The sequence below is a fragment of the Pinus tabuliformis genome, chromosome 4_2 (assembly GCF_031772625.1).
Source record: "Pinus tabuliformis cultivar Carrire ecotype Pingquan chromosome 4_2, CPIR1, whole genome shotgun sequence".
NCBI lineage: Eukaryota > Viridiplantae > Streptophyta > Pinopsida > Pinales > Pinaceae > Pinus > Pinus tabuliformis.
In genome coordinates this window covers 833,622,692-833,766,870 of record NC_142304.1, presented here as the reverse complement: position 1 = coordinate 833,766,870, position 144,179 = coordinate 833,622,692, and the positions used below count along the sequence as shown (strand labels likewise).

The window sequence follows — 144,179 nt, the reverse complement described above, 5'->3', positions numbered from 1 at the left end:
TTTCGGACCCGTCGGCATTATAAACGCAATATATATCTTTTCGGGTCCACCATCGCAAGTCGCAATTGGCGGAACCCAACATCCATAGCTCTGCGGCGCGACAGACCCGACGGGACTTTAAACCACGATGTATATAACTTTCGGGTCCGGCTATCGTGAATCGCAATCAGCAATCGGTGAATGAACCAATACATATGCATTCAACGCTTCACAGACCCGTCGGGCTTTTAAATATAATATATATATTTCAAGTCCGGCTCTTTAACACTTTAACACTTGTTTCTTTTGTGAATCCGATATATTACTTTGTTTCATTCATGTTTCAATATGCATATATATATATATATATATATATATATATATATATATATATATATCGGGTCTAGCTCCATATAACCATTTATATAGTGATTTGTATAGCAACCTTGGCTACTCCGAGGCTGATTCTTTTATTTTTACTTGTTCCTTTACAAAGAAAACATACCCGATATACCATTATTACTCCTTCCTTTTTTTTATCTATTTTTGAAATATTTTCAAATTCTTGTATGAAAAATGAATACAACAAGCAACAAAAATGCATGTTACAACAAATACTACAACATCTAGCTCCACCTGGGGATAGTGCTTTTGCCACAGAAGCACTAAGAACCGCAGATCAGTGCCTTCACCTAGGGCATGGAGTCACATATTGCTTAGCCAATTTAGATTCTATGAAATTTGTACAATGAATTCACTCTGGTATCTACAATGACAAGATGCTTGTGCTTCAGCATTGAAAATAACCATTGACAGGCAGTTGTAAAGTTTCACCATCAAGATTCTCTAAGAAGAATGTATTATTTGCCCTTGCTTCTATAATTCTAAATGGGCCATACTAGAGAGGGTCAAACTTCCCATGTTTGCCCTTATCTTCTCTTCTAGTATACCACCTTAATACCAGGTCTCCAACTTTAAAATCAATTTATTTGGCCTTTCTATCAAAAATACCCCTCATCTTTGCTTGATACATAATCAAATTATCTCTTACCTTATCCCTGCTTTCACTCAACTCCAATACCTTATGCATCCTTCTTATCAGAGCATTGGGATCTTCTTTTGCCTCTTGAATCATTGCAATCACATGCTTCACACGCTGACTAGGGAACAGAGCTTGAGTTCCATACACTAACTCAAAAGGTGATTTTCCTGTAGACCTTCTTGTAGTAACTTCGAATCCCAGTCTTTCTAATTCTCTGCAATAGTTTTCTTAAGAATTCTCATCAAAGTTTTGTTAGTGGATTCAGCCAATCCATTTCCCTGTGGATGATAAGCTGTTGAATGAGATAAAATAACATTATACTTCTAACCAAAAGCAACAAACTTACTTGAACTGAACACTTGAGCATTGTCTGTTATGATTTTGACAGGGCATCCAAATCCACTGAAAATATTTTCCTCTAAAAACTTCATCACCACCTGGACATTTTCCCTTTTAGTAGGTATAGCTTCTACCCACTTGGTGAAATAATGAATGGTTGTAAGAACCCACTTGTGTTGTCCACTTAAAGGTGGGTTAATTTCTCCAACAAAGTCTAGTCCCCATTTTCTGAATGGTTCTTCTATGAAGATTGGGATCAAAGGCAAGGGAGCAAACCTCTTCTTCTCAACGAAAAGTTAACACTTCTGACAGCTTCTGACAAACTTATATATATCACCAAATAGGGTGGGCCAATAAAACCCTGCCTAGATTTTATGTGCAGTAGTTTTCCAACTATAATGTCCACCACATAACTTCTCATGATAATCTTTAATGGTCTCTATAAATTCATCCTCTATTAAACGTAACAATAAACCACTGGATCCTTCCAATACAATCTGCCCTCTACAATCACATATGGATGTGCTTTGATTTTCAATGCTCTATATTTTGTTCTATCCAAAGATTGAGGACAAGATAGAAAACATAAATAATGGACTATGTGCTTGTAGCATTCTGAACATAAAAATTTATATCGGATCTTCATACCTGGGTTTGATCTTTCTTCACCTTCTTCAATTATTTCCTCATTCATAGGTGTTAGCAAGTTGATTCCTAATGCCTGAAAATTTGACTCTGTCAACATCTTTGCCAGTCCCTGCCCTTTCACTAGCTTTGTGGGCTTTATGTCCAGATCATACTCTTGAATCTTGGCTATCCATTTTCCTCTTTTGCTTTCCACATCACTCTGGACTAAGACATCCTTTACTGCAACATTTGGCACATAAGCAATGATCTGTGACTGCAGCACATAAGTCCTGAAGGCCTTCAGGGATTTTACCAAAGCATATACATGTTTTTCAAGAATATTGTACTTTCATTCAACATCTCTGAGAATCTTGCTAAGGAAAGCAACTATCTGCTCCTTCTCTTTATCATTTTTCTGTATCAAAACAGCAGCTATTGAATTAGGTGATGCAAATGAAAAAATTTGAAAAGGCTTTTAATAATCAGGGCTAATTAAAACTGGAGTTGCTTGTAATGCTTCTTTAATCCTAGAGAATGACTCTTTGGCTTCCTTGGTCTAATACTTCATTTTCTTTCTTCAAAATATTGGTAATCTCTTTTACAATTTCAGCATAATTGGACACAAACCTCCTTAGAAAAATTATTTTGCCCATAAATTTTTGAATGTCTTTCTTACTCCTGGGCAGAGGTTGATCCGGATTTAAACAGGAACGCAACAAATTACAGAGATAACCATATACACAAAGATGCAGCGGAAATAATACTTCATTTCATTAATGGAAAATACTGAAATATGCTTACAGACAGAAATGGAAATAAACTAGCTAGGGCGATGGTAGCTTATCTCTGAGAAGAGATGTGATGGCTACATGCCTCTGAACTGTGTTACAATGAGGCTCGAAGGCCTATTTATTGTTGAGAAACAATGGAAAAACCCTTAACATTCCAAAACCTAACCCTAGGAGATGAAACGCCAAACTGTGGGCCCCGTTTGGGGGTAAGTTGGTACATCAACTTCCCGGGGTCGTAACTTTGGCATATGATCTCTGTTTGACGCGTACAATAGCTCATTAGAAAGATCTATCCGAGCACTATCATTGTTGGAACGGGCAACACCAGTCCATTCCATTCCATGGACTCGTGTTGCCCCCGGATTCCCCAAAAAACGTCGTTTAGGGCCTCAAAACGGCTCCGGAAGTTCAGGACCCGAAAAACTGCTAAAAATAGTAAGTTGTGCTACAATTAAGGAAACTGAAAATGCTGAGAAAGACAATGGTGGGGGTCCAGGTGGACTTGGCAGGTGGCCACCAATATCCACCTGGATCATTCCTCCCCCCTTAGGAAGCAATGGTCCCCATTGCGTTGAGCTCCTCCATGAGATGAGGAAACTTCTGCTGAACTTGTTCCCTGGTGAGCCACTTGCCCTGCTGAAGGAGTTGGCCCGCTTTGACAACTCGATACAGTTGGATATTCTGTTGGCGAGTGTTCTTGATTGTGTGTCCATGATCCGATCAGTTGCAGCTTGTTCCATGCAATCTGTATTTAATTCTGTGGGTTTGAGCTGTTCTGCAATGTCGGATGTGTCTAGCAATGGTGGAAAGTATGGCCGAAGGCGGTCCACATTGAATACTGGGTGCAGGCCAAGGAATGGGGGAATGCTGAGCTCAAATGCATTGTCTCCCATAGCCTTAGTAATGGTGTAAGGACCATATCGGAGTGGTCTCAATTTCCGATAGGCTCCAGTAAGGCGTTCCTTTTGCAAATGCAACCAGACTTTGTCGCCCACCTGAAACTTGTGTGGCACCCGATGTTGATCATGTCGCTGCTTGTACTTGGCATTTGATTTCTCAAGAATGTCATGGACCTGCTGGCGAATATGTTGGATGCGCTCAATGAAGCTGGTGGCCTTATCTGTTTCGGACTGGACATGAGCTGAATTCATGTGAGTAGCTGCAAGTGGCATGGCCACATCAATGGGGCATAGTGGCTGGAATCCCAAACCCACCTGAAAAGGGCTATGGCCAGTGGAGCTGTGAAGAGCTCGGTTGTAGCTGTGCTGAACGTAGGGGAGGCTCTCGTCCCATGTGCGTGGATGCTTTGAGTTATACATGCGCAGAATGTGCACAATCATCCTATTGACAACCTCTGTCTGGCCATCAGTTTGAGGATGGAAGGCTGTGGACTTCGTGAGTTTGGTGTCCAGCATTGACCAGAGACTGGACCAAAAGGTGCTGAGAAACCGACTGTCTCGATCTGAGATGATAGACTGTGGGATCCCAAAGTGCACCCACACTCGTTCAAAGAAGAGTTTAGCAGTGGCTTCTGCTGTGATATTCTTCTTGCAGGCCATCATAATGGCCATCTTTGAGAACCTGTCGACGACCACAAAAACACAGTCATTTCCATGCTTAGTGGAAGGAAGGCCTGACATGTAATCCATGGAGATGGATTCCCAAGGTAGACTAGGGGTAGGCAACGGGGTATAGAGGCCTTGCTTCTTAATGGTCAGTTTGGCAATGGCACAGGCAGTACATGATCGGATGTACTTCCCAACATCCTGTCGAAGATTCGGCCAATAGAAATAGTTTTGCAGTACTGCCACTGTTTTCTCGACCCCGAAATGCCCAGCAGCCCGACTGTAGTGTGCTTCCCAAATCATCTTGGCACGCTCGCTTGAAGGAACACAAAGGTGACCGAGGTGGCATAATAGGGCATCTTGGAGGTGAAAATCTGCAACCTGCCGACCCTCCAAGAGTGTCTGGTATGTGTGGCCGAATTCTGGATCGCTTTTGTAGAGAAGTGGCCAATCAGAAGTCTCGTGCCCGCAAGAGTTGAGTACGGTGGTTAGCGCCATGATCGGTGGTCGACTGAGGCAATCTGCAACATTATTGGTGCTGCCCTTTTTATACTTGATATTCAAGTGAAACTGTTGCAGGTATGTAGACCACTTCTGATGGCGATCATTCTGCAATTTCCCTTGGGTCTGTATGAACTGCAGAGGTCGGTGGTCTGTGTGGATGACCGTTTCCTTCCCCAAAATGTAATGCTTCCATTGTCGGCAGGCCTGTACAATGGAATACATCTCTTTATCATAAGTGGGGTACTTCCGGACTGTGTCTGAAAGTGTTTCACTGTGATATGCCACTGGATGTCCATGTTGAGTAAGGACTGCCCCAATAGCATAGTCAGAGGCATCTGTCTCGACCTCAAATGGTTGTTGTAAATCTGGTAACGCGAGCACTGGTGCCGTGCAGAGGCGATCCTTCAACTCCCTGAATGCCTTCTGTTGAGATTCAGACCAAAAGAATTTTTCTTTCGCCCCGCCCTTGGTGACTTGACTCAAGGGCCAAGAAATATGAGAAAATCCCAACACAAACCTGCGGTAGAAGTTGGCAAGACCTAGAAAGCTGCGGAGCTCTGTTAGAGTGGTTGGAGAGGGCCAATCCCGAATGACTTGGACCTTGGCTGGATCGACATGCACCCCCTGTTCATCAATGATGTATCCCAGATACTGAACCTCGGTCATGCCAAAAGTGCATTTCTCCAAATTGGCACATAGCTTGTGTTGCCGCAGTGTTTGGAGAACCTGTCGGATGTGTTGGAGGTGCTCTTCCCAACTCTGGCTGAAGATCAGAATGTCATCCAAGTATACTACTACAAAGGAGTTGGTGAATGGCCGCAAGATGTCATCCATTAGCCTCATAAAGGTTGCAGGAGCATTCGTCAATCCGAAAGGCATGACCAACCATTCGAAGAGGCCCTCCTTGGATTTGAAGGCAGTCTTCCACACATCTGAGGGTTCAATTGGTACCTGGTGATATCCTGACTTCAGATCGATCTTGCTGAAATATTTCGCCCCCTTTAGTTGGTCTAGGAGGTCATCAATCCGCGGGATCGGGTACCTATTACGGACAGTGATCTTGTTCAGCGCCCGATAGTCAATACAGAGTCTCCACGTCCCATCCTTCTTCTGTACCAACACTATTGGGCTCCCACAGGGCGAAGAACTCAGACGGATGTGACCTTTCTGCAGGAGCTCCTGAATCTGCCTCTTGATTTCATTGTTCTCCAGAACGGAGCGCCGATAAATTGGTCCATTGGGTAGCGGCGCACCTGGGGTCAGATCGATGGAGTGCTTGACTTGACAGTGCAGAGGAACCCCTGCCGGGGAGGTGAAGATGTCTTCGTACTCCTCCACAATCTTGTCCATCTGTAGCTGCCGTGCAGAGGGACCCCGTTTGGAGGCCGCGGCCACTGTCTTCTTCTTCCCTTGAGGGCGTATCATCAGGAAAACAAATTTCCTGGTTTTGGAAATGATCTTACTGCATTGTTTTGCAGTAATCAAAGAGATGGCGGCAGGTGGTGCTACCTCTGGTATCCTGAACAACTTATTTCCCAATGTAATAATAACAGCACGGGGCCTTGATTCATACACAGCATGTCGCTTCCACAAGTATGGTTGTCCTAGTAATACGTCACAAACTTCAAGGGGAGCAATGTCACACAATACCTCATCCGTGAAGGGCTTGATGTTGTATGGAAGGCGACACTGCTGGCTCACGCGAAGATCTCGCCCTTGGTGAAGCCACCCAATGGTGTATGGTTGTGGATGTGTTGTGGTCGGTAAGCCCAACCGCTTCACGACCTCTGCCGAAATGAGGTTCTTTTGACTCCCGCTATCAACAATGAACTGTATCGGGGAGCCCTTTACCCACATCTGGGAGTGGAAGAGACGCTCCTCCTCCTCTGGATCTTCGGGTTCATTTTTCTGGATCTTTGCGGTAGCAACAGTGGCGCTGGGATCTGCATCAATGATCTGCTTCCCTTTTTCATACCCCTTATCGGGTTCTGACTCAGAGTCGGAACATGCATCTGATTCTGAAACCTTTAGCTCAGCCACCAGTGACTGCTTGGCCCGACACTCACTTGTGTTGTGAGTGGAGCTCTTATGGAACTCGCACCATTTTCCAGTGTCCTTTCTCGGCTTCGCGGCGTTGCTCTTTGCTTGCAGCTTCGGCTGGTTGTCTTGGGCTGTCCCACCTTGGCTTTGTCCTTTGTTCTGTGGTTTAGGGGCACCTTTCCCCTGCTTTGGATTCGCAGATCCAAAGTCTCGCTTCTTTTGTTTAAAATTCTGCTCGACCTTGACGGCATACCGGTATGCTGCGCCGAGCGAGGGGATGTTTAGGAATTGTATTTCTTCCTGGATGTACTTGTGCAGGCAGCCACGGTATTTGAGTATCAAATGTTGCTCTGAATCCTTGATACCCAACTTTGTGCGAAGGGTATGGAAAAGATTGGTGAACTCCGACACGTCTTGGTCCCTTCCCTGCCGCAGCGTGGTCCACTTTATGTATTCATCCTCATAGCTTCCAACAGGGTAGTACTGCTCCTTGATGGCATCCCGGAACGAATCCCAGGTGGGTGCGGCTGAAAATAGTGAGCCAGTACTTTCATCCTTTTGCTCGCAGTAGGTTTCCCACCAGTCCTTGACGTGGGGGGCTGCTTTGAGAAGAGCAAAAACAATCTTTTCCTGACTCGAAAATTCATGAACAGAAAAATAACCCTCTAGCAGATTTAACCATTTATTTATGGCATCGGCGTCTATCTGACCCTCGAATATGGGGATTTCAAAATTAACTTGTACCTTAAAGGGTGTGGCGTTTCCAGAGGAGCTGCTGGAAGCCGATGCGCCGCTTCTGGGTAGCCGCTGAAGGATCTACGCAAAGCTGTCCATCATCGCGTTCCGTTGTTGCTCGAGCGCTTCTTCGAGCAAGATTTTGATGGGATCTCCTGCCCCCTCGTCTTTCTTCTCGTCCGCCATGGGAGGCCGTCGGGATTTGCGAGGCTGGTCTTGCAAAGGTTCAACCAGTTCAAGCCCTAACTCCTTATATCCCGACCTTGTTGGGGACATGCAAAGAAAAACAGAGAAAACGCAGACCGCTCTGATACCATTGATCCGGATTTAAACAGGAACGCAACAAATTACAGTGATAACCATATACACAAAAATGCAGCGGAAATAATACTTCATTTCATTAATGGAAAATACTGAAATATGCTTACAGACAGAAATGGAAATAAACTAGCTAGGGCGATGGTAGCTTATCTCTGAGAAGAGATGTGATGGCTACATGCCTCTGAACTGTGTTACAATGAGGCTCGAAGGCCTATTTATTGTTGAGAAACAATGGAAAAACCCTTAACATTCCAAAACCTAACCCTAGGAGATGAAACGCCAAACTGTGGGCCCCGTTTGGGGGTAAGTTGGTACATCAACTTCCCGGGGTCGTAACTTTGGCATATGATCTCCGTTTGACGCGTACAATAGCTCATTAGAAAGATCTATCCGAGCACTATCATTGTTGGAACGGGCAACATGGACTCGTGTTGCCCCCGGATTCCCCAAAAAACGTCGTTTAGGGCCTCAAAACGGCTCCGGAAGTTCAGGACCCGAAAAACTACTAAAAATAGTAAGTTGTGCTACAATTAAGGAAACTGAAAATGCTGAGAAAGACAATGGTGGGGGTCCAGGTGGACTTGGCAGGTGGCCACCAATATCCACCTGGATCAGAGTTATTTTCTGCACATCTTGCACCCTTGTTGGATCTATCTTCACTCCATCTCTAGAAACAATGTGCCCCAGCAATTTGTCTTCTTCTAGAGCAAATATAGACTTCTTAGGATTCAAAGAAAGCCCAGATTTTCTACATTTCTCAAAAGTCTCTTTAAGATGATCCAAATGCTCCTCAACAGAGTTAGAGAAAACAGTGATGTCATCCAAGTATATCACTACAAACTTATCTCCCACAAATGCAATGTCCATAGCCCTCTAAAATGTTGCACCTGCATTCATCAACCCAAAAGGCATTTGAGCATACATGAAGGTTCCCCAAGGAGTTGTGAATGCAGTCTTTTTCTGATCTTCTTTATCAACAGCCACCTGGTTATACCCAGAGAATCCATCCAGCATTGACATTCTGAATGATCCTGTTACCTTCTGCAGCACATGATCCATTTTAGGTAATGGATAGTTATCTTTTAAGGAAGCCCTATTCAGATTTCTAAAGTCCACACATAGCCTTATTTCTCCATTTTTCTTCCTTACAGGCACTAAATTGGCCACCCAATCAGAGTACCTGAGTGGAACTATTATCTTGGCATCAAGCAGCTTTTTGACTTCTTTCTCAATCAATGGTAAAAGCAGAGGGTTTATCTGCCTGAGTTTCTGCTTAAATGGTTTAATCCCTTCTTTCAAGGGAATCTTGTGTTGAATAATACTTACATCATATGTTTTGAGATCCTCATAGGACCAAGCAAAAACATCAATATAGTCCCTGAAAAGCTTAATATATCTCTCCTTATAATTAAGTGGAACTCCATTAAATAATTTGACTAACTTGGGCTCCTTCTGGGTTCCAATATTGTGATCTTGAATCTGCTCATCCTGTGGAATTTTCTCTGAACTAACAGCTACATCATTGGAGTTAAAAATTCTTTCAAGAGGGACAAGCCCCCTTGGCAGAATATTATCTTTCAATTGAATAATTTTTTTATTAACTATGGAACTTTTAAAATCACTTACTTTTGCACCTTCCGCTACTTCATCTTCATCTTGATCAATCTCAGTGCCCTAAAAATCTTCAATCATAGTCAAGAATTCCTTAATCTATTGATCATCCTAAAAAATCTGCTAGTGTTTTATATTATCCGGAACAGAAGGCCTGTGCTTCATTTCAACCTCATATCTTAGCTTTGGATTTAGAGGAGGCCTAAAAGCAGTGGCAGCAACATCCAAAGAGTCTGCTAATCTGTTTCCATCTCTTGGAATGAACTGTATGTTGAAATCCTCAAAGAAGTTCTCAACCAAATCCCACACTTCATTTTTGTATGCCCTAAGCCTAGGGTGTTTTGTTTGACAATGGTTCTTTATTTGCTTTATAATCAAATCTGAATCTCCAAAAACAGAAATTGACTGGACTCCCATTTGTTTCGTTGTTTGCAGATCAATGATCAAGGATTCATATTCGGCCACATTATTAGTCGCTTCGAACTCCAATTTAAAAGAAAAAGGGATCATATTACCTCCAAATGTAATTAAAAGGAAACCAGCGCCTGTTCCTTCTTTAGAATAGGCTCCATCAAAGAAGCACTTCCACACCCCTTCTGTTTGTAGCTCTGTATTTACATTCGCTGAAGTAAGTTGCCTCTGGTTATCTTCAGCCAACTCTGCATTGTCATGCAACATGAAACAAGAAAAGTCATCTTTCTCTTGGCTATATACAGGTGAATTACTTGATTCGTTCTTTGTGATTGTTTTTACAAATCTTGTTTCTTTGTACAGTCTTATTTCTTCTCTGCCAAAAATTGGTATGATAGCATAAGTAAAATCCAGTTTCAAAACACCACCCAATTTAGCCCCGAATGACCTAGATATCAACATTCCAAACCTAGCAGGGATATATGCTACCACTACATCCATTACCAAGCTCCTAGATGGGATATGGGCTAGTGACACCACCATATCTTTAATGACCCCCAGACACTTGACTTTATTTGAATCAAAACAATACAAGTCTCTGTAAGGTTTAGTAACTTGTAGGTTTAGTTGTTTCATCACTGATAGTGGCATAAGGTTATGTGAAGCTCTTGAATCAAACATACAATTATGCAAGAGGAAATCATGAATCAATAAAGAAATGTAGAAAGGAGGTGTTGAAGAATCTACCTCCTCCACATGTGGACCAAAAACCACTACTGGTTTATCTTCTTGCAGATTCACAGTGTCATTTATATTCACATTCTGAGATAGATTGATAAACTCAGCAAACTCTCTTTCATAAACTGGTGTTTTGACCAACTCTGTGAGGGGCACCTAAATTCTGATTTTTTCTAACTCTTTAGTAAGACTAAACACATGAACCTATTTAGTATTCCTTTCATTTTCATCTTCACTTTTCTTCATCACTGAAATCTCCTGTGGAATGGAAACAATTCTTTCTAAAGGAATTTTGTCACTTTTATCTTGAGAAGACTCACCTTGAAGTATTTGAGTCTTGCTCTTTGTATTTTGTTGTTGTTTTCCTTTATTTAATTGTTTTGCAGGCTGTGGTTCTTGTGGAGTCACTTTTTGTAGGGGAGATGGAAATTGTTTCTCACCTTCATTTCCTTGAATTCTAGATCTTTTCCTTGATCTCAAGTCATATTTCTTATGTAATTTTGTCTGCATAAAATCAGTAAATTGCTTCCAATATTCATCAATTTCATTCTCATCATACATGGCATCTGTTTCAATATATTCTTCTCCCTCAAAACCTAGTTCATCTTCATATCTACTACATACAATGTGGAAATATGATCATCATGGTCCTTGGAATGCTCTGGTACTTCATCAGGATCTGCCTCTAAGTAAAGTGGTGCTTGAACCTGATCTTGGTCTTTTCTCTCCTCCTGCAAACTTTGCAAAGGTTGTCTTCTATGTTGAGGATTAAAATTTATGTTCTGTTGTGCTTTGCCTCTGAGAATTCTTACTCTCCAATTCCAATTTAATCAATTTATTAGACAAATTTTTAATCACATTATTCATATCCTCTAATGTTTGACTTTGAAAGGATTCCACTTTAGCCTTTCCCCTATCTTGGATAGGTTGTGTCTCTGGTGCTTTACCTACAGCCACTAGATTTGCTTCTATTTCTAAAGCATCAGTTTGGATCTGATCAAGGATTGTGGATCTTCTCTCTCTCAATGTGAACCCAAAATCTGATTCAAATGCCCCTGCAAAAGTTATTTTTGCACCAGCGGGAGGCAGCTTGATCTCCATTGGAATACTGTTGTAAAGTTTATTAAACCTTCTGATGAACTCAACAACACTTTCATTAGATTTCTTCTTAATAGCATTAAACTCTGTGAGTGAATACCCATGGTCTCCTTTCTCTCCCCATCTCTAGGTGAATAGGCGCTCCATCTCTTCCCATGTAGGAATAGAGTTATTAGGAAGCCCTTTAAACCATTTTCTTACTTCTCCATCCAAAGATTGTACAAAAAGTCTTAAAACAACACCCAAGCATTCAACATTGAGATTTTCTGCAAAATTACGAAACACTGTTATATGCTTCTCTGTTGTTTGTTCATCCTCCCCTGAGAAACGAGGAAGAATTTTTAAGTATTCCTGAGGCATTTGATTCAACTGTTGTGGCAACTGAATGTGCATACCTATTTAACAAGAATGCAGGTACTGCCATGTTTGCTCCTGAACTTACTGAACCTTGAGTACCAGCAGATGTAGATCCTGACTTAGGAGTAAATGGAGTATGAAAAGGTGGCAATGTAGTTATAAGTTCAGGTTGAATAACTATAGCAGATATTGAGAAAGAAACAGACTCTAAAGATTTTTCTTGACAGTTAGGTTCTTGAAATGAAGTGAATGTAAAAGGTATCTCTCGACCAATAAAAGGTGAATTTTTGGATGAAAGATGTGGTGAACTGCTGCAGGTGCAAACAGTGTAGGACTCGGTGTAACTGGAGTTTTTGGCCTTCCAACCCTCTTGGAAACTAGTCTCTCAGGGTCTAAAAGGGCTTGAACTTTTTGATGTGAGGTATCTGACTTCGTATGAGGCCTCTTTGAAGCCAGAGTTATTATTTTTTGTTCAATACAACCAAATATTTCATCCTCGCTAAACAACCAAAGGAAAATATTAAAAACCCAGAGAAAAGTGTTCTTGATTTCATTCCTCGGCAGCGGCACCAATTAATGTTGTCCTTTAAGAAACCAATTTCTTGGTTGTGTAGAAATTGTGCTTAAGACATTAATGTTTATTATTCTTGTCACTTATTTGTTTGATGTATCCTCAAGTGAAGGGCCTGAAGGACCTAACCTTTAACCCTAAATACTTATTAGGTGATATGAAAGTCTCAGAATGCCATATGACTACTAGATATAAATGTTGAGTGAAGAATGATTTGAGAAGTTAGAGACAATATGTTCTTTTTCGCAGAAACTATTATTTGTAACGCTTAGAGAAGTTAAAGACAATATGTTGTTTTTCACAGAAACTATTATCTGTAACTTAGAAGAAATGTAGAAGGAGGAACTTTAAGTACAGGAGCGCTCTTTTAAGGAATTTTAACTTCATTCACATAAGTAAATAAAGACCTGCAACTTCATTACCATACTTAAAGAAAGGGAGATACAATGATGACACATAACAGAGAAATTACAAATCATACCCAACAATGTGTGGAAAACTCCTAATTCTTTCATTAATCATCAATTTTATCAATAATACAATAGCCTAGTCTCCAGGTTCTTAAAAATTCGAACTCTTTTTCTATAATTTTGCCTCTTTTTATACATCATGTGACAGTTAGTAATCACCAAAATTGTCAAACTGCTTAACTATATCCTAACTGTCTAGAGTAAAAGTCATTACAGAATATTACATTGGAGGGTAAAAGACACCTCATTCTGAAGAAAACAAAATAACAAGAAGTAACAGAAATTAGAATATCACTGGTGATGGTTGCTCGTTGTTCGAATCTATGGCTTGAGTATCTACAAGTTGTAATCCCGTAGATGTCCTAATGACAGCTAAACTGTTTTAACACAGCAAAGCTGCATCTTTACAGAATTTTGTGTGTGGGCTTGTGGGTTATGGACCCACGTGTATATTGGAAATGTTCTGATTGGCGGAAACACAAAGAAACCCTTATTACCCACGTATATATCGGAAGTGTTCTGATTGGCGGAAACACAAAGAAACCCGACCAATCACCGCTACTTTGGAGTTTCAGTCATCCGCCTCTAATTTTAGCTATTCTGCTAAAATAGCGGAATTGGTTGATTTACGCGGAATATGGCAAATCTTCATTTACCACGGAACCGAAAGGAAACAAGACTCTGATTCATAATCTTATCGCGTCCGCCTTTTCCACAAACCTTTGCCTTCCCCACGGAACCGAAAAGAAACAAAATTGCAGTTCAAAGACTTCTCGGGTCCGAAATTTATAATAAAACCCGTGCACTTTTTGACGCGATATCCGTCGCATCTCGTCCCTTCCTGATGAGTGGCTGTGATTGATCCGGACTTCAACAGATTAAATGACATTCCATAAACCATCGCCTCTGTTTTCTGAAGTAAACCTCGTCCTTGTTAACCACGCAATTACCATCGGATCTCAATCCTTCAAGCAGACAACCCTGATTAACTGAGGTTTTAACTCGGTTTTATAACTTCTCACGTCTGATTTTGGAGTAAACCTTATCCTTGTTAACCACGCGATTAACGTTAACCGTTATATTTGTTGTCTGTCGATCGGACGGCTCAGGTCTTCTCCTGGGTTTCTCACGTTTAAAAGCCATCAATAATATAAAATAAATCATTTCTTTCGGATTTTCCGCATCCTCTTTTAATTCTTTTAGAACATAATATTTGATTTTTTCATTTTTGCGAAAAAACTAAAAATAAAATTAAAATGACAATGAAAGCTACAACAGAGTGTATAGGTAACATCCCTGCGAGCCTAGGGGATTGTTGGAGTTCTCATACACTCCCCATTCGAACATATAGATCATGTGCTCTATGGTGAGCACGTCCCTGAGTTGGAGCTAGACATTACCCATCAAAATGTGGGTAACCCTATAGGAGAAAATTTTCTACTTCTTTGGATAGCAAGCTTGCCAGCAACCCTATATTTACTCGGTACATGATATTAAGCCATCATTTTCCACTATTTGCACCAGTCATACACTTCTCACCATTCAACATTGCTCTTAAAGGAAGGTGAATTATCATTCCATAGATACTTTAACCATCTTCCAATCATGTGTTTTTACTTAATGGTTTGGGCATTCTAACATGGATGAAGGTGTTATCTAGATGATTAATCGATTTTGATTATAAGCATGTTCTCTCACTTTACCAAGGAGGTCAATTTTTTACCCTAGTTCAGTGGGACCTCCTCTGAGACCTTCAAGTTATAGGAGGGGCACTACTTGGGAGACTTGGATTGAATTGGTGTGTCCATGATTATTCCATGCATACCACTTTTCATCATTCCCTAAATTTCAACTACATTTTTTAGACTTGTGATCATTGGTTCATTAGAATTGGAACCCTCTTATCCTCATCCTTGAGTCATTGCTGAAAACTTTGCATTGGAGGTTGATGTAGCTAAAAGAACGTTAAAAGCATAAAATGGAAACAATGAAAGAAAAAGAAAGTTAAAATGCAAAAGATGGTCGAGACAGTAATTAGTGTGTGTAGCAAAGCATAGCATGAGCTCTACCCTACTCATGAGCCATCACTAACATCTTGGGCACTTGCTCCATCACACAATGAAGGAACTCTTGCATGTCCAAACCATGATGAGCCAGAAAAAGACTCATCGTTAAGGAGTAAATAAATGTTAAATCATTAAAAGTAAGCTTGAGCTCCTAAGTTATGCTCCCATTCAAAGCATTATCAAAAAGAAGTAAAAGGTGCATCAGAGGGGTAGAAAAAGCAAGTTGAGGAGAGGTGTAATTCATACCTCTGTGATTACTTTTCCCTTACATCGATACACTAAGGATCATGGACCTCCATCAACTGGTCCCATGGGCATGGCACCTTTCCCTAAAGTTTGTCCCCTCCATTGCCACTATTGTCTCAAGCACCTATGGATTTAAGAGTTTACCTAGGACATGTCACCTCCTCGTAGGGACTAGAAACAACTAATAGGGTTAACTTTCTAGCTATCCCTAACATAAGTAGGGAACACTTTCATGAGACTTGGTTTAGTTAGGTATTTGAAAGTGATCTTAGCTTCAAGTGTTATTAAGCATTCAACAATTAAGTATAATCAACTATGATGCATCTATGGTCATTGTCCCTAAAGAGCATGCCCAAGTCATTTTGCACCGTCAGAGAATAATGATGACCTTGAAAATGCAACATTGCCCTCCAAAGCAGAGCATTGTGCACTTTGACGATTCCTTATGAAGATTGACACCACAGAGCACCCCCAAATGCCAAAACATTTAGCTCCTCATGCTTGGTGTTAGATTTACTTGATGTTGTGGCCAATGGACCCAAGACACCCTCAGATTGGCTTTGACATTGTTTGATGAACATTGCCTAGTCTAGAGTCCAAATGATGATGGCCATCAGGGTCGGGATGACAAGGGAGGGTTTGTACTCACTCTTGGAGCCCCAACACTGGAAAGAGATAGCCCCACATCACCCATCTAGCCTTTGAGAGGTGACACGGCACCCAGAGCATGGTTTTTAGAAATGGAGGTACTTTAAGGCACTTCTTAAGTTTTTCCCTCAAGATTTGGAGTTGATTATGATGATGGGACATCAATTTAACTCACTCCACAACTTTTTGTGGCATTTAGTGCTCAAAAGGAGTTAATGTCACGCATTTGGAGGATATCAACCCACATGCATGGGCATTTATGGCATTATTCTATTGTTTTGAGCTATTGAGTTGGCTAGTAACACCTTGTCTTGTTAAACACTCAAAGTCAAACTTGTTTTAGGGCTTCTAGGCTTAATTTTTTTGTAAAAGTGAAGGGATATACATCATATAACTAGAAGATCCCTCCACTTCATTTGGAAATCATCACACGTGAATTTTGTCTCCTTGAAGAGAGTGAATTTCCTTGCATACTTTTCTACTTCGTAAAAATTTGAATTTTGTGGAACATATTGATATTGGAGATTGTTTTTTGCATTGGAGATGTCTCTTTGGGATTGGAAGAGGGCTTTTCTTGGAAGAATTTGTAATTTTATTGCTGATTTTTCTATATTTTGTATGTGCGTACATTTATGCAATGGTTTCTAAATGTTCAATAGATAAATGCATATTATTTATTGAAAATCTTAGTGAATTATTACATGTTAAAAAAAAAATTCCCTAAAACCTATAAAACTCCTAGGGTGCATCTTCTATATTTAATTTATCCCCTCACAAACAAAAAAAACAATTAAAGTTTTACAAGAAGAAACTTATATTTCCCCCTTACTCCAATCAATTTTCATATTCCTTTCAAAATTTGTCCTTAAAGTCCATTTACCCAAGTAGGAATATGCATTGGCTAAGTGTTTGTTGATTAAAAATCATTAAAGATTATTTTATTTTTATTTTATCTCTCATAGGCTTTTTAAGACAAGCCGCAAGGACTTCTCTGGGGTAGATTCATTATAGGATAAATTTTGGGTGGATGTTTGTGGATGAATTTTTAGGGATTTCCTCCATAAACCTTTTAAATGCAAAATCTAGCATTGTTTATGGTGAATCCCCCCAAATAGTGTTGATGTCATCCTCCCCAAACTATTTCGTGCCTTAGAAACCCTAATCCCTAGTCAAACTTCAAATTGAAGCCTATCTTAGGGTTCTCCTATTACTGTGATGATCTAATCATTAAGGAAACCATTTCTTTGACTTCTACATGTCTAGGTACTCCTTTATCATTGCATATCAATAAGCCCTAGCTTGTAGTAGTATTTATCTAGTCAACAATTAGAATTCTTGTTCCTTTAGAAAAAAGATTTGGGCTTATTCCATCTTTAAGATATCTTTCCCTAGCCTATTCATATCACCTTAAGCCCTATTATTAGAATATCCTTATAGGTGAATACAAGGAATTCTCCCTTATGGTGAAATTCCACTAAACAGCAGGAGGAAGATTGTTGAGGTGATAGTGACAATCCTTCATCATTGTTGCCATTGGATCTTACCCTCACCTTGTGAATCCCCTCACATGGCCTACTAGATTTTACAGCAAGAATACCCTATTATGCTTGCATATAGTTAGTGCCTCAACTTCATTGTCGATAGCATTCTGAAGACCCTATGCATTTTTTATCTTGTATGTCCTCCATGATTAATGGTAAATCTAGCCTTGTATAATAATATGTATAAAATATGCCCATGGGGCATAGAATAGACGGTGACAAGGTGATCTATTAAGGCACTCTATCGTGAAAAGGTCATCAGTTCAAAACCTCATGGGAAAAAATCCAGCCATGTTAAGAGCAGGTGTGGCCCAAGCTAGGTGTGATCCTCAAGTGATTTTGGCGGCTTAGATGCCCCTGAGTCACAGCTACTCAAACCACAGGTTAGGCGTATCAATCATCGCTAAACTCACGTTGCCTAACAAACAAAACAAAATATGTATAAAATGGTAGTCCTCAATAGTAATTTTCTAGTTAAAGTTGCATGATTAGTCTCTTAATGATTGTATTTGTATTGTCCATTTGCATCAACAAAAATGAGGTGCTCTCATAGCCTGAAATAAAAGACATTTGTATGGGTAACAGTAATGGAATAAAATGACAAAAGAATTAAAATTATAACATCACGCGTCTATGTATTTGTGATTTAGGGAAAAAAAAAAGGAAAAGTGGTTTGTACTTGGGTTTTTAATCCGTCTCGATATTTCATAGATAAAAGTTAAGATATACCTATTATGATTTGTAAAACTAAGATGACCGCAATCCCAAACTGGAAATTCAGAGGAACCTAACCATACAATTCGAATAGCTATAAGAGTCTAGATGTTTTGCCTTCTGTTGTCACTCACTGCTTTATATGGTTATCAGTTACCCAGAGGGACGAAAAGTAGTAAAGTTTGAAGCCATTTCCCAAGCCATTGAAGCTCTCAAGGTCGAATCGGACCATCTCCACTACATATTTCTCGTTATAAGCTTTCCAATGATATATAGAAGTCCAAAAATGGACTTCTAGATCAGAAGTTAGAGCAGTTTGAAGATGGGGGTTCTGTTAACTTGAAATGAAAGAGAGGAGCACATTGGAGGGCCCCGAACATAACAAATCTCGCATTTTCGCAATCCCGCATATCAACCATATCACATCCCGCATTCCCACGATATCGTATTCCCATAGTCCCGCGATATCGCAATCACGCATCCCGCAGTACCGTGATCCCGCAGTCCCGCAGTACTGTGATCCTGCAGTCGAGCGATCCCACAGTCCCATAGTACCGCGATCCCGCAATGTCGCAGCCCCACGGTCCCGCGGTCCTGCAGTCTCGCAATCCTGCATGGCCCTCGTAATACCCGATGGGCCATCCTTAATGAATTGCGGGGGGAAAACACGATGATAGTGTTAAAGCGTCAGGGAGGGCAGAGGCTGATTTACACTGAAAATCGCTGAAAAACCAAGGGCAGGCGGACCCCCCTTTCTCTCTCCTCCATGTGGCAGTACAGAAGGTGTCGCGGAAATTACAGAGGACACATGTCACTCAGAATCGGCATTTTCAGGGGTCCTGCGGGGGCATTTCCGAGTGACATGTGTCACCACTCACAGGGTGACACGTGGCAGTGTTGACGTCACCCCCCGCAGATAGGCGATCGCACAGGTTAAACCGCTCCTACACCAAAGTATCCCCGGCTTGTGATTGCAATATGCGGGGTTTCTTCCTAGATGCGATATTTCATGTGTTCCACCCTATAAGAATTTCGCATCCGAACAAGTCAGCCTATGCTATGAAAAGAAGTGAAAGGATCTCCCTCTCTTGGGTTGTGATTGCGATATCTTTGGTGGGCCCAATCTCGACAATCAGCAATCGCTATGTCAAGGGGAAGCGCCAAAGGTAAAGCGTATCAAGCACCGGGATGCGATATTCGAAGTAACAAAGGAAAAAGCTCCCCGAACAGGAGCCTGAATGCCTTAGCACCCGAGGGCTAAGCCCCTGGTTATAGCCCCCGATCATATGATAAGAAAAGTAGAGAGGGGCTAAACTAAAGGGGGCTAAGGAACATTGAAACTCGTCACTCTACAGTGTCTGTAAGGGTAAAGGCCCCGATTACAGCAAGGCTCCGAGAGCACGGTACAAGACAGTAAAGGCGGATGGGTCGGCAACTAGAGCATTGAATAAGAGTATGGTGCAGCGATGAAGCCGATATGGGGAGCTCTGTAATGACTTAATGGTTCGGCACAAGACTCCACTCCGACGCACAGCAAAAGGCTGTCAAGACAGACATTTACAGTCGACCCACTCCCTACTCCAGAGAATGAGTCATTCACGCAGTAAAGGGAGAAGCGACAGGGAACCAGCTAAACAGCCAAGGGCCGCACGACAATAGAGACATGGCTTGATCAGAAGCCTTCACAGGAACCACAATGGACCTCTTCCTCCATCTTCCTCTTGTTTCTTATTATTTTCTGTAGTTTCTTATTTCCAAGAAAGGGAGCAGATCTTGATTGTAATCTTTGGGCAACAGTGCCTTACACCGACTAAGACAACTGGTCTAGCAGACAGTTGGAGCTCAGGCCAAGATTGCCAAGATATTTGTTTTAACTGTAACCCAAGCTCTTCCTCTCTTCTTATAAATAGGGGAAAGCAACATTATACAGAGGTTCCGGAATTTCTCACCCAATGGGTCTGAACTCTGTGATACCAATTTGGCTCGTAAATCTGTAAGTGAATGACTTGTATTTTAGACTGTATTACTTTACACAGGCAGATCTTTCAGACTATCAAAGAAATGGTGGTGATTCCCCCTTCTTAGTATTATAGTATGTTATCCTCTTGTTTAATTCCATTATGTTCATATTCTTCTCTGCATTCATGCTATAATAGCTACTAGAAATTATTTCATGCTTCCTTACAGATCCATGTGTGTTGATTTATTAATGCATAATGCCTGTATGAAGGGCTGAAGTTATATCTTCAAACTGCTCTATATGAATCATAGCACCCATCCTCTCTTCAGTCCATTATCTCTGCTTGTAACTCAAACAAGTGTAGAATTTCCCATGGCTTGCAGCTCTATGTGTTCAATATAGAATTCTGGATGCTTTGGGCTCTATATGATGAGTTATGCTTTCTCCTAATCCTCTCTCATTTACTCTACAAGCTTATTAAGTTGTAAGACCCTTTGAAGTAATCGGCCTCCACTATTTTATGTGATACTCCTGGGAACTGTGTGTGTGAGGAAGTACCTAAAATACATAAGTCATACCTTTAGAGGAATGAACCGAGCCCCCTTCTTATTTTTATTATGTGACAATTGGAGTGCTTCAAACCCCTCACATATAACCTTTCATGCACTCCTCTATTTAAGATGTCCTAGGCACTGGCTACAATCAACCCAAAGGTTGTCTCTAGGAGGCTTTATATTTCCCTTGCAGCACTTGTGCCACAAGATGCTAGATTTAACTACAACACCTTCCAACTTCAATGTTTATGTGGAATATTTGTATACATATGTAGGTGCTCATAATCTTTGAATTGAATGGAATTGAAAGATTTTTAATCAAGTTTCTCTCCATAACAACCCTCTTGGCGTGGATCATGATCAAAAAGTTTGTCGTTTTGTGAAGTTTTCCTTCCACACATAGCTCACATAGATTGTCCGTGTTCATGTCGCTTTCAAACTGACTACTAATGTCCATATAGGCAGGACACTCCATGATGAAGTGCCACTCAGTTTCAGCCACTCCCTCCTCACAGAAGACACAAGTCCTTTCTTCCCACTCTTCCTTGGGAACTACCCATCTACCTGTTTCGCATCTATGATGATGGGATCCGGTCCTTATTTGTGCTATTAAAATCTTAGCCTTTCCCTTGATTGCGACACTCAAATAGGTCTTTTCATTATGTGACCATGTAGGGTTGAAATTATTGACATATATCATTTTTTTATGGCCAACATATTTTTCCCACATGGCAGTCCTGAATTTTTCAAGTACCCACTTTTTTATTTCCACTTTAGAATTAGGACAATCCCACCAATTGATTCCCCATTTTCCCATCCACTTGTCATTCTGCTTCCTCCAAGTTTTCTTCCTACGCTTTAACTCTTCTGCCACAATCAACTTGGGCCATCGGTGTTCATCCATGCCATCTACCTTTTTTAAATACGTTAACAAACGAATGATTGCTAAAGCTTCCATAGGAAACAAACCGACCTCCACTAGCAAGATCTCATATGGGATAGTTGATTTGACTTTAAGATTGCTAGTGATTAAGTGTTTTTGAATTCTTTCTACCTGTCTCCATTTGTTGTCTGACATGCTGCTCCCCCAAACTTCACACCCATAGAGGAAAACCGGGGTAACTAACAATCCAAAAAGAGTTTTCTTGGTTTTCCAGTCCCATAATTATGCTTTCCTGCATCTATTCTGAAGAAGGTAGGAAGCTCTCCATCCCTCTTGAATCCTTTCAGTTCTGCATGTCTCCCAACTAACCCTGTTGTGAAAAAAAAATCCTAGGTACTTATACTCTTCCACTAACTCCAAGGCTTTTCCCTCAAAAATAAAGCTAACTTCTTATTTTCTTCACTTCAAAGAGAAGATCATGACTTTAGTTTTGCTAGTGTTTACTTGCATCCCCACCTCTTCACAGAAAAGCTCTAATGCCTTCAAAATTCTCTTTCAAACCATGAGCCAATTTTGCAATTATAATAAGATCATTTGCATACATAAGCAACTTCACCACATATCCTGCTAATTGAACACCCTCTCCACTATCTTTGTTCACCCATTCTTCCAGCTTATCAATATATAGAAAAGAAAAGTGTGGGGGAAAGAGGGCACCCTTGCTTAACCCCTATGTCACTACCAAAGCAATCAAAGAAGCCTTCCTTAGTTCTGATTTTTGCACTAACTTTCTCGTAAAGTTTATGCACCACTGCTCTATACTCCCTTGGTATTCCGAGCTCTTCCATTCTTCTCGAGGGCTTATCTCGAGGGACAATGTCAAAAGCTTTTTTGAAGTCGATGAAGCAGCAAAAGGCATCCTCGCTCTAGACATCCCAAATCCTTTCAATGAGGTGCCTAAGAGTGATGCAATGATCAATGGTAGAGTGCCTTGGCCTAAAACCAGCTTTCCCATTAGCTCTTTTAACCATTTTTTCTGCCCAATCGCTGATTCTATGCTCCAATATGCTCCCAAACAATTTTCCAAGAAGAAGGTTGACCATAATAGTGTGGTATTTAGCAAGATAATTGAAGTCTCCACTTTTGTAAAGAGGGATGACCACGCTCGTAGTCCATTCCACTGGAAAATTGCCTTGTGTAACCCTATTGAATATCCTTTTAATGATTGGAGCCAATATCTCCACACTCCACTTTAAAAATTCTACCTCCCAACCATTAATGTCGTGAGCCTTACCACTTGCTAAATTTTTTATACCTCGCTTGACCTCCTCCACTGAGAATAACTCGGTTGTAGAGTTGATTATGGGGGGATTACTTTCTCTTGATCTCTCGAGAGAAGCATAGTTGGATATAGAAGCAAGTAGTTAAAAGCTGGTTAGAGGAATTTGGTTAGTCTTCGCCCAAAAGACACAAGTGTAAACACTGGGGCACTTTGTAAACAAACTAGAGGGGTCATGTTTAGACTTTTGAGATTTTCACATAACACAGTGAGTTGGTGCACCGTGGTGTTGCTATGTGCATAAACAAAACCAATTCGTAAGCACATTCCAAAACCCTAACCATCATTTTGCAAGAAAAACATAAATAAAAGTTCACCAATATATAAATGTTTTAGATATACATAAGAATTTAGATCATTCGGTATTTTGGAGTGCAGAGTTCATCCAACGTTGAAAACCTGCTACTCTCGGAAAACCTGCAAGACTACAAAGCTGCAAACCTTTGGCTGCGGGAGATAGCATGGTATGAGAATAAATCTGGCACCATTTGCTTTAAAAAAAAATTGGATCATGGAGAGAGATAGAGGCACTAAAACCTTTTTCTCCGAAAAGTCATCTCAAAATAGAAACAAGTAGATGACCCTTTGATAAAGAGATCAACCCAAGTCCAAAATAATGGATAATGTGAAATTTGCAAAGGCAATTCCTTATTAAAAAAAGCCCCCCAGCTGTTTCAAACAAGTAGATGGCCCTTAGATAAAGAGATCAACCCAAGTCCAAAATAATGCATAATGTTAAATTTGTGGAGGCAATTCCTTATAAAAAAGTCCCCCAGCTGTCTGTCTATTGTACTTGGTGAACGGCCTCATACTAAAATGTGAAAATTACTACATCCAATTTTATAGATCGTCAAAATGAATCACAACATTGTAACTTGAAAATGATTGCACTTGCTAAAAGTTGAATCGGAATGAAAAGCAGTGCACATTACATAAGATTGGTGTAAGAGCATGACCAAAACAAACTCTAGTTACTTTTACATAGCTCAATAAGCAGCGCATGCTTATGTGTGTGCTCATTTTCTTTAGAGCATCATATCATGAAAATTTTTACAGTAGAACATAGAATGCATCAAGCTCAATGGTCTCGCATTTGTCTCGTGAAATGAATCAAGAGGCCAAACGTTGCTGATACCAAGGCCTTATGTTACTCTCATAATGCACAATTCTTAGAAGGTTAAATAACTAATAATGGGGCCAGTCTTGTCGGCTCTGACAAATAAAATAAGTAACACATCTGAACAGTACTAAATGCCGGAGACTGAGAATAAGATCTTCAGTTTCCTGTTAAATTCATTGCTATTGATCTTTCAACAGGACAATGACTTCTACGAGTACAAACTGTCAGATATGACAATATGAGAAGATTAGAGGCCAGCCCAAGTTAGGTTGATGCATCATAGTATTATTGCTATGAGAATTTTCAAATCCCACCCAAAAGAAAATTTGCCCACTGTATAACCAATAAAAGAAGCTCTCCGTGCTTATGAACTACCTTGCACACATGGCAGGAGTCAAAAAGCATTTTTTTTCCAAGTGAACAGCTATATTTTCAGTGTCCACTAAGCAGGATCTCATCATCTTTATCCTGCCTTGACTGAGCAGCTAGTGCCATGACTTGTTTTCTTGCTTCCCTGAATCACAAAGATACAAAGAAAAACAGAAATAATTTCAATGTGAATACAAGAATTTCAGTCAACGTGACTCCAAGAATTTCATTCAAGTTTGATTTCAAAAATTCTTGCACTAAGAGACCAATTTCACTATAATTTAACATTGTTACAGGGCAACTATCCAACTCAGGAGAATTTTACGAAAGAAATTTTGTACAGTAAATGGTAGATAATTTCAATAATAAAGTTACCTTATTAATGTACCTTTTACCTTTATTTATGTATGGAAAACAACCTAAAGATTATACCACAAGTAAACTTCAGTGGGCCAAAGAAACTTTAGTAAGCAATCATGTTTAGAGAAAACTGTAGAAGAGATAAGAAGGCCCAACCTCAGACAATTGGGAATGCCGTCATGACATAGTAAACCGAGAAGTGTATGCCCTCGCTCTTGCCTTCGCTCTCCACCACGTGTAACAACAGGCAACTGTTTTATTCCTCTAGCCTCCATAATTTCTTTTGCCATCATCAGATCTGTATCTGGATAACAGACCAGAATCCCACGCTCATGTCCTCGATAATTTATTCGCCGTGTACAAACAGATGAAACTGGTGTTGCATTTACCTGCAAGAAAATATTTGATTAGTTCTTACATACTGGGACAGCCAAAAGTTAGTTGAACTTGATACAACAAATCATATGTACCTATCCAAAAAAGAAATCACAGAAAATGCACACAATGCCCAAAGATTTAGTTCAGATAACATAAAAATACAGTTGCGCTACTTTGGCTGATACTGTTCCAAAGACCCCTACTAGAGAACTCATTTGCAAAAGTATAAAATTATGAAGTAAACCTGAAGGATACCTACAACAACAAAAAACAATAGGAGGGATAGCATGGAGAGAAAGAAAGAAAATGGCTAGGTGAAGCACCAGACTCCCCCACAAATCAGTACTCTAAAACCACATAATGGAAAAAAAACAAAATGCATATGAATATAAATCAAGATCAATGCCACTAGACCAAACTTTTCTGGTCTGAGTGGCAGAAATTGAGGAAAGATCTATGACCAAAAAGCAAAGAAAGTCTTTTCTAATTAAAGATTTTAACAATATGCTACCGAAGAGATCTGCTACCTGAAAATTGCTGCCCCAAATAATTTACAAGTTAAAACACTTTCTTGAACAGAATGGAAAAAGCCTCACAGAAGTATATTGTTGTTCAGTGTGCCAAAAAATTTAGAAAAAAAATAAAATATGAAAAGTTTGTCACCCAAAATTTAGAACACACTTACATCCAACGTAATTGTATCACCCTGGGCATTAACTTCGGCTGCCCCTTGCACCTGCCTTTGGAGATCTCCAAGAGTCATGATGCCCTCTAGTAGACCTTCATCATCAACAACAAGCACACAGTTTTGCTTCTTTTCTAGCATGAGTTGTATTGCCTCTTTCAATGTAACATTCGCAGAGACTTTAACATAGCTTGTTGACATGGCCTGAGAAACCTGCAAAAGGTAATGATCATGTCATATATACTAATACAACAGCTACTAGATGCCATTGAAAAAGTGGCAAGAGGTTGAACAACACTTAGATGACAGATTATTTGTGCAGCATACAGAAGCGATAAAAGGATTCTTAAATAAAATCTTACTTGACACTGCTTGCGATACCTAATTTTTATTGTGAAAATTTTGTTAAAGCAAGAAATAGTACAAAGGGTGTCAGACCAGCTCTAAATAATGTAGGAAATTGACATGAATCTTCATGGACTCCAAAGACATGCAAAATATAGAACCGCACCTTTACATCATGTAAGAGATCATTGTCAGTAATCACATCTGCCCTAATACCATCTGATACAATACAGAGTTCTACTTCATTTGCATCACCAGCTTTCCTTAAAATGTTTTGTCCATTCTGTTCAACCCCATTCTCTGTCAAAGGTAGATATGTATGCAGCAACCCTTGTGCATCTCCAGACTCAGTATCCTTTGATTGATTTGCTATAGATGCTACCCAAATTGCTAATCCAACAGCACCCTGAGAAAACCCAACCAAATAGGCTCATTCAATAACATGCTAAAACTAAGAAGGCTAAACAAATTACAAGAAAAAAGATAAACCAACATCCAAAATAACAAAACAAGATTCTTTAATCTCTAATACAGATATCCTTTTAAACATAATACCCAATGGGCTCGCACTGAATCAAAAGATATTTCTTTATGCAACAATGGTCACATGTTCCATACTCGCTAAAATTCAAATCATATTTCAAACCCTGAGCCCCAAAACAGGGTAAAACAGACCTAAGAATCTGTCACTGAATTCATTAAAAAATAACAAAAAAAAGTGTATGTAACCCATCTGCACAAAAACGAAAAGAATTCAGAATAACAGAATTTCTACTATATATTAATAAAGCCAATAACAAACATTACCAAAATAGAATTTGATGGTGCCATATTCTAAAGAACAGGTAAGCTGAATTAGTCAAATCCATCTTCAGATGAGCGGCAGAGAGAATAAGAAAGCATCCTAGATAGGATGCTGTTAATCTTCCACACTGGTATAGTTTTAAGAATATTTCAAAGCTTAGTCAGAGTCTTGAATCACTGTGGTTTAAATTAATTGTTTTTTTTAATAAACGATTTACAATCGCCACTGGTGCATTTTCGACAGCTTTCAAAGCATCCCATGCTCTTAGTTTTCTATACTTCCTATGCATTCTTCTTGGCTTATTAGATAAGGCCTTGCTCTTACTATTTATTACATCATTATGTACTCTTGTACTTCAGCATTTAGACTTCTTATATCTAATACTTGCTTAGCTTCTTTCTTTTAGCTTTTTCTCTAGGGGATACTTTTGCACTCCCACACTGTGCTTTTGCTCGACATACTCCTCACTCATTCGTTCCAACATTAAGATAATTAATTATCTTATCTGTAACAAACAAAGTTCGTATATTCAGAGGAATGCTCTGATGCCAATGTAACGAACAATGTACATATACACTCTGATACCAATGTAACGAACAATGTTCATATAATCTCTGATACCAATGTAACTAACAAAGTTTGTATGCTCAAAGGAATGTTCTGATACCAATGTAACAAACAAATTTTGTACTTCACAATAATCTTCAGAACAGTTCGAAGCCAAAGACATCCATTGTAGGACAAGTAATTATATATAAGAATATTTGAATACAAGTGAAATGATAACAATGAGGGTGAGGACCTGTTTACATACTTAAGCAAATACCTCTACACAAACGGCCATGTCCTTAGAGACATGTCTCTTCACTACTAATTATTAGTTAATTAATCATTTAATCAATTTTATTGTTATTTACATTATTTGTATTACTTTTATATATATTTTATTCATAACATTATCTTATCTAATCTGTTATAGGCTTGAGATGTACATATCTGCTTGGATCCATCAGGAATCCACATCTGAAATGATATAAGATGGATCCATATCTGAAAAATCATATAGGATGCATCCGTATGTGATCTGTCCAGAACTACGCTAGATTCATCTGGATATCGTTACATGATGTATCGAGCTGTTAATAACCAAAGAAAATTGTAGAAAATCAAAACCCCTGGACATAATAACAAACCAAATAGACTTTTCCCATGTTTGAGAGCACCACATTTTCTCTGGAGGGCAACTTTCACCACACATACAATGTTTGTGAAACACTGAAACTGCAGATAGTGATATCCCTTTTGCAAGATATTCCAAGATTGCAAAAACTTTTTGATAAATTCGTAATATATCTTGCCTTGTAATAAGATAAAAAAAAATTATATTATATAAACGCTATATTTAGTTCTTGTGTTTCCTCACAATAGTCCCAACATACTTACATGCTATACAAGTATATCTCAATTTGTAATGACCAAGTTCTCCCTTTCCAGGCACAGCACAGGAAACAACGCATACAGAAGAAATCACAACGACGTAAGTGACAGAAGCCAGAGAAACCCGTGGCTGCAAAGCCTTAGATATCAGAAACATCACATAACACTGAAGTCTTGAGATGCTGCCCATGGATGTGTTACAGAACCATGGTAATTTACTCCCACAGTTCTGGGCAAAGGTTTCAGTCAAATTGCACTGCCTTTTATAGGTTGAGTTTCCTGGTTGACTGTTGCCATTATAGCAATTTCAAAAGCAATTGATGTGCCAATATGAGGGTTTATTTTTCATGAAACCATCAAGAATGTTTGCTCCTGCTCTGCTGGGTAAGCCTGTTCAAGTGAACCTCTCCTAGGACCTGAATGAGGCTATTGAAATTTGAAGCCTTGCTTAAGGAATTAAGTCCACCAAAAAGAAAAATCCATATAACCAAATTATCACAACCAATGCTAGAGCTCAAAGCACAGAGTTAAAAGAACTACTCACTCATTGGTAAGAATGCTGCTAAGAAGTTGCAGCAAGATTTTACTCAGATGGAAGGCTGACGAAAATGGCAAATGAAAGACATCCTTCCCTTCTTAGAAGAGCCATTCTCTAATAGGTTCTACCCCCATCAAGATAGAACAAAGTAGCAGCAGAACCTAACCCAATTAAATTAAAAATACCACTAACAAAGCCTCCACCAAAGGCTAAGCAACACAACTGTTCCCTCAAGGTCAATCTACAGTAGCTGATAAACTAGTCAATCCTTGGAAAATGGACAAACTAGCCAACCCTTAGAAAGAGGATTGCCATTGAGAAGTCTTTTACTTGTAGGGATCCTTTCTAAAGGACCAAACAAATACGCTGCGATCTCAAGCATGAAGAATGGTGGCTGATGATTCCAATCCTTTCTCTAGATCACTAAATCTTAGGTTTGAATATCTCTCTTGTTGATCCACACAGAAAATTATGGTTAAGAGAACAGAGAAGATGATAAATAAGTTGATATCATGCACAGGAAATTAAAGCACAGACCTAATTTGCAGGCTGCATTCGTGGATGTTTGGTATAAACTTAAATTTTCAGGTCCTGGGGTCCGAGACTTAAAAGATATACACAGAAAATTTTATTGTGAATATATCATAAAATAATAGAATAGGATATCTGATGGGTAATAAATACAATGTGCAAAGTACAAGTTATTTACATTGATGAAGAGGCGCAGCTATGATGAATAGTCACTACTCTTAGTAGATTAGGGATTAGTTATCTCTGTTGCAAGCAATTCCCCTTAAAATGTTTTTTTCTAAAAGTACAGTGAGAGAGGGATGTTTGTCTTCAAAGGCCCATCCTTCCCATAAGCACTATCAACTAATAAGATATTCACTAGAAAAGGTATTCTTTGTTTTGTCTAGAGAGTAAAAATTTTGTCCAAATTGAAAAAATACCTTTGGGTTCCAAGATGAGCTTGCCTTCTTTGTGAAGAACTCATAATTCTTTTTGTACTGGGTAATGATTTCCTAATCTCTCTTCAAACAAGATATATAGAACACATTAGCAACTCTGCTTTTATCCGGAATATCTAAAACACGAGCGACTTTGCTTATTTTTCTGCTAATTTGGCAGGGGCCATAGAATTTTGGCACTAACTTATTTTATCTTTGCTTAATTAAAAGAAAATTGTTTAGATGGTTGAAGGTATATGAATATCCAATCTCCTCGAAACTACAATATTTGGAATTCCTCTAAATAGTTGATGTCCGGAACTTTGGTGTCCATCTATAAAAAGTTTCCGAGTTTAGGAGGGTCATAGCCATATAGGGCTTTAAACAAAGTCATCTTAACAAAAGTATGGTAGGTGGAAATTGTTGAAGTTTCTAAGTTTAACAGTTAGAAACCCTCCATGTACTTTCTGATTTATTCCTTCCTACTTGTTCTAATTAATTAACAAGTTATTTACCATGTAAATACTGAAAATAAACACAAGTACATGCTCAACACATTACAAATCATCAACTGAAGGAAACAGAAACAAGCACACAAATGACACTGTTATTTTTGGACTAATGTCCCCGGAAAAACCCAATGCGGGAAAACCGATGCAGCTATTTGAGGGTTTGATTTATTAAGCAGTTTCAGAATACAATTTGGGTGCCAAATCCGGCTCACCCAACAGAGAAAAATCTCGGCAGTAGTACCTCTCCTTCAGAGACAGATGCTCCGACTGAAACCCCGGATAAACACTCCGACAGCTCCTCAGCTCCAATCTGCCCCACGAAAAACCCCAGCATCAGCCTCTAGGGACTATGTCAGCCTCTTCTGCCCTCTGCGTCAACTTTCTCGGCAGTTCCGGCTTCTGCCCTCTGCGTCAACTCTCCCAGCAGTTCTGGCAATTCCTAGTAGTTCTGGCAGTTCTCGGCAATTCCGGTTATTCCCGGCAGTTCTGGCTTCTGCCCTCTGTGTCAACTTTCCCGACAATTCCCGGCAGTTCCGGTTGTTCCCAACAGTTCTAACTTCTGCCCTCTGCGTCATCTTTGCCAGCAGTTCGGGTTGTTCCCGACAGTTCCGACTTCTGCCCTCTGCGTCAGCTTTCCCGACTACTGCACTGATCCTCCTGGCACTATCTCTACCTCTCTGCTTCTGTATTCACTGCCCCTCAGCTGCAACTCCAGATCACTCTCTCAACTTTCTCAGCAAACCCAGCCCCATAAAGTCGAAATCTTGATCTCTTGGTGTGTTCTCCAAGTGACCCTCAAGCCTCTTCTTATACTTTTCTTGTTGACAGATCAACGGCCGAGATTAAGTCCCTAATCAACGGCTAAGATTAGATCTGGCTTGATCCATGACTTTTGGACCATTCTAACACAGTTTTATATTAATTCACATTAATATTTTAATTTCCCTAAGTTTAGACTTAAGGACTCCATTAAAAATATTAATTATTTTAATATCTCCCAAACTGTTTAGAATTTGCCCAAACTCTTTCTAGGTATTGGAGATCTCATGTGCCTTAGCCTCTCCACCAAATTTCGTGTCTAGAGCACATTTGATGCTACACCAAATCAACACTCCCTCTTAGCGAGCATTGTGCTCTAGCAATACTCCTCACTGAGTATTACTTTGATCATCCGGCATCGGTCCCTGATGCTAGGCCTGCTGCCCATCATCTGTATTGTTACATCCTGTACTGCCACCCATGGCTCTGCCATTACCACTGTTGCATTTGTACGACAACTCCCTCTGCATCCGTGCTGGTGCCCATGGCCCTGCCATTGCCACTGCCGCGTCTGCACTGCATCCCCTCTCATCATGCTGCATCGTGCTACCCATAGCACCGCCACTGCTAACTATTGCACTGCAACTCAGTTACTGAGAATTAAGTAATTGATCTCCCAACTCTGCCATCTCTGTCAAGCTAGAGACACTCCCGATGTTGAAGCTCCCTCTATCGCTGACCTCTGCGCTGCTGCAACAACTCCCTGCATCTTGCACCTTTGCACACCTCTCTGTGCCATCCTGCACTGGTGCAACACTCTCGTGCCTTTCGCACTATTGCAGCCTGCTAGCCTCGCGCTATCCTGGGAATCCTGCACTGTAGCTCTCTCTAGCACTCCATCCTCATCCATCTCTACCGACATTCGCCAGTCCTGTTACTCCTCTTCAGGGCTCTCGTCGCCAGGTATAATCCAAGAGGTTGGGTACCTCGAGGATCCTGCCCCTCATTTTTTGTAGTCTTCCTGACTACAACTCGATGTCTTCCCACTTCCGCTCAAGTGGTGTGTGTGCACTCATGGCACAGACATCGTCTATCTCCACTTCCTTCTCTGCCCTTGCTAGCGATGCCTTGGTCTCGGAAGCCTCTCCCTTGCTCTTTTTCCTCGAACACTGGGTCGCATAGTGACCCAACTCCCCACAGTAGAAGCATTTGGCCTTGGAGAGGTCCTTCTTCTTCCGCTTTTCTTGCTTACCCTCAGATGTTAGGGAAGCATCCACCTCCTCATCCTTCTTGATTCTGATCCCCTTGTTGTTGCTTCCCGTCTTGGTCACCCTCCTGATCTCTTCTTGGCGAAGCACCGCCCACATTTCCTCCCAATCTGGAAGGGTAGTCGTACCTAGTATGCTCTGGACAAACACCTCCCAGTCTTCTGACACTGCATTCAGGGTTGTTCTCACCATCAACTCTGGATCTAGTGTGGCCCCTATGGAAGTTAGCTGATCTCGGATCTCCTTCAATCGACCGAGGAAGGTGTCGATCTATTCTCCCTTCTGCATCTGGTATGACCACAGCTGATTTTCTAGGAGCATCTTCCTCTGCACGGAAGTATGTTGATACAACTTGGTCAGGGCCTCCCACATCTCTCGTGTCGTATTCTTCTGGGCAATATCTGGTACTATATGATCCTTGCCCCGTCAAGAATGATACTCTTGGCCCTCGCCATTACTTCCTCATACATGTCATTGTGAGCTAGGTCAACTAGGATCGCTATCGTCTTCAAGGCGAAGTGCTTGACACAATTTCTGTCAAGTACGGATAAGATTCTGGCCTTCCAAACTACGAAGTTTGAGGCTCCGTCCAGTCTGTCCTGGTCTCTTACTCCGTGTAGTGCCATTCCGTTGCTCTTCTACTTCCCTCCTGGAAGTTCTCGATGTGACTCCCTCTGAGCCTCGATTTCCCTCCTGGAAATCCTTCTGCCGATGTCGAGATGCCCCCTACTCTGATCGTCTATGCAACCGCACCACTGATCTGGATTTCTCGGCTAGAAACCCTCAGTAGCAACTCCCTCCTCCTTGGCCTTTCCCTGTTAGGTACTGTTTTGACAACAGTACCCCACCAGCTCCACTCTGCAACTTATCCACAACCTCCTAAACCCCAGCAACCTGAAGGTGAGAGCTCCTAGGCTCTGCGCAATCCCAGCACCGACAAACTAGCTCCCTAAGCCAACTGTGTCAACCCTCTTGGCCTCTGTGTGAGCCTGTCTTTGCCTCCATAAGCCTCTGCGCAGCCTCTTCTTGGCCCGAACTTGATGACGCAGGCACTACATCACCCCTTCATTGTTGTTTTGTTGCTAGGAACAGCTTCTGTCACTCGGGACAACTGTTTTCTGCTGCTGCTACTCTGCTCGGCTGATGTCCTCAGTTCTCCTGTGATCTGCAACCACCCTCTGATACCATGTTGAAGTTTCTAAGTCTAATAGTTAGAAACCCTCCATGTACTTTCTAATTTATTCCTTCCTACTTGTTCTGATTAATTAACAAGTTATTTACCATGTAAATACTGAAAATAAACACAAGTACATGCTCAACACATTACAGATCATCAACTAAAGGAAACAAAAACAAGCACATAAATGACACCATTATTTTTGGACTAATGTCCCCGGAAAAACCCGATGCAGGAAAACCGGTGCAGCTATCTGAGGGTTTGATTTATTAAGCAGTTTTATAATACAATCTGGGTGCCAAATCCGACTCACCCAACAGAGAAAAATCTCGGCAGTAGTACCTCTCCTTTGGAAACAGATGCTCTAGCTGAAACCCCAGATAAACACTCTTGCAGCTCCTCAACTCCAATCTGCCCCACGAAAAACCCCAGCGTTAGCCTCTAGGGACTGTGTCAGCCTCTTCTGCTCTCTGCTTCAGCTTTCCCGGCAATTCCCGGCAGTTCCAGCTTCTACCCTCTACGTCAGCTTTCCCAACAATTCCGGCAGTTCCCGGCGGTTCTGGTGGTTCCCGGCGGTTCTGGCAATTCCAACTTCTGCCCTCTACGTCAGCGTTCTCGGCAGTTCCGGCTTCTGCCCTCTGCATCAGATTTCCCGGCAATTCCGGCTTCTGCACTCTGCATCAGATTTCCCAGCAGTTCCCAGCTATTCCCGGCAATTCCGATTTCTGCCCTCTGCGTCAGCTTTCCTAGCAATTCCCGGCTATTCCCGACAATTCCAGTTTCTACCCTCTGTGTCAGCTTTCCCGGCAGTTCCGACTTCTGCCCTCTATGTCAGCTTTCGCGGCAGTTCCCGGAACTTCCCGCTATTCCCAACAATTCCGCCTTCTGCCCTCTACGTCAGCTTTCCTGACTACTGCGTTGATCCTCCCAGCACTATCTTTGCCTCTCTACTTCTGTATTCACTACCCCTCAGTGGCAACTCCAGATCACTCTCTCAACCTTCTCAGCAAACCCAGCCCTAGAAAGTCGAAATCTTGATCTCTTGGTGTGTTCTCCAAGTGACCCTCAAGCCTCCTCTTATACTTTTCACGTTGACAGATCAACGGCCGAGACTTAAGTCCCTAATCTACGACTAAGATTAGATCTGGTTTGATCCATGACTTTTGGACCATTCTAACACAATTTTATATTACTTCACATTAATATTTTAATTTCCCTAAGTTTAGACTTAGGGACTCCCTTAAAAATATTAATTATTGTAATATCTCCCAAACTGTTTAAAATTTGCCCAAACCCTTTCTAGGTATTGGAGATCTCATGTGCCTTAGCCTCTCCACCAAATTTCGTGGCTAAAGCAAATCCGATGCTACCCCAAATCAACATAAATATACCACCATTTGGCCAAATGTAACCATTTGAATCGTTTATTTGTTTATGGGTAGAAAAGCATAGGAGATCAACGTCAGTGCATTTGTTTACGATTTCGATTTGAGGAGCTTGTGGGGGATAGTAGACTGAGCTCAAAGTGAGTGATATGCTTATTGGTTGACATAACTCTTTTCTATAAATTATTTTGAATCTTCAATTGGGTGTAACTTGAGTAGTTGTCAGGGAAAGTTGTTACTCTCTCCACCCATGTTCAAATCCAACCTTATGACATGTTTTCCTTTGGTGAGCCAATTGTTAATGTGCTATATATGATCTATCCATGAAATGTTTACTAGGCCTTGTGTCCTGAATGTTGAATTTTCATAAGTCTTATAGTTGATAATTACTTCTACTGATTTTTTGTTATGAAAATAATTCATATAAAAATAATAAATATAAATATAAATATAATAATAATAAATAATAATTAATTAACTAATTGCTAGTTAGTTAGTAATAAAGAGGCATATCTTAGAGACATGACCATTCATGAAAGTGCACCTGCCTAGGGTATATAAGCAGGTCCTCATTCTCATTTGTAATCATCTCATATCTCATATCTTACATCAATTCAATATACAATAATTAATATGCAGTTACATGTCTTACAATGGACATTTATGTCTTTGAAGTATTTTAAAGATTTCCGCTACGTATACGACTCTTGGTCACTACATTGGTATCAGAGCCACATTGTCTAATAACCAAGCTTGTGGCTATCAACTAATCATCAAGTTCCTTGTTGTTTCAATAAACGCTTTTAGCCATAGCAATTGGAGGTTCTCCATTTTCAGGTTTCATTCTCAGGCCTTTGGCCATTTAAAAAATTAGAAAGAAGAAAAAAAATGAATATATTAAAAGAAAAGGAAATTATTAAAAAGAGAGAGAGAGAGATAAATAGCTATCATTAAAAAAAAGTAAAATATATATATATATAAAACAAAATTCAAATAAAAAAATACAAAATAAAAATAAAAGTCAAATAAAAAAAAGTTTATATATATATATATATATATATAAAATAATAATTACAAAACAAATAGACACAACAACAGCGGGAACTTTCGACAGTCGACCGAAACCACTACTACCACTAACGGCCATCCTACGCCACCGCCACCGGAGTTGGTGATCAAATGGCGTCGTCGCCTAACGAGCCACCTCCACCACTGAATACCATAGCAAGCCACCACATTGTTTCGATGCCCACCGTCATTCGTAGCTTCTATCCCGTCACCTCAGGAAAAACCCCCACGCTATTTCCTCCTATTCGTTGTCTGTCGTGCTTAGTATTCTTTGTCCGCACTAAGTTCATTGTCCTCGCATTGACCCCCCGCTCAGCTTCACTGTTCGTCTTGTCGTCCGTTGGTTGCCACTCCATCTGTCATACTCTGTTGAAGTGTAATTCATGTGATACAATTAATTATAGTATTCGGCCACTGAACAACTGATCGAATTCATGTCCAATTACCATATAACCAATTAAATTCGTTATAAGTACACAACCACAATCGAATCAGTCCACATACACAAATATTAGCTATATAATTCAATTAAGTCATTCGTAATCACAGAGAAATGCATTTTTCTTGCGATCGTGTCAAGGGTTTGTGAGCGGGTTCATTCTCAAACATTGTCGTGACTCTCTTGGCAATATATAGTGCCACAAGTTCCTACCATCCAACACGACCATTCTAAGTTGAATTCAACACAACCATTCAAATTAAAGTCAACACTATAAACTCTATTCCAAAAGTGCCTTGGGTTTTGTAGATAATTTCAAGTTCCAATTAAAGGAAGGCATAAAGTGTATATCTTAAAAGTATAAAGGATCCACTAAAAAGTTAGAGTATTGAGTATAAAAAAATAATAAAACAAAAAAGGAGGGGTATTCATAAGTTGTGACTTTTATATAAGCATTGTTGGAAAAGGATAAAGGCATTTTGAGTATTATATTAAATTAAACAAAAAGAAAGAGAGAGTGGCAATTCCAAGTTATTAAAAAAAGTAATTTAAATTACCAAGGAAGGTTATAGAATTTAAAGGAAATGGAGTCTAATCCAAAAACAAAGGAAGAAAAATTTTCCTATAAAGGTCTTTCAGTTGTAGATTGTAGACTAATTATATTAAAAGGGAATACCCAAGGGAAGGAGATTTATATCATTATCAGCACAAGTGACGAGAAAAATTACATCAGTGTTAATTTGGCAAACAACTATTAATTCCAGAGTCAAGCATGGGATAAAGAAAAATTACTTTTGGCGAAAAATTGTATGAAATTAATGATTTACAAGTAATAATTAATCACTATGAATGCATCTCTCACTTATGTGTCATAAATTATAACTATGTTTAACCCAAAGATTGACATCATTTTTGGTCAACCTTGTTTAAAAGAATTGGGTACATTCATGTTAAACTTAGAAAAAAAGATTTTGATGTTTCCTTATAAGAAGAAGATGATCACCTTTCAAGACATGACAATGAAGTCAGAACCGATAATGCCTTCATCAGAAGAATTTAAGGATATTTCAAAATTGATGCTAGCGAATCAAGAAACAATGTTAAAGAAGCAAAAGGAGCTTGAAGAAGTCATATCTAACAAAAAAGAAGAAAATTCATGCTTGAAGGATCATAATCAAAAACTACTTGCGCAAATCAAAAAGTGTAAAACTAAGAAGCACAAATTAGAACAAGAAAATGAAGGTTCCGAGAAAAAACTCAACAAAAGTCTATTAGAAAAGGAAGAAGAAAAATTGCGCTTAAAATACCTTAATCAAAGGTTATTAAAACAAATCCAAATTTTAAAAGATGAGGAGTATACTAAGAATAAAGTCAACAATCTAGAGAACGAAGATCTTTTATGTCTAAGGAATCATAACCAAATCCTTCTTATGCAAATAAAGACGCTTACAAGTGAACTACTAAATAAAAAAATTGAACAACTTACTTAAGAAGAACTATTGAAGTCTCCACTCAAAACAATCCAAGTTGATGACAAATGAACAAATACCAATCTAGTCAACATCACAACTCAAGCAGAGGATAAACGAGTTGAAGTGAGGACGTACTTAGAAGTTGCAGTCCAAATGTTGGCACGAAAATGACAGCAGGGTTGAGACCCTGGGTTCGGGCACAAGGGGCCAACAAGGCTCCGTTGTAGTCTAGAGCAACGCCAGCATTTGAACCTTACCCGGAGAGGGTAAGGAGTCTCACCCGAGGCGTGCCGCAACTGAAGTTAGATGAGGATGGAAATATGCTCTAGAGGAGTCATATCAAACAGAAAAGGCCAAAATATAATAGCTTAACATCTATATTATCCCAATCTCATTGATCTACTCATGCCATATCAGGAAACTGTATAACCAGATGCATTCATTAAAGAATTTAAAGAGTCAACACAGAGCTTAAGAACACAAGATGGATCTGAACCATCTCTTCCATTAACATAACATAAAGCAGTACATTAGGGTCAAGGCCTGATCATCAATGACATGAACAACATAATCAGCATACACAGATACAGACAGGACCATGGAGATGTTCACATTCCTCCACAAACCAGGAAGACTATAACTATCATGCACTCACTTGACTGGCCAACAACAACCCTCCTTCGCTCTTTCTTCTGCTTTTTATGCTCTACCATGCGCTCGGACTGTCAGTTATGCCTTCCTTCTGCTCGGTTGCCTTCATTCTCGGTTGCCTTTGTTCTCCCCTTGCTCGATTGTCTCTGCTCCTTCCCGCCACCTTTCCGCGACTACCAGTCATCTTCCGGTTTCTATTCTCACCTCGGCTGTCAACTCTGCAACTCCAACGATCATCCCCGCCACTTGTCATTGGCTTCTTTGTCCGCAAAATCTCAAAACGAAGGCCCCAACAGGCCCTGACCACAGTCCATTGACTTGTCCCCGAGTCAATCTTCCCTTGGTGTTGTCGGTGTTATGGGTGCAGTTGACCTTTTTGTTGATGCTTTTGGTATTGCTGTCACGATTGCTTTTGTTGGTGCTGTTGTTGCTTCTTGTTGTGCCACAGTTGCTTCTTCTGGCTAGCCTTCTTTTCCAAACGAAGGCCCCAACTTTGGTACGGTCGTAATTGTGTCCAGGCGGAATCGGTTGTAGTCCTCAAGTGCTGCTTGCCAGGGTTCGATGATTGCCTCACCCTGTTTGATAAACTCTGTCATCATGATAGAAGTTGGTTGGGCTGGTCAATTGCTCAATAGGGAAGCCCACTGCTCCTCCATTTCATCACTCAGCTCTCGCAGGGCATTGACCTAAGTGTCAACTGGTGGTCGGAGATCCCAGATTTTTTGTTTTGTTTTCGCCGACTCGTCCTCGATTTGTTGGACCCGGACTTCCAAAGAGGCTACCTCTGCTTCGAACTTCTTCCGTTGACCTTTATCCTTGGAGCTCCTGATGTCGACGAGGAGTCGTTGAATTTGCTGTCGAAGCGGGTAGACTGGTTGATTTTTCTTTGCCAAACTGTTGGAGCAATCATGGACTTGGTCCATCAATATGTACGCCTCGTTCAGAGCGTCAGAAATGGAGGCTTTCAGAGCGGCAACGGCAGTGATCTTTTGTTCAATCTCATCAATATAGGTCGTGGAAGGATAGAGCAGTTCCTTCCTTGCATCGTTGAGGCTCTATCTCATTTTTCTGTCGATGGATATCAGCTCGGTACATGCAGCTTGAATGTGGTAACAGCATTCGACCAGGGTGCAAGTGGGAAAGTCCTCTAGAGCTTCAATTACTGCACCAGCAATGATCAGCCAAAGCATCTGGAACCACGAAGTTACCTTATCAACCTGTGTCTACAGTTGTTGATTGCTTTGGCGAAGTTGGTCTCTTTCGGTTGTAAGGGCAGTGATTTGTTGCTTTTGCTGCTCGTGGTTAGCGACAAGGTCGTTGTGAATTTGTTCCGCCCGCTGCGCGACTTGTTGTATAAAACTAAACAACTAGGTTGACAACCAAGTCTGAAGGTTATCTTGTTGCATATTGGATGAATGTGGGAATTTTCTCTGCAAAGGATGCCCACTAGCAATGGACTTATCAAAATGACCTTGGGGCGAGGTGGCTTGTTGCGTAGGTTCTGCAAATTAGGGCATTGCAGAAAAAGAAACTCGATTTGGAATAACAGGGAAATTTAAAGAAAAGGGGGCCGCAAAGGGCTCGATAGTTGTAACCATTGGTTGCGAGGCGACGGGCATTGCACTCAGTAGTGGTCCCTACTCTAATAACAGGGATATCATGGAAGTGGTGATATTTTCTCCATTGGGGAGTGTAATGGCAGACTGAACAACAAAGTCAACCTCCATATCTTTTGTGCCTAGCCATGCCCCAGAGGGAATGGTATATGACAGGGTTGCGGAAGTGGATGTTGTATGCGGGGATGGATCTCGCAAGTTCGGTGACACGATGGAGGTGGAGGGTGGGAGTCCTTGTACAATTGGGGAGGCCGCGGCGGTTTGGGGCCCCACGATGGTGAGGTTGACTATAGGCACTACAGGGTCTATCTTTTGCTTCTTGGTTGCAGCCGGAGGCTTAGCGCTCTTTTGTTTTCTAGGTTTGGGAATGGTCGACTTGGATTGTGAATGAGGTCCTACATGCAGTATGGCAACAACAAGGGGTGTGGTGACCAGAGGGTTTTGTTGCATAAAACCTTGCAATTCAACAGGGTTAGGACCCGAACATGATGAGTTGGTTAAGCTCGCAATGGTTTGCTTGAGCAAGCTCATTTGCTTCTTCATTTGGATGAAAACAGGTTGCAACTCTTGCTCTGCCATTCACTTCCTGTTGTTTAGAACTGTCTCTCCTAGCATTGGTTGTGGCACCATCCCACCAAATAAGTATATGTAATTTCCTTCTCTAATCTCGCATGTAACCCTTGGCCATGACCCTACTTCTGCATGGAACGCTTCAGTTGATAGCGCAAATTTCTGCATCTTCATCTGGAAGGTGTACGAGTGAACGCAATGCGGCTTGATGTAGGTATTCCCGTGAGTGACCCCGAACCAAATTGATGCTAAATACTCATCCAACAGTGACCTGGGGATTCTTTTAGTGGCCCTTATTACCTCAAGCATCTTAACATACCATCCCCCCAAAAATGCTTCATTGATTTCCTTGCTGCTTGGGTCTCCCAACATCCTCCATGGTGTATACCGGAGAGCTAGGGGTTGGTCGTCTGAGATTTCCGCCAGGTCCCTGCCCGCTGGTGGGCAACACTTCCACATCGCCAAAGTCATCACCAAATAACCATAGATAAAGTTAGGGCTCCGCGGGCCTCAAACAGATCATTTAATAGAAATGTGCACCAGTTCAGTTAGGCGCCCTCTACACAATGCTCCGCAACTGATATTGTGCCCAGCATGCATTCATTCCTTGAAAAATGTCGCATCAACTTTCCTGCGATTATGTAGCAAACAAATTTGATATGTTCCTTGTTGATGGGGTCGATTTTTGCTCTCTTTGCTCCTCTCTTTGTGTTATACTTGCCATAGTAGTCCGCATCTCCTTCCTTCTTTGCTCTCTTTGAGTTCGTCTAGAATGTCTTCGAAATTGCATCCCCTACTGTTGATAAACCTGTAAGTTGTTGAATATCAACTACATGAATCAGGTACACCTTGTCTAGCCAGAGCGACCCGCCATGCATCCTACTGATCAAAATTTTGGTGCACTGCATTACAGCGAGAGTCGTGCCAAACACGGATAAACTCCACAAATTTAACAGTGTTGAATGCTGAATTCCCTTGTATGCCACCTTGGCTTTGACTGTTGTTGTCCTAGCCTCCTTTGTGATCGTTTCTGTGTATACTACCCGCTTTAGGGCCGGGAACTGAAAAGAATCCAACAAATTATTGTCGACTACCGTGGCCTTATCATATTTTCCATAGAGTGGCTCTGTAATTGCAATCCTATCATCCAACCCGTTTTTAGGAACAGAAATAATTGCCTTTGTCATCTTGGAACATCGCTAGTAGATTGAAATTACTTGAGGCTGATAATGAATTCTTGGTCGATAGCACTGAGAACCTGACTGCGACTTGAACGACTCTATCACCTTAGCTTCAAACTCTGAGAACTATGGCATATCCATGCAAAATAAGTAGACCAGCTCGACACGACGTTTCTGGCAAGACTTGCTAACTTTACTACAACAACTTTCCCTATGCAAACTTGAATGTGTTAATCCATCGTCGGCTGAGCTAGACCTGACTTGGCTGATGTACTTCTCGAAAAGACAAGGTGGAGCAGATGGGTAATTATTCTAATGTAATGGCAGATGTTTAGGAATTATTTTTTTCTATAATGGGAAAGATTCTACAGAAATTCGAGCTGACAGCAGTATTATTGTCTAATTATTATGGAAAAGACTCCTAGCACGTGTGACTTACCCCCCCCCCCGACCACAATCAGTTGCGATGTGGTGACATGGAAGCCGCAACTGAACTTGACGTCCCGGATTTATTGAAAATAATTTGACAGCTGACTAACTAACTAACTAAACTCATTCTAAATCGACTACCTGACCGCTACCAACTTTTCCTAATCCTACCTACGGTCTCTTTTCAGAGACCCAATCAATTTTGAATGTCAATCTTTGATTTGTGGAAGGGCTTCAGGCGTGCGCCATTCACCCAACCTGGTAGCAGTACTCCATCCAGTTGCGCGAGCTTGACAGCTCCAAACTCCCTGATCTCCGCAACTATGAACGGCCCTAGCCAATGCATTTGTAGCTTGCCCAGAAACTTTTGGAACTTCCTGTCATATAATAGAACTTGCCCCCCAACTGTGAAGGCTTTTTTCTTGATGTGTCTATCATGCCATGCTTTTTGTCTTTTCTGCTCGACTGACTGGTGAAAATCTGCTAGGAACCTTGCCTCATCCAATTCCAATAGCTCCTCCAATCGCTTCTGGAGTGATGCTTCTTCTATCATTCTTGTGGCCTAGACGATGAAGATGCTTGGGATTGCGAACTTTGTCGTCACAACAGCTTCACGTCCATACACCAATTGGAATTGCGTTTGTTTGTGTAGTCTCTTCATTGTTGTGCGGTATGCCCATAGCGTGGTTGGCACCCTTTCATCCCAATCATCCCTATTTGTCGAGAGCACACCTTAGTTAATCCCTTTTCAAGTATCTTGTTGAATGCTTCTACAATTCCATTGGCCTGCGGGTGATATGGGTTGCTCTTGTGATGTTGTATCATGAAGTTCTGCAACAGAGAAGCAATTGTTTTGTTGATGAAGTGAGTTCCTTGATCGTTTATCAGGGCCCTAGGCTACCAGAATCTTGAGATGATATTTTCAAATATAAACCTTGTAGTTGTGTCTGTTGTGCAGTCCTTCACTAATGTTGCCCCAACCCATCTTGTGAGATACTCTGCTGTTGTGATTATGTACCTGGCCTGAGTGTGACGCGTCGGCAGATTGATCGGACCTATGAAACCAATTGCCCACTTTTCAAATATTTGTAAGGCACGTACGGGTCGTAGTGGTAGCTCGTCACGATGTGATGGTTTCCCAACTCTCTGGCACACATCACATCCCTTAGCGTACTCTTTGGCATCCTTATATATTGTTGGCCACCATAGCCCTGCCTGCAAAACCTTCCGCACCGTGGCTCCCCCCCTACATGGCAACTCGCAACTCTTGAGTGGCATTCCCATAAGACATCCTGTCGTTCGTGTTGGAGGACACACCGCCGCAACACCTGATCTAACCCCAGTTTGTATAGGTGTCCTGCAATAAGCTGGTAATCGGCTGCTCGCACAACCATACATCTTCTTTGTGTTGCCGTGTACTCCTTCGGGCATTTCCCTGTGGCTAGGAAGGTTGCAATCTCTTCTAAATAATCCGATATTTCTTCCACTCTAAATAAATCGCATCGGGCAGTTGGTCGTCCAGGGAACCCCCACCTTCTCTCGATTCCAACCTTGATGGGTGATCAAGCCCAACGCTCAACCGACCTGGTTTGACGATTACTTCAAAATTAAATTCCTAAAACAATAACAACCATTTGCAAATTCTCCCCTCTAGTACAGGGTTGTTGACTAGGTATTTCAATACGGAGTGGTCTGTGAAGAACTTAAACGGTCCCCCATGTAAGTAGTGCCTGAACTTTGAAGAGAGTAGACCATAGCGAGTGCTTCCCTCTCTGTCGTGGTGTAATTATTTTCTGCAGTTGATAAATTTCCTATTGGTGAAATGATTAGATGATCCAAGCTTCCTTCTCCCAGTTGTGCCAATACTACTCCCAGAGTGATACCAGACGCATCAGTATGGACATGAAATTGCTTATTCCAATCAAGGTAGACTAAAATCGGGGCACTTACCAGCCTCTCCTTCAGTATGTTCAGTGCAGCTTGACACTCCTCGAACCACGTGAATGCTTCCGCCCAATGTTGCAGGAAGCATCCCCCCCGGTTCTAAGACCCGAAGCACGTCTCGTGCGGGTGCGTCCAGGAAGCATCCCCGGAAACGCACTTCCGCCTGTTTTGGATGCTTCCTGGAAATTTCCAAAGCTTTCCTCCGAAGCGCGCTTCGTACGGCACTTCGGTCGTACGAAGCGTGGCGCTTCGGAGGGCGAAGCATATGCTTTCCGTACGCTTCCATACAATTCTGGAAAAGCGTCGCGCAAAGGGAAGAAATGCGATTTTTTATTTTTTTTATTTTTTTTAATTTTAGCTGACTTGGCATAAAGGGGGTGGGTCCACCTTGGGTTAGGGTGAGGTTAGGGTGAGGAATGAAGGGAATAAAGCCCCCATTCATTCCTCATTTGCTCACTTTGTCTTGGCGGTGACCAAGTGACATATTTTGTAAACATTATTATTTGAATTTTGGACATGACAAATGTTGACAGTTGCTCACTTGCTAGATAAATCATAATATGCTCTATGTTTTATGTTTTATAATATGCTTAAATGTTTTATGTTTTATAATATGCTTAAAAATTTGATGTATGTTTGTAATCGCTAGAATATAGATGGTTGATGTACATACTAGTAACTACAATGGAATCATGGATGCCATATCTATCTTGATTTATGCAAAAATATGAATGTTTTCATGTCTTCTACAACTAATTTGGTATTTGGGATGTTTGTTTTGAGTATAAATGCAAAAAAATATAAAAATATATATATAGCAGATGCTTCGCTTCATAAATTTTTGGAAAATGACGCTTCTGCATCCCCACTTCCAAAAAACGTCCCCGCTTCATGCAACATTGCTTCCGCCTTCCTTAATAACTTCTCCATAGGCGCAGTGATGGAGGTGTGGTTGCGGATGAATCTTCGGTAGTATCCAGTGTCCAAATGTTGATCTGAGCTGCTTAACATTGGTCAACGGGTCCATGTTGACGATTGCCGCAACCTTAGCAAGATCTACACACACCCCGTCTTTGCACACAATATGGCCCAGAAGTGTGCTAAATGGAACCGCAAATATGCATTTCTTTAAATTCATAGATATTTGTAATTGTCTGCAGCGATCAAACATTATCCTGAGTAGGCTTGAGTGTTTCTTCAACACGCTGTATTATGTCCAGTCATCCATGTATACCTCCAAGAACCTGTGGATGTAGTCTCTGAATGTTGCAATGAAAATTTTGGAGAATACTACAGGCACATTCTTAAGACCGAATGGCATCACGTGGTAGGCATACGACCCCCACTCTGTAGTAAAGGTGGTTTTCTTCTTGTCTTCTTCAGCTATTCTGACCTAATGGTAACCCGAGAACCCATCTGTGAAGGAATATGCCTCATTCCCCGCGACATTGTCTAGGACCTCATCGTTGAATGGTGTGGGGAATGGGTCATGCACACAAGCATTATTAAGGTTGTGATAGTATACACAGACTCTTATCTCTATGGCATCCTTTTTGTTTTGTATTACTATCAGGTTGACCCATTCTGCCTCGCCCACTGGGAAAATAAGTCCCACCTCCAGCATTTTGTCTATTTCTTTCATTACCTTTTCTTTAGCCCTTGGGTTCAGGCTGTATGGTCTGTACTTCACGGGCTTTGCATCAGGCTTCAGCACGATTTTCATTTCTCCTATGTCTCCCTTAATCCCTTTTAGCTCCGCAACTGACGAGGGAAATAGATCCTCATACTCCCTTAGAAGATCGAAGATTTATTTTTTTGTTTGTTCATCCCAATAGTCTTCGATTGATGCCAGCTTAGGTTTTTCCTCTGTGCCAATATTGTGCTTCCGCAACTTTACTAGGAGTAATTGTGGAGCATCCGTTACAAGTCCCTCCTGTATGTCTCTCTGCCCTTCGGTTTCATGAAATGTCAGGTGTCGTAACCCTTCTAGGTCGTCCTCATCTGGTTCTTTATACACCTTCCCACAAGCCATCGCTTTCGGATATCCAGACTCATAGAAAGCCTGTAAGATTCTCAAGTCTATGCATCAGTCCCAGAGTTAGCCTGATGTAAGGAGGACCCATTTGAGAGCATGCAATGCTTCGGTTAGCCTTCTATCATTGTCCCTGAAAGAGAAACTACTAATAAATTGTTATGCCAAGGCGCCCCATTCCCCTGTTTGCCTCCTTATTTCTTCCTGTATCTACCAGGCTTTAGGAAATGTACCCAATGTGTGTATGAACCCGTGCACCCAAAGCTCTTCCAGAAAATCCTCGAGCACTCCATGGCAACGTGACCCTCTACTAGGCAGTTGGTACAGCACACATTCTGTCTAGCTAGGCAGGCTGGCTGTAGATCTTTCAGCTTCTCCGTTAAACTTGCAATTTGGTGTTGGAGACCGAAGATAGAGGGGTCATGTGAAGCGGCTCCCCACCCGATATCCATGCGAATACCCCGCCATCGCCTCTATTCAGGTTGCTTGCTCTACGGCATCCTGTAGTGTCTCGATCTTCTGTTGTGTTAGTGGCGTCCGGGTGAGGGGTAATAGGGCTTTGATGAACCAATCCCTCTGGTGATTTGGGTCTATGGTATAGTTGAGCTTACCAATTGCGTCTTTAAACCTCTGCATTAATTCCCAGGTGGTTTCCCCCTCCTGATGCTTGATCTCCCACAATTCCGACAACCCTTGCTAATATGTCTAGGGAAGTTTGAATTCTTGCACAAACTCTTTTTTAATCTCATCTACCATCGGGTTCTGGTGTAACTCCAACCACTTGATGAACCACCTCAAGGCCCTTTCCCTGAGAGTGGTCTAGAATTCTATCAGCTTTACATTGTCAAGCGTCTAGAGAGCCCTCCAGATAACCTCACATAGGTACCAGTGTTGCTCCACATCTTCATTCCCTCTACCGGAGAATTTCGGATATCTTGTAAATGACCCTGCCATTATAGACTAGGTTCGCACTAGAAGCACAAAACCTTGCAGTCCCGGCTGTTGAGGTCCTTGTAATCCCAAATTATTGTTACTATTGTTTCCACCACTACTAGCAGTACCAATCTTATAGTTAACATGCACACTATGCACTCTTATCGTCTTAAGCAACATAGAAATAAATTTACCAAGGTTGTACCAGGGGAAGGGGGGAACGCTACTTGAGCTTCGGGGGGTTGGATCTTTGATTCTTTCGAACGCATCATCCTCCGCGAACAATCTCCTCATCACAAAGCACATTTCATCCTCCACATCTTCCTCTGAGTCAACACGACCAATTCCATTGGACCCCTCCTCCGCAACTAGTGAGGGAGGGCTCCTATCACCCTCTGGACTTCCAGCAGTCCTTGTTGTCTCTATCCCTTTCGCCGAGTTCTTCTCCATCTCGTCTTCCTCTTCTGGGCTCCTCAACACCGCTCCTGCTTGGTGTAGTTCCTTTGGCTGCTTTTTAATCGCCTGCATGGCCCTTTCCTGCCATTTCTCCGCTATCTACGCCCTCCTATGCGCTCTCACTTCCCTAGCCCTTCGTGAATCCTCTACGTCCATCCTTCTAATGGCCTCATGATCCCTCGCTCAGTAGCATTTCTCCCCTTAGATCCTTCCCCTAGTACTAGGGGTTTACGCTGCCATGCTTAAACCTTGGAATATAAGCAGGCCTTCTTCCACCATTAAGACTTTAATCCAGAGAGGTACTTCTTTCAACAACTTCCCTCTTAACCCCGCTCGAAACACAGTGTCGACTTTTGAAAAGGACTGGTAGCTTTCTGCTGCGAACTCGACAACATACCCCTCTAGTGTAGTTTGCACCCAGAAATCTACTGCTCTTGTCAGATCCGTGTCAAGACAATAGAGCGTCGCGAGATCCGTTGGTGTCCAGTCGCGGCGAGACAATGTCTGTCCTCCCGATCTACCCTTCACTTGCAATCTCCGCAACCAGTTGTACAATTCCTCTGGGAACTTACACCAGAAGATCTCGTACTGATCACTTGCAACCTCTAAGTATAGAACCTCGTCTTTTACTTTTGCAACAGCTCGGTTACGAAGTAGAGCTTGCTGAGATACGAACCGATCCACTTCGTCGTCCCACCAGTTTTGTATTTCCTTCTTAAATGTTAGACTTTCAAATAACCGATGTCCCCAACGCAATTGTCATGAATTTTGCAGCAGCTGTCCAGCCCATCGCAGGGAGCTTCGTCATGGCATCCACTGTAAAGCAGTCCGCAGTATCGCCCATACCTTAGAAGCAGGGCATCAAAGACTGGGAAGAGCCGAGAAGACAAGCCAATAAAAGGCATAGCAGTAAACCCAGTTGCATTCCATTGGCGGCCATGGATCCTAGCTAATCTGATCTCAATGCAATAATTTGATTCATCACGACCATTCATTCAGAAAGCGAAGCAAACCGCAAGGATTGGATTCCATGGCTTTCAGAAATGGAGGCAATCGAAAGAGCGCCCCGCCTAGCTTTATTATATGATTCTCAGCTACAGGATTCGAACGGAAAAGGAACATCCATTCAAGCCGTTGAAGTACGGCTGCATACGCAGGTTGCTCCGTCCAGAATACTCAGGTTGCAATAACATTCAGATGCATCTCCTCACAACACAGGTTCAGATCTAGCTCTGATACCACATGATAAAAATGCAATTAACTCAGAAAAATATATAAATCACACATAAAAACCAGAGGCAAAATATTGGCGGAAAAAGGTTGAAGCCTCATGTATTCTCTCATTCTTACACATTACATTTCTCAAAAAAATTGAATATAGTGTTACAAATAAATAGATGAGAGACAGTGTTCTCAAGATAGTGCGTGCTATCTTAGACACCTTTGGTTGAGATAATTTCTCCTTTGGTTGAGATAATTTCTCACCAGACACACACCAATATAGGAGTTACCTAAACTAACTCCTATCTTAGAGGAACAACCCAAGAGTTAGGCACAAATTCCTAACTTGGAATATTTAATTAATTTATTTATTTTTGGATTTATTATTGTTTTATGAGAGAGTCTAACATAAAAAATCCTCGATACCATATCCCAAACCCTCCTTTTTTATTTCAGTTCCCGGCAATGGAACCATTTGTTGGCACGAAAATGACAGCAGGGTTGAGACCCTGGGTTCGAGCACAAGGGGCCAACAAGGTTCAGCTGCAGTCTATAGCAACGCCAGCATTTTCACCTTACCCAGAGAGGGTAAGGAGTCTCACCCGAGGGGTGTCGCGACTGAAGTTAGATGAGGGTGGAAATAGGCTCCAGAGGAGTCATATCAAACAGATGAGGCCAAGATATAATAGCTTAACATCTATATTATCCCAATCTCACTGATCTACTCATGCCATATCAAGAAACTATATAACCAGATGCATTCATTAAAAATTTTAAAGAGTCAACACAGAGCTTAAGAACACAAGGTGGATCTAAACCATCTCTTCCATTAACATAACGTAAAGCAATACATTAGGCTCAAGGCCTGATCATAAATGACATGAACAACATAACCAACATAAACAGATATAGACAGGACCATGGAGATGTTCACATTCCTTCGCAACCCAGGAAGACTATAACTATCACGCACTCACTTGACTAACCAACAATAACCCTCCTTCACTCTTTCTTCTACTTTTTATCCTCTGCCATGCGCTCAGACTGCCAGTTCTGCTTTCTTTCTACTCGGCTGCCTTCATTCTCAGTTGCCTTCATTCCCCCCTTGCTCGGCTGTCTCTGATCCCTCCCGCCACCTTTCCGCGACTACCAATCATCTTCCAATTTCTATTCTTCCCTCGACTGTCAACTCCGCAACTCCAACAGTGGTCCCCGACACTTGTCATCGGCTTCTTTGTCTGCGAAATCTCAAAACGAAGGCCCCAACACCAAACAACAAAAATTTCAAACAAAGATCTCGCAATTAATCAAGCAATTTTTGTACGAGAAAGAAATCAGAGACCCCCAACAAACCAAGAAATCACCACAAACAGATTCGGGCGAGAACAAACCGCAAGAACTCCTTATCGACATCTAAATCACAAGAGCAGACAACTAATTGTCAGTGTACATATTTGAACCATTCTGAAAGGAAACAACAGATTTATGTACCAAGGAATACTGAAGTTTGCAGAATCAGTCCTATGATAACAATTCATTACAGATTTCCAGTGATCGGAAGATTTCACAGAAGATTAATCTAGGATGGTTAAATCCATTCTCAGTCCGACAATTTTGTTTATCACTTAGAGGATCATATCATCTTGTATCAACGAAGATGAAAGCACTGAGACGAGAAGATATTTGAAATGGGAAAAGAGATCAAGCCCTTTCATCAGTTAGCTTTGAGGACAAAGCCTTTTGAAGAGAAAGGCAATGTTATGAATATAATTTATATGAATATAATTTATATAAATAAAATAAAATCAATGTAAACAATAATAATCATGACAAGGTTAACTAAATAGTCATTAGCAATGAAAAGGCATATCTTAAAGACATGACCACTCATGAAGCGACACCTACCTAGGTATATAAGCAAGCCTCATTAGTAATATTCAAACCATCTCATCAATCCTTTTATATAGTATTCAATATACAATTACTTGTCCTACAATGAATGTCTTTGTCTTCGAAGTATTCTGAAGATTATTGTTGCGTATACGAACCTTGTTCGTTACATTGGCACTACATGGGAAACCCCAATTTTAGTTGCGTGGTATTGCTTCCCGACACCATATACATCACTCCCTTCCACTCAATTTAGCCCCATTCATCTATTTTCCCATCCAGGTCCACATGTGTCCACTAGGTCCGCCTCCCCCTCCCCTTGTCCACACCTTGGGTCAACCCTGGAACAATGCCCGAAGGTTGATGCAGCTAAAAGAAAAGAAAAAGCATAATTTGGCCACTCTCAACAGGAAATGTACCACAAAATGCAAAAGATGGTTGGGTCATACAAATTTAGCACGTGGGCAAAAGCCACACATGAGCTCTACCCCTTATCCATGGCCATCACCCTAGTTCCTATGGGCCCTAGATGAGCCCCTCCATCATTAAAGAACCCATGATTGTCCCAACCCCTAGTAGGCGATGAACCGCCCCACCTTAAAGGGGGTATCCACTGCTATATATTATACAACATGCTCTCATTCCCTGGAGCCCCAAGCGGTTATGAAGAAAAATTAGTCAAAGGGAAAAGGCATATGAAGAAGGGTGGAAAAACAAAGGTCGGGGTAACTCATGTACCACAAGTTGCTCCCTCCACTCATATACCCAAGTGTGGGCTTCCCTTATTATATCTACCCTTGTACCATAACATGTGGTCTCGATGATTCCCTTATTCCCCACTCTATTCCATTAATTTATCATTTGCGACCTATCACTTTAGGGATGTACCATGAACGTGTCACCCCCTTTAAAGGATGAAACCACCTAATAGGGTCCTTGGTTAACCCCCCCATTGAGCTTGGAGACACTTGTACATGTCGAAGCCTGCTATGGAAGGGCATTTCACCATGAAGCACCCCATTGATTCCATGACTTATAAGCTCTTTTACTTTATTATTCTGATGATTTGTTGTATTGGAGGGCAAGGGGACGCATTGGATCTTATTCAAGATTGAAAGTGGGTCTCCACTTGGGGCTTGGTCTCCCTATACGGGGTCCTAGCCCTCCAGAGGGCCACATTAGCACTTGTCGGGTGAGCGTTGAGAGCCATGGGCCTCCACCATTGCAGAGAGTACTTCATGGATTCCCAGTACCACTCATTGATTACTTGTGTTCCACCTTTGGGATAAGGATGATGCACCTGGTTCACCATGCCCAACCAGCGCCACAAATGCACCACACACTTGGCAGACGATTCAGGGTCCAGATGAGGGCTTATGTCATTATTTGAGCCTTGACGGATGGTTTATAGGCACTTTTGATCTGCTTGGAGACCCATGAGGATGTCCTTGTGCCCTCCACACCCAAATGGGGCACCACAAGAATTTGCTTGAATAACAAGCGTCCAACACCTTGTCCGCTATGTTTGAGGTCCATTCTCACTTCATGGCACACTCTAGACTTCATTAGGCCTCCTCAAAGGCCCAACGACTCACCTTATTAATCATTCAACCCTCTTGAGAGGCTTATTATTGTGTTATTGAGCTACTTTGGTGGGCTTGTCACCAAGGGATGTTATTATTGCACATTATTTTATTATATAGGGCTCAATTAGGCCAAATTAGGCAAATCGAACTCCTTAGGCATTGTATAAAATTATAAATAAAAGTGAGATAATTCATTTTGATCATCATTACTTGGATTGGGTTATTAGCTCTTATGAGATTTTCGTTATCCCTTTTAGAGGACGAGTTTGGATGATATGGATAAATTTTGATATTTGGATCTATCTCTCTTGTCTTGGAGCTTCATTATTTACTTTGTCACGTGAATGTTGCTGGGATTTTCACTATACAAGTCTAAAATTTACTGCTTGCCTATACGAATTGGTGGAAATTTTGATCTTTTATAGCATTACATCATGTCATGGGCCATGTATGAATGGGTGATTGTTCCTGAGATAATTTGTGCTAAATACATCTCAATAAGTCATCAATTATTGCAAATCGAAGTATAAAGTCCTTGAAGTGGTTGCCCTCATGCCCTAGTGCCATGCGAAGTTGCTTGAAGGCCTCCTTGATTGGGTGAATTCTTTCCAAACAATAAATTCTCCTTGACTCCATCTCTCCCAAAGGACAAGGCACTAATCCTTCCATAGGTGGTCACTTTTAAAAGTTATTTCTCTCACCTCTCTTTCTCTTTCTAATCCTAGCCTCCATAGGTCAACTAGGGCATCACTTATCTCATGTTCTAGCCATCAAAAAACTTTGATCCCTTGCCTATAGTTGTGTTAGGGTTTCCTCTAGAAACCCTCCAAATTTCAAGAAATTCCGATAGTGGGATCTTGAAATACACCAAGCCCTATCTCGAAGATCGTTTCTTGCCCTAGGTTTCCCATAGCTAGTTGCCTCATTAGGATCATTGCGTTTAATCAAAAGAAAAATTATCCATTGATCCTCTTCTCCTCCCTAATTAGGTCAAGCCCCTCCTTGGTGGATCAACTCCATACCCTTGGCCTAATTTTGGGTTTGCTTGGCCTCGTGTGGTCCCACAACCCATTAATGTCATTTTCACAAAGATCACATAGAAGCCAAGTCTCCATAAAGATCAGTAGCCCTAGAAGAATTCTTGACAAGACATACTCTCAAACCCTAGCCCTAAAGACCCTCTTAGCCTTCCTAGAGAGCCTCTCACCTTGCTTCTAAAGCAAGAAACCTATCTAATTGAGTCTCTCTTATGAATAGGCCTTGGGAACCACTTCTTATCCTTTCATAGATTCATCCATCCTTATGATTCCTCTTATATCGAGTCTCCTCCCATCGATGAAAGTTTGTAAAGAGCAGAGAGCCCTAGATGAGGCGACAGTGGGCTATCGCTCCATTGTTTCCCTTGACCTGGTAGTTGCTCTATAGGATCCCCTCCTAGGACCCCTACTAGTTTGAGCAATAAGAGGTTGTAAAGTTGTCATTTTTTCATTAGGAATGTGAGTCCATGCCCACTACCAAAGAGACAAAAGTGGCTTACATCTAGCTTAATGTTAGTCCAAGCTTCTTCTAATGTTATATTTTTTAAATCCTTTGTGGGAGACAAAAGTGGCTTATATCTAGCTTAATGTTAGTCCAAGCTTCTTCTAATGTTATATTTTTTAAATCCTTTGTAAATTGATAGCTGATTTCTTTTGCCCAATAATAAAGACTTAATCTCTTTGGATTGAATCATACAATTAGTCATTTTCTTTAAAGTACAAATCTTTCTTCCAACACCACCGTTTTTGGTGTGGTGTCTGTAGACCAGTATGTGGCATTTGAATGCCCTATGTAGTGCAATAAGTTATGAATTTGTTGTTGACGTATTCACCTCCATTATCTCTACTTAACCTTTGCAGTGATTGTCCAATTTTTTGCTACAAGGGCCTTAAAGGCCGAGAACCTCTGAAACCGGATTCATCCATTTTTAATGAAGTGTCTGAATCCTACGAATCGGACACGATTCGAGGGGATTCGAATCCCAAAAACGGGACACGATGTGTCCTAACGGGACAAGATCGAATCCAAGTCGTGTCCCGATTTTGGGATTCGAATCCCGTAAAAGTGAAACCTGCGGGCTTTAAAACAGTGTATTCCTTTTTATTTTTTACCATTTCTCTCGTTCCTTTTTGCAAACAGTGAGTTGTGGGTTTGCTACTAGAAGTTTGGAGCAAGGAGCTAAGGGTTTGGAGCGTTCAGCAAAGAGATTCAAGCAACAGGTAAGTACATTTCATCTCTATTTTTTTGCATTTCTATTACAACAGTTTGTATATGCATTTCTTTTACAAATTTGTGCATGTTTTGTTTTTTTTTACAGTATTCATGGCTCAATCAAGGGCAGTAGGTAAGGGGCAAAGGAAGGGGAAGAATGTCCCCATTGGAGATGCCCCTCCTCCCCCAATATCATCAAAGTCTGCTGCAAGTAATGTTGAGGGAAGACTTCCTCCTAAAGACAACATTGAGAATTATCCCTTGTGGAAATATGTCACAAGAGAGGATGGGCCAAGCACCAAGGAGAAGGGAGGAGGCAATGTGCATTGGAGATGCAACTTTTGCCACAGTTCTTTCACAAGCGCATACTACCGTGTGAAAGGCCATTTGTTGGCTTTACCAGGTTGTGGAGTTGGAGCTTGTAAAGTTGTTCCTTTACAAAAGAGGAAAGAAATGGAGAAAGAGTTCACTGTTGGTATGGAAAATGAGGCTGCAAAATCAAGAAAAACCAAGAATCATGACGCCCTTCCATTTTTGAGGAAAGGCACCACCAAATTTCCATTTGAGAGTTCTATTGGGGGACAAGCAGCGAAAAGAAAGGCAATTTCACTTGGTCCAATGGACAAGATTTTTCAAAAAGAGAAACAGGAAGAGCTTGATCTCACCATTGCCTTCTTTTTCTATCAAAACTTCATATCCTTTAATGTTGCATGCTCACCTCTATTTATTGAGATGTGCCGAGCTCTAACTCACGGTCTCCATCATGGTATGTGCCTCCTGGTTCAGAGAAGCTTAGAACCACATTGTTGACGAAGGCAAAAAAAGAGGTGCAAAAAATGCTTGAGCCTATTAAAGCATCATGGCCAACATCTGGGGTTAGCATTGTTTCTGATGGATGGACAGATCCAACACGACACCCACTCATCAACTTCATGGTGTCTTCCTTGAATGGTCCAGTTTTCTTGAAAGCAGTGGATACACTTGGAGAATACAAGGATGCACAATTTATGGGTGAGTTATTTATTAAAGTTATTGAAGATGTAGGTGTTGATTCTTGTGTGCAAATCATTACAGATAATGCACCTGTTTGCAAGGCTGCTGGCATGATTGTGGAAGCTAAATATCCACAAGTGTTTTGGACACCTTGCATTGTCCATTCATTGAACTTAGCACTGAAATCCATTGCTTCTGATGTGCTTTGGATTGGTAACATTATTGAGGATGCACGACATATCCGTAACTTTGTGCAAAACCATATAAATGCCCTCACTATCTACAAGGAGTACAACAATCTATCATTGTTGAAGATTCTTGATACACGGTTTGCCTCTTCATTCATCATGTTGAAGAGGTTGAGGGAGGTCAAGACCGCTCTTGGGGCCATGGTTATTTCTAAGTTTTGGTTTTTTTGGAGAAAGACAGATCAAGTAGCCTCTAAAAGAGTGAAGGACACAGTGCTAGATGATGCTTGGTGGGAGAGGGTAGATCTAATTATTCAGATCATGGCCCCTATTATTTCTTTGCTTCGATTTGCAGATACAAACAAACCCATCCTAGGAGAGGTTTATGAGGGATGGGATTCCATGATTGAGTCTGTGAGGAGCATTATTCTACAGAGTGAGTGCCCTGAGTACGAGACATCACCAGAGGCCTTCTGTGGTACTATACAGGATATTCTTGTCAGCAGATGGGACAAGAAATGCACACCTTTACATTGTTTGGCTCACTCATTGAACCTAAAATACTACAGCCATGAGTGGCTGAATGGTGGACCTTCCCGCAGATTCCCTCCTCACATGGATGGTGAAATCTCACAGGGGAGGAAAGATGCATTCAGGCGGGTTTTTCAGGATAGAACATTGCTTGATGAGGTGGAGGATGCCTTTGTAGAGTTTTCCATTGGCACTGGTCGATTTGCAGGATATGATGTGATTAGAGACAGAGGGGCTAAGAAGCCCTATTCTTGGTGGGCAAATCATGGGGCAACAAGCCCTCCTCTTCAGCAATTAGCCATGAGGTTCCTCTCTCAGGTGACTGCATCCTCTTGTTGCGAGAGGAATTGGAGCACATATGGGAATTTGTATAGTGTGAAGAAGAGCAGGCTTGAGTAGTCCAGGGCAGAGACAATGGTGTATGTGCACACCAACCTTCGTCTTATTTACAAGCAGAGGGAAGAGTGGTTGAAGGGAAAGACAAAGATGTGGGATGTCTTTTTTGATGATATGGGTCTGGACAGCAGTGTTGAGTTGGCATTGGCCAACATGGATCTCAATGATCTAGTGCTAGAGCTTGTTAGATTTGATGACGGTGATATTGTAGAGGGGTCATCCTCCACACCAGCAGATGCAAAAGTGACTATGAATAGAGGGGAGGAGGAGGATGCAGAGGAGAGCAGTGGTGACCATGATGATGAGGACAATGATGTTGATTCTGATGATGACTATGAGGATTGATGACTCATGAGTCATGGGCTACCTACTGCCTTAAGGCTTGTATATCTGTAGTTGTTTTATATTTTCTATTTCTATTTGCCATTGGCATTGCACTACCTATGTAACACATTTTGATTTATTGACTTAATGAAGAAACTACAGTTTTCAGTGTCTTTATCTTACTATCTTGTCTTTCTCCTATTGGATGATTGATGAATTGAATATGTATTATGATTTATCATTTATGAATTTAGAATTTATGATTCACTGATTTATCATTTATTATTTATGTGACAGTGACATGTATTTGAATTTTGTATGTACTATGCATGCTATAATGTTACTAGCTTACTTTGTAAACAGTAAAACTAACATCTAGATGAAGATCTATGCTTGAAATCAATGAATTTGTATAATTAATGAGAATTTGTGTAAGAAATATCTAATTTTCCGGGGGGTCAACATGTCTGAATCCAACACTCGAATCCCCATATCCTACGAATCCTGAATCCCCGTGTCAGGTTACTTAGCCAAGAACAAGTCAAAACATTTCTCTTAAGTTTCAAAAAGTAAACCCAAGTGTTTGGAGAAGTCATCAATGAAAGTTTAGAATTACTTGTACCCAGAGAAAGAAGGAGAAAAAAGTGGACCACACAAATCACTGTGAAAAAAGCTACAAAGGGATTGAGGTGTGTTAAGAGGCACATTTCTCAAAATTGTCTCAATGATGTTTGTCGAGAATGTAACAGACACAAACACCATCATTACAACAAATGAGAGGAAGAACAATCACCATATTTTGATTACAAAGTTGCTACAATGAGTGATAGTTTAAATAACCAAATCACTCGTGCCAAAGTTTGCTCAATTGTTGTGAGCAATAAAAATTGAGAGGAAAAGTGATGACCCAAAGTTGTCAAACTTGTACAACCTGGTAATATCATCAACTATTCCAGTGGCAAGGACATGCTTAGCATCTTTTAAGTTCGTAATTATAACTCGATGAGATGAAAACTCTATTATTTAACCTTCACCTGAATAAGTGATCTAATCTACTGATAAAAGGTTACAAGAAAGACTTTGAACACATAGTACATCATTGAAATGGGCACTACCTACTTGCATTATTCCAAACCCTACAATACTAAGGGATCTATCATCACCAACAAATATTTGTTTGGTGTTATAACCAATAAGAGCAAAAAATAGCTTTATCCTTAACCATATGATAAAATGCTACAAAATCAATAAACCACTCATTAGAAGAAGTAGAGCCATGATTGAAAGAAAAACTAAAAGCAAAAAGTGCATGTCCATGAGAAGAAGTGTTAGAAGAAAAATCAAGAATGGTGTTGTGCTTCTTCATTGCTACTTCTAAGGCCTCCAACCTTTTAAAACATTTAGACTCCAGATGATCATCTTTTCCACAATAATTACAAGACGTTGGCTGAGAGGGTTTGGGACCCTTGTCTTGTTGCTTGTTGCAAGGATTTTGCTTCTTTGGAAGCTTGGTTTCATCCTTGTGTTGGGCCATTAAGGCCTTCTTTGATGTACCTACAGTGTTGATCACTCCAATATGAAAGAGCTTCTCTTGCTCTCTAATCAGATAATCACAAAACGATTCAAGAGAGTGACTTTAATATGCAACCCCTAAAGCTCTTCTAATGGTATAAAATGTTAAATCTTGGACTTTTGCGATCCATATTGATAAAGAGATTGTCTTTCGGATTCAATGATGTGATTAATCCGAAAGGCAATCTCTTTGGCATAAAATGTGTTAGAAAATCAGAAAGGTAGAAAGATTTTCTTATACTTGATAATTACGTGTGATGTTCTTGATTTCTTATTATGTTTCTTTATATCTTCTTTCTTTTAGTTCATCAACCAATTATCAAAGCAATAGCACATAAATCAATGGACACTAGATATAAGCTCACAGCCAAGGCAAAACCCCTCTCTAGGGGAAAACCCAGTCAATAATTTTTCCTTCAATAGTTTTTCTGAGATATTCCAAGACTCTAGACCTTGACACAAACTTTCCTCCACACCAAGTCAACCTTCTTCCTCCTACTTGACCTGGCAACAACAGCAGCAGTAGCATCACTTTCTTCAACCTAGCTTTGGAGACTTCGATCTTCACTCAGAAACTTTAATCTTGGCCAATACAGCTTCTTAAGGCAACAGCTTCCAGCACCAACAACTTCGACCTATAGCAGCAACAAGCTACGGCATCAACTAGAGAACTTTGATCTTCCAAACCAGGGCACGAGAGAGAGAGAGAGATGCACCAAAATTTCGTTTTTCCTTCTTTCCTTCCCTTAGACCAAGCTCGCACTCCTTTTTCCTTCTTTCCTCCACTTCACACTTTTTCTCAGCTTCAAGAGATATCGAACTAGCTTGTTGTGAGTGTGTGCTTCAAATGGAATTCGAACTGCCTCATGTATAGTCCCTTGGTGACACCGACTTGATCATCTTAAGGCCGACTTGGTGTGGAGGTAACATAATTCATATTTGACTCACTTAACCTTTTTACATGATTTAAAAGCCCAAGAAGGGTCTCTTTAAATGTACAATGACTTTATTAACTCAGAATAAATCCTAGAAATCCTCAATGGGGACTTTGACCTAAAACATGATGACCCAAGCATGAAACTCAATAAGTCATAATAATAATAATTATTATTATTTTATTTATTCTTTTGACAAGTACATTACATAATGACTCAAATACATTTAATGAAGACCATACCTAGTTACATTTTCCAACAAAATGTAGATACAAAAACTGAATACGTAGAAGCGGGCTTGAAAAGTATAAGATCTATGCAGTGATCATCCTTTACATCGCCTTGACAGTCTTTAAGTAAATGTCCAAGTATTTTGAAATTAGATAAATAATATCCGAAGGAAGAGAATGTGAAAATTTGGATGCCCAAATTTCTACTGCAGCAATTGATTACGTTTCTTCTGTTTTTTAATTATTGAACAAAATTAATTGTTTCCTACAGTAAACACCGAAACTAATACACTGCAGCCTTCACCATTTAAATAAAATGTGGAAACAAGAAAGAAATACACGACACATCTACACAGTTATTTTTGGACAAATGTCCCCAGAAAAACCCAACTTGGAAAAACCAGTGCAACAACTGAGGGTTTTATTATTATGCAGTAGTAATTCTAAGTACAATTCGTTGGATGCCCAACTGGCTATCCTATACAAAGAGAAACTGGACAAAAAAAGTAGTGAGATGCTCTCACCCTGTCACTGGAAGAATCTGACTCTGATCTCACTGGAATAGAGGCTCTACGTCCCTTCTGCATCAGCTTCTACGTAGAACTGCGTCAACCCTACGCAGTCTCTGTGTCACTTCTATTGGGGACTGCGTTGCTACTCCTTCGAACCCTCAGCTGGCCAAAAACTTTAATTTCCAACCTCCCAATCTCACACCCTGACTCCCGACTTCTGAAACTCGATTTCCTCAACGGGAATTCGATCTCCCCCTAGGCTCTGCGCTGCCACTGCGTGGGGTAGCGTCAGCCTCTCTCTGGATGCCATTCTGTCCTCTCTGTCTTGTACTCTCTGGCCCAAGAAAACTCATCACCGAATACTATCCCTGCCCCTCACTGCAAAAGATCACTTCGAAATTCTCTTCGGCAGTTGCTCTGCTTCAGAAAATCAATCTTTTGATCTTCACTCGATGTGTTCTCCAAGTGCCCCTCAAGCCTCTTCTTATATCTTTCTGTTGGACAACCAATGGCCCAGATTAACTTCTAATCAATGGCTTAGATCATTTTGGCTTGATCCTCGTCTTCTTCTAGAAGTTTCACCCACAATTAGATTAATACCCTTTAAGTATTTTAATTTCCTAAGTTTAGACTTAAGGTCCCATTAAAAATAATTAATTATTTTAATAAAACTGTCTCCGAGTGGAATTGCCCAAAACAATTTCCGAGTATTGGAGAATGCATGTGTCTAAGCCTCCCTGCAAACTTTGAAACTTAGAGCACATCCGATGCTACCAGAAATCAACAGAGAAATCATTAAGACTTAAGTCATGATGTGATTTTCATGTTGATGAGATCTAATCACATTAGGTTCACCAAATAACTTCTTTGACTTTTCCCAGACTTCTTTCATTTAATCAATTCCTTGAATATGAAATAATAAATCAAGGAGAAATAGACATTCCAATCAATCGATGTGCTTCGTCATTCTTATTATTCCAAAAGGCTTTCTTATCAGCATCAGTGGGGCCTTTTTCTTTTCCCACGGTAATCCAATACAACCCTTTAGTTCTTCCTACATCCTCCATGTGGGATTTCCATGAGAAATAGTTGGTATTGGTAAGCAAACAATCACTTTGAGTGGCCATATTAACATATGCAAAATATGGTTTCAAAAGCTAAAAATAACTATCTAGATGGAAAGCTCTTGAAAAAATATGTTGTTTCAAAAAAAAGCACTTAAAATGGAATTTGGATGTGAAAGTTATGCCCTTCAAAAAAAACATTAACAACAACAAAGAGCATTAAATTTTGCAATGGAGTTACTTTTTAAATGAGAATTGCATGCAAAAAAAAACTAAAAAAATATTAAAGTTACTTTATCGTGATTCACTTTCATAATACAATTGGAATACAATTTACAATAAAGTTATGAAATGACTTAAGTTTGCTTCAACTTTTTCAAGATGTAACTTAAAAAAGGATATTTGAACTCAAGACCTCTTACTAAATAAAGTAATTTTTAACCAAGTGAGCTAGTGCAAAACATACAAGAATGTTAGTAAAGGGAGATGGGGTTGTTATCATTGTTGTTGTTGGAGTTTTTCGTCAAAGTGCATGCTTACCAAAAAACACGTGCTCATCCAAAAACAAACAACAATTTGAAAAAAAAAAAATTCCAAAATTCAACAACAAAGGCATTAGATCTCAATTAGCTTACTCAAAAAATGCAAGCTTCTCTCCATTTCAAATTTCTTTAGATTGCACTGAGCATACAGCAAAGAGCATATGCATCCAAATAAACACAATTAGCTCTATTTCTAATTTGCGGAGATTGCACAAACCACGGGGAAAAGAGAATAAGAAGATTGGAAAGAGTAGCAAACAAAGAATAAAAACTAAAAACTAAAATATGAACTTTGTAGCCAAAACATAAAATAAAATAAAACAAAGAGGTGTACTTGGCCTGTATACCTCTAGATCTGACAAAAAAAACCAAACCTTTGGCAAAGACACTTTTTCAGATGAAGTGAAAGGTGTTCTCAATTGAAAGCAACACTTTGAATGCAATGGAATAGTTTCTTTAGCCTAGAAATGCAAATAAATAGTAGATCTCGAAAATGCAACAACATAGGCTCAAGATCTAAATCAACAATGGGAGCATCTCTTCAAATGGGCTCTAATACTATGTTCAAGAAAACAAGGTATTCCATAAAAGATGAACATCTTCAATAATCACTCACACAACCAAATCAAAGATCATGACACTAGTATTTTTATGTGGTCAAAACCCTCTAAGAAGGGAGTTCTCACAATCGATCATCGGCCATGACTCTCCATGTTCTTTAAATAGAGATCATGGATCAATCAAGTGTTAAGCCACACATCAATAGCCATTAATATCAAGGAGAATATGAGTCGTCAGATCATTCTATGTCTAGAACATATCATGACCATCAGATTACAACGCAACTAATGCATGCTAAAGAAACACACTAGTACCTAATAGCTATGTTACCAAAAACGAGAAACGGGAAACGAAACGAGAAATGATAACGAGACGAGAAATGCAATTTTGAGGTTTCGCATTCAAGAAACGAGGAGAGAGAAAAAACATTAAAATTTCTTTAAAAACTCATTTACTAAAATACCAAGTATTCCAAACCCATCCTTCTTCCTAGCAATTATATTATGTTAATAAAAATTCAACAATAAACTATTGGCTTTAGCATGCAACAAAACAAAACAAAACACCAACAACAAATTAACAATTTAATGAAAGTAACTAAATACGTAAAAATGTCATCTTCCCTTTTAAGTATATGTTGAGTGGGGATTGCTCTCTGTTGGGAACCCTAGATTTGTGTATATAGGTGGACAGATGGGGAAAGATCTGTGATCAGCTTGTACAGAGGATTGCTGGTTATAATAAGAAGTAAAAATCCTGGTTATAGAATGACCATCTGATTCATTCCAGAAAATTGTTGGGGGTTAAATTATTCGTCTTCTTCCATTCAGAGACATACCTATTAGACCGTCAACGATTTTATTCAATAATTATCTAACATAATTAATAGCGCCCAACTAAGATTTTGTCATTAGATAGACATTACAGATTTGCAGGTGTCACAGATTTGCAGGTTTCACAGTTTCAATTCATGATCTATACAGAGCGAAACTAAAGATATTAAACTTTTGACATTAAAAATAAAAACCAAATCATTACTTCAATCATTGAAAAATTATTCATCCTAAATTGTTCCTCTAAGCTGTGCAACTGGAAAATGAAACTAGTTGTCTTTCTGCATGCCGTGCATTTTGCGCAATGCTTTTTTGGGACGAGAGTTAACCGGAGTTTCTAAGATGTAACCGAGGACAAACCAGTGATGACTAAACCTGGTGGCATAACACTGTTGTAAGAAAAATTGATCCATTTCAGAACGACGTTGGGAACGGCGTTTTCCGTACCGTCTCGTTTCTAATGCGTTTTTCTGCAGAAACGGCCGTCGTCGTCCCGTTTCTGCTAACATATCCTAATAGACACATTAGACCAGGTTGAACTTAACTAACTCCTATGTGTCTAAATATCCTAACAAAAAGCCCACCTTCTTACACAACGATTTTAGCTTGATTAACCATAGGAACACCCTCTTTAGGTTAGGAAATTATTTCTTAGACTAAAAGCGAGAGGCAAGGTCATTCTAGTGACAGTGAGCGACTTTCCTAGTAATTACTTCTTAGCTTTCCCATTACATTAATACTTTTCCCTCAAGAGAGAGTTCAAGCAATAACACTCTACAAGAGAGCTCACCCCATCCAAAAAAGGGAGAAATGTGCCAAAAGTCTCTAAGAGAGAGGGTGTGTCACTAAAAATATGCACTTTAACAAAGTAAAGATGCTACAAGGTCCACTTGTAGTGCACCCTACAAGTTGCATGCATGAAAATACAATATATAATTCCTTGACATAGGAGAATGAGGTCAATGTCCACAAAAAATCTCTCCAAGTGTGCCCTCCCAGATGCATGAGTTAGAAACAATAAAATTATCTCCTTAGGAAAGCATTTCATAGTGATCGCCTCAAAATAGTAATGTGATCCACAAGATGCATGAATAAATGTTCAACCACTCACACATGTGAATCTTCAGATAGGCCACTCCAACCTACTCAATGAATCAATGTGGAAGTTATCAACTAGGTGGAGCACTCCATACGAGAGGCTGGTCAAAAGCCTTCAACAACTTCTCCAAATAAAAAGATTCCTCATGTGCTCTTTCTCCGACGTGCAACCACTTCAATAAACAAATAAATGCGCTTTGAAAGTTGTTACAACTCAAAACTTGTGCAAGTAAGGAGTCAACAACAATAAAATAATGCATGTTCAACCAACTCCACATGGTTGTGCCCCAGAGAAGTGCATCAACCTCCTAACACGTGAATAAAAAGAGTTTTTCAACATGGTTGACAAAATGTCAAACATAACCACTTAGGCAAGGGTACCCTCATAACTACCGCTCAGCACAATTTCCAATGTACAACATCCCTCCAAAAATAGTATCCACCATGTGATAGATAAATGCAATCAACAAACTCCAAGACCAAGGGGATGAACCTCCACTCAAACAAAATAATACTAAAATATGATGATTTGCCTCAACATGTGTGCCAATGAAGAGGTGCACCCCATTAAGGTATTGTACTATTCAAAATAAAGTTGTTCTCTTAGCAAAGCACCCCACCATGATACCAACATAATAATAAAACATAAGCTCTACCTAGGCTTGAACCTAGCGCACACCACCAATAAGAGATAAATAGTCAATTACACATCATGATCCTTAGAAAAGGCTAGATCACCACAAAAACATGTTATTACCTACACCCCTCTAACTCAAACTTACGAAATAATATATGAAAAAGGGCATTAACATCACCAAATGCACATCACCCGTAGGTGATGTCTACTATTACGATGTTATATCACCTAGAACAATCCCACCAAGGAAACATGTATGACTACACACCATCAACATCATAGGATAAGAAGACATAAGAAGGGTATTAACTCCAAACACCAAGTATGTCCCCACCATGCACGCATTCAACATAAGGGGACCATGTAGAACACCACCTCCTAGTGATATCAATGATATAATATCACCATACATAGTAAATAAGATGCTCCAAGAAAAATGACATATGAAGTAGCAAGCATCCATATGTCAAGAGAGTGATCCATCAAGCAAAGGCATGAAGTAGCACCAAAATCATCAAAATACAATCAACCATGACCATCCACCATAGAGAAGTGAAGCTCCTCCATGAAATTCCTAAATCAAATAATCCACCACCAAGAAGAGAATGCACTATGAAAATGTATTCCCCAAAGTCCATCCAAGAGCTCGAAAGGTACCAATAACAAACTCCATTGATGTGATGAAAATCACAATGTTAAACCTCATACAATATGAGATGTAAAGCTACACATTGTTGTTGGTATCCAATAGGCACACATGGACACATAACACTATTGGACATAAATCCTATAGATTCCCTATTGGCTAGTTGGGGGTTTACCTGTATTGGTTACGAGCTAAGACAAACCACCATATTCTCAGTGGTGATAGGTTCTATTGTCCATGTTCTCTCCAAGCACATCATTTTCTAACACCCCATCTATTATCAGATACGAGGAAGGTACCACTGTTTGTAGAAAAAGTTTGGAGGTCCCTAATCACCTTCATCTGCTATCCTAGTCAAATATGTTTAGCCTTTTTCTTTCAAAAAGGCATCACCTTCAAATAAAAAGCTTTGTAAGAAGCCCATCAAGCCAATCCTAGGGTTACTAGGCTTATCACCCCCTCCTTTTGGTGCATTCCAAAGGTTGGGGGTACTAAGTGCCCTTTAGATTTTGTCAAGACTCTACATACTAATAGACACATATAGGACAGTGAGACCATATCCGCTCAACATGTTATTAGTAGAGTACCATAGTATCCTCACAATCATTCCAAGCATTGTGGATCTACTTCTATCTAACATCAAGGACATTTAGTTCTCTTTGCCCACATCCAAGGACAAGGGAAAAGTGCACATTACCAATTTTCATTCTAATTTTTGAGGTTCAACAGCCTTGAATGTTAGAGGAGATTCTACATAAGCGCCCTACTTCTTTGAGGATTGTGGAACATGGACCCTGTGAAAATTTGGAGACCTAAATTTCTACTACATCAACTGATTAAGTTCCTTCTATTTGTTAAACTCTGAACAAATTATTTACTACATCCTACAGCAAATACTGAAACTAATAGACTGCAACCTTCACCAATTAAATTAAATGCGGAACAAGAAACTGAGCAAGAAAGAAATACACAACACATTACATCGTTATTTTTGGACAAATGTCCCCGGAAAAACCCAATGCAGAAAAATCGGTGCAGAAACTAAGGATTTGTATTATTAAGCAGTGGTTTTCTGAATACAAATCGTTGGATGTCCACTGGCTATCCGATATAGAGGGAAACTGGACAAAAAAGAGTAGTGAGATGATCTCACCCTGTCATTGGAAGAACCGACACTAATTTGCGTTGGAGATGAGCCTTTGTGCAGTGCTGCGTCAAGCCTATGCAGTCATTGCGTCACTGCAGTTGGGACTGCGTTGCACCTCCTTCTGATCCTCTGCTAACTGGAAACTTCAGCTCTCAGGCCTCCCATCTCACACCCTGGCTCCGGCACTAGATCTTGACTATACCTCAACAAAATTCCGATCTCCCTCTGAAGGTTTGCGTTGCCACAGCGTGGCCCTGCATTAGCCTCTCTGGACGTCTCTCTACCCTCTCTGCCTTGTACTCTCTGGTCCGGGAAAACTTCCCCCGGAAACTATCCTTGCCCCTCACTGCAAGAAATCTCCTCAATCGATTCTCTAGCATCTATTGCACTACCCTCTCTGAGAAATTCGATCTCTTGATCTCTCTCTGATGTATCTTCCAAATGCCCATCAAAGTCCTTATAATCCTCCAATTGAGTAATCAACAGCCCAGATTAGATTCTAATCAATGGCTCAAATCATTTGGACTCGATCTTCGTCTTCTTCTAAAAGTTTCACCCTCAATTTGATTAGTACCCTTTAATTATTTTAATTTCATAAGTTTAGACTTAAGAATCCATTAAAAATAATTAATCAGTGATGCGGGGGAGCGCCCCCCCCCCCCCCTACGAACCCGCTCCCGAAGCGCGCTCCGGGCGGGAGCGGCTTGGGAGCGGGTCGGGAGCGCGCTCCCCAAATCGCTCCCGGACGGGAGCGATTTTCGGGAGCGCGCTCCCGCAAAAAAATTTGCGCTCCCTGGTCTGCGAGGGAGCGCTTCAGGGAGCGATCGCTCCCGCGCTCCCGGAGCGCTTTTTAATGCCCGGGAGCGATCGGGGAGCGATCGCTCCCTGATCGCTCCCGGGCATTAAAAAACGCTCCGGGAGCGAATTTTAAATTTCCGGGAGCGATTCGGCGGAAAAAAAATCCGCGGACCCGAAAAAAACTAAAAATTAAACAAATTTTTTTGGATTTATAAGCCCAATGGGCCAAAAAAAAATCATTTCAATGAGATTGAGGTTGAGTTTGAGAGCAAAGGAGCAAGGAGCAAGAGCTGAGGAGCAAGGAGTCAGAGCTGAGGAGCGAGGAGCAAGTGCCAAGGAGCGAGGAGCAAGCTTGCAGAGGTATGTAACTTAATCATTTAGTTAGTTTAGCTGGTTAGGTAGTTAATTTGGTTAGTTTCATTTACCTGTTTGAGTTTAAAGATCATTAATTTAAATTAAATTAATAAATTAAATGAATTAATCCCAATAAACTAAATTAATTTGCAGATTCAAGACTCAAACCCTACAAACATCAAACACGATGGACCTGAGCATTTTTATTGGCATTTTCCTCTTCCTGGTCCCCTTTCTGGTTATTATGGTGGTGGAGAGTAGGAAACGGAGGGGGCCTGACCCTGAAGAGGTGGATGAAGAAGCCGGAGGAAGTCAAATAGGTGAAAACCCCAGTGAGGAGGATGTGGAGGGTGAACATGAGGGTCAAAAAGCTAAACAAGACCAAACTCCATTGTGGAAATATGTTCAGAGGCCTGAAACAGGGAGAGGGGGTGGAACCACTAAATTTCATTGCCCCCATTGCAACACTGATTTCACAGGCTCATACACCCGTTTGAGAAGACACCTTTGCGGGAAAAGGGCATGGGATGGAGAGAAACAAATAGGAATCAGAACTTGCAACGCGGTGTCAACAGTTGATAGAGCCAAATACATAAAGGAAGAGGAGGACGCCCAATACAAAGCAAAAAGATCAAGGGGTTTCTTTGAACCAAGCTCACAAAGAACTCCTTCAGCATCCTCCCAAGGCAGTGGATATGGACATGGAGGCTCAGGGTCATCATCTTTACGCCGTAGAACCATATCAGATTTCCTTGATGAGGGGTGTAGGAATGATGTGGATTCAAAAATTTACAGGTTCCTCTATGCAAATGGGATACCATTCAATGTTCTACGCTCACCTTATTGGCACGAAATGGTTTCTGCCATAAATGATGCCCCTAAAGGATACAAGAGCCCTGGGTATGACAAGGCAAGAACAGTTGGCCTTGATCATGAAAAAGCAAAAATATCACATTCTTTGAATAAAATGACAAGTTCTTGGACTGACAATGGGGTGTCCATTGTATCTGATGGATGGACAAATGTAAAAGGCAAGCCATTGATAAGTGTTCTTGCTGTGTCTCGAAGTGGTCCCATTTTTCTAGCTGCACATGATTACTCAGACAAGTTCAAGACCGCTATCAACATTGCAGAAGCATTGCTTGAAACAATTGAGCGTATTGGCCCATACAATGTCATCCAAGTCATCACTGATAATGCTCCTAATTGTAAGGCAGCGGGAGCAATTATTGAGGATAGATACCCGAACATATTTTGGTCTGGATGTTTGGTTCACACATTGAACCTTCTGTTGCATGATATTGTCAAAAACAAAAATGAACAATACCAATGGATTGGGGATTTGTACAAGAGAGGAAAAAAAATGATAAAATTTATTACAAATCATAGCAATACCCATGGCCTTTTCCGCAGTCACTCGAGATTGGAGTTGCTGAAGATTGCGAGGACTAGATTTGGTAGCTATTACCTCACCTTCAGGCGCCTTTTGAAGGTAAGAGAGGGTTTAGCTAGCATGGTATCAAGTCCAAATTGGCAGGTGTTAAAGGAAAGGGCTACAAATGTAGCTGACATTGCAGGTTTTGAAACGGTGGAGGAGGCCGCTCTTGATGGGCAGTTTTGGACAGCTGTGAGACAGGTATTGGATTTCACCAAGCCAATTTATAACATGATTCGGTTTGCAGATACAGACAAACCAGTGATTGGCGAGGTGTATGAGCAAATGGATACCATGTTGGGGGAAATAAAAGACATTGTTAATAACAGAGATCCCGACTTGTACAATCTGATTCACGATTGTGTGTGTGAACGGTGGAAAAAGCTTAACCTTCCACTACATTGCTTGGCGTATATCCTTACGCCAAAATACTACTCAGATTCTTGGTTGGGCAAACCTGCAGCAGGGGGTGGTGTTAGGACCAAACCCCATTTAGATCGAGAGGTAACTAAAGGATATCTGGATGCATTAGAAAAGTTGGTGCCTGACAGGGAGGAATGTGCAGCTGTGCGCCTTGAAATAGGCAGATACTTCACTGGCAGTGGTTTGTATGGTAACTTCCATGCAATGGACGACAAAGATAAATTTGATTCTCTCACATGGTGGGAAACATATGGCGGCGACGGACTTTTGCGAAAATTGGCATTGAAAGTTCTTGCACAGGTTGTAAATTATTCTTCTGCAGAGAGGTGTTGGAGCACCTACAGTTATATACATAATGTGAAAAGAAACAGGCTCAACGAAAACCGAGCAGAAAGCTTGGTTTATGTGCACTACAATTTGAGGTTGTTGAGCCATTACTGTGATCGGGCTAATGAAGATCCCACATATAAAATTTGGGACAATCACCCTGAGGACGACAATTTAGAGGATGGCATTGTACATATGGAAGAACTAGAAGATGAGCTTGTACGGGATGAAGCTGAAGCAGCTGCAGCAGCCATGCCACCTCCACCTCCACCATCCAGTAGCAGTTCTCGGGGCCCGAGTCTTGTTCCATTGCTGTCGCCACCTCCATCGACACCCTCGCGTGGAGGCTCTAGTTCTGGTCGTCGGTCTGGGCGGGAGACTCCTAGAAGACCGCCAAGACCTACTTATACTCCTGGAGACTCTCGTGGCAAGGGCCACTTGTAGATTTACAGTTTACTTGTCTTTTTTAGTTTCTATTAGACTTGTCACTTTAGTTTTCATAACTGTTCAGTGTTGAGTTTTGAGTCCTTGACTCTTGACTCTTGACTCTTTCATATCATTATGACATTATGATATTTTTTGTAAACATTATATCACTGTGACAATGAAAATTTGAAGTTTGAAGTTGGGCCTTGGCAATTATAACTCATTGGTAATGATTGTGAATTATGAATATGATGCTTTGTGAAAGACTAAAGTTGTTTCATTTCATCTCATTATTCATGTTTCATTTTATAAATTTTTAACATTTCATATCATGTTAACAGTTAGAAGTTAGGACTTAGAAATATCTTCGATATTACTTCTTGTAATGGTTAAACTTGGCTTACAAGTACAACTTGTTACTTTGGTGATCAATGATGATAAATGTTATTGAATTGAATGTTATTTTAATTTATTATTTTACTAAGGTTGATGACGATTATAATTTCTAGATGATTGATGTGATATGGTTCAATGATCAATTTATGTTTTTTTATGTTTTTTATGTCTATTTCATCATTCTACATGTTTTTGTTGACATATATGTATCAAAAATTAAAAAATATATATATTTTTAAAAAATCGCTCCGGGATTCGCTCCCAAACCAGGAGCTTCTGAAAATGGTCGCTCCCGCTCCCGCTTCCGCTCCCGCTCCCGCTCCCAAGTAACACTGTAATTAATTATTTTAATAAAATTGTCTTTGGGTGGAATTTCCCAAAACGATTTCTGGGTATTGTGGAATACATGTGTCCAAGCCTCCCTGCAAATTTTGAGGCTCAAAGCACATCCGATGCTACCATAAATCAACACTCCACTTAGCCTTGGAAATTCTCATATGGATATTAACAGACCTTGCATCGGCCCAAAGTGGATGACGGCATTGTCACCTCATTCCACTTCAAGCATTGATACAAACATATGATGGTGTTGATCCCTTCTTTCAATTGCCAACTTTGGTCTTCATCTTTCTTTGAAGACAATTTGCACATATACGTGGGTCTTATAGCTTGTTATCCACACTTTGGGCGTATTCCCTCACTATGTTTACATTGTTTGCTTTGTTCACATTATTTTAGTCAGAGTGTTTAGCCACTTTTTCCGCCCCAACTCTTTTCTATTCTGTTTGATGTAATTTAGATTCCTATTAACCCTACTTTGGTCATTTCTGGACATTAACATAATTTATTAATTCTTCTTCTTCCAAAATTTACCAAGGTACAGCTCATAGTCTGCTATGATAAGCACAGAGTAGGATATGAAAAATGTATAGTTACTTGCAATACTCTAGATGAGTGCCTCTGTAGACAATGTTTAATAGATGGCAAAATTAAGGAGCACTTTATAATATACTGCCCAGTTCATTATGAGATCAAAAATAGATATCACTACCTCTTTGAAACTCGCCGCTTGTCACTTGAAAATAGATATCAACATGTTTCCCATAACTAGTCTAGGCAATTATTTTTTTGTCTTCCTTTCTCAACAAATGCCTGAAGAACTTCCTCGTGCCATCATCACTTGATGTGAATTTGCGTCCAATGGACCTAATTTGACACTTGCATGCATTAATATAATTTATTTATTTCTTCATAAGGGACACCTTATCGGAGAAAGCACACCCAGACCTTGCCTGACAAAAACAATTTTTATGCCCTTTTCCCAGCCTCATTCCAATTTAACCGAGAAGGAAGCAAGAACCATATGCAATGACCTACCCGGACATGCAGCATGCAACTATACAATGCTCACTAAATCACCAGTTTTCAAGGATGAAACATAGCTCATCACAATTCTTTTTCCAGTGACAGATGATATTTTGGTGGGGAGCATTAGCTAATAAATCAATGGTCAGGTCTATGACTGTCAATCGGTATTCCTTTTCCCAGCCTCATTTAGTTAGAACATAGAAGTGAGGGAGAACCATGTACAATGACTTCCCTCAACACGCAGCATGCAGCTATACAATGCTCAACAACTGCAGTATTCAAGGATGCAAAGCATCTCCTCACAATTTTTTTTGTTCCAGCTACAGATGATATTTTGGGAGTGAGCATTAAAAGATAAATCAATGTCAGCCCAGATCTGTGACTGTCAACCAGTGTCCCACAGAAATTGGTTATCAACTCAATAGACAACTGATAGATATATTGACACCAGATATGGAGGAAAAAATGGCTTTTATCAGTATGAAATAAATCCTCAACAACCGGCCAGTGTGAAGATACTTTTATCAGTAAGTTCTGAGTGGGATATTTGTTTAAACCTGCACACATTTGATTGAGGTGAAAATGCTCTCATTTGATTGAAGTGAAAATGCTCAAAGCTCTGTAGCCATATAACACAACTAAAGAACAATGACCTGACTAAATCTCCATTGCTTGAATCAACAGGTTACAGTGACAAGTTTGACCTGAAACCAACTTATTCCCCCCACCACAGGTCAAATGTACATACTGGATACCTATTATCAACAAGATTATTTCTATTTTATCTACGTACTGGCCACATTAAATTCCAACTGAAGATGCTCTATAGATTCCACTTTAATGTACTTCAATTTGTTTCCTTTAGGTTTTAGCCTGTATCATTGACCCTTTATGAACATTCATAGAGATTAAGTTAAATTTTTCTACCCTTACAACATCATGAAAAACTATCAGGCAATAAGATATTAAGATTCCATGCAAACTTTAAGAAACTCCATCCATAAGAACATTCATAAATCTTTCATTGGAGATAAATCATAAAAGAATTGGTAAACTTCATACTTGAAATTTGAAATATACCATATTGCCTCTGAGACATACCATGAGTGGAAGCAAGATGCGATAATCCTTAGTAAGTTCAAACAAAAGCAATACTGATGTAAGAGGAACTGAACAAACAGATGCTAAAGTAGCTGCCATTCCAACCTGTAAGAAGATCATAGAAACCACTTAACATAGTTTATATTTATTGACATGACTATTTTATATGCTGAGTGCAAATTCAAGATCAAAAATTACCATGAAAGTGCAGTTGCATCAAATGACAACATTTGATCCAAGATGCATGCATTGATATTCAATGAGAACAATGTCAGAATGACAACATAATACATTACAAAATGCTTTGTGAGAGAGAAGCTTACCAGAGCATAAGCTTGTGGGTGTGCCACTGCCGCATTACCTGGTATTGCTGCATTGATTAACTTGGCAGCTAAACCACCAAAAACAGCACCAACTGCAGCACCAATCATCAAGCTTGGAGCATATAACCCTCCTACAAGACCAGACCCTTTGCAAAGGGATGTGGCAATGACTTTTGCACCAACAAGTTGAGTCAACAACCATATTCCAGGAGCAGATGCACTCTTTCCAGTATGCAATATCTCATCAACATTTGTGAAGCCCCAATACAATATCCCAGGATACTTTAGAGCTATCAATCCAGCTCCTAAACCACCTAGGGCAGGATGTATAACTGTGGGTATCCCAAAACGCTCCTTAAGAAAGTCAAAAAACCTTGTGAACCATGCCACCAGGCGAGAAAAGAGAACACTTACCACTCCACAAATCATTCCCAGTATGAGATACAAAGGAAGCTCTGCCAATTAGAGATCATTCCGTAAGAAAACATTTATTTGAAACAAAGCATCAAACTAGCTGAACATATTGAAAGACTAACATATACGGAAAGGAAATATCTAAACAATCCAAAAAACAGAACCAAGGAAAAGATCAAATCCTTTAAAGAATGTGAAAGATGAAATCAAACAGTCCTGTAATAAAGCACTCCACAGTAATAATTGTTAGGGAAAACCTAAGATACCGGAAACGGCTCCCTAGCAGGCAAAAACGCCGTTTTCCGTATCAGAAACGTATTCTGCCCGGAAACGGCAAAAAAACGGCCGAAAAACGTATTTGCAGGTTTGGAAACGTATCAGATTTTCTTTTGCCGTTTTTCAGGCGTTTCGAAGGAAAATACGTCCAGTTTAAAAAAATTTGATACGTTTCAGCAAAAATGAAAACGTATTTCAAATTTTCTAAAACGTATCAGGAAAATCGAATCCGTATCTAAAAAAATTCAATACGTTTCAGTCGATTTTCATTTCACTTGGCCGCCGGGAACTGATTTTCGAAATTTGGCATTTTAATTTTTAGGTTTTGAACAGCCGACGGTATTCAATGTTTTAGCTTCATTCTAGAATCTATTCACTACTATAACTACCTTACCTAACCTATCCCTAAACGACAAGGTTGAACCGTTGAAGAGTTCTGAACTTCTGAGTGAGTGCCGCGGCTGAGAGTTGAGACTCGAGAGTTTTCACTGCAGTTTCAGTGTTCAAATTTCATCGCTGGAGTGACTGGTTCCTGCCGGCATCAACTACAAGCCTCAAGGTACACGACGCACGTAACTTTTAATAGCTTAAGCCTTATAGTCGCATCACTGTTCGCTTATAGTCACGACTCACAGACTGTTTTATGAATACCGTCACAGTTTTATGAATACCGTCGGTTTATAGTCAAAAACCTTTGCGGCTTTGCCCGATTCAAAAACCTTTGCGGCTTTGCCCTATCCTATGGCCCGATTCAACAATGTGAACACTGAAAAGAGACGCAGTGCTGACTGCTGACTCGCTGAGTGAACGCTCGAATAATATGTGTATTAGAGCCTGAAACAGATCCCGACTCTTTCGAAAATTTAACGGTTAATAGAGGGGAAACGACTGAATAATAGAATATCAATTGCACAGATTCTTCAGTTTAAAGAAATATATTTATATCTACGCACATATTCTTCAGCTGATATAAACATATTTATATCTATGCCTTGTTGCAAACATAGTATTAAAACAGGGATAAAATTTAGAAGTTAAACTTTAACAACCAATTAGGGTCATATTATTAGAATAAATGATGAATGGACGAATGGAGTTCTAGCCATTAGATTACGGTCCCTTTGACTAGTGTCAGGCCCCATGAAAGAAAAGCTGCAGTTGAATACATCGAAAATAAAATGACTTCACTAAATTGCTGCAGCCTCCAACATCCGGGATAACTGCTGGAGCCTGGAGGCTGGCAGTGAACTACCGCAAGTGCATCATGCTCTCTGAGTCTCTCCCTTTTCTTGTTTTGTGAAGGCCTTTAGGCTTTGTAAGTTTGTCCAATGCTCTGTCCCAGAAGCAATGATACAGATATACCCTACTACCTCGCAATCCTTTAACGTGGCCTATTCTAAATTTCTAATTTCTTGTAGGTGGACATTACTGTACATTATTGATCTTTAAATGAGGCATCCATCCTCAGTCATGACATGGTTTGACTCATATATTTATATTATCTCATTGTTCTTACTCTTGTGAGGGACATGGTCTCTTCATGTATGAATTTATGTCATATGATAGATTGAGAAACAACTCTTACAAGTACTGCCAGTTGATTTCTGGATATGCTGTACCTGATTCCCATTTGTCTTATAGAATTTGTATCTAGAAATTCTTCCACTGCTTCATAACATAATGGTAGTAGGTACTGAAGATAATAATGCAATCATGGGTTGCTTATGCTTAACCATATCCAATCATTTGGTTTCTAGTTAATGATAAACACATGCTGCTGTACTTTGACATGGTTTAGTTCTGCTGTAGGGCTAGGTTTTTCAATGTTCATAGAACAGCCCATCCATTAGGTTTAGTTCATCTATGAATCATGATAGATCATAGATGATAATTTAGATTCTGAAATATGAATGGTAATATGATTTTTTTATTTTTAATATATATATATATATATATATATATATATATATATATATATTTTAAATTTTTATATATTTATTATGTGCCGTTTCCTGCCGTATCGTATCCAGATTTTTTGAAAATTTGCCGTATCCGTTTCAAACCCCGTACCCGTATCCGTTCCCGTATCCGTTTTCTGGTAACTTAGGGAAAACAGGGTATTCCAAAGAGGATGAACACATTAAGCAACCGCTCACACAACCAGATCAAAGATCTCACACCAGTATTTTTACATGGTTAAAACCGTCTAAGAGTGAAACAGTCAACGGCCCCAATTAATGTGGCCACTTGAGGAAATTTTATTAATGCAAAAGAAAATTTGTACAACAGAGATTTCCTCACAATCAATCACCGACAATGACCCTCCATGCTCTTTAAATAAAGATCATGGACCAATCAAGTGGTAAGCCACGGATCAATAGTCGTTAAAACTTAATATCAAGGAAAATATGAGTCGTTAGATCACTCTGTCTAGAACAAATCATGACCATCAGATTACAATGCAACTAATGCATACTAAAGAAACAAACTTTTACCTAAGGATACATTAGACCAAATTGATCTTAACTAAACCCTAATGATCTAAATATCCTAACATTCAACCTTAAGGACAATTAACAAAAACCTTAACCAAACTGAAAATGAATCGCTCAAATAAATCTCTTTACGAAGACATTCATCAAACCCTTTTGTTTGTATTTTTGAACATCTATCTTTTTCTTAGTAAGAATCCTTGGTAAATATATGGAGTGTTGTTGTTTCTAAAGATTTAGAAGAGACGTTATGAGACTGTGTTTATGGTGAGTTTATTTGCAAATTTGATTTCTTCATTTTTATTATTATTTATAGCTGTACAAAATTCAAATTTTCATGCTTTTTAACATTTTAAGGGTGGATTCCAATCATGATTTTCATGGATCCATTTCTGAATTTCCAGAAACAGATCCAAAAAAATTAAAATCCCTTGGAAACATATCCAATTCCAAATCTGAAGTTTCCAATTTTTTGAAACGGCACAAAAACGTTTTTACAGTGTTTCGAACAAGGATCGTATTTGTTTCCATTTCAGAAATGGGGATCAGCGTTTCTAGCAAATTGTTCAAGCGTTTCCTGTAAAGTAGGTTGTAGTTGTACCAACAGACCCGCAACAACTAGAGAACTACAATAACGAGATGGCCAAGTTGAAGCGCTTGATTCTCGATGGAGTTCAAGATCATATAGTCTCACACAGAGTGGTCAAGAATATGGCCAAACAGATGTGGGACGCTCTCGCATCACTATACCAGAATTCTTCCGAGAATCGGAAGATGTTCCTGAAGGAGAAGCTAAGAACCACTACGATGCAGAAGAGAGAAGGTGTTACCCCTACCTCACCAGGATTCAGGATGTCTGGAATGAGCTTGTCGTAGTTGGAGAGACACCTCAAGGCGTTGAGCTAGTGCGTGTAGCTATCAATAGTTTCACCAAGGAATGGGCTACTTTCATCCAAGGTATCAATGGCCGAGATCAGCTACCAGGTTAGGATAGATGGTGGGCAGATTTCACGTAGGAGGAGATGTGACTTGCTCCAGTCAAGGGTAGTCTCAGTGGCAACAACAGAGGATCGAAGAGTGTGAAGGAGGAGGAGAACTTAGCCCTTGCATCAAAGGGAAAGGCAAAGAAAGGTCCCAATCGGGAACAAGGCTCACAAGGACAAGAAAAGAAGATGTATCTGTCGAAGATCGAGTGCTTCATGTGTGGTGAGTTTAGTCACTACAATACCTAGTGTCTTCAAAGGAAGAAGGACAAGAAGGAGAAGCAGGATTAGGTTGCAGCTTCGGCGAAGATCAACATTTTGTCTTCCAGGTTGGAGGATGAATTCACACTATATGCATCTATACCTCCAGGAGAGAAGTGGGGTGACATTGAACTTTAGTCACCAGATTTGCGAGTTTTGGGCAGGGTCCAAGGATGATAGCATCATACAGGTGTTTCCTCGCCGATCAAAACCCTTGCTACAGGGGCCCACAGTATTCAGTAGCACATGGATCCGTGTCAGATGGCGCAGTCAGTTCTTAAGGGATAATTGCAGTCAAGATGCTGAGGGGCGCAATGCAGTTGCAGCGCAAGCATTCTCAGTGGACAGTGCAGAGATTGGTAGTAGTCAGATTCTTAGGAGATAGATGCAGTTCATAGGACACAGTTGATTCAGAAACTTATTATCGGTTGCCGCAACAACAACAACATGAGATCAGTTGCAGCGCAATGCAGAGGTGGCAGCGGTATAGGATGTACAGTGTTGTGTCAGCGGTAACACAGATGCAGGTTGGTTCAGCTCAGACTAGTAGATGAATCAGAGTTGCGCAGTGGTTTGGTGGGCAGTGGTAGGTTTTCACAGTTGCCAAACATCAAAAGCGTGTATGAGAGGATGTTATAAGATCATCTAGAACACCTTCCTCTCTAAGAGGGAGTGTTAGTTTTATGGTTGGGTAGCATCGCACAGGTGTTCTAGTCTCGACTTTGATCAGAGAAGCTAAGAAAATCAAGAATTGCAGAACCCAAAAAAACATTCAAGATAAAACATCTGGAAATGGCTCAATTAAGTTAATTAGTCAATAATTAAATATTTCGTAAGTCTAACTTAAGAGAAGTGATTAATTAACAGGAATTAATTGAGAAAGGTGAGATTTTTCTAAAAACTCACATGGATCGACTCAAAGATTATCTTTGCCATTGAAGAGGATTTAATCATGGTCGTTGGTGAGCCAACAACAAATTATAAGAGGAGGTCGATGGGGTTGGAGGAAGAAACACAAGAGGTCGAGTTCCTTAGCAGAGATCACGCTTCCAGCAATTGAGCAAAGTGTTCGAGCCAGAGGGGACACAAAGACAGTGAGTCTGGAGGAATATTTCCAGTTACGGAGAGGCAGCATCAAGAGGCTGAGTTATTCCACTAGAGGCTACGCAAGGACTGCGTAGGCAGCTTCAGAGTGGCAGATCGATTTAGCTGAGCAGGGCGTTGATTCAACTTCCAGAGGCTAGGAAAATTTTCCAGAGGGTCGGAGCATCACTTCCAGCAGCAGCAGCAGGCAGGATGTCAGACTCAAAGGCAGGTTCCAGTAGTGTGAGCTACAGGTTGCGCAGCATCTGCGCAAAGGCTTGTGGAGGGGTTTTGGACAGACAGTTTTCTAAGTGGTGTTGTGTCGGGTTTACCCATGGAAGAGGGAGAAATTCCCTCAATAATTTTACCAGATATTCTTGTTGAGGATTCCCAAGTTTTGGCATCCATATTGTGCTCAAATTTTCACTACTGCATAATAATAAAACCCTCATTTGCTGCACCAGTTTTCCCACAATGAGTTTTCCCGGGGACAATTGTCCAAACTTCACTGTCTTGTTTAATGTGTGCACTCTATATTTCTCAGTTTCCAGCATTTATGTCTGCAACGATTTTTATTTGTGAAGAATTGCAGTGTGATTTATTCGTTGTTTGTCATAGCAAATAAACTGCATAATTAATCAGTTAGAAGAATAAATTTCCAGTTGTTGCAATTTAAAGAAAATTTCACAATTCCTACAATATACTTCCAGGCAGCAAAACAATATGTTAGCCAGATAACCAATAAAAATGTTAATATCCAACTTCCCTTATGATGATGGCCTTCCCATCAATGCATCTGTTTTCTTGAGTTCTTCAAGATCAACATCCTTTCGTATGATCTATCTCCACATGAATCCTTCTTCATGCATTCATTTTAATCAAAGTGCCCATGGATTGAACTTGATTACCAAGTTACAATATCTTCCTTTGAGTTGTTATTGTTAACTCACTTTCTTTCTTCCGGAGACTACTCTTGATGTTGATCAATATCTTATGTAATCTTTGCTTCCATACAACCATCTAGCAACCGATCTTAAATGAGTTTGCTTCTTATACTTATTGAAGAGAGAGTTCTTACCTAAGAGTGGAAAGACTTCAACTTGACCATCTACATTCCTTCATCCTTCAAAAATATTGTTTCCATACTAGATGGAATATGTCATAATGCTTCTTCCAAGAACCTCCTAAATAATTGTTCTTATAGGGTCTTGATGATCCATATTTACAAAATGACTACCTCTAACATTATGTTAGGAAATGTTTGAATGAACTATAATATGCAATGTGGTCCCAATCTTCCTAATTTTGTGAGCTAGATGATTTTGTCAAAAGCAACTTGACAATGTAGACTTTAATTTTACTATTACAATGCCATGCTTCACCTTCACATCATCAATGAGAACTCATCATGTTCATCAGGGTCCTTACAGTGCCCTCTCTCCATCATGCTCATCGTTTTCAAGAAAGCATTAACAAGCACAAGAACTATTTTTTTTGCTTCGCCATCCTTTTTCATCTTGCTTCCCTCATTAGGTACCTGCAATATTCACCGAAAAGTACAACCAAGCAAAATATACAAAGACTAGAGCATGATGTCAACTCTATCAATCTAGGGTTTCTATGGTATCTCAGGGGGTGTACTCCTAGGGTTCTTAAATACAAACCCTAAATTCCCTGATCTTACCCTTGATTAGATTTTTACTTTCAAAAAAAACATCAACCCTAGGGTTTTTATGCGACATCCTAAATTTTTTCCAATTCCACGCTTGCTAGGGTTTACCATATACCCTAGATTATCTGCAAATCCTAGATGATTTTATTTCGATTGCAAGGGATTCTAGAGAGGGGATAACCAAAAATAGGGTTACGATTTTTCATCTCTTCTAGGGTTTTCTAATCCAAATCCCATCCAGGGTTTACAAAACCTACATACCAAGATTGTAAGTTCTACGAACCCTAGAATTCTATCATACAAAGTATGCTTTCAAAAACCCGAATGATTATTCAAACCCTTTATCCATCATAAGCTATATAACAATTTTTGCATACCTCATAAACAATGACTACGAGCCTCACTCTTCCATAATTACAAGGAACTTCTTTCAAAGAGACCTTTTGAACATTTTGCTCTTTACTAGTATGCCTTCTCCAGGACCACAATCTGTCGCTTTCTTTGCGAGATATAAGTTCTTGTCTACATTTCTTCAGAAATTTAAGTGCCTCAACTTCTCCTTTGTTGAGTTGTCAAAGACCTGGTTTTTAATGACAACAGGTCATCTTCATTGATATCACCCTTACTGTTCAACAATCATCGATACAATACTATTATTGTCTTTACGATAGTCTTGAGTCATGACAGGATAGCATTTCCAGTCGGGTCTATGAGGAAATTTTCTTATATTATGTATAGTTTGACTTCCTCAAGTATTTTATCATCTATTTGTCATCATACTCATCATGATCAAATCGTTGTCTTTCATCAAAGGTATAGCCACATCTTCTATTTGGTCACCGAGAGTCTATATGTTGCTAAGCCATCTTCAATTTGGTCACAAAAGGGTATCTTCAATCACAGGAACCTCGACTTTAGAATTCTCAAGATTCCATTGAACTTCAGATATGCCACAACCTAGGTTTAGAGTCATGTCTCCAATCTCTATTGTCGTGGCATATAGATCGAATCACAAAGATGTCATAACAGGTTTGTATTCAAAGTCTCGGTCTATCTTTTACGTGGTCAACCAACTATCACAATTTCACAAGGCATATGAACTGTTGATGTCGCAATGGATTTGTTTCACAAAAAACGTGTGAGCATGACTTGCATATTAGAGTCACTACCACATACTAGACATGAAGACCAAATTATCGTCGATCTTTGTAGAGCGCGATGCCACTCATAGAGAATTTTTTTGTTATTGTTATTTTGATGCCATTACATAGATCGATGTTATGTTCCAACACCATAATTATAACAAGTGCCATAGCAAGAGTCAAACGTGAAAATTTCCAGTGTGAAATCCTATTGCGACAACTGGAAATTATTCCTCTAACTGTTAATTATTTAACAATTTATTTGCTACGGCAAATACTTAATAAAACACACTGCAACCTTCACAAATAAAACTACAGAAAATAATAGCGTTGGAAACTGAGAAATATTCAAGCAGACACACATAAAAATTAACACAATTATTTTTGGACAAATGTCCCCGGAAAATCCAGTGCAGGAAAACTGGTGCAGCAGCTGAGGGTTTTTATTATTATGCAGCAGTGAGAAATTCTGACTACAATTTGGATGCTAAAAAATGGCAACCCTACAGAAAAATCACTGGCAAAAATATTGAGGAATTTTCCTCACCCCCACTAGCAATTCGGGCTCTAACTACAGCTCCAAGTGAGTCGTCCAAACAGCCTCTGCGCAGGCCTGCGTCACCCTTGTGCAGTCCCTTCCACGCTCTACCTGAATCAGCTACTCCTGTAGCTGTCTTGTCTACCACTGGCTGAGAAACTCTCTTCGACCTTCTAGAACACTTTCCCGACCTCTGGAACTAAAATCCAGCTTCTCTCCAGCAAAATCAAATTGCCTCTAGAGGCTTCTGCACAACCCCTGCGTCAACCTCATTGTGGCTCTTTTTGCCTCTCTGCAATGCACTTCATCGGATCTAGAAAACTTCCTCTGGCTCACTGTCCCTGCCCCTCACTGTCTCTACTTCCTTCTGAAGCTTGAACTCTTCCGACAACTGCTGGCTCTCTGGAAAAATCAAACTCTCCAAGGAAATCGAACTCCACAAGTGTGTTCTCCATCTACCCATTGACTTCTTCTTATAATCTTCTGTTGGACCTCCAACAGCCAAGATTAAAACTTAATCAAGGGCCTAGACTAATTCCCTGTCAATCCATGTGAGTTTCTAGATGATTCACACCTTATCTCAATTAATTTTGATTAATTAACCCATTTTCCTAAGTTTAGACTTAGGAAATAATTTAAAATAGGCTAATAATCTAATTGAGACACTTCTAGGTGGAATTTCCAAAAACGATTTCTGGGTTAAGGAAAAAAAATTGTGTTTTAGCCCCTCCACAAAGTTTTGAGACTAGAACACCTCTGATGCTACAAAAACTAACATCAGAGAAGCATAGTCAAGCCAAAATAATGTCATCATAACTATGTCTATACATGGAAAGACATGAATCGCAAATGCTGAGCTTTTAATAGAAATGTGAATCTCAAAACTAAGATCCATTGTGATTGCATCGTAGAGACAAGCCACTATAGATTTGTGCTTCAAAGATTATGATCCAAGCCAAACAGGGGTGTGATCTGAGACATGCCACATAATCACAACGAATCATTGACGAAGTGAATCTTCAAATAAATAATCAAATCACTATAAGCGAATATATGCCATGTTTCTAGAGCGAAACCCATAATGTCGTATAAGACTATGAAAGTGAGCCACAAATACAACAAATGCAAATTACGGCGATCATGCGACCAATGACGTAGATCCTAGATCACGCAAGCTATAACGATGCAACTCGGAATAGGGATGTAGCCTCCAAATCATGCGAGCTATAACGAAATATTGAATATGGTAGAGCAAGCTTCTTTAGATTCAAGCTGAGTGATGTTTAGACATGGTGCCACTTCTTTTTCAGAGAATGCTAGGGTTTCCGTAGAATTCAAGTCATTGCACATTTTTTCTTCAACAGAAAGTGATCTCCATCCTCCTTTCTTCAAGCCTTTACTTTGATACCATGTTGGAAATCAGTAGGTTTTTCAATATTAACTTAGGTTTCCATTACGATAATTACATGTGAATCTGACAGCATTATATTATTATGTTTACTTTCTTCACCAAGCAATTACCATAAAACATGAAGATCGCAGAAAACAATAGAACACAAGATATAGGGCTCCAAGCCAGGGCAAAACCCTCCAAGGGGAAAACCCATAAAATCTCTTATTATAGAATCAAATCAAATGAGATGTCCAAGACCCATAACCACAGAAATTTCCACCTCTAGATGCAAAGTTAGACCTTCCTTCCTTCTAGCAGATTTATCAACAAGAGACCAAGAACAAGAGGCAAACCAAGACTGATCTTCCATAAACCCTAGCTCCAAGAAATCCTTTCGCCGATACTTCGTCCTCCACTTCTTCTCTACCCTTCTCTACGATATTTCAGACCAAAAATCCATCCAAGTGTGTGTCCAAATGAGCTCCACCTTCCCTCTATTTATGTAGTTTAGAGGGGTGTGAATAGAATGTCCATTAGGGCAAGGCCGACTTGACATGTAGGCCGACTTGGCATCTAGAGGGGTTTCTATCCAAAATTTACATTTTAAAAATTATTTTTCTTTTTCTTTTACAATAGATCCAAAATAGGATTTTGACTCTTTGACTCAAAAACCTAAAAGCACGAAGAACATGCTTATCTAGAAAATAATAGTAATTTTCTTTTTCTTTTCTTTTGCTTTTACATCAAATACACAATGTTACAAATTATGAAGACTGAAACTAGTTACATTCTCCAACAAGACGAATGTTGAATGGCACCCAAGTTGACAAGCTCATGCAAAATTGCAGACCATCCTCGATCTTGGATGGCATAGCCAATGGCATATCACACATATGAGAAGTCATTACCTTCCTTGTAACACACAAAGCAAATGGTCCGGTGAACAAACTAGCCAATAAGGGAGTGTTGTTGACCACTCAAGTGTTAGATGTAAGTTGGGATATCATGGAAGCAACCACCCTCAAGGATTATTGTCTTGGCATCCATATATGAGACATGGAAAGTGGAAGCAGGATGTAGAAGCACAATGTGAGAGAAAGGGATGCCAGATTGTGGCTGTGGGAGAATGGGGAAGTTGAATGTAAGATGCAGGAGTCTGAAAGGTGAAGGATGCAAAGGAAAGAAAGTGGCACGAGAACCTCTGAATTTTGAATAGAATTTCTTTGGAATGTAGGAGGTGAAGAGAGGTAATGTGGAAAGGTGAAGGATGAAAAGGAAAGGGAGCAGGATGAGAATCTCCACATCCTACATAGAACACTTTGAAATTCTGGATACAGACGTTGGTAATGCGGAAAGGTAGGGGAACGCAGGGATTGGGGGCAATGTGAGAAACCCCACATTCTGCTCAGAAATTGGTGGAATGCAACAAGACTCAAAGAGGGGGAGAAAGAGCAACAAGATTTTGCATTCCACGTTAGAGGGTAGAAGTGTGTAAATGCATAGAAGGAAAGAACAACTCAAAAAATTATCTCTGCACTCCACAATGGATGCAACGATGAAGGAATGTCAGGACTTGGCCATTGGAAGAAACAGCAAGAAGACTATGCGAAAATGCAAATAAGGGAAGAACAAACAAGAAACAAACAAACGTGGAGATGCAGAAATGCCGGAACGCAACAAAGGGGGGGAACAGCAACATATCTCCCTGCATTCTGTGTGCCGAATACAGAAATGCAGAAATGCAGAAAATAGGAAAAAAACAACTTTGCCCATCTTCCTAATGTAATATACAAATCACATAAGCTAGATAAATATACTAATATTATGATCAAAGTTGTTAATAATGAGATCAAAACAGGCAGAATCTTCAAAGGTTTGAAAGATAGCCTCACAAGAATGTACTTTTTTGTATAGTAATAAATATATGAGTGGCTAAATTTACAGAAAAAGATTAATATGTGTTCCCTTTTCAAGTGAAGATATTATCTATAGAGGAACACAAATTCTCCTCTTTGAACATATTCTGCACAATCAAGTTTCTACCAATAGTAAAGCATGTAGAACCTGCGGACACCTCCAACTTGAAGTGTTTGAAGCATCATCTGCTCAGATGTTATTCTCAACCTATACTATCATAGCATTCCTCATCTAGTTAGACAAAGTAACTACCAAAAACCAAGAGTGACATATTTATACATTAAATGGGCCAATATTAAATTTATGAATAATTATGTAAAACCTTCAATGCATTTATTCAAAACATGAAGAAAAAATGGAAGTGGTAATAAAAAAGCTTATGACAACTAAAAGCACAAACTCAGGGAAAAGTCAACTTCTCTTTTCAAAACATGATAACCATAATATCTAGTTAAACAAAGACATAAATACCTGCAGCAGATTTTAGCTCATATGTGGGCACTGTAAATGCTGAACTTCCACCAACTATAACATTAGACACCGTAGATGATAAAACAGATGCCAAAATTATCATAGCAGTTGTAAACGGAGGTGAATTCTCTGCACGGAGAGGCCTTAAAACAGTCTCAATAGCAAAGAAACAACCTGCAACTGCTGCATTGAACCCTGCCAAAAGAAAGGAAGAAATTGGAATTGCTTCATATTGCTGATTACAATATTTACCTAATAGTTTAAAAGAAAAAGATGCTAGGAAAAAAATGAGAAGGTTAGGAAAACAATGTAAATTTCTTCATAATTATCTTCATATCTGTAATGAGTACAAAATGCAAGAGTCCCAAATGTTTTATGCAGCATTATAAGAAGTGGGAATGACTAGGAATGGCATCAAAGACTTGCACGGAGGCTGGCTACTGTAGACACATAGAAAATTTATATATCGAGTTCTTTGATAGTGTAAATTGATAGTCTTACTATATATAAATGTCCATCGGGCTCTTTCCTTTAAAATATTTATTATATATAGATATATATATTAAAGGAAACTATTTAACCTTCTAGGTAGATAACATAGCATGTACATTATCAGAGAAAAACCAAAGACCTAATCAACACTCATTCTTGCGAAGACTTCTGATTTTTCAACATCATATTAACAACTTTGTTAAGACGGGCCATCCCTGAGTCAGGCAACACGTTTGAGGCAAAATGATGTGCCAAATTACTTTCAGCAGGTAAATATGATTTTTCAGTTGGTGAACTGGACTGGATCAAGTTCGGACAAATAGGAACCTAACCGATTATGGGCACACACATGAATTTAACTATAGATAAATAAAACACTCTGTAATAGAACTGGTGGTGGTTAACACAGAATATCATTCATTCTAGTTGAATTCAAGGAGTAATATTACAACATTATGATCTTTGCTCTTTGATAAAACTACATAGTCAAAAAGCCTGTTAAGGATCTTTCTTCCAAGGAAAACGTCATGGGATCCCTCTTCCTTGATATATCCAAATGGAGCCTAGCTGGCAACCCCGAGGGACTCTACGGGATATGAATTTATGACCTATGGCCCCCATTTGGCAACATGCCTTGATTCGAAGGTTCTACCGATTGAGCTAACCCTTGGGGCTTAAAGGTTATGGATCTATATAAAGTCAACAACTATGTATGCATTTGGAGCACTGTAAATTTGTCATTTGCACACTCTTATGAAATACATTTTGAAAATGCATAAAGCTAGCCTCAAGACTACCAAATGGACAAAATAAAAGAAAGAAAGTTATTGTACCTGATGATATTCCAGCTGCTGCACCAGCTGCAACAAGAGCAATTCTTCTTTCTCTATTATTTTGCATGGTTTCAGCAAATCCATGAGCACAAGATTTCCCAATGTCCACACTAGGGCCTTCAGGTCCTAAAGAGCAACCAGTTCCTAAAGTTACAGCAGCCTGAATTGCCTTAATTGATGGGCATAATATAGCTAACAAATCAAATCTCCGCCTTTGATGCGGCCTTGACTGCTTAATCTGGTCAATAATTTCCAGTAGCCCGTGCATAACACCAACAATAACTCCACCAGTTACAGGAATTAGCATTATACGATGCCAAGTATCAGCAAGTCTTTGCAAACGAAGCCAAGCAGCACCTTCCTGTGGTGTTCCTGCCCATGCCCACTCGTGTATTATATGTACCTGAAATAGGAGAATCTACATAATTATCCAAAATAAACTCAACAACAATGACATGGGACAATCAGTTAACTAAACATGCAAAGATGAGATAATTTCATTAATGTCCAACAAATAACCTCAATACATAGGATAATGGGACTGAAAAGTACTCCCAGTGTAAATACAGAGTGGGATTGCAAAAGCAACTGATATCACCAGTCTACCAAAAGCAGAAGAAGAGCTAAAAAACTAACCAATAGAAATATAAAAGTAGTGCTGAAACAAAACCATGTCAAGCATAGAATGCAGACATCGAGGTGTGCTGAAACAAAACCATGTCAAGCATAGAATGCAGACATCGAGGTGTGCTGAAACTAGAAGGCTAGAAGCAGAATGAAGGGAGAAAGAAGAAAAAGAGGACTCTCCAGGAGAGTCCTCAATCACAGCAAACGGGTCAACTCCCCATCTGATGATGTCAGACGAGCAATACTCAAGGACAGGGGGGCCTAGCTGTGTAATCTGAGGAGCTCTAAAATGAATTAGTTTGAACATCCAAGGCTGACGTGACAAATCTCCAAATGAAACATTTTCTGCTCAAACAAACTTAGAGAGCAGTACTCTGTGAGTCTGTGCTAGTGTTGCCAATATCACAATATATCACAAGTTGCTTAAGGTGCCTATACAAATCATAAAAAATCAGAGATCCAATACTCTTAACATCCAAGGATGACGTGACAAATCTCCAAATGAAACATAGTTAAAGAGCAGTACTCTGTACTAGAAGTTGCCTATACAAATGCCATAAAAAATCACGATATTTTCAAATTATTGATATTATTGCAATAAATCAAAATAACACAATCTTTGTGATAATATTGCCATATCCATGACAATAACCCTTTATGACCCAATTTTTAGTTTCTCACCATCCTTAATTAAGCTAACAAAGGGAAATAGAGTATTTTCATCACCATTAGTAGAGCTATTCTATAGTGGCAATTTATTCTGATCTAATGTTTCCACATTACCAACAATGCATAAAAACTAATGCTTGCATTTTGTTTGTTTTCTGAGATTTAGTACAGGGCCAGCAATGTCCATTACATTTGCCTCTTCTGATCAATTTTTAATGGAAAAATTTAACACTTACCTAGGGTCATATTTTTTTACTTGCAGCATTCTTTTGTGTCAATTTCCATTTCTTTTTGTGCCCCCAATTTAATCAATGCCCTTGGAAAATGCCAAAGGCTTTAGACCCACTATGTGAATATGGTGAGCCACTTGACCCTCATAATCAACAAAGGTTGAGTTGCAAGTTGTGTGCGAACGAAATGAACGGCTGAATCAGCCATTTGAAATACCAACTTGGCAAAATTATAGGGTGTGAAGTGAAAATTGTTCTTGCATCTACCCCAAAAGTCATCTATATTCCCTCAATCGACTCTTGTTATCAGTGAGAAGAAAGATGAGATGGAATCACAAAGGCTCAAAATTGCACCCAAACGAATTGCAAGAAGCTCGAGAACCACATACTTCTCAGTGGCTGGGGGAACTCAAGGAAGTGAAACCCAATGCTCAACCACATATTTCACAATGCCCTCACCAAGCTCACCTTTGCTTGTTCTAAGAACCCTTCCTAGTACACAACCTTCTAATAAGAAGCTCAAGAACCACATGCTTCTCAGTGGTTGGGGGAACTCAAGGATGTGAAACATAATACTCAACGACATATTTCACAATCCCTCACCAAGCTCACCTTTACTTGTTCTAAGAACCCTTCCTAGTACACAACCTTCTAATAGTTCATTGCTTAGAAAGCAAGAAGCCAACAAGATTGTAGCCAAATGATCTCTGTGGAATAAAATTTCTTTCAATGATGCCAAGAACAATCTATTCGACCAGTCAATGTTTGAAGCCGCTACTATTATTGACTCGAGATATAGGGGCCCTAATTATGACTAGTTGCAAGGACCACTCCTTCAAGAGGAAAAGTTCAATTGTGCTAGCAGATTGGATGAGCTTATGGAATAATAGGAGATCATTGTTAATTGGAATTAGAGAAGGAAGGGTTCTGCTACATTTAGAAGTGCACTAAATTCGGCAAAGGGACCCATTACCCACCACCTATGGGTAGTGCATGTAGGAGAAAAATTTTCTCCTAGATGGTTGCCGGCAGCGAGCATCCCCTTGCAGCCGTCGGATAGCTCAATGTGCCATTTTATCTGCCACTTGAGCCAACCATCTGGTCCCTCGCCCATCTATTATGAATGTATGTTTGAAGGTGGGCCTCACGACCCCAAAGGTATGGCTTTTTCATTGGAATAGTTGAGTAATTTTCCTTACTTTTCATGGGCACTTTTGGGCATGAATTGGTGTGGGGATTCGATGGAAAGAGTGGGTTAGGCTTGTATTCTTGTCTCCACTGCCCGATTTCGTGGTTAGCCTTGTATCCTAGTCCCGTGGAATCTCCTTTACTGACCATTTGCCTTTTGGGTTGGCACTACATGGGAAACCCTGAATTTGGTTGCGTGGTCTTGCTTCCCGATACCACCTACATCACTCTTGTTCCACTCATTTTAGCCCCATTCATTTTATTTCCCATCTGGGTCCACATGTGTCCACTAGGTCCACATAGGGTTAGCCTCCCCCTCCCCTTGTCCACACCTTGGGTTGGGCCTGGAACAATACCCGGAGGTTGATGCAACTAAAAAGAAAATAAAAAGCATAATTTGGCCACTCTCAACAGCAAATGTACCACAAAATGCAGAAGATGGTCAGGGCATACAAATTTAGCGCGTGGGCAAAAGCCAAACATGAGCTCTACCCCTTTATCCATGGCCATCACCTTGGTTCCTATGGGCCTTAGATGAGCCCCCTCTATCATTAAAGAACCCATGATTGTCCCAACTCCTAGTGGGCGATGAACCGCCCCACCTCGAGGGCGTATCCACTGCTACATGTTACACATCATGCTCTCATCCCCTGGAGCCCCGAGCAGTTATGAAGAAAAATCAATAAAAGGGAAAAGGCATATGAATAAGGGTGGAAAAACAAAGGTTGGGGTAACTCACGTACCACGATTTTCTCCCTCCTACACTCACATACCCATGAACCTTGACATGTGGTCTTGATGATTCCCCTGATCCCCACTCCATTCCATTATTATATCATTTGCCACCTACCACTTAAAGTGTAATGTTCCAAATTGAAATTTATAGCTAATAATAGACACATGAACAAGGCTATAGCAAATAAAATCATGAATATGCATGCACCATCAAAAACATTAAGAAGTTTGGCAAATAAGTTGAGCCATTTCATTAAAGTATGAGCTGTCAGGAGTACATATAGCAAGGAACAAGTGCACCTAGGCTTGCATAAGCAAGCTGGAGCAAACCCAAGTGGAGGAGATGACCCCAAGAGCTAGGAAACTTTGGCCCAATATCCTTCTGCGCAAACCCAAAAATTGGCAACTATTGTTGCACTAGAAATGTTGAGAATGACCCTCTGTGATGCCCAGAATCGCCTGAAAATGCTATTGTAGCTTCTCCCAAAATCATCCAAACCCAAAAAGGGATCTGCCCCAAACCAACCAGCTGGAAAACCGAAAAAATGATGTAATTACTGGTTGAATAATAAAATGTATTGCTAAACAAAAGGAGATTTTTGGCTTGTATACTTCCTGGAAAATTCTGCAAATTTAACCCCGGACTCCTCTCAACAAACCCACAAAAACCCAAGAAGGGATTTAGCTAATTTCGACCTTCCAAAATAGCCCTATTTTGGCACTACGCCCTCCTGAACAAAAAGACTGCATTTCCAAGTGATGAAATCTGTTGATATCCTCCTTATTCCTCCTCAATCTACTAAGGAAGTGTTTTAGGAAATTTCGCCTCTAAGAGGAGAGGCGTTCTACCACAAATTCCGGCACTCAAGAGTTGAGCCCAACACCACACAAATTTGTCCAACGTCCCCTTTGCGCAGGCCCTAGAAAGAGAAATTCATCCTTCTCAAAGGCAACAATCTCCAACCCCAAAATTCTCCACAAAGCTTAGTCTTCCGCTAGAGCGGCTTCTCTAAATTTCTCCTGGCAAACACCCCCTGGAAAATAGCTTAAATAAGTGGCACGAGATCCTCTACTACGTCCTCCCTGGAGCACGAATTAGCTGAGGGAAATGGCTGAAAGGTGCTCCCAAAATTCCACAAGCCTCCCTTCAAATGTAGCAACAAAATTACCTCCCTAGGGTGGCACTCGAAGTCCACCGAAAGTAGGGTTAGTTCTCCCCTTGGAGAACTTTGTGCTAAACAACACTTGTGAACCAGCTGAACAACTTGAACAACAATGTGTAAATGTCAAATTATCAAAAGGTGGCAATTGTTGCCCTTAACCCTCTATTTATAATTGTTGCCTTACTTTTCCTTGTGGGTCCCTCCAAATATTTTGACCTCCCTTCACAAAATCGATTTTTCTCCCAAGAGGCACGTATTCCTTGAGGGGTAGCCCCCACATTCCATCAACTTTAATATTTGACCCACTTTCCCTAAGTTGGCACCCCAAAAACGTGTTAGCTCCAAAATGGCAAAAATGGTAGATCTCTTCTAGCAAAGATTTATTGAGAAGGTACATTACAAACCTCCCCGCCAAAAATTGCTTGTCCGCAAGCAATGTTCGAACAAGCTCTCTCTCCCGGCTGACCCAACTATCAGTGCAAGCAATACCGGGGTCCCAATTGTGCCATTGAGCCACTCCCGATCCATGCGCTGACCTATCATAAAGGAGTCCCCAGATACTATGGACCCAAGCCATCATGCTCAATGTGAAGCACCCCTCGCTGCATGCGCAATCCCTAGGTGTAGGGGCGTGAGAGTCCTCCCACCTCCTGTCGATAAGCAAAGCACCTCGATGTTGCCAAACCCCTGTAAATTCCTCAGAAGGTTGTCCCACCAGAAAATCAATCATGGGTACGTTAAGAGGGAACTCCCAAAGATACAAGCCAAGTCCCCTAAAGTAGATCCCTCGTCTCGGTCTATCAATCACGGACACCTCCTACAAGTCATATAGCGACCCAAGTGAGGTGCTATCCCGTATTAACTGGTCCCTAGGAAGTTAAGTGCTTGCTATCAAACGGGGTCCCAATGGCAAAGTCGTGTGACCTCCCCCCTATGAGAACCCACTCTCCCCAATATATAACACAACTGCTCAACCCTGTAGCTCCCGGGTCCGAGACTAATCTCAAAGTGATTCCACCAAGTGGATGTTGCATCGATCTGACCATAACTGCGACCCTCTCATGCTCCTGCAAGGTCATCCACTCCAGCGAATCTCTGCCAAAAAACCAAATAAGGGCAACTCCCCTGTGCGTAGGTCTATCCTGCCAGGGCACCCTGCCAAGGTCTCCACGCCCAGTCTCTTGTCAAAACAATAGGGAGAAAGACCTTCCTCAACCCGTAATGATCATCCTGATGGTCTTCAACCTGTCATCCGAAGGAGGATGCAATCCTGTCTCTATCATCCCCATGATCCTCCCAAAACAAGGTAATCCTCTAACCCAATGGATCCCTGGATCCCACAGCCAGATTGGAGGCCCATCGCTTCCAACTCCTGTTGCCTGCCAGGCTGCCAATGACCGCTAAGAACCACATGTGCCAATCATCTTGCCATACTAGCATAGTGCCCCAAGACCTATACAATCTTCCCCTGTAGAAACTAGCACGTCCCTGAAGGGGGTTGAATTGCCAAGCCTTGAGAAGCCAAGATCCCATGTTGATCGCTAAAGGAAACTGCCATGCTTACGTTGCGGATCTCTAGTCACAACCGGCGATCCAACATGCTCGTACTAGGTCCTCCCCTCCTGTATCTCTCGGCCACCATATAGGTAATGAGCAAAGCTATGCCCAACATGCGGGGACAACTCAACAATACCCGAGCCTCCCAACCAGTGTTGCACGAACCGCCCCCCCCCCCCCCCGGTTCGAAGCTCCGAAGCGCGTCCCGTACGGAAGCGCCTAGGAAGCTTCATCGGAAGCGGCGCTTCGGCTTTTTAAGCCGCTTCCTGGAATTTTCGAAGCATCGGACGGAAGCGCCGCTTCCATGCCTCCGAAGCGCGCTTCGTACGGCGCTTCGGGCCTCAGAAGCGCGGCGCTTCGGAGCAGGAAGCGCACGCTTCCGTACGCTTCGGCCAAACAGGGCGCGCGCAAGGGAAAAAGACACTCTTTTTTTAATTTTTTTTTAAGTTATGTTAACTCAGCATTAAGGGGGTGGGTTAGGGTGAGGTTAGAGTGAGGTTAAGGTGAGGAATGAAAAGAATAAAGCCCCCATTCATTCCTCATTTTCTCACTTTGAGTTTATGAGAGTTGGAGAAGAGAAGAGAGGAGAGGAGAAGAGAAGAGAGGAAAGGAGAGGAGAAGAGAGGAGAGCTTGGAGGAGTGAAGAAGGAGGAGCTAGGAGAAGGAGGAGGAGCTTGGAGCAAGAGCTTGGAGGACTTCATCTGCAAGAGCTAAAGAGGTAAGTTCAAACCCCAAACTCCCTTGTTTTTTTGACAATTTTTTTGTATTTTTCTCCTCCCTCTCCTACTCTTTCCCATTGTTTCTACTTGCTCCTTTATTTACAGGTTGTCCACCACCTATATCCATATTCCAAGATGGTGTTCTTTTGGCTTCTATGTATCATTCCACTCTTGGTTTTAATGATGGCAAAGGTGAATAGGAATAGAAGGGAAGAAACAGAAGAGGACAGTGATGATGGTCCCAATAGGAGTGACCCAATGTATGATGAGGAGGAAGTGTTTGAAGAGGAAGGGGATGAACCTGAAGGGGACACTGAAACACAAGATGGGAAAGCTACATCAACACCCTTGTGGAACTATGTGACCAAACTTGATGGGGGAAAGGGTGGTGGATCTTACAAATTTGTGTGCCCTCATGGTTGTCATGGAGGAAAACCATATTGTGGTTCATATACCCGTCTGAGGAGGCATCTTTGTGGGGTGCTGGACAGTGATGAAAAAAAGGGTCCTGTGGGGGTACAAATTTGCCCAAACATTTCAACTGAAGAAAGAAGAAAATACATCCAAATAGAGATGGCTGCACAACAAAAAAACAAGAAACAAAAAACTCATTCTGAATCAAGTGCAACCTCTAAATTTGGTAGTTGCTCATCTCCTCATGGTACTTCTGCAAGCTCTGGAGGTAGAAGAACAATAGGGGATTTCCTTAATGTTGCTGGGAGGGATGATGTGGATGGAAAGATAGTCTGTTTTCTTTGTGCTTGCGGTGTACCATTCAATGTGCTTCGCTCTCCCTATTGGCATGAAATGGTAAAGGCCATCAATGAAGCCCCAAAAGGATACAAGGCCCCCAACTATGAGAAAGCTAGAACAGTGTTATTAGAAAGAGAAAAAGCTAAGGTTCAAAGAGCTTTGACACGTTTTACAAATGAGTGGGTAGATTCTGGGGTATCCATTGTATCAGATGGGTGGACAAATATTAGAAACCAACATTTGATAAATGTTCTTGGTGTTTCTTCTAGTGGTGCAGTATTTATTGCATGTCATGACTCCTCCTCCATCACTGCATCTGCACAAAACATTGCAGATCTCCTATTGAAATCAATCAAAGATGTTGGTCCGAATAATGTGGTTCAAGTGATCACAGATAATGCAGCAAATTGTAAGGCAGCAGGAAAAATTATTGAGCGTACTCATCCACGCATCTTTTGGTCTGGGTGCCTAGTTCACACATTGAACCTTTTGATGCATGATATTGTGAAACACAAAGAATGTGGGTGGATTGTTGAGGTTTACAGGAGAGGGAAGCAGCTCATTAAATTCATCACAGGGCATACAAGAGTAAACTACTTCTATGGCACTTACTCCAAGTTGCAATTGCTTAAAATTGCAAAGACAAGATTTGCTAGTTATTACCTCACCTTTAGGCGGCTAGTGAAGGTGAGACAAGCTTTAACTAATCTGGTGTGTGCTGAAACATGGGATGAAAATAACACTGACATAGATGGTGCTAATGCAGTCAAGGACACTGTTCTTGACAGTTACTTTTGGGGACAGGTTAAATATGTTTTGCAATTCACCAAACCAATTTATTACATGATCAAGTTTGCAGATTCAGATCGACCAGTAATTGGGGAGGTGTATGAGCAAATGGATAGCATGTTGGGGCAGATTAAAGACATTGTTGAGCCTAGAGATACCACCTTGTACAATTATATTCGTGTAGAGGTGGAAAACCGATGGGAAATGCTAAATGTTCCATTGCATGCATTAGCATATGTTTTGACACCTAAATACTATCATCCATCATGGCTTTCAACACCAGCACCTAGGGGGGGAAGCAGGAGAAAACCACACCAAGAACAAGAGGTTGACAAAAAATATATGGCTGCATTGAGTAAATTAATCCCTGATGAGGAGGAGGCTGCATTGGTACAGAGACAGGTGAGCAACTATACGCTCAACACTGGTCCATTTGGGAGCATGCATGCAATTAAAGATCGAGAGACTTTTCCTGCTCTTGAGTGGTGGAACATGCATGGAGGGGGTACTCCACTTCTATAGAGTTTGGCATTGCGGGTGCTATCACAGGTAGTAAACACTTCTTCTGCAGAGAGGTGTTGGAGCTCTTATTCTTTCATCCACAGTGTTAAAAGGAACAGGTTGAATTTAGACCGGGCAGAGAGCTTGGTTTATGTTCATTACAACTTGCGATTGTTGTCCCATTACTGTGAAGATGCAAAGTCTAATAAAGACTTGTTGATTTGGGACAAGAATCCAGAGGAGCCCAATTTGGAGGATGGAGTGTTGCGATTAGAGCAATTAGAGGATGCTCTTATCCAGGTATGTCCATTGTGGTATGAATTTTCCAATTTTCCCTTATAAAGCATTTCTCTAATTCATGTTTTTAATTTTTTTGTTAACTAGTGTTTTTTTTTTGCATGAATTTTTTGAGCGATTCTAGGATGATGATAATCATGTTGATATGCCACCCCCACCCCCATCTAGTCCCTTGGTTCCTAGGTTCCATGGTTCAACACCAACAGCAGGGGGTTCTTCTTCATCAATTTCAGTGCCACGACTTCCACAGGAACCATCTTCTTCATTGCCACCACGTGGAGGCCCGCCACCACGTTCTATTCATGGTGGAAGGAGGAGAGATTAGTAGATATATTCACAACCTACTACTTTTTGTCATAGATTACTCATTAGACTTGTAGACTTGTGAATTTGAATTTTGAACCTCTTTGGCTTGGCGGTGACCAAGTGACATATTTTGTAAACATTATTATTTGAATTTTGGACATGACAAATGTTGACAGTTGCTCACTTGCTAGATAAATCATAATATGCTCTATGTTTTATGTTTTATAATATGCTTAAATGTTTTATGTTTTATAATATGCTTAAAAATTTGATGTATGTTTGTAATAGCTAGAATATAGATGATTGATGTACATACTAGTAACTACAATGGAATCATGGATGCCATATCTATCTTGATTTATGCAAAAATATGCATGTTTTCATGTCTTCTACAATTAATTTGGTATTTGGGATGTTTGTTTTGAGTATAAATGCAAAAAAATATAAAAAATATATATATATATAGCAGATTCTTCCGCGGACGCTTTGCTTCCTAGATTTTTGGAAAATGACGCTTCGGTGTCCCCGCTTCCAAAAAACGCTTCTGCTTCGCTCCCGCTTCGTGCAACATTGCTCCCAACCCATGGCTAGCCTCGATCCTCAGCAACAACAGGGAATACCCGCCTCACAGTGCGGAGAAAACCTCAGTGATATCCCATGTGTTGACCCAAGAGTGAGCTAGATCTCTCTCTGTCAAGGTCATGCTCATCTCGAAGAGGAGTGATTCACTCATCAACTGAAACCCTAGTTCCCAAGTTTGTGGCGACATAATTCTGACAATTGTTGTCATCCATCCACGCCTCACCTCTGACCCCTGCGGGTATAGGCTCCATATATCAAGGGATAATCTCATGCATATCCCATGGCCCTACTCTTGCCTGGCCATACGAAAAACTCTACCATCCTGTCCCCGGCTGGTGTACCCAAAAACTACCAGAAGCCTACATGCCCTCATGTAGAACAAGTCTATCACCCCCTGTGTCGCATGCCCCTGCAATGCTCCAGAATTACCTGCCAAAGGTGTGTCATACAAATCCCCCATAGTTATACCCTCGAGGGGGACTCAGGGGCGAAGCATATGCTACCTCTACAACATACCATGTCATCCCTACGCCTCCACGTGCCAACACGCGCATAGTTCATTTGCCCCAACGAGAAAACTCCTCTCATGTCCATGATACTCGAGGTCACATCCATCCGCCTCAAGTGAGTCTCTTGCGCCCTACTGCTCGTGGTGATGGCATCAAGGGACAACAACCAGCGTCTCTGTGATTGTATGCAAGCCCTTATGGATATACTCAAAAGGCACTCATCGCTGCATATCTCTATACACCACAGGATGTCATAGCCAGAGGCTTAGTCAGTGTGCAATAACCTACATCCTATCAGGGTCACCATCTCTACTACCACACCTCCATGACCTCAAATGGGTGGGCCTCCCCTCCTGATCCTCTTAGAGAGATCTAATAGGCAGAAGTCTGGGATATCATGGTGCATACCACACAGAACCCTGTTGTTGTGCCTACTGATGCTACTCAATTGGCTGCTTATAATAAAAAGAACAACAAGGGTAAGAGGTTGATTCTAGACGGAATCAAAGACCATTGCATTCCTCATGTGAGAGGAAAAAGCATGCCCATGAGATGTGGACAGCATTGTCCAATCTCTACCAGAGTACCAATGAGAACCGAAAAATGGTCCTGAAGGAGAAGCTGAAGAACATTAAGATGGGTAATGATAGTGCAGTTGGATATCTCACAAAGATTACTAATGTGAGAGATGAGTTGGCAACGATTGGAGAGGCCATTTCACCCACTGAGTTGGTGCGGATTGCAGTGAATGGCCTCCCCCGTTCATGGTTGAACTTTGCTGATGGGGTTTGTGCACGTGAGACCCTTCCCACATGGGAGAAGTTTTGGGATGATTGCATTCAGACAGAGATCAGTAAAGGACAGCTTGGGGCAGCCAAGCCAATTGAGCAGGATGAGGACGTAGCACTGGTGGCAGGGGGCAAGAAAGGCAAAGGGAAGAAGCAGGCTTCCACAAGCGGTGGTGGGGGCAAAGGCAAAGGTAAAGGTAAACAGGGGAACACACAGAAGGACTATTCCAAGGTGAAGTGTTGGAATTGTCAGAAGATGGGACACTATGCAGTTGTGTGTCCGGAGAAGAAGAAGAAGAAGGGGAAGAACCAGGACGTGGCAGCTTCCGCAGAGATTGAGGACTTTGCAGGTCGTTTTGACCGGGAGTTTGCGTTCACTACATGTGAGTCCTCTAGTGCAGGATCACCTGCCACACAGGTTCAGAGGGAGCATGCTTTTCCCTCGACTAGTGGAGCATCTTCAGGTATTTGGTATGTGGACAGTGGGGCTTCACGTCATATGACAGGAGTCCGTGAGTACTTCTCAGAGCTTTCAGAGAGTGGCACTGATATTGAGGTAGTACTCGGTGATGACAGAGTTGTTAGAGCAGTCGGGGTGGGGACAGTGACATTTCAGAGGGAGTCCAAACCTCCCTTGAAGGTGTCAGAGGTTCTTTATGTGCCAGGGATGAGGAAGAACCTCATATCCGTCTCAGCTTTGGAGGACAGAGGATATGAGGTACTGTTCAGGGGAGGACAGGTGTTGATGTATCCCAGGGGCACTCCAGCTGATTCAGCTAGAGTGATAGGTGTACGCCATGCAAAGGTGTACAAGTTTGCATTCCAGCCCCTTTTGGCATTGAGCAGTAGTACCGACAGCAGAGCTAGCAGTTCTGAGCTGTGTGAGATTTGGCACCGCAGGATGGGACATATGTATCATGGAGCCTTGAGGACATTGCGGGAGATCACTACAGGTGTGCCAGATTTCAGTACTGATCACTTTGATATTTGCAGAGGTTGTGCGATGGGCAAGTTTGCCAAATCCCCTTTTCCCAGCAGTGACAGCAGAGCAACTGGGATACTTGATTTGATTCATTCAGATGTGAGCGGTCGGATGTCTCATGTTTCCTTGAGTGGATATGAGTACTATGTTGTATTCATTGATGATCACTCCAGGAGGACCTGGATTTATTTTTTGAAGACCAAGAGTGAGGTCTTCAAGCGGTTTCAGGAGTTTAGAGCTCTTGTGGAGACACAGACAGGTCGGAAGATCAAGTCCCTCAGGTCGGACAATGGAGGAGAGTACACCCTTGGAGAGTTTGTTGACTATTGTGCGGAGGCAAGCATTAGGAGGAAGTTCACTGTTCCTTACAACCCCCAGCAGAACGAGGTTGCGGAGAGGAAGAACAGATCCATCATAGGGGCTGCCAAAGCCATGTTACATGATCAAGGGTTGCCATTGTTCTTGTGGGCAGAGGCCTGCAACACAGCTGTTTACTTGCAGAACAGGAGTCTGCATCGTGCCTTGGGGCACATGACTCTGGAGGAGGCTTTCTCTGGGAAGAAGCCTGATCTTGGTCATCTTCATATCTTTGGATGCATTGCATACTCCTATATACCCAAGGAGAAGAGGACCAAACTAGAGCCCACCGCAGAGAAGGGTATCTTTGCGGGCTACAGTGAGACCTCAAAGGCCTTTCGGATTTACATTCCTGCACAGAGGAGAGTTGTTGTTAGACGGGATGTGAAGTTCGAGGAGGACAGGGCCTTTAGGAGGTCACGGGAGTTAGAGTATCTGGATCAGCCAGACCCTCAGCAGCAGTTGAGTCAGTCGCAGGGATCCAGTGGGCAGGGATCAGGAGGATCCGGAGGTACATCTATGAGGATGTCAGGTCCATCAGTGAGCAGTGGCTCGCCAAGCCAGAGGGGTGGTGCTCCGGGCAGCATGCAAAGCAGTTCACTAGGGAGTCCACTGATGAACAGTTCACACGGTACCTTAGCTTCTACAGGTTCAGGTGCAGGCAGGAGGACAGCAGATAGACAATCAGGAGTTTAGGCTACTGATGGTGATGAGGAGGAGGAGTTTCATTCTCCTATGGGAGAAGCATGCTCAGGGAAGAGGAAGCCCAAGTGGCTTCAGGACACCTTGAGAGATGCCACATCTGTTGCTGAGCCGAAGAGGCCGGTCAGAGAGAGTAGACCACCTGAGAGGTTTTGTAGTTATATGGCGATGGTTACCAGCATCCTTGACTCTGAGCCTTCTAGCTATGAGGAGGCAACTAGCCAGCAGGTCTGGAGAGAGGCCATGCAGGAGGAGTATTCTTCTATCATGAAGAATGATGTTTGGGAGGTGGTGCCGAGGCCTGAGGGCAAATCCGTGGTTACTTCCAGATGGCTTTACAAGGTAAAGCATGCTGCTGATCGCAGCATTGAGAAATTCAAAGCAAGGTTTGTGGCTAGAGGGTTCTCCCAGGTAGAGGGAGTTGATTATGAGGAGACCTTCGCTCCCGTGGCTCGATATACTTCGATACGCTCCATTATATCGATAGCAGCAGAGATGGGTTGGAAGATCCACCAGATGGATGTGAAGACCGCATTTCTCAATGGCTTCATACAGGAGGAGGTGTACATTGAGCAGCCACAGGGCTTTGAGGTGCATGGGAAGGAGTCCCATGTGTGCAGACTGAAGAAGGCCCTTTATGGCCTGAAGCAAGCTCCCAGAGCTTGGTACTCCAGGATAGATACATATTTGCAGGGGATGGGTTTCACAAAGAGTGAGGCAGATCCGAACCTTTACTTTATTGTGATTGGTGAGGAGCCTCTCATTCTGGTGCTGTATGTGGATGACTTGATCATTACAGGTGCAGAGAGACTCATAGAGCACTGCAAGAGAGATCTTGAGGCGGAGTTTGAGATGAAGGACATCGGCTTGATGCATTACTTTTTGGGTTTGGAGGTGTGGCAGGAGGAGGGGCATTTCTTCCTGCGGCAGGGGAAGTATATTGTGGACATCCTTAGCAGATTCCACATGGAGGATTGTAGACCCATGTCGACACCGATGATCACCAACTGGAAGAAGCTTTATGCTTCGGATTCCGAGTTGGTGGATCCCACATTGTACAGGCAGCTGATTGGTTCCTTGATGTATTTGGTCAACACTAGACCAGATATCTGTTTTGCAGTCAACACGATGAGTCAGTTTATGTGTGAGCCTAGGAAGGTTCACTGGGTGGTTGCAAAACACATTTTGCGGTACTTGCAGGGGACAGTGGATTATGGTTTGGACTACAGGCAGGGAGATGGAGTGAGATTGGCAGGATACATTGATTCTGATTGGGCAGGTTGTGCTTCTGATAGGAAGAGCACTTCAGGGTGCTGTTTTGGGTTGGGTTCAGTAGTAGTGTCATGGTTCAGCCGGAAGCAGCAGTCAGTAGCACTGAGTTCAGCGGAAGCAGAGTATATGGCAGCCAGTCTAGCTAGTTGTGAGGCCATCTGGCTTCGCAAGATGTTGTTTGGCTTATTTGGTCAGCCATTGAGACCTTCAGTGATTTACTGTGATAATCAGAGTTGCATTAAACTCACGGAGAATCCAGTATTTCATGACAGGTCAAAGCATATCGGGATCAGATATCATTTCATCAGAGACTATGTTCAGAAGGGAGCTGTGAAGCTTGAGTATATTTCCACTGATGAGCAGGTTGCAGATATTCTTACCAAAGCCTTACCACGGGGCAAGCATGTCTACTTCAGAGACAAGATGGGTGTGGTGAGGAACACCTTCCTCGGTAAGAGGGAGTGTTGAAATTTGGTACCGGAGGACAGGTGGTTCCCTTAGGGTTTGATCTTTGGCCTAGGGAAAAGTGTCCAAAAAGAATTTAATTTTTCTCCTAAAGTAACTTTATAATTTTTATAAAGTTAAATCTAATTTAAAAGTGACTTTAAGTGATAAAGTTACTAAGTCTAATTTTAAAGTGACTTTTATAAAGTCAATGAAAAATTAGAAAGGAAAAGTGACTTTGGAAATAAATGACTAAGTGGGTCTTTATTAAAGTGGGGTGAATTAAGAAATAGAAGGTGAGATTTAAATGAGCATTTAATCTCAGCCATTGATCTAAATCTATTTCAGCCATTGGATTTAGGGATCACCCAAAAGTCACTTAGGGTTGGGTTAAGGGAGGAAAAGGAGGAAAAGATCATTCATTCTTTCATGAGCAGATTGAGAGAAGGAGAGCAAGAGAGCAAGGGAGATTTCTGGGCGGTGTAACAGCAAAGCTGAAAGCGGAGTAACAGCAAAGCTGAAAGCGGTGTAACAGCAAAGCTGAACGCAGAGTAACAGCAAAGCTGAAAGCGGTGTAACAGCAAAGCTGAACGCAGAGTAACAGCAAAGCTGAAAGCGGTGTAACAGCAAAGCTGAACGCAGAGTAACAGCAAAGCTGAAAGCGGTGTAACAGCAAAGCTGAACACGGAGTAACAGCAAAGCTGAAAGCGGTGTAACAGCAAAGCTGAAAGCGGAGTAACAGCAATAGCCGCGGTGTAACAGCAACAGTCGCGGTGTAACAGCAACAGCAGCGGTGTAACAGCAACAGCCGCGGTGTAACAGCAACAGCTGCGGAGTATCAGCAGTGGTGTATCAGCAAGGCTGAGATAAGTTGTAGAAGTCTGTTTGTTGATTTTTGCTGAACATTTTCTCTCACTGTAAAAAGGCATTTTCCAGAAATAAAGAAGAGCTCTCAAACTGGTTTTCCCCAAGAGTTGTAGGGGGTTTTTCCAGGGTCACATTGACCAAAAATATCAGTGTTCAAATGTGTTAATGGCTGTTTATTACTGCTGATTTTTATTTCTGCAATTTCCAGCATTCTGTAAAATTTCCAGAATTTGTGTTTTCAGCAATATTTATTTTTTCCAGCTTGTTGAATGTATGGTTATGGGAAAGGGCATTTAACTATATGGGAGAAATAAGGAGAAACTGAAAACCGGGGTGGGAAATGAGAAATTTCTACAGCGGTGTCACTAAGGTGTTGTTGTCTGGTGTCCTCTACACCCCACATATCAGTAGGAAAGCCTCAACCCCGTACAATGCTCTGCCTGGTGGCCTGCTAATGTCACCTCCTTCGATCAGCCCCTACAAGAGTATGGTGATCATCTTGTGGCTCCATGCCTGATCCACATGCCAAGACAACTCACGGAGTCCACCTACTCCCCTCTCGATCCAGCTAGACAATAGTGCTGCTCGAAACTCTGATAGAAAATTGTGGGTGTGTGTGCCCTCAATCCCCAGATCCAACACACAGCTACTACCATTGTCAAATGACTCCATGATGTGATGGGGAATTCCACCTGGATCCCAAAAATAGTTTGGCCCTCGAGCTCCTCTAGTACCCCACGGCCCCTGCCAAACTATGGCCATGGATACATCTTGACACCTAATCTACTCCATCGGGTACCAACTCAATACCTCTCGCCATCCAACCCCATCAGAGGGATCAAATGCAGGAGCATAATATACGTAACAACTCCACTCTGCAAGTGTTGCGCCCTATGCAACTCATGTTGCCTCATCTCATTATCTTGGTCAACATATACAATATGTCTAGGTAACTCAGCCACTCTCCCTCTAATGTGCAGAGGTAACCTAACAACACTGCAAGCCCCTTCTATATAAGCCTGAAGAGAGCTACTAAATGGAAGTACTGCAACTCTGCAAGTTGCCTGCATATCTATTTGCTCCCTATCAATGGCAGGTCCAAAAGATCACTGCCTATCCTCCTCCATCATGGGCTCAACAGAACTCCTGAGCCACCCCACAACAAGTAGATCCTCAAGCATAACATCCTCATCTACCTCACGCTCCTCAAGGTGCTCTCCCTGCTGTTGCAGGTAGCAGTCATCTGGGAACTTTGTCACAACTCTGGATACCTTTGCGCCTACTGCACCTCGTCAATGGAAGGTCCTATGGGTCTGTGCCCAACTGTCTCCACCAACGTGTCAATCGGGGCTACAAAAGGAAACTCCCGCAAGGGTGGCTCCTGTGTCACATTGGGTGTATCTATGTGTTCCTCATGACCCTGCGTACGTGATCCTCATGACCCTGTGTACCCTCGGCATCATGCTCGACCTCCTCCTCCTCAAACCCATGATATCTAAAGCCAGGTCTCCACCAGCAAAATCGCCTCCTGGTCTCACCCTCTAACTGCCCCTGACCCATCTGCTCCCTTTTAGGAGATTTAGTGCCCTGATTTTGTCAACTCTCCCCATATGGTGTAGATGGTTGTACCCCCACGGCCTGTGCACCTCCAATGTCTCTGTTATAAGGACAAGGATGGATCTGGTATGACATCTCCCTCAACTGAGCCAACCTCTCATCGTTCCAGCAGATTCCACCACAGAATTCCTGCATACTGAATCTCCCTTGAGCCATGGGTGGTGTATGGTGTAACCCGTCATTGTGCATACATGCTCAAATCTCCCATGATTTAGTTGGCTACCCCACAGCTGGCAAATAAGGTGAGCCATTTTATTAAATTATGAGTTGTAAGGAGTACATATAGCAAGGAACAAGTGCAACTGGGTTTGCCTAAGCAAGCTGGAGCAAACCCAAGTGAAGGAGATGAACCCAAGAGATAGGAAACTTGGGCCCAATATCCTTCTACGCAGACCCACAAATTGGCAACTGATGTTGCACTAGAAATGTTGAGAATGACCCTCTGTGATGCTTGAAATCGCATGAAAATGTCGTTGTAGCTTCTCCCAAAAATACTCATCCAATCCCAAAAAGGGATCTACCCCAAACCAACCACCCGGAAAACCCACAAAATGTTGCAATTACCAGTTGAATAATAAAACATACTGTCGAACAAAAGGAGATTCCTGGCCTAAATACTACCCGGAAAATTCTGCAAATTTAACCCCGGACTCCTCTCAACAAACCCACAAAAACCCAAGAAGGGATTTGGCTAATTCCAACCTTCCAAAATAGCCCTATTTTGGCACTACGCCCTCCTGAACAAAGACTGTGTCCCCAAGTGATGAAATCTGTTGAAATCCTCCTTATTCCTCCTCAATCTGTTAAGGAAGTGTTTTAGGAAATTTCCCCTATAGTAGGAGAGGCGTTCTACCACAAATTTCGGCACTCGAGAGCTGAGCCTAACACCACACAAATTTGTCCAGTGCACCCTCTGCATAGGCCCTAGAAAGAGAAATTCATCCCTCTCAAAGGCAGCAATCTCCAGCCCCGAAATTCTCGACAAAGCTTAGTCTTCCCCTGGAGCAGCTTCTCTAAATTTCTCTTGGCAAACACCCCCTGGAAAATAGCTGAAATAAGTGGCACGAGATCCTCTACTGTGTCATCCCTGGAGCATGAATTAACTAAGGGGAATGGCTGAAAGATGCTCCCAAAATTCCACAAGCCTCCCTTCAAATGTAGCAGCAAATTTACCTCCCTAGGGTGGCACTCAAAGTCCACCGAAAGAAGGGTGAGTTCTCCCCTTGGAGAACTTTGTGCTAAACAAAACTTGTGACACAGCTGAACAGCATGAACAGCAATGTGTAAATGTCAAATTATCAAAAGGTGCCAATTGTTGCCCCCAACCTTCTATTTATAATTGTTGCCTTACTTTTCCTTATGGGTCCCTCCAAATATTTCGACCTCCCTTCACAAAATCAATTGTTCTCCCAAGAGGCGCATATTCCTTGAGGGGTGGCCCCCACATTCCACCAACTTTAATATTTGACCCACTTTACCTAAGTTGGTACCCCAAAAATGTGTTAGCTCCAAAATGGAAAAAATGGAAGATCTCTTCTAGCAGAAATTTATCGAGAAGGGACAATACATAAAGGATGTACCATACACATGTCACCCCCTTCAGAGGTTGAAACCACCTAATAAGGTCCTTGGTTAACCCCCTATTAAGCTTGGAGACACTTGTACATGCCAAAGCCCACTATGGAAGGGCATGCCACCATGAAGTGCCCCATTGATCCCATGACTTGTAAGTTTTATTACTTGAGTATTCTAAGGACTCATTATAGTGGAGGGCAAGGGGACGCGTTGGATCTTATGTAGGATTGCAGGTGGGTCTTCATTTGGGGCTTAGTCTCCCTATACGGGGTCCTAGCCCTATTGATCCCATGACTTGTAAGTTTTATTACTTGAGTATTCTAATGACTCGTTATAGTGGAGGGCAAGGGGATGCGTTGGATCTTATGTAGGATTGTAGGTGGGTCTTCATTTGGGGCTTAGTCTCCCTATACAGGGTCCTAGCCCTCCAGAGGGCCACATTGGCACTTGTAAGTTGTAGGGTAAGCATTAAGAGCCATAGACCTCCACCATAGCAGATATTACTTCATGGATCCCCAGCACTGATCATTGATTGCTCGTGTTCCACCTTTTTGGATGAGGATGATGCACCTGGTTCACCATGCCCAGTCGGCTCCACACTTGCACCATACACTTGGCAGATGTTCCAAGGTCTAGAGGATGTCATTAACTCAAGAACATATAAGATAGAATCCAACCCAAGAAGATCACCCAAAGGCATCTAGAAAGATATGGAGCCCAATACTTTAACAAGATACAGGGCATCATCACTTAATCCACACGCAATCCTCCCTCTCGCTCTTAAAACCTACTTAAGAATCTAAGATCTTTTTGTCATAAGTCATATGTTTGAAAGGTCCATTGTCCACATACCATCCAACACTTGAAACTATCTGTAAGGAAAGATACAACACCAAGGTGAAGGTAGTATTAACCCATCAACACCTAAAGCTTCTACACTTCCTAGAAACTCGTGCCACTAGCATTGCTTGCCCTTTCCCTTCTTCCACTCAAGACACTAAGAAGCATAGTGATTGTGCTTGTCACACGATACACCTAAAGCACTAGATATGATTCAAGCCTTTCTTCCCCTGACATGAAGAATCTCATTCTTCCTCCTTGCTCTTTTAACCTCTCCTTGGTCCTCCTTTCCCATCTCTTTTCTCCAAACTAACTCATCATCCTCAACTGTGTCCCAAACTGCAGCAATTTGATCTTTTGGCACTACTCTTTGTCCAACAAATTTTATTATTGTTTTATGGATTAAATACATGAATGAGATTTTTATTGAAATATTTAACACTTTAATCTTTCCTAATAATCTGTTATTGAAAATGAATAAATCTATTTCTTTAGATTTTTTGAGAATTTCTGCTTTTCAAAAAGTCATTGTTTCCCAGTTTTCTAAGATTTTGATAAATCTCGTTTTGAATGTCATCTTCGTTTTAGAAAGGACAACCAATTACAAGTTTAGTGCAACATAGATTCCAAGCATAGGGAACAAGCCTATCAATGACAGACTTGGCTCTAATGGAAAAAAGTTTTAAGTTCGTAGCGTTCGCTATGATGGATATAAGGAGCTAGAAAGGCAAAAGCATTGAACAATTGGAGATCATGTAAAGTTGTCTCATTTGAAGTTCAATCTTGGACAACTTTTTATTTAGGCAAGGTCGAAGGTGCTTCAACAAAATATGGATATATGTAATTTGTCTTGCACTATTCATGAAATTCTGTAAACACTAGAGTAAATGCTCTTCCAAATTATCATTGTACTGATATATAGCTAGGTTTTACGTGGACTAACATCACCCTCTATTCAATACAAGCATGACAAGAGAAGAATATAGAGATATATACTTTAAACCAGCATTCCTTGATAGCCAATTATTACATGATTGACTGTCAAATAAGAAACATGACACTTTTGGGGGAGACCTATGTGGCGTGTGTCAACTTGTCAAACATGTTGATACATGTGACACGCTAGGCATGTGTGTCTAACACAGGGTTGTGGGGCAGCGCCCACCCCCCTTCCCTTTTGAATCGCTCCCAGAGCACGTTCCGAGCAGAAGCGACCTGGGAGCGCGCTCCCGCAAACAAACAAACAAACAAAAAGCTCCCTTGTTTTTTCACAAAAATTGTCATAAAGGTGTTCAAAATGCAATTATTTTTCAAAGAAACAAAAATTTTTGAGTAGGGCAGCCTAATATTCAAGCTTATGTCCCCAGTATTGATATGCAATTCATGGTAATGTTAAATTCTTAAAGTAAAAGTGACATTGTCCTTTATCTTTTAACATTACCATGAAATGACTCAAGATGTTTGAGAGTGGTTCCGACCTCATTGGATTTCATATGGAGAAAGTAGAATTTTAGATCTCACTCAAAATCTCACAGGTTTATCATTTTTTCAGGATTTCTCGATTGGGGAGATTGCAATGTTTCCATTGGATTTTGTCATGTGCTAGGGTATGGGAATCATATTTAATCAAGAGCACCAAGCCCTCTATGTACCTTGATGTTAGTGACATTGGTTGTCGAACTCCTCTATCATGACTCTACTAAAAATGTACCCATCACTCAAACAAAATCTTGACTTGACATGCTACATTTTTCTATCTTATGTTAATTATTAAAGGGTGATAAATGACAAAGATCCCAAGGTAGGCAATGATTTTGATGATATGTAGCTATTTGTTGTAGCATGATTTTTTTGGATGCTAGAGGCCATCTAGAGCCTATTGGTTGATGTATTTTCGGTTCAAAGATGGATTTCACTCGATGTTATTTTGGCTATGTGCACCCTTACATGCTATATAAATGAGAACTTGTAACTTGTGAACGTGATTGATGAAGATTATAACTTCTAGATGATTGATGTTGTATGGTTTAATCCATGTTTTTATGATTTTTCTATCTAATTCATCATTCTACATGCTTTTGTTGACATATATGCATCATATATATATATATATATATATATATAGATATAGATATTATAAAAATTTGCTCCTGATTCGTTCCCGACCCGAGAGCTTTTGATAATGTCACTCCCCGCCCCTACTCCCAAGTCACCTTGGGACTCTAACATGTGTCAAACATGCAAGCCGTGCATGTCAAAGATGTGAGCCCGCGACAAAAAACACCTCTAAAAAAACAATTTCTTCTTCATTTGTTCACACTCACCTTCCAAAAATTGCTCAAACAGTGCATGTTATAAATAAAAATGAGATTTGAGGTTATTCCAAGGGTTTTTAAGGGAGCCTAAGTTTGTTATTTCTCCACCAGCATCATTTATCTTCATTCACTCTACATAAATCATGGCTCAAAAATCAAGGATTACTATTAGAATTTCTTCCACGTGGATCATTGACAAGCTATGAGATTCTTCCATCTATGGTTTTAGTAGCCGCCCTATTATGTAGTTTACATTGCCATTTCTCCCTAAAGTCTTGGTGTCATGATTCTCTAACACAAATTCTAGACAAATATATACACTTTGCAGAATTTGATAAACTTTGCTAAGAACCTTCTACATGTAAACACTACAAACATTGAAAGTCATGTAAGTAGTTGGGATCTCTAATGCCTATCCTCACTTATCTTGGATAGAAATCAAATCACAGAAGGATAGTATAAGCTCATATGCATGGACACAGATTCTTGCTTCCATATCCATGATAATTTCCCTAGGACCTTATTTGTTACATGATTAACAACTAGCAATTATGCACACTTTATCTTAGAAGGATAGTATAAGCTCATATGCATGGACACAGATTCTTGCTTCCATATCCATGATAATTTCCCTAGGACCTTATTTGTTACATGATTAACAACTAGCAATTATGCACACTTTATCTTAGTGTAATCGGGCATGATTGCAACATTGTCAATATCTTTCTAAGAAATATAGTCCCTCTCACTCACCCCCTTATTAAAGTGTTCCAAGTGAGCATGTTAGTACCTTGACAACCCCTGCAGATTTTCTCGTCCCTGGATTTCTAAATGGAAGACAGTAATAACTACCAACCCCTACAGATTTCCCCTTCCCCGTTTTCTAAATGGAGGACAGTAATAACTACCAGCCAAAATACCAACTCATGACACCAAAGTCAATGGGATTTGATCTTGGGACCTCTGTGAACTTTTGCATGAGATCATTCTACCAGTCAAGCCAATCCTTGGGGGTACAAAATTGTAAATATACGAGGGAAATCATTTATATTATAGTAAGATGTCTAAAGATTACTAGCAGAATGAACATGATTACATTGATAATGTGGAGGTAATACACATTGGTTGCCACCCAATCTCCTTGTCAAGGGAGAATTGCTTTTTAACAATCAAATCACAAATGAAAAACATAAATATCCTATAAATAACGTTTTACAGCAGACATGCTTCATAACAAACCTACGTACATTACTTTCAAAATCCCCTGACGCCAAACTAGCGTTCACCAACTAATATTGCCTTGAGCATCTAATCACATCATAATCAAACAGGACTAAAAATATAAATTCCTGGCAACATTACATTACTTTTTAACATCCAAGGATAAACAAAGATATATTCCATATCAAATTACACTACTTTAGATGGCACAGAGGATTGAGATACAAATTTCCTAGAAAAGTGCACTGCAAAGAGCATCCATTGGTGCTGAACATACTCCGCAAAGAAAGATTGAAAATATCATTACCCCATTATTGAATGCAGCGACGCACAACCCGGTAGCCAATCCAAGCAGACAACCCATCAACAGCAAAGCCCATTCTGGAGGAGCACCTTCACCGAGCCGATCCTGCGAGACCACCTGATTGCTCAAAGGAGATCGACCTTCCTTTGGCACAATTCTCCTACTCAACAACCTTCTAATCGATCTCCTCCTGTCCAAACTCCTCGCAGCATCCTTATCAATATTGTCAGGGGGCCTGCTTACCAACCTCTGCACTTCCAAATCTGAATCTGAGCCTGAGGACTGTGACCTTGACAGAATCTTGAGGTCACTGTGATCCCCAGACATCACGTAAAACCCTAATTTGCGATTAATGGCATTAGATTCTTGCTGCCACTTGATGTGTCACACGTAAATAAATACACTACCAGTCTTCCCAATTCTTGTCTGCATAACCTGGATGGTGTCTCGAGGGATTACTCAGCCACGTGTACTAACCCTAGTATTTCAAGAAAATTTGACAGAAATAGATATTACCCATTGGATAAAAAAAAAATAGTAATTGTGAGGTTCAAAACGGGGTTCTGCAATAAGCTCCTGATCTTAACTGCTTATTGCTTGAGTAAGCATCAGATCACAACTTATCGGCGGTAAAACCTGTGAAATTGCCGCAATGGGGTACTTAATAAGCCATTGAACTCACCAGATTTTATTCTAAAACCCCCTGGTCGTACAAGCGCTGATGCTAAACCTGTCAAATTGCTACAGGATGGCACGTCTACGTACAGTGGGGAACCGCAAGCAGAAATGTGTGCATCTAATCATTAGATCAAAGAAGAATATGCAGTCTGAAATGTACTGCATATTTGTCTGGGAACAACCAGAACAGAAACCGAATTCGTTGGAATATATATCTAGAAGTCTAACCTTCATGGAAATATATGGAAACTAGATATTTTGCGTTCACCTTGCTTTGAAGACAAACATTGCTTAATTCTTTCAATTGTGTACAGCCTTTTACACATAAACATATACTTGTATTAAGGTTTGACTGGTGTGAAAGTGGTCTAGCAAATTTTTTCGAAAGGGATGGAATTTTTTTGAGGATGTTGATTTGGTAACGTATTGCAATTAAGTAATGAAATAAATTTAGTGGGAGGTTTATTGATTTGACTTTTTATATTAATTTTTAAGGATTTTAATATTAATAACATTTTATTACATACAAAATTATTTTAATAATAGAATTATGATTAATGTTTTAAAAATTTGTTAAAATTAATTTTTTGAAAAAAAAATTATTATAAGAGTATTTTTTTGGTTTAGATTTTAAAAAATATATATATATATTATGTAAAATAAGTTAATAAGTGGACAAATTTATTTATTTTTTGATGAAATTTTTATGGTGTTTAATTCAAAAAAGAGGTACATAGCCAATATATTCACAATATTTATATATAATCATGTCAATGAGACTTGAACTTAGGTGGGTAGGTTATTATTAAACCCTACCAATCACTTGGGACACGCTAAATTGACTTGGCATATTTTATGACAACAAGGATTTGAATTTCTAAAAATAAGTGAAACTTGGCCTCATCATAAATAAATTATTATAAATAAAATTAAGAAATAAATAAATGAAAGACTTGTTTGAATAAGGTTAAATATACCAAAGCCACTAACAAGAAGATGGGGCCAAGTTCATGTCTTGAGTGATTTTGACAAAAAGGTAAACTACTATCATGGTAACTTAACTTATCATGGGTGCTTGTGTTAATGGTTCACCCCATAGGCATCATTTTGCCATCTCGAGCAAGCTACCTATAGTATTTAACCTCTTTGGGCTAGTGGTCATGCTTCTCTTGGGTTTAAAAGAAGTGCCTCAAATGAGCAAAAAAGAAAAACTTAGTAATTTAAAGAAAAATTGACTTTAATAACCAAAGAAGAATGAAGCATTTGCATGTATCATATTTGCCATGTTGCTCCACAGATACATTGACATGTAGGTTCCTATATCACAACACTTGGCAACAATACACAATTTTTGTGTATGAAGATATGTGATTAATCCCTCCCAACCATTCTAGTAAGTAATGTAGAGTAATGATTAGAGTGAATAGTCGTGCTACCATGGAGAGGAAGGCCCCAACTTGAATGCCTGGAAGGAGATAAGAGTAATTAATCAATGTTTGGTGCAAAAATGGAAAATCAAGGAAGAATAAGAATGAAAGGAGATAAAGAAGAATATAGGCTACTAGATTAATCAGGGTTAAGAATTGAATAATGTGTGATCTAGTGTCATAGATTATTATGTTATGTGTCTTATTATCTTGGGTATTAACAATGACAAGTAAACGGATTAATTAATTGACAAGATATAAAGGGAATCAAACTATGGTTTATTCTATTTATGTATCTTCATGTTGAGAAACAAGTGTATTATGATTAGGCTTGATGTCTTTGTCTTGATAGTTACTTGTGAATGTTTAATGTCTTCTTATTACTTCATGTGTGTTCTTCATCAAGAAATTATACAAATGTTTAGTCTTTCAAGAAAAATAAAGAGATAAGAGACAACAAAATTAGGCTCTAAGCCAGATCAAAACCCCACAAGGAGGAAAACTCAACAACAATCTTTATCTTGTAGAATCAGATAAAAATGAGATATCCAAGACCAAGACCAAGACTAGACTTACCACCAAAAATGCCAAGTGAAGCCCTCCTCCAAGTGCTGGCTTGTTGGGGCCTGACCCAGGTTCAAAGTTAATTAGCCAAACAAATCCCTGTACTACTAGCCCTTTCGGCAACAGTCCGTGGAGCGCGGACTAAGGTCTCACCCGAAGTAGTATGGGAGGGTGCTAGAACCATGTTTCCGCACCCTTGATATGTCTGAGAGGTTCGACTGGTCCACTGTTTGTTCCTGCACGCAAGTCACCTCGCGCACTTCCCTGTTCCTCGCGACCTACACTGCCTTCGCGCAACCCTAACCAAGGGTTGTGGAGCTCCCACGTTGCTAGAGCCACACTCTGCGCTATTACCTGAGATCTTACTTATCTTCCTGTACCAGTTAATTACCTTTGTGTACTTGGATGTCTTATGTTATAATTAGTTATACAAAACATTCATACAAGTTCGCGCAATAAATAAACAGTATACTTGCAAATTATATCGAATCATGCATTAAACCAGGAAAAGATACACATAAATATGGTAAAATTTCTCTTTATTGATTCTCCCAACGGTTACAGACTCAACCTGCCCTGTGCACTCAGTTACAGGGGTCCGCGCACTCAACTGCGGACTACTTGGCCTCTGCGCACTCAGCTGCAGAGCCTTCCCCTACTCTACGACCCAAAGACACACTTTACACTTCGACTCAATCACTTAGGCTTCTCATCCTCTTCTATTCTGTTTTTTCTTTATCTTCCCTATTTAGAGCCTCGCTCTATTTATACAATCCCATGGTCCGCAAACCATGGGTAGGTATATTAAGCCGATATTACATTACAAAACGAGGGCAGACAACCCTGTGACTCTATCATAATTTCGCGCTCCGCGTTCACAATTCACGAAGCTTTTACAAGAAAATTTGGTCAAAACTTGGGCTTTAAGCCCGAAAACATGCCTTGGGGGGGGATTCCATTCCCAACAGGACCCCAACACAAACATCGTGACTCGCCCTCGAGTCACTCTGTCGGCACAGAGATCTTCATGCAAAGTCCCTCCAACTCTGTCCGAACTGCGGCAAGGTCAGCAACGCACTGAGCTACTGCCTGTTGGATCTACTGCATGCGTTGTTCCGAGACTGCGGTGTCGAAAGTGATTCTTTGCATCTGTGCCTGTATCCCCTGCATGTGTGCGAGCTTGCCTTCAATTTCTTTTGTGATGGTGAAGGCCTCATCGATCCAAGACTGAACACTCGCCTTAAGGACTACTTCCTTGTGTCGTGACGCATCCACCTGTTCTTTCTGTGCTTTGGCCTGTTGCATCCGTGCGAGCCTCTGAGTGAGGTCCACCATCTGCGCAGTTCCTTTGACATTGTAATACTAATGTTGGAGTTCTCGTGCCTCTGTCTCTAAGCACTGGATGTTGGGGTCCTCCTGCAGATTTGTGAGGACCTCAAATAATTCTTCCAACATGCTGGTGCAATCTCGCACCGTGTTATCACTTAAGAAATGATTTCTAAATTCTGAGCATCAGCTTTATTCCAAAGGATTGGTGTTAGTCTTGATCTAGTCTTTCCATGGTTTCTTTAGTGTCTAAGATCTAGAAGAGAGTCTTGTTGGCATGGTCAAATAGGGTCAACACTTCGTTCTCGCCCACCTCTGGTCCCACATCACACATAATTTCCATGTGTCAAACTTGTGTCAAGATTTTCATGCACTAAAAAACTACCTAGGAGTTTTCGTAGCGCAAAACCCATAATTTTCACTGAACTAGGAGTTTTCGTAGCGCGCTACGAAACCCCTGAAAAAGCCTGTTTCAACATAAAAGACTTTGTTTTCTGCTTTTACTAGTAAACTTCCAGAAGGTTTCCTGAGCAGCTGAAAACTCAATTTTGAAAAATAAAAGAGGCTTTTCTTCCTAACATAATGAAATACAAAAACCTCTTTCAGTTTCTTCAAATTCTTTCTGAGGTGGGAGAAATTAATGGTTAAACTTGTGCTACGAAACTGTTGAAAGTCAAGCTTTGTCTTCTGGTTTTAACAGTCTTTTTCAAGCTCAGTTTCTGGTCACAGGAAAAGGTATTTTGGAATTCTGAAGGAGGCTTCTCTTCATAAAAACTTCCAGCTACAATAACCTATCTCACTTTCTTCATAAGTGTTTTCAATTGGGAGATACTAAGCTTTCTTTGAAACCCTAATTTCAGAGAATGGATTTTTCCTATTTTACACGTGTTTTTCAAGGACAGGTTCTGGACACCTGGAGAAGTGTTTTAAAAAACCAAGAGAGGTTTTTGTTCTAGACAGCATGGACTACAAAAAATTCCTTTAGATTCATAAAATATGTCATGGATGAGAAGATAAAGGCTCTATCCCACGTGCCAATTTTCAAGGATCCTAAACGTAAAAACAGGGAAACATGTTCCCTAATTTCTAGGGTATATCAACAAACAGTAAGGTGACAACGTGGGAGGCTTCATCAAATTCGACTTCATGAGGTTGCAACTGTCAAATAATACTTTCAATGTTTAGATAAGGTTGTTGTAATCATAACAAGGAGTTGTACTCCTAATTGTATTAGGACTCTAGGACTGCTAGTTAGTTGTCATTTGTATTTAATAGTTCGTTTTATGGTTAGAATAGGTGTCACTCATAGCAAATTTGAATTCTCTTGATGAGGGATGAGGGAATCCATATTGTAAATGCTATATATGAAGCAATAGGTTGAATTAGCAAAGGGTTGGAGACTTTTTGGCTCAGCTGCTGCTTTATGTGCAGACTGCGTATATTTTTAACCTAATGCAGAATTTCTACTTAGACAACTCAAGATTCATGAAGAGTTCTTGTATGTTCTTGTTTTGATGGCATCTTCCAATACTTACATTGCAGTGGTGTTTACTTATGATACTCAGAATTCATCAATGATGCTCTGATTTCCTTCATAGATAAACTAATTGTGTTTCACTGTTTTATATTTGCATTTCTGCACTTGAACTCTATAATGCCTTGACTTCCATGCTAGGTAGAATGTTTTGGCTTCACTACTCAGGATTCAAAGAGAGTTTTTAATGTCCTATTGTCTCATGGCTTTCCTCTTTCACTTACTTGCAGTGGTATGAATACATGTTACTTAGAACTCATCAATGATGCTCTAACTTCCTTCATGTATTTATAAACTGTGTTTCCTTGCATTGTATCTTTGTTTTGTTGATGTATAAAAACTCTCTATGCCCTGACTTCATGTTAAGCTGATCTTGCTGTGGTATTGAAACATACTTTGACTCCATAGCCCAATGGTAGCCAGCCTTCATCTTTCAACCTATAAACATATACAATCACAAACCATAGAGTTAGCCATCTATCCATATTCTTTAATCACAACCATTAACCCTTTGAGAGAGTGTTATAGCTCCAAATCTCACTCTTGATGTTTGTGATGCTGCACTCATGGCCTAGGGCAACCCATCCTTCCAGACCTGGTCCAAAAATTTAAAAAACAGTGTTTTATCCCTTATAAGAGAGAGAAAGATTATTATGCTGAAATTTCCCTGACCAGGTCTGAAGATCCTTGTGCCTCCTGCACTTCCCCCATTTATAAGAAACCTTTGTTTCCTTATGTGTTGATGTTTATCCACCTTTTGAGACATCATGGAGTAAGTCATGGAAGGAGTTTGCTAAAGGCTTGAGATTGGGCGAATCCAGAGGATGGTTCCGCTTGGAGCCTCGCGAAAGGACGAATCAGGTGAAATTATTCCTTTCTGTACTTTATTTGTCTATAATAAAAGAAACACTTGTCCTTGTTCCTGATATAGATCTTCTTCATGTTTATGATATCTATGTTATGATTCATGTATGAATGGTTGTTTAATTGCATGACTAACTACCTTTCAATATATTATGAAGATGATTTCTTGATGATGTTTAGTCCATATACTACTGTACTTTCTTGAATTGATGGTTTTGCAGGTCAAAGGAGCAAAAGGGACTCAAAGAGGGTTTGGACCCTAAGTGGATCTTCTCAAACGAAGGACCCCCACGTATGCGCCCTATCGCATAGTTTGCTTATATTAGCATTATGGTTGTATGTAATGTGTGTTTCTTTGTATAGAAAACCTCTAATCTGCTAGGGTATTAACCTAAAACCCTAGGGGAATTCATCCCTTAACAGAATTGGCGACTCCGCTTTGTATTTGCTTACTGCCACTAAGTAGTCTATTCTTGTAAGAATCTGCTTTGAAAGTTTGATCAGTTTCTTCAGACTGTTTCTTTGTTTTTCTTGAAGTTTGTCATATACGCTTTTTTGCTTGTTTACAGAGGCATATACACGCATGTTTCCTTAAGAGAACCCACGTATATGCAGGTTTCCTTAAGCATAGTCGCGTATACACGCACCTGTACATAAGTACAGTCGCGTATATCTTAAATTTTCAAGATTTCTCAAATCTTTTTGTTTCTGAAGGTCTGTCTGCTAGTCTGATTCAATCCTGAACAATTACTTTTCTGTGTCAGTCTGCATTTTTACAGCAAGCATCTGATTTCGAATTCTCTCTGATTGTGAGTAGTGTTGGTCTTGTTTTTGTTTTTGCAAGCGTCATCGTCTTTGTCTAAGCACGCAAGATTTCTTGTTAGGAATCTTGGCTGCTCTGATCCTTCAGGGCAGGAAGATTGTTCTCAATCTTCGTGTCAAATCTTGTTTTGGTGACCTTTTTGTTTGCTTGACAAAACTACTTTTTGTGACCATCTACTTTTCTTGTTTCATGAAAGTTGTTGATTGACACTTTCTTGAAAATTGTCTTTTTGATCTTTTGGTCTTTATTGCCAAGGCTTTCATTGCTGCTTTTGATTGTTAAGAGCATCTTTAAAACACATTGTTTTTGTTGAGTTTTCATCCATTTTGTGTTGTCAACTTGCAAAAGTGTTTGTTGCCTATTCTTCAATCATAAAGTTTCAGTCTTGTTGAAAGCACTTTTGAAAAGACATTTTGTTTTTCGCTTTTTGAAGAAAACTTCTTGAAAAAAACTTGGTTTTTCTTTCTTGAACTTTGTTTTTCATTTAGTTTCTTTTAGTGAATGGAAGTGCATTTTTTGTTTGTCTTGAAACTTGCTTAAAAACATTTAGTTTCTTTTAGTGAATGGAAGTGCATTTTTTTTTTGTCTTGAAACTTGCTTTTAGTGTAGAGACGAAAGTGAGATTTAGTGACTTATATTCCATCTAAACATTTTAAGTGGCAAATTGAATTGATAAACAAGCAACTTTCATTTCTTGATTTAGAGTAGTTTTGAGTTTTTGCATCAGCATGTACTTTTTGCATTAGGATAAATTTGCACATCTTTTTAGGCATCCATAGTTTTGTTAAATTTTGTGAGTGTGAAGCGTGAGTAAAAGAAAAAGAAAAGAAAAATTTGTTGCTTTCTTAGAAGCTCCTCTGAACCTTTGTAGAAATTTCTTTCATCGAAAAACGAAAACAAGTGCATTTGCATGTAGTTTGGTTTTTATTAATTTCTTTTGCGTCAAAACACCACAAGTTTCATTTCCACAAATCCCTTGACTTAAAGAACAACCTATTTTAAAATCAAACGCTAATTAAAATCCATTAAAACTTTTTATTATCAAGTTAGATACACCAACAAGTTTTAGGATTTTAGGGCCTTGGATTAGGTGTGTGGAGAGATAACTCTCCAAGGCCATTTAAACAATCAAACGTAGGAGTCTGAATAGTGAGTGAAAATCCAATAGCGTTAGGAAGACCAGGAAAGCTCCGAATCTGGGAGTTAAGCACGAGGGTTCTTGAAGACAGGGAAGAGAGATACCCCCTCTCCTACTTGTCGGTTTAACCTCACGACTGTTTCGCCTGGCTTCTGATACGAGTTGGTAACATTAGTTGTTACTCCTAGGGATCTACATAGGTGGCTGCGGAGGTGAATCCCGTGGCACCTGAGGTCGATGTTGCATCACTCTCAACAGTACTACCGAAGGGCACCCTTGCGAAGCTTGGGGGCTAGCACCGGTGCAGGTTGTTGTTAGGAGGTCAGCGTAACTTCCTCTGTTACCTTCGTTGGTAGGACTGGGCCGTCATTATCCCATACTATCTTTGGAAGGCCCCTTATTTCACTTTCTTGTATTTTGGTGTCTGTCCTCATCACCTGGAGCGGAAATACTCGAAAGTTGTTTGACTGGCTGATATCTTTAGGGACTTTTTAGTGTGTGCTCTGTGCTCTTAGTTGGCCTAGCTTTCAATTTTTTGAGTCTTTAGCTAGATCTTAATAAAAAATTCAAAGTGGCTGATCGGTCTCCTAGACAGTCTCGAAGACTTTGTGGTCTTTCACCACCAAGTTTAGAGCCTTCTCCTAGAAGGTGCAGAGGTAATACTACCGGTGGGTTTCATCCAACGGCAGCTAACGCATCGGGGATTGATCCTCCTCTCAGGGACATTAGTGTTCAAGATAGGCCTGGTACTTTTGTTGAACAAGAGAGGAACACTCCAGTTCTATCTCGAGTTCTCTTTCAAGCGGAGGATAACATTGAGGTAGAAGAATTTTCAGAGTCATTAGCGGCTCCGAATTCTCCCCTACCTTCTAGTCATCCAGAAGTATTACAATACATTGGATCTCCGACGCATAGACCGTCAAGTCCAGGTCATATTACGCACTTACCATCGATGACTACTACTGGAAGCATGGCTTCCACCACAAGTGCTACAACGATGCAGACCCCAACATTAGTACAAGGGGGAGGAACTATTTCCATCTCCTCTGCATCTTTATTTGGGTCTTTCACTAACACATCTTTAGTTGGGTCTACCTCCATTCCTTCTACGAGTGGAAATTCCCAAGCCAATGCTTTTAGTACTGGATTTTTCCCTTTTGGCACCCATTCACAGGGTATTCCATCAGTTCCGTTTAGTGCTGCCACATCCATGATGGGTGGATCAGCTTCATTTCAGGGTTTTCCTTTTGGAAGTGGTCATATACCACATTCCAACCTGACAGTAGGATCTATGCCTTTTTCTTCTACAGGACAAAGCAGCAATCCTTTCCAAGGTTGGACTAACCTTGCGGTTAGTGGCATGGGAACTCGAAATCCGTTATATGGCCAACAAGGGAATGTGTCGTACTCCACGGTTAGCTCGTTTCGAAGTATTCCTCCCTTAGCTTCTGCTTGGAATCCATATCAGGGGTTATCAACTCCTTATAATCCTTTAGGAGGAAGCTTCGCCAGTTATGGAGGTTTTACGGCTGGAGTTGGTCAAACTCCGAGTGTTGCTAGATCACAAGGTTCGTCCTTTGGTTCTGCTGGTTACTTCGGGCAACCTGGTGCCTTTCAAAATCCAGGCCAATCTTTTCAGAACTTTGGGAGTTCCACCTAGTCTGGATGGAATCCCCAAGGTCCTCCTAGGCTTCCATTTCTGGCAACTTTAAACTTGTTAGACCTCACGAAATTAACAAACGATCCAATAAAATACAACCCGGCCTGGCCTCCGGTCCCAACCAAACTCCCTTCGGACATTCCAAAATTCGAAGGAAAGGGCGGTGAAGACCAGGCGACCACGTAACCACATTCCATTTGTGGTGCTCATCTAACTCCCTTATTGATGACTCAATTAGGTTGAGACTCTGTCAACCCACCTTGACTGGTATTGCAGCCAAATGGTATATAGAGTTTCCAGGAGGCAGCTTTACATCTTTCGTTGACTTAGCTACTATTTTCTTAAATCATTTCCAGTTGCCTGTCCATTGTGATGTCGGAACTGAACTTCTGGCCACTTTTCGTCAGGACCAGGTAACTCACATTTCTGACCATATTCAGGAATGGAGAATGAGAAAGAGGCTCGTTAAAGTCAAAATCCCTCCGGAGTACCGTCTAGAATGGTTTTTGAAATCTTTACAACCTGAAATCTCTAAGGATGTCTCCATGTCTGGAGTCTATTCTGAGGAGCAAGCTATTTTTAGGGCCCACCAATTGGAATTGATATACTCTCAATCTGGGATCCTACAAAAAATCTTGCCAGATGCTCCTGGGTTTAAGGTTGATTTAGCCAAGTCGAAGCCAAGTCCCCATGCGTATGGTATCGTTGGATCAGTAGACACAAGTGCAGTGAACTTGTTGAACCAATTGCAGCAGTTGTCTTTGCAAACTGCTTCTAACAACCAAGTCACATCGTCTAACCCTTCATCTTCCCAAACCTCTTCGATTAATGCCATCCAATCTGATAACCCCAAAGGAAATCAGAATTCCAATGGGAAAAAGAAAGGACGAGGTAAGAAAAAGAGTTAGTATGGGAAGATTGATGCAAATAAATCCGGCAATAATGCTGGTGGTGGTAGAAATGAGTCTAAAAAGAAAGTCAAGTTTCCATGCAAGCTGTGCAATGGAGACCATTTAACTCATCTCTGCCCCAAAATCCAAGACGCTCAGCACTTGCTAGGGCAGCAAGGGACTTCTAGTTCTCAAGCTGTGTTAACAAACCCTTTCCCCCAAGGGCAGCAACTTCTTACTGGCGCAAGTTCAAACCCTGGTACCTCCGCAGGGGGCAGCCAGGAAGGGGATAAATCATCAAATGTTTTCATGATGGGTTCTCACGCTAATGTGACCATCGGTCACGCGATTATGGTGAAGCTGGAACTTCTAAGGATAAATCAGTTCCCGAAACTACCAACCCACTTCATATTGAGCGACCTTCTGTCGAGACTATACCACGGACACCGAAAGGTTCCGCTAAACGTGTGACTATCAACCCTAATCTTAGGGCAGCCCATAATTACTCCATTGTTGAGGATCTGCTCAGAGTCCATGTGCTATGTCCGCTTTAGAGGTTCTCCAGTCATGTCCTGCTCAAAGAAGTGCCTTGCTATCGGCAATGGGGGCAGTGGATCCAAACAATTCCTTAGCTCTCACTTTTGATATGAATAATGTCAAAAAGAGACTTCCTCATCATATGGCTTTCTAGATAAAGTCTACCTACCGGAAAACTAATATTTTCCAAATAGTTATAGATGAGGGAGCTTCCACGTGTGTCATGTCTATGTCATGCTGGAAGGCCATTGGATCACCGTCGGTTGTTCCTTCACCTACCCTCTTGACAACATTTGATGGTCATTCTCATAAGCCATACGGGATTATCCCGGCCTTCCCTATATGTGTTGGAGGGAAGGTCGTTGAGATCGAAGTAGAAGTCATTGATGCTAACCTAGACTACAATCTCCTCTTAGGAAGGAACTGGGTATATGAAATGGACGCCGTCGTTTCGACTCTGTTTCGTGTCATTTGCTTTCCTCATGAAGGGAAAATCGTTAAGGTTGATCAATTGGATTATTCTTCAGTTGATCCTCGAGCAACTTCTGACTCTACTGTTCCATTAGTGGATAACCCCCGTCCGCCTACTGAGAATCTAGGAGTCGGGATGTACTCTTCATTGATGGGTACGTTTGATCTTCCCCCTCCTACGGCAAGAATAGATACAATTTCATCCTCCAGGGACCCTCTACGGAAAGAGTTTGTTCAAGCTCGTTATTCTTCAGATCCTGGACCCTTATTGTCACCTGTGACCACATCGGGTGACGGCAAGGTGGGTGAAATAGAATCTCTTATATCTGCAGCAGAGCCTAGATGTGAGTCTATCATCAACTCTACAAACAACCATTCTACTCCTTCCTTTGAGAAAGAGATAGATGGTAATGTGGCTCATATTTGGACCCTTGATTCCACTTCTGCATTGGATTGCTTGGATTTTGTTTTTCCATCTTACGAAGCGATATTCGAAGCAATGACAGCTGTAGGTCAACCTTTGGAAGATTTACATCGTCGGTCATGTTTTCATTCCCCTTTGCATGAAGTCGAATCTAGGTCCTCCAGTCTGACTAGCGATGTTTGTGCGGTCCCTTTGGCTCCAACACAGTTATTTTCCGAAGGAAGTATATTGATTGGTTCGATAAGTGTACTGATAAACATCCCTAGGAGCAAGTGGGCGGAGCCCCCTAGCGGGCTCTACCTTAAGAAGTATTTTGCTTAGCAGTTAGGCAATAGCTTCTTTGTACATTTTGTATATTTGTACATATCTCATCGAGAGTTTGTTGATATCGACACTTTTGGTCTGTTGTGGCAGGTGTTGATGGATGACATGGTCTATTTTGGATTCGTCGATGGTGCTAGTCGGCACACTCGGAACCTCGCTTCCGCAGCTTGGGTACTCTATTATCCAACTGGTCAATTAATGGTGTCAAGGGGAGTATGCATTGGTCGTGCTTCCAACAATATGGCCGAGTATACTGCCGTCATTAATTTATTATCCGAGGCAATTTCTCACGAAATCGACTTGTTGGTAGTTTATCTTGATTCACAATTGATAGTGTCACAATTAAATAACATTTATCGGGTAAGGGATCCATCTTTATAACGCCAGTATTTAAGGGTGAGGTTGTTGCAAAGATCATTTACTTATATTAATTATTTGCACATTCCAAGATCTCATAATTGGTTAGGTGATTCTATCGCTAATCAAGCATTAGACTGGCACATCAATCATTCATCACAATAAAATCAAATATCAAAAAGTCGAACTGTATATATATATCATAAAACATCTCGAGTGTACATAAGTCTGTCCAAAAATAATATACAAAATTGGGACTCAAATGCCCATAATCATGTCTGGTATATCTAATGCCCCGGCTCAGGATGAGCGGCTAAGTAGGTAGCTATCGCATTGGCTACATGCCTAAAAGTGCGAACCCAGTCACGTGGCATGCCAACCACATGACGCTGCATATCCTCAGGAAGGTCCTCTACGGCCGCCATCGGTACTTGGTGAGTTAGTCTCATCAAGTGTCGTTGAACTGTATGTAGAAGTTGTTCTGTATCAGCAGCCGCCTTTTCGGCTCCTCAGCCGCGCCGACCATGCCGCGGGAACCCATCTAGTTGTACCGGCCCAATATCTGGAACATGATCATCATATTAATCATTTGAATCCTATCAAAAATATTTTTTCAAAATTCATTATTATATTTGAAAAATCACAAAAAAAAATCATAAATAAATAAATAAATAAATAAATAAATCACTTACCTATGTCACCCCATGTTGCGGTTAGTGGTAATGCTAGATCGGTATCTCCTCGGAAATCCAACCCAACATAAGGGTAGTCATCTATGGCGATGATCTGCTGCTCCCACCAGGAGAAGAAGTCATCGTCAAATGTAGTTCGTGGGACGTCCCCACCTCCTAGGTGTTTCATCAGATCAGCCCACCTGCCCATGCGTGGATCTCGTGGGGTGCTGATTGAAACTGGCACTCTAGGACGAAGTGTTGGGACTCTCTCAAAGAAGAAAGAGCACAAGATGGTCCCGTATCCAAAGTTCTTGGTCTGCCCTCTCTTGATGGAAGCAAGCTGGCTTTTCAGGCTAGCCAGAAGAGGAGTACACCAGTCAAATACGGTAGTGAGACAATCTACCGCCAGGCTCATGGCTGGTCGTGATGCCTGGTGCAGAGATGCTGATCCGTTCACTCTAGCTATGGTGAACAGGATTATCCTCAGCGATAAACTCGCCACATGTTTGATTGGAATCTGACTTCCAATCTTTTTCGGATGGCCCGGGCAGTATATGTGTACGTAATCCTCGATCGAGAGATTGCTTCATGTCCTGCCCCTGGAATGTACTATCTCTCCCCTCCAGGAAAGACCTGTGATGAAATATATGTCTTCCACTTCCATCCTGAGTGGCATCTGGTCAATCATAAATGCATCATCTTCGATACTCCAATAGTGAATGAGCATCTCAAGCAACCGTGTGTTTGCTTTCATATTTGGCAATTTGAAGAATTTTAGCAAACCACATCCCCGCAAGGCATCCAAAGCATTTTGATCGTTCATGACTTCATCATCCACTGTGGTATGCTCCCTCTCTCACCAAGTGATTGGCATCTTGAAGAAAAAATGATTTTCAACTGTTAGTTTTTTTGTTTAAAATGTCTGCGGCGTATATGCTGGTCCCCTTTACACACAGTCACATGTAGGGCCCGCCTGTACGCGGGTTTCATATACCCAACCCGCATATACGCTGCGGAGAAATTTTGGCAAAACATCCAACGGTAAAACTTCAACTAAAAATTCTAAAACTAGTCACAATTGAATGCAAGCCAGGTATAGAGCTTACCTGGTGATTTTCGAAGGATCTGAACGGTTGAATCTGGTGTATGGAAAGTTTGCTTCTTTTTCTCCAAACTTTTGCTCTCAAACTCAAATGGTGAAAATGGTGAGTCCAAAATCTATTTTATAGGCTTTGAAGATTCAAAAAATTTTCAAAACTTGATTTTGTTTGGCCTCATGTCACTTTTAACTTGGGAGCTTGGAATGTCGAGAATGGTTTGCTTTTCAGGTCATTTTGGACGCTTTTTCGACAGTTTCGAGACGGATCCATGACTGTTGACCCGTCATGGCAGGTATCGTTTTCTCACTGGCATATAGGTTAGGAAAGCCATTTTTCCGCTGCATTATGCATACTAGCCTCCATTTGTCGATACATCTGCCATAGGGTCGATCCCATCGTGTTATGGTCAGTAAACCATCTTCACTCGCTGATTTTTTAATCATGACACGATGGTAGAGCCATCCTTTTCATGGGCATCGTAGTTAACACCTCACTGTCATTTTTTGCCCATGCTGCTTTGATTTGAGTAGGCTCGAGAGTCCTCTGTAGTCCCGCCATGACTTATGTGATGGAGACTCATTCCTCTTTGCTTCTTCGCTTTGTTCTGGCCTTATACCCTAGAGGCTCTTTTGTGTTGAGTTGTACTGTTGCATTGCATTTTGACCATTTGCACCTTTTGGCCTTGAGCCGGCTTCACTTGGACTCGTGTTTAAGCCAACTTTTGACCATGATGTCTGCAATATCAAACTTGCATACCTTTGACTTCTGCAACTTGACACACCTTTACCCGTGGAAGGAACACACCTTTGAGTGTTTTTGACCAGTTTCGCCTCCCTGCATTGAGCATAGGAATGTTCCCATCCCAGGAACTAGATCATTTGTTTCATCGACACTCGTTCTTTCCACTGTACTATAGCATTCTTTTATTCTTTTTCCAGCTTAAAGAAAAAGACAAAAAAATTATATATTCCAAAAAAGAGCGGGAACGGGACAAGATTTCCATTTATTGTTGGCAGCTAGAGTCAGTCGTGTTGCCCTTGAACAAAGCACTCAAAAGTAAAGTCTCCTTCGTTTGGGTGGGATTTAGTTTGACTTAGGTACGCCTTAACCTTGTTATTGAGTCAGTTCTCCACCGATTGGTTATCTCTTCCAATCAAATGGAGGGTTCGTTCGTGCCTCCTGCATGACGAACTTATACAGAGTCATCATATGCTGCCACATAGTCACATTGAGTCGTTCTTTTGTTCAAGGGAAGTTAGCCTGAGTCGGCCTCTCTGCGGTGTCTCTTGACTCATTTTTCAGTCGGCCATCCTTGGTTGTCAGTGTCTTGTTTATCATCACATCAGTTATATTGGTCCTTTACTCGTGCCGGTTTGAGAAGGTCCCAATTGACTTCTTGCTGGCAGGTCTTGTCCTTATTGACGACGACATCTTTCTCTAAGGGCAGGCCTAGAGTCGCACCCTGGCCCTATTTACATTATTGATAGGTCACCTTGTACTCAGCATCGATCATTATCATGGGTCTTTGACTGAGTGGTTTCCCTTGTGTTCGACATCAACTTACATTATCACACATTGGGATTCGTGCAGTACCTTGGTTTCCATTTGACCCTATTGGTGGATACCTCGCCTCTGTGTCAGCTTTCATTATTGGTTGGTTCAGAGGGTTTCTGCCATGCGCTAGCCACATCTTGTGTACGCTGGAAACGTGCTTCGGTCGGGTTACTACATCTTTTTTCGTCCGATTCCTTCCACATTATTGGCCTACGGGTTACACTCGTGCTAGATTGATGAAGGATGCCTTAATGCCTTCCTTCTAGCGAATCTTTTCCTATCGACTACGACTCATTGCTCTGGGGAAAAGATCTAGAGTCCATTTGGCAGTACCTTGGGGTTTGCAGTCATTAGTGGCAGATCCTTCGCTATTGACAGTGGGAAACCATCATTGTCTCCTGATTGATAGATTCTTACAGGTGTTCGACTCTAGCTCATTTATTAGCACTTCTTAGATTATACTGGGTACCTTGACACTCATTATCATTATCGGTGAGTAGTCTCGTGTTTGTTAACGGTATACATCAATGACCGGTAATCAAACGATTTCTCGCATGGTCGACTTCAGATCATTTATTCCCATGGTGTAGAAATGTACCACGGCGGTCAATGAAGACCTCAGGTTGCATCAGCATTCATTGGTTCACTAGACAGTTGCTCCTATTGCTGCTAGTTGATACCACTCCACCTCATATGTTGCAGTTATTCATGGCGACATTTTATATGTTGGCACCTGAGTTTGCAGTGTAGTACCATCTTACTCTATCATGTTAATTTGGTACCTTTTTGGGGATCAGTCTTTGATATCAGTGATCCGTTGCATCTTTCAGCATCATTGACAGTCATATATGTGATATTCAGACATGTACTTGTTTCGATTATGATCAGATGATCCATTATGTATTTTCTAGTTCTTTATACTTGTATACTTAGTGGATCCACTTGTACTTGATATGTGGACATGCTTTACTTTCTCTGAGCATGGGTATGCCCGCCTCAGAAAGTGTTTCTTTCTGATCTCCTTTTGTGGCTTGACAGGCTGAACTTTGGTGACGTTCTTCTCAGTTTTTGCAGATTTCCTTTCCATGGACTTGCTTAATACATTTCGGCCATCATGTACCCCTTCTGACCTCATATATTAGGGGGCATCTATTATAGATCCAAATCTCACTCTTGATGTTTGTGATGCTGCACTCATGGCCTAGGGCAACCCATCCTTCCAGACTTGGTCCAAAAATTTAAAAAACAGTGTTTTATCGCTTATACGCGACATTGCCCTGAGTTAAATGCGTGTATATGCGGGTAGGTCTATACCCAATCCGCGTATATGTATTAAAACACTTAAAAAAATATAAAACTCCTTAATTTCGGGCGGAGATCGCGAGTTTTACTGCTGATTACCTGTTAGTGCCCGTGGCCCAACTGTTCCCAACGAATTCCCAACTAAACAATTACCTTGGGAGAAGTATACAAAGGCTTCAATGGGGAGGCCTAAGGGAGGAGAGAAGAGAGAGAAAGATTATTATGCTGAAATTTCCCTGACCAGGTCTGGAAGGATCGGTTGCCCTAGGCCATGAGTGCAGCATCACAAACATCAAGAGTGAGATTTGGAGGAGGAGGAGGCCAAGCCTTAGCTAAAAGATTGGTTTGAAATAGTTACACTGAGATAGTCTTATCAGCAGCCTATCAGGGTCCTATTTTGGTGATAACATTTTGGTGCATCTACCGGGAGCCTGAAGTCTATTCATTCCCGAAATTAAGAAGTTGAACTTCTGAAGGTAGCAGGAGCTTAGACATCTTTTCGAGGCTGCAAAACTACCTTGGCGACTCCACACATCAAATAAAAAATTGGAAGGTGAATCCACTGCTAGAAGATCGGTAGCTTGATGAAGTTTCAAGATGAGTTCCATTGCAAGAATGAATGCCAGGTATGCCCCTATGAATCAGTCTCATATCCCTGGTTTTCCAAATCCTATGCCAAAGGTTGATTGGTTAGATGATCTTCCAATATTCAAAGATGAAAAGAAAGACAATGCCGCTCTTCATTTGGTTAGGTTCCATATACATGTACGCAGTCTTAAGGTTCAGTTCCCCGAAGATTGTCTCATGAAGATGTTTATGACCACTTTAGAAGGAAAAGCATGGTCTTGGTATAAAAGCTTGGAAAATGGTTCAATATATTCTCTTGCTGATTTCCATGATGTATTCTATGACATGTATAAGGAGTGTCATCCCTCCTTATTGCTAGTCAAAGATTTTTGTAAACCTTCTGCGAGTTTTATTCAATATTTGGAGGATTGTTATGATGATGATGAATTTATGGATGAAGAAATTTTAGAAGCTCTTCATAACAATACATTTCAACACCAAGAAGAAAGGATAACATCCCATGAAATGCAGCATGAAAATCAGCAGGGGTTTACTTATGAAATTCATATTACATCCTCTGAGATTAATGTAGAGATGCAGCAGACTTGTCAGTCTTCAGATCATAATGAAGATGAAAATAATTGCAAACACCAAGAAGAAATACTGGAAGAAATTTTTTATAACCCTCAGGCAGAGGAAAAGGTTGATCATTTATGTAATTCCTTGCAGCAGATTACTTCAAAGAATGATCATAATAGTGAGGAAAATTACATTGTCTATGGGAATCATGCAGTAAGGAAATTAGATAGCATATCAAAGGAATTTTGTGTGGCTGAGAATCAATTGTCTGAAGATATAGAATGTTATGATGATGATCAAAATAACCATGTCCTCTTTGACCCTATAAATGAATACATGGCAAAGTTTTGCACATCAGTATTTCATTTTCATTTGCATTATGAAGATCATATACATTATAAGTTGATTTGGTCATCTCACTATCATGGTTATTTTGAGGTTGAATGCTGTCAAGAGATTCAAGTGTCAGATCAGATCGATGACTGGCTTCATTGGAAATTTCACGTTCCATGATCTACAAGTGGAGATTGCAGTTGATAGGGTAGGTAGGAATGTGCAAATAAGCTTAGGGTAGGTTGACTGAGCATCTATTTCAGTAGGTACAGTTTGAATTCTTCTTGCAGCAAATTATTAAAGGCTTGAGGAGCAGATTGGGCAGAAGTTCGCAGTTTTATTCTAGAGAATGGATAGCGGCACTGGAGCTACAGGTTCTTAGTATACCACAAGGGCACACTATCCCAAGTGGAGCCACTGTTATCACTTAAGAAATGATTTCTAAACTCTGAGCATCAGTTTTATTCCAAAGGATTGGTGTTAGTCTTGATCTAGTCTTTCCATGGTTGCTTTAGTGTCTAAGATCTAGAAGAGAGTCTTGTTGGTATGGTCAAATAGGGTCAACACTTCGTTCTCGCCCATCACTGGTCCCACATCACACATAATTTCCATGTTTCAAACTTGTGTCAAGGTTTTCATGCACTACAAAACTACCTAGGAGTTTTCGTAGTGTAAAACCCAGAATTTGCACTGAACTAGGAGTTTTCGTAGCACGCTACGAAACCCCTGAAAAAGCCTGTTTCAGCATAAAAGACTCTGTTTTCTGCTTTTACTAGTCAACTTCCAGAAGGGTTCCCGAGCAGATGAAAACTCAATTTTGAAAAATGAAAGAGCATTTTCTTTCTAACATAATGAAATACAAAACCTCTTTTAGTTTCTTCAAATTCGTTCTAAGGTGGGAGAAATTTATGGTTAAACTTGCGCTACGAAACTGCTGAAAGTCAAGCTTTGTCTTCTGGTTTTAACAGTCTTTTTCAAGCTCAGTTTCTGGTCACAGGAAAAGGTATTTTGGAATTCTGAAGGAGGCTTCTCTTCATAAAAACTTCCAGCTACAATAACCTATCTCACTTTCTTCATAAGTGTTTTCAATTGGGAGATACTAAGCTTTCTTTGAAACCCTAATTTCAGAGAACGAATTTTTCCTATTTTACACGTGTTTTTCAAGGACAGGTTCTGGACACCTGGAGAAGTGTTTTAAAAAACCAAGAGAGGTTTTTGTTCTAGACAGCATGGACTACAAAAAATTCCTTTAGATTCATAAAATATGTCATGGATGAGAAGATAAAGGCTCTATCCCACGTGCCAATTTTCAAGGATCCTAAACGTAAAAACAGGGAAACATGTTCCCTAATTTCTAGGGTATATCAACAAACAGTAAGGTGACAACGTGGGAGGCTTCATCAAATTCGACTTCATGAGGTTGCAACTGTCAAATAATGCTTTCAATGTTTAGATAAGGTTGTTGTAATCATAACAAGGAGTTGTACTCCTAATTGTATTAGGACTCTAGGACTGCTAGTTAGTTGTCATTTGTATTTAATAGTTTGTTTTATGGTTAGAATAGGTGTCACTCATAGCAAATTTGAATTCTCTTGATGAGGGATGAGGGAATCCATATTGTAAATGCTATATATGAAGCAATAGGTTGAATTAGCAAAGGGTTGGAGACTTTTTGGCTCAGCTGCTGCTTTATGTGCAGACTGCGTATATTTTTAACCTAATGCAGAATTTCTACTTAGACAACTCAAGATTCATGAAGAGTTCTTGTATGTTCTTGTTTTGATGGCATCTTCCAATACTTACATTGCAGTGGTGTTTACTTATGATACTCATAATTCATCAATGATGCTCTGATTTCCTTCATAGATAAACTAATTGTGTTTCACTGTTTTATATTTGCATTTCTGCACTTGAACTCTATAATGCCTTGACTTCCATGCTAGGTAGAATGTTTTGGCTTCACTACTCAGGATTCAAAGAGAGTTTTTAATGTACTATTGTCTCATGGATTTCCTCTTTCACTTAATTGCAGTGGTATGAATACATGTTACTTAGAACTCATCAATGATGCTCTAACTTCCTTCATGTATTTATAAACTGTGTTTCCTTGAATTGTATCTTTGTTTTGTTGATGTATAAAAACTCTCTATGCCCTGACTTTAGGTTAAGCTGATCTTGCTGTGGTACTGAAACATATTTTGACTCCATAGCCAAATGGTAGCCAGCCTTCATCTTTCAACCTATAAACATATACAATCACAAACCATAGAGTTAGCCATCTATCCATATCTTTAATCAAAATCATTAACCCTTTGAGAGAGCCCTCTCATGCTGAGGAGGCTAAGCCTTAGCTAAAAGATTGGTTTGAAATAGTTACACTGAGATAGTTTAATCAACAGCCTATCAGGGTCCTATTTTGGTGATAACACACTGCACTGCCAATCTCATCCAGTCCCGCTGTAATAGCACTAGCGCGTTGTTCTCTGACTTCCGGGGGGTGGACGGCTGCGCCTTTAACCGCAGCTCAGCGATCTGAAGGTTCAGCTCTAGCTGAACCTTTGTCATTTCTTCCTGCACCTCACGCACCCCTGTTGTTAACCTGTGGATGTGCGCCTTTGCTGGTGTGTTTGCTGGGATGGCCAGCTCCGGGATGCTTTGACAAGCCTCACCAATTACCTGTACCAGCTGTCGATTCTGTGACACCACTTCGTCGCACTGCAAGCTCAACTGTTCCATATTGATTTTCTGCTCGTTGAGGACTTGCAGTGCGTGACTCTCCCTAGCTCGTAGCTTTGCAGCTATCCCATCTTGCAGAACATATAAGGTCTCTCACGGGAGTGCAACCATATTGATATCAAGATCCTTCAGCGCGCTAACCGTAGGCCTATCGACCTCATTTGTTGTCACTAGTGCCCCTTCTGGAAACACTATGGTATTCGTCACCCGAGCGTGCAACATCTGTTCTGCTGCCATTGTTCCGACTGCGAGGCTGGTCAAAAGGGTACCAGCCTGAGGAGGGCGCACCTGCAACTCCTGCAGCTGCGCTCTGAGGGCCCCCAACACAATCTGGTTCTCCTGCATGAAATTTTGGAGGGCCTCGGAGGTGACATCGTGCACTGTCTCGCCAATGTCGTGCAGATCACCCTCGGTTAGGGTGATCGGGTCAATAGACAACTTTGATGCCTTGACCTTCTTGCGTGGCCCTGTTTGCTCGGTTGGGTGCTGGTGCTTCAACTGTGTTGACGCGGTTTGTGGGTCCGTGCCTCCCTCTTCTTCCTCTGCTTCCTGCCCATGTGAAGGCAAAGTTTTGCCCTCACACGCCTTCGCGACTGCCTCTTGCATTGTTGCTACTGCTGTGGCCTTTTCTTGCTTAGTTGTTGTCTGTGCAGCGTCCCGCGCTGCCCACACTTCTGTTGCCGCTGCCTCCTTCTTTCTCTTTTCTACCAACTGTGTGATGCGCAAATTGGCCTTGTCTTTCTTCCTTTGTGCCGCTGACTTCTCTATCTCCATGATGTCTGGAGCACGCCACTCGGCGGCCATGTCTCCAGTACGTTAAAGATGACATTTTCCGTGGCTACAAAAGATAGCTTTCTCCATTGGTTAGCCGGGTCCTTGCGTGCTCTAATGTATATGCTATGGATGTCCGCTTTAAATTCTACAAAACTCTGCAGGCTATTGTAGACAGTGGGCGACAACCGCGGCTTGCAATTGATCCCTATTCTGAGGTTCATCTCCATGAACACCCAGAATATTTTACTGTCAAGGATCCTAGTGGCATCCTTTGTGGCCCAAAGTGAAGCGTACTTCGCGGCCTCTGGTAGATCCCTGTCAATTGTGGGGAATTGACTATCTTCCGACAATTCCCCTACCCACCAACACTATGGACAGCAGACGCCATGCATAATGGAACATTTTGCCATGTTCCTGAGCTTCGTGACAATTCTCCAAGAATTCCTTGCAGAGGAACTCAGACCAGTTAAACTAGACCCCCTCCGCTCACTATTCAGCAAGTGCTACCAACGGCGCGAGTACCTCGTCCGCGCGACACTTGCGCATAACCTTGCCAGCTAGTATTTGGGTCGCCACTCTCACTGCTTTATCGTTGATGCTAGATATGGTGTAGCCCCTTGTCTTCTTCGCCAGCTTTTATTTTTTCTTTATGGCCTCCGCGATGGCCAAGTCACTGCTCTTCCCTTCCGAGATGTCTGCGAGGTCCTCTCCTTTGCATGGAAGCCGAGTAATGTGATGAATTAAGTCTGTCGTGATGGGGATGGGCTCCTCCAGCCACAAACACCCATCATGCACCAGGCAGAGCAGCTGCCTGATGACGAAAATGGTTATTGGGGTGCGGTGGAAATGCGACACCCAGAGCAGGTTTAGTAGCCCAGCCTTTTCCACTCCGCGCAACCACTTTTGCGGCTCTAATTCTGTAAACCTTGCCACAGTGTTCTGCTTGGGCTTCATGAGGTGCGAGGTCTCAAGGTGAGGGAACTTCTCGTGGTCAGCAAGGTCCCAATCTTCAAATTTTGCGTTGGCACCCGTCCCAGGTGCGTGCCCTAAAAAATAATGTTGTCTGGGAGGAGCGAGGTTTGGAGCGAGCTCTTTGTCTCTTAAAGGTCCTTGGGCACTTTAGGCTTCCCTTTCCACGGGGGGACATAGGCGGGCAGCGTTGTCAGGGGGTGCACAGGCTCAATTTCCTCCTCCATGCCTTCGTCCTCGTCTTCTGCGATGATAAGATCCTTTAGGTCTTCTTCTTCTTCATCGGTCTCTACGGTGACGACTTTCCCCTTCTCCTCCACTGACAGCTTGGTGCGTAGCGAGTTCCGCGGGGACACCCGTACAGGAACCATCGCGTGTTTGTCCTTCTTTGGTCTTGGCGTGCGCGGTGATTTCGAGATTTCTGCCACAATCCCGGCGCCTTCCAAAGCATCCCCCACAGTCAGGGCCTACCCTGCCACTTCGGTGGTCATTTCTGTTATTTCCATAACTTCCTCAGCTGCTGCCATCGTGTCTGTCTAGAAATTTATCACTTGCGAACTTAGGTGCTAAATCAACACTCGGCACAAAACAAACAGGGCTCTGCTCAATAGCTCAATTCGCAAATGACCAAGTGTTGTTTGTTGGGCATCCCCTTGTAATTTATAACGCTTTTTGAATTTGAATTCGACCATTCCCCCCAAATCTGGTTCATTAATGCTCCCTTGGCGGCAGATTTTCCCAAATCTTGCCCATAAATTGTGTCTTAAATGCCTGTCGCTTGCTCCATTTTGTGTTAAGTCGAGCATCCCATCGTGAATAGTGACTTCAACGGTCACTTTCTGGCCAACCCGTGCAGCAGTGCAACCCCCTATGCGTGGTCGCAGACCTTGTGACTCTTTGCTTCTGCGCGCAGCTCCAACATCGTGCAGCTCCCGGGTAGAATAGTTTATAGTCCCGCGCTTCCTTTCAACTGCCTGGAGCGCTAAGACTATACTTCCCTCGGCTAGTCAAGTGGTCACACCACCCGTGTAAAGTTTCATCCTGTCATCCATCATGTTTCCTGGAAAATACCCACATTTTATTGTTACGGGCAACATCGCGCACTTTATCATCTGCAACGCGCTACCCTGGTCGATTCGCTTAGTAATATGCGATCCAAGCCAAGGCATCAGACTGATCAATTTGCGGTGATATGCCTCAAACCTGTCATCATGATTGTACGCATCATGCCTTATCACCCTGGTCTTTTTACTAAGAAATCCTTCCTTTATCTCGTCCTCCAGCTTCTTGACTTCCACGTCCACTAGAGCGCTTTTCTTCCTTAATCGTACCCTTTCTTCTTCAAGTTCTTAGAGCCTAGAATTTCCATGTTGGATTTCTTATTCCAAGGTTCTATGAACCGTCGTATCTACCGGTGTTATCATTCGCGGTCTAAGCTTTTCATATACTACAAGGCTTACATCGCTTGCTTTATACTCCAGCATTGGCGGTGCCTGCGCGGTTAGGTTCTTGCATGCGGTCCTATAAGCCCATAGAACCGCTAGTACGTGCAGGTCCCAGTCATTCCACTTCACATTGTGGACCTTGTTCAGTGCTTCGTGTACTTTGTTAAAGGCTTCTGCATGGATATCCTTTTACACACTTGGTATTTCCATACTTCGTGGTCCCCACCGGAGGGATCGTTCGCGTCATTGCCTTGCCCGCACTTGCTTACTGATCGTGTCTCCTACCGCGAGGACTATATGAATTCGCGCAGGTTGAGCACCATATGCCTGCATCCACCTGGATAGGTAGGTGCGCAGGCCGATTCGTCTGATAATCTTGTTTGTTAATCACATTAGAGGCTTCCCAAACCGCGTGTGCATCATCCTTCTACATTCGCGCCAATCCTCAAAACTTCTTTGGTGCGTACCCCACCATCTTGCGGGCGTAGCTCGCAGTACCCATTTCAGAGCGTCGAAGCGTTGCTGTTCCGGTACTTCTCTTTCAAATTTGTTTAGGAAGTCATCCACCTCGCTTAACCCGTCATACGTAGGCAGATCTCTTACCTCTGTTGCTACGCAGCGCAGTGACCTCGTCATCATGTTACAGTTGAGCGTGGTTACCTCGTGTAACCGATTCTGCCATCGTTCTATCTCCTCGTCAGAATCTGATGTGCAGGAGCTTTCGCGCTCCCATGAGATTCGGCCATCCGCGGTTGGATTTACCCAGTCTTGCTCCCGCGTGGTTATCTTGTAGATGCAGTCCAAGTCATCGTCGCTGTCGTAGTCACACACCAGCTCTGTGTAGCATGATCCTTCTGCAGGGTCTAAAGGTACCACTACGTGTAGAGACTTTTCCTTAAAGATCATCTTGCGCTTCTTTAGATTTATCACTCCATTCATGTCAGTGGCCCAATCTATTCCCAATAGCGTGGGTAGGGATTGCTGTCATCAATAATCTCTATTACTTCGAAATCTGCTAGTGCGCTTGCTCCTTCGATATCTACTGTGATTCCCTACAATCTCCCCATAGGTAGGATCTTTTGCTGGTTCGCCATTCACAGTTGGATAGGAGACCATTGCAGTGCAGGCCTGCCCATGCGCTCCCATGTCTACTTTGGCAGGACGTTCGCGTCCGATCCTAGATCTAGAATCACTTGGTCCATCTCATATTCCCCAATCTGCGCGGTCAATCTCATTTCCCTTCATGTTCGCATCGTGTGCTTCCCGAGCTTCTAGACTACGTGCGGTTCTCCTAGCGCGGTCCCAACGCATCTAGTTATGAGTTCTTGCATCCCCTTTACAGCCTTGTTGTCGCGCAGCAGCTTCATGCATGTCTCCAAGAACATAGTGAGCATTGATGAGTCCATTTCCGACTCTAGTTTGTCTTTACTTCCTGAAGTGGAGGCATCAACGAAGCTCCTCTTAGCTTCCATGAAGGTCTCCTTAGCGTGCTCCAAATCAAATTTTGGTTCCTTCGTTGGAACCTTGCAAACCCAGGTACTTTCTTCAGGCCGCTTTCCTTTGTCATCCCTTGTCATAATTCCACTCCGGAGCATGATATTTACATTAGGGTCTTCCTCGTGCGGCTCAGACCTCATCATTTGCAAGTTTTGAGTCGGGGGAGGTTGGAGTGCTCCTTTATCATGCAACCTTGCTATCACTGTGAGACAATCCTCTGTCTCATGATCAAACAACATATAATACAAGCATGATGGTCGTGTTGGATTCATACAATCACGAGCATAATGCCTTGACCCTCCACAATTATAACATATCAGCTGTCCGCGACCTGTTCCTGGTCCCCCTCCACCTCGGCCTCGTCAGCGCCCCTGAAATCCGGTGCACACCATTCCTGTGTTTTGATCGAGGGCCCGTGTTTCGGCTTGAACTCTGTAGGTAGGAGTTTGATCCATCATCAGCTCATAACTTCGACAGGTGTGCTCATCATGTCTTACTAACCTATAGAAATTACAGAACAACTGCTGTAAATTCTGCATATACTTTTGTAATAGATGGCAGTTATATGTAGCATGCTTTCCTCCTATATGACAAATTGTGCACCATAGTGCAGGCATCATGCTTGGTCCTGCTTGTGCCTCTGGTCTTAATGGCATTGGCCCTCCTCCCACAACGTATTTGCAAACACCGGGCAGTGGTCCTTGTCATGCCCCTGGCCCTTTCATTTTACACACCATACCTCATTACGCATCTCTGGGTGGGTTGTCTTGTCTTGTTTCAAACTCAGCATCTCAAGGCACAGATTTTTCAACTACGGGTGAATCTGTTGAACTCCCAGGTTGGGATCTTATATCTAGGTCTCGTGCAATCTCATCGCAACCTCCAAGGCCTCGACCTGAGTGCTTAGCCTCTGTTGCAATAGTGTGTTTCGTAGATGTGGTGTTAACGATGCTACAAACCATTCGCGGTGTTGCCCATCTGTTAATGTCATGTTCGCTTCGCGAATTGTGCACTTCAGTCTTTGATCCAACTCCCACGGGGTCTCGCCTGGTAGCATTGTGATTTCCTTGAACCCAATGATCGACTGTGCCTCTGACTTTGGCCTGCTAAATTCTTTGTTTAGCGCAACTTGGATATCCGCGATCCCCGCATTCGGATTGTCATTGGAATGCTTAATGTACCAGGTCAGCGCACGATCCTGCAGAGCGCTGACCAACATTGCCTTCTTTATATTGTCATCTGTGACTCCCTGTGCTTCCCATACAACTTTTATCACGAACCAAAACTGGTCTAGATCTTCATTCCCTACTCCCTTGAACATTGGTAGCTTTATCGCGCTTGCCATACTGCTTCGCAGTGGTGGCGGAGGTGGTATGGGTGAAGATGGGGGTGAAGACGGTAAAATTAATGGTGGTGTGGGTGGGGGTGGTAGTGGAATTCTTTGTCTTATCAGATTGATCGCTCTTCTTGGCGAGACCTTCGTGAGCTCTTCTTCGCCCCCTTGCAGAGATGAAATCAAGGGTCTAGTTTCTAGTTCTGTACTACCTTCGTTTTTGTATATTCTCCCACTTCGCGTAGCCCCAAAAATCAATTTATTCGCATAACCTGTTTTTCACACAGTAGCATTTTAATCCAAGTGTTCAAAGATTTAACGTACTTACCTCACAGTCCTTTGAGGAAGCATCATTCTGCCTCGCTATAACTTATTGAAGTATCTACCGTGAATTCGGTGATGAATCCTCCTATGATTCAATTGAGCCAGTGATCGACAACGCACACGATCTTATCTTTCGATGCTTCCAGTTTGCGCACCAATTCTGGAGTCCACACAATAGGTTTGTCGAGTTTACACCTTCCTTGGCTATCAGATAGCTTCACGATCCACTTGTACAACTCAGTGTGGAAGGATGCAAAGAAAATTTCGTGGATCTCCGTATATAAGTAGCAGTCTAACCACTCTTCCTTTGATAGTCGCAGATTCTTATTTTCCTGCGCCGCAAACTCGTGAATCTTCCTGTCCAACCAATCTTCAATTCCTTTCTTTATCAGATTCCAATGATACGACATCAGACATCTCTATGTTCCTGGTCCCGGCAATGGAACCATTTGTTGGCTTGTTGGGGCCTGAACCAGGTTCGAAGTTGATTAGCCAAACAAATCCCTGTACTACTAGCCCTTTCGACAACAGTTCGCGGAGCACGGACTGAGGTCTCACCCGAAGTAGTATGGGAGGGTGCTAAAACTAGGTTTCCGCACCCTTGATATGTCTAAGAGGTTTGACTGGTCCACTGTTTGTTCTTGCGCGCAGGTCACTTCGCGCACTTCCCTGTTCCTCGCGGCCTGATACACTGCCTTTGTGCAGCCCTAACCAGGGGTTGTGGAGCTCCCGCGCCACTAAAGCCACTCTCTGCGCTATTACCCGAGATCTTACTTATATTCATGTACCAATTAATTACCTTCACGTACTTGGATGTCTTATGTTATTTTTAGTTATACAAAACGTTCATACAAGTTCGCGCAATAAATAAACAGTATACTTGCAAATTATATCCAATCATGCATTAAACCAGGAAAAGATACACAGAAATATAGTAAAGCTTCTCTTTATTGATTCTCCCAACGGTTATAGACTCGGCCTGCCCTGCGCACTCAGCTACAGGGGTTCGCGCACTCAACTGTGGACTACTTGACCTCTGCGCACTCAGATGCAAAACCTTCCCCTACTCTACAACCCAAAAACACACTTACACTTCGACTCAATCACTTAGACTTCTCATCCTCTTCTATTCTATTTTTTTCTCTATCTTCCCTACTTAGAGCCTCGCTCTATTTATACAATCCCATGGTCTGCAGACCATGGGTAGGTCTATTAAGTTGATATTACATTACAAAACGAGGGCGGACAACCCTGTGACTCTATAATAATTCCGCGCTCCACGCCCACAATTCGCGGAGCTTTTACAAGAAGATTTGGTCAAAACTTGGGCTTTAAGCCCCAAAACATGCCTTGGGGGGATTCCATGGCCAACCCCAAGTCACATCTAATGTCAAATTCAATTATGGTAAAATTGTCCCAAATCTGGTCAACTCCTAAAATTTCTGCCCCTAAAATTTTAGACCTGCAGTAGCATAGAGAAATTCAGGCTCCAAGTATGAAATTCGATCAAGAAAAATTATCTCTTCTTTGACTTATTTTCTCTCTTCTTTGACTTTAGTTTTTTGTCCTCCTTCGCATGGTTCAGATGTGCATCTTGTATGTGATAGATGGATGTCCCAAATGGGTCGAATATATCTTCTATATATAGTTGTCCAAGAGGTTGAATAGGTTGCTCTTGGAGGCCTAGGCTGACTTGTCCCAAGGAGGGTCGAATTGACATTTTGTAGACTCTTTGACTCAGCATAAAAATCAAATTTATTTTCATACAAAAGTCCATATGGGACTTGACTCAAATACATTCTTCTTTTTTACTCATAATAAAATTATTTTTGACTCTTTCGACTATATAAGCATAAAAAACATGCTTTGACCAAAAATAAAATAATAATAATGAATATAATAAATACATTAATGATTACATTATGAAGACCAACACTATTTACAACTTCAACATTTCATATGCTAACAATTTAATCTCACTTTTTCAAACAATGATAACAAGAATTGATCATGTTAAGTCTTTACTTATGGCAAGAAAGCAAATGAGAAGAGGATTTCGAGCTTCATTGGCCACCCTAGCTAAACTACAATTCTTAATGAGGTTTTTGAACTTAATTAATAAAACAAATGGGGGTTTTCTGGCACCAAAGAAAAACACATATAATAGGTAGCCAATGAAGGGAAGATAACCCACTTAATATGCCTAGACATGACATGACCCCCCTTGCAAAAGATACTTGAATGCACTCTCCCAATATAGTAAATATGATAAACTATATAAGCAATCAGCCATGCACATAGTATAAAACCCTCAATATAAATATGGTGACCTAAGTGCCTTTGGTGAGAGGGTACACTCCTCACTCAAAATCTACGATGGAATCTACCTTGTGATGGTAATATTAGAAGATTAGTATGCAGGAATGGGAATGTGTCAAACACATGTTAGAGCAAACAATCAATTCAATTGAGATACCTCATTGAGCAAGCCTCCAACTAGTAGGGTGTTTAAACTAGTAGTGGATCCAATTAGTTTTAGAGCATGAAAGACGAGAACAAGAGAGCTAAAGCAAAATTTTAATGTCAATTTGACAAACTATCAATGTGTAAGAGAGTAAAGTGTAATGCCTCCTCCCACATTTACCCATTTTTACAAGTTTACCAGGGTAAACATGAGATGAGTGTCACTATGACATGACCTGGCCTCCAAGCTCTAATTATGGATATGGGGCTGACAAACTAACAACCCACGGGACTATAGACCACTCAGGAGCTTGCAAACCACCCCAGATGATCAATCCCTAAGCTGGTACTATTTTTCACAAAGTTTACCCCCAACCGCACCATTAACACTTTGTACATGTTGTTGGAAGGCTATAACTGCACGCACAAGCCTGGCTTCTAGCAGTTATGACCCAAAACTTCCTAGTTCAGAGCATGCGGTCACGAAATCTATGCCACTTTTTCAGGCAAGCCTCCAGACCACTTTCAAGAACTTGCAGTAACTTTGAAAAATCATGATTAAGATGAAAACAATGCCAAACATTTAGACTTGAACAAGATCTTGACCAGGACTTCCCATAGTATACAACAGACATTTTGTCAAACATAAGGTAAAACATCAAAATTACAGGTCATTAATGCATATTTGATCATAAGCTTATGAATTTCATCTGAGAATTACCAAGAAGGGTCCAATCCCTCTCTAACTAGTTGCAACAATACTTGTTATTCCATGCACTCATCAACCATCCAATAACTTAACAAATCATGAACAAGAGCCATAGCTAGAGCACATCATATAACTAGGTATATAACCAAAATAAAGACTATAAAAAACCAACCATAATGTCAACATGATAACGAGTACAAGTTCTCATAAATCATAATAGGAAAATAGCTCATATTAACATATGAAAATGCCAACCAAGTCAGTGACTTCCATGTACCACCCGACCACAGATTGGGTTGAACCAAATCTCTCTCTTCAGCCAATCACCCTCGTGCCATATTCCAAGCATGAATGTGGGATCACATGGGTTAAACCAAAACAAAACCAAGCAGGGCTTCCAAAGGCAAACCACCTCAACCCTCAACCACAATGAACTCACCTATACGGTCCAAAAATCACTAACATCAACCAGATCGGTCTCTACCCAAGTTGTCTAGGGCTCCAAGAAATAGTAACTCAACCCACAACTAACTTAGGGCTCCACATAATTTGTTCCAACCTGCGGCTCCAGGGATTAGTAACTCAACCCACAAGGCTCCAGAGTGTTTGTCCCAACCTGCAGGAACTAGTAACTCAACCCAAGTTGTTTTAGAGCTCTAGAGAATTTGTTCCATCCCACTACCATAGGGAACCTAAGAACTAATTAGAAAAACAAGTGGGAAACCTACAACACTGTGGCTATCCAGGAAATGGCAAGGCAAGGCTAAAACCTCTGCCAATCCAGGAAAAGCTTC

At 41.2% G+C, this 144,179-nt stretch overlaps 1 protein-coding gene across 2 annotated transcripts; it reads right to left on the bottom strand.

Moving 5' to 3' along the window:
- Positions 1-23,962: 23,962 nt before the first annotated feature.
- On the bottom strand, positions 23,963-112,996 carry CLC-F (chloride channel F). Of its 2 annotated transcripts, XM_089424284.1 has the most exons (10): positions 112,692-112,996; positions 112,013-112,487; positions 88,101-88,503; positions 86,776-86,970; positions 74,134-74,588; positions 73,811-73,915; positions 26,574-26,813; positions 26,063-26,275; positions 25,156-25,388; positions 23,963-24,784 (listed from the first exon to the last, which is right to left on the bottom strand). In XM_089424284.1, exons 2-10 carry the CDS (start codon positions 112,334-112,336, stop codon positions 24,703-24,705), a joined length of 2,250 nt encoding a protein of 749 aa, XP_089280410.1. In that variant the 5' UTR covers positions 112,337-112,487; positions 112,692-112,996; the 3' UTR covers positions 23,963-24,702. The 2 variants fall into 2 exon arrangements, with proteins under 2 accessions (XP_089280410.1, XP_089280409.1); XM_089424283.1 differs by having other exon boundaries at positions 112,013-112,996.
- Positions 112,997-144,179: the final 31,183 nt, after the last annotated feature.

Bases quoted from the DNA above. Each gene is read 5' to 3' on its own strand.
- CLC-F (XM_089424283.1), bottom strand. From the start codon at position 112,336: ATGTCTGGGGATCACAGTGACCTCAAGATTCTGTCAAGGTCACAGTCC. The intron at 74,589-86,775 runs GTATTTATGTCT...TCTAATTGGCAG, and splicing joins TGAGCTAAAATCTGCTGCAG to AGCTTCCTTTGTATCTCATA. The intron at 24,785-25,155 runs GTTGGGCCTTCT...TTTGTGATTCAG, and splicing joins GGCATTCCCAATTGTCTGAG to GGAAGCAAGAAAACAAGTCA.